At 36.8% G+C, this 144,179-nt stretch overlaps 3 protein-coding genes across 5 annotated transcripts; all 3 read left to right on the forward strand.

Moving 5' to 3' along the window:
- Positions 1–28,401: 28,401 nt before the first annotated feature.
- LOC149806065 (uncharacterized) lies at positions 28,402–38,669 on the forward strand. The gene is made up of 4 exons (XM_089937250.1): positions 28,402–28,556; positions 33,827–35,336; positions 36,266–36,355; positions 37,802–38,669. Exons 2-4 carry the CDS (start codon positions 34,043–34,045, stop codon positions 38,260–38,262), a joined length of 1,845 nt encoding a protein of 614 aa, XP_089793376.1. The 5' UTR covers positions 28,402–28,556; positions 33,827–34,042; the 3' UTR covers positions 38,263–38,669.
- Positions 38,670–59,580: 20,911 nt separating this feature from the next.
- Positions 59,581–70,246, forward strand: LOC149806066 (uncharacterized). The gene is made up of 4 exons (XM_089937261.1): positions 59,581–59,717; positions 65,271–66,783; positions 67,685–67,774; positions 69,235–70,246. Exons 2-4 carry the CDS (start codon positions 65,487–65,489, stop codon positions 69,693–69,695), a joined length of 1,848 nt encoding a protein of 615 aa, XP_089793387.1. The 5' UTR covers positions 59,581–59,717; positions 65,271–65,486; the 3' UTR covers positions 69,696–70,246.
- Positions 70,247–80,106: 9,860 nt separating this feature from the next.
- On the forward strand, positions 80,107–107,521 carry LOC149806067 (uncharacterized). Of its 3 annotated transcripts, none has more exons than XM_089950943.1 (4): positions 80,107–80,244; positions 95,760–97,487; positions 100,198–100,284; positions 103,484–107,521. In XM_089950943.1, the coding sequence occupies exons 2-4, from the start codon at positions 95,942–95,944 to the stop codon at positions 103,894–103,896; spliced, it is 2,046 nt and encodes a 681-aa protein (XP_089807069.1). In that variant the 5' UTR covers positions 80,107–80,244; positions 95,760–95,941; the 3' UTR covers positions 103,897–107,521. The 3 variants fall into 3 exon arrangements, with proteins under 3 accessions (XP_089807069.1, XP_089807071.1, XP_089807070.1); XM_089950945.1 differs by lacking the exon at positions 80,107–80,244 and adding an exon at positions 86,726–86,823; XM_089950944.1 differs by lacking the exon at positions 80,107–80,244 and adding an exon at positions 87,127–87,261.
- The last annotated feature ends 36,658 nt before the right edge of the window (positions 107,522–144,179 follow it).

Consider the following 144,179-nt stretch of genomic DNA (forward strand, 5'->3'; position numbering starts at 1 on the left):
TTGGGTAGCCCTGAAAAGGGCTGTTTTGTTTGGAACTTCATGGACACCTGGTTAATGGTGGCACCTTCCAGGCCTGGCGCCACATACACATCTTATCCCCCAGTTACTTCTTACCTTTTGTGGGGAGAGAGCAGAGGCAGGATATGTCGCTTCAGAATCCCAATTTTCACTCTCTGGGATTCTGAAATTTTTTCTTCTCTCCTTTTCCTCCTCCTCTTCTTTATATCTTCTTTCCTCCTCTTCTTTTTTTCTTCTTTCCTCCTCTCTTATCCTTCCCTCCTCGACAATGGCTTCAGCGGCCAGTTCATTTAATATGCGCCTGGCATATTCCAGATGCACATGAAGTTCCAACAGTTTCTCCAGTCTCGTGTTCATTTTTGGTGTTGATCAATCAACAAGGGTAGCTGGACTGCCGAACGAGTTTCAATTTATACTGAAAGCGCGGACGTGAAGGAAAACATCCCCTAAAAACATAAAATTCATCTTACCTAGATCATGACCAAGAAACAACAACAACGCGCGGACCTAAAAGAAACACTCGCTCACTTTTTTATGCTACCCATCACTTCAATAGACTATCCACATTATCACTTACAAACACAATCACACAAACACACAAACTCATACCCTCACATTTTTTAAGAAAGAGTTAGTGTTTATTTTCACACTACTCTACCTACACACATTGGCAAATCGATCGTTATTTCTTTTCTAGAGTATTGGGTAGCCCTGAAAAGGGCTGTTTTTTTTGTTGTTTTTTTTTTGCTATGGCATTCTTTTTTAGTTTCTAAGAATGCGATGTCCTCTGAGGATAGACTTTCTGGCGATAGGTCTGCTTCTTCGAAAAGAGAAGAAGAACTCTTTCGTGTCGATACGGCAATCGACAAAGCCTCTGTCAGCTTCAGGTTGCTGCTGCTGTTGCTGTTGTTGCTGCTGTTGCTGCTGTCTCTGAAGTCTGTACTTCTCTGTCCATTCTTCTTTCTCCCTGTTCATTTCTTCTCTGAAGAGCTCTTCTATCAGGTCTTCAGTGATTTTTAACATTCTCACATTCTCTATTTCTTCTGGTTTCGGTATCAGACTGTGTCTGACCCTATGCAGATTCACGTAGGCTTCGTTGAGCTTAGCTAGTTTGGAGCACATCTTCTTAGGAGGATGAGTCGACAATGGATGGCTAGACTGGGAACAAACCGGTTCATAAAGTTAAAGCGCGGACGTGAAGGAAAACATCCCCCACACGGTTTTTTCGAGCCGCAACGTTCATGAGAGGGATAGTAAGAAATGAAAGAGCATCAATCCAACATTCTTCTAGCTAAACAAAAGACAAAGACATTTTTTCAAAACACAACATTTTTTATTCAAAAATCACTTAACACTAAACAACAACATTTTTAACAATAATCCAACACTATAACATCAAACAATTTTTTCAAATTACAAACATTTTTTTCTCAATATACAATCTACTTTAATCAAGGCTGACAACGTTGTGAATGAAATCGTGATTTCCACTGTTGGAAATCATTAGGCCATTGATGGACACTACGTTTCCTAGCTTGAGACAAAAGATAAGCATAATGGTCACAAAACCATCGATCTACTTTCACATCGTTTCTAGCAGAAGAACGAGGATCGAAATGAGTCACTAAATGTTCTAAGGAATAGCCCAGGCTGCGATGATGCAGAAAATACACACAGTACTGTCCACACACCAAGGAATCTGTGCCTTGTAATTTCACATTATTGAATCGGGTGGTTTGAGCATTTCTTTTCATAAAGTCGATGATATCGTCTTCCAAAGGGGGCAATCCGTACGAATCGAAATATTCCACACATCCTTCTTGAGGAAAGTAGACGGCTACCCAGTGGGTTCCTGGGAGATGACTGTCGTCCGTGTTAATCACGTAAGCTTGATGGTCTTTAGGTTTGCGATGAGGGAGTTCATCTTTAGCACAGACGACAGGATTCCAAGAAGCCGTATACGAACTGTGGTTCAAAAGGTAATGAAGTTCCCAGGTATCCATGTTTTTTTCTTCTTCACAGGTAATAATAAGTCGTCAATTCGATCCTGACTTTTTGCTTGAAAATGTCTGACGAATAAACGGTTATTCGTTCTGTTTCCTCACTCTGATTCAGGAGAGCTTCGATACGATGGATCTCTTGAGTGGTTAATGGTGGACAAGAATGTTCACGCAAGTCTTTATACCACTGGTGCAACACGTCTTTGTTTGAGATGAGACTCCAAGCTTCGTCCAGATACTCGTCCAATTTTTCTTCTTGACTTAACATCAGGCATTTATCGTGTTGAATTTGACTGGGATGATCGTTTTGACATCCATAACAATTTTTCTTGATCAATTCCGTCATTTTTTCGACCAAGTGTTTGGCAAAACAGGAGACTAAATGGGCTTCTTGTTCTGGCCATCTCGATTTCATCATGACAATTTCTTCGTCTTTGTCTTGGGATTCTCCTTCCACGGTCTCCTCACATTCCATCTCCAAACTTTCTCCACTAGGTAAAGAGGGATAACAGTCTTCCATGGTTTCTAATAATCTAGAATGACTTCTCTCAAACTGTTGATTTCTATGGTATTATCGAATTCTGCATACAGGATGACGTTCACTGTCTGTTTCAGTGTTTCTGCAAACTGAAGTTCCACACGAATCTGGCCAGATTTTATAGGGTGGAAATGTCCTTCGTCGCTGCCTTGGTCTGGAGTGAAATCGAAAGCCCACAAAGCATAGCCTCCTGCATAATCTTCGTACTCAATGCCGTGACTGGTGTTGGTTCCTAACTGGCCGGTGGCTTCGTACAGGGACAAGTACGATCTCAAGTAATTCTTCGCATCACCAAAGTCAGGTTCGAAAGGTCGGGTACACAAGGTCTTGCCATCCCTACTGACTTCGATTTTCTTCACTAAAAAGTGTTGAAAGTTGAAAGGATTTTCTTTGATGGCTCCGTTGAAGGCTGAATTCGAGACCATACCAAGGATTAAACGCTTGGGTAGCTGTCCTTGAAACAGATGATCTTCGGTTATGGATTGCAGTCCAGCAGAAATGGTGAAGGTTTTCACTTCCACACGTCGGATCGGATACTTGGCGGTCGTTCTGCTCAACGTTTGACTGATGTCGTTACCTACTTTGGGTAACACTTCCACGCGTCGTACGTAGAGTTTGGCCTCCTGGATTATGCTTTTAGGAGCCTTAGCAGGATCAGCAGCCTGCAAATGGAAAGCGGCACTGCTGCGATTCAGTCTCAAGCGGACATTCACCCCGTTCAGCAAATATTTCTCTTGCAACCACATGTCCAAATGCAAACGATCCATCAGTTCTAAACTTTTCTTGTTTAAGATTTTTTCTTCTCTTGCCTCAAAGCCGGAATTGCTTCCATCTATTGTGTCGAACTTGCCCGCTACGTCAGGTACCCACAGCACACAGGCATTGAGATGACTATCCTTGGCATCTGTTCCGTACGTCAAGAGATTTTCCAAGTAGGCACGGTAAGGGTATGTATCCATGCTGCTGCTGACTAGTTTGTTATTCAAGTACAAATCCACTGAGCTGAACAAGGAATGCATGAAATTGTTGACGGGAGCTATTTCGTCAGCGTCATCTACTCCACCATTATCTTTTTCTAGAACTTGGACTTTCAAGTACAAGTAACTGCTATTCAGATCGATGTAATCTTCGGGCTGTCCCTTGATTTCGAACTCGATGGGAGCGGAATCGGTCAGTGAGGAGACGGGATGAAATTCCACCCATTGAGATTCTTGCATCGTCATCATGGTGGGGGGCATGGCAAACAGATCCAGTTCCGTCTTGGAACAAGCGCAAGACTCTCGGTGCATCATTTTTTCTCTGTGTCTCAATAATCGAAAACGTCTAAGTCTCGAACGGTTCTTCTTTTCTTGGCCTTTCTCGCTTGAAGTCTGGTGAAAGGGTGTTTTCTTATTCGTCGTCTCTTTCTGCCTTGTCCTTGCTGAATGCCAGACTCGGTAGCGTGCAGGGCATTTATAGGTGTCTCTCGTCGACCCAAAATGTCTTTTCCCGTTTGCAGCAAGACATTTTTGCCAGCCCTCATGAAGGCTTCTTTAGGGTTTTGTTTGTCGATGATGACATTTTGGAGAAATTCTTTGCCTTGCGTCAGTGCCGCATCTTTCAAGGCGTGCAATCCGCGTGTCACCATCGGTTTCAACACCGGGGCCACCGAACGAAAGGCCGATTTTAACATGTCTCCTAAACCGTGTCCTCGTTGTCGAGCCACCCCTTGGTACACTGGATACATGACTTACTTACGAATCGTGAGAGAACCGTTTTCGAAAATGGAGTTTCACCGTGACTTTTCCTTTGGTGAATGGAATATTTTGTCCCAAATCTCCTTTTATAGTAATGTTGACCGTGTCCAAATACGACTTGCTGACAGGTAAATAGTGAGGATGGACAAATTCGCGGTGGACGTGATAAGTGTTTCCACCTTCCTCGTCAGCGTTTGTGGCAGAATCCACTTTGAAAGGAATGACACGCAGTAACGGCACGGAGGTGTGTCCCACCACGTTGTATTCCACCACATCGGAGTACACGAAGATCAAATTCAGTCCTTGGTTCAGTTCTACCGGGAAACGAAAATACTTGGCAAAAGAGTCGTTGTCATAAATGACTGGTAATTCGGGGGATTTTTTTTGTTCTCCTATCTTCCTCATCTCCGTGTCACCGCCCAATATGTCAAACAATTCAGGACAAAATAAGAAAGACATGAATTTTTTGGACCCCTCAGAAAATTTCATCAGAAAGCGACGAGCTATTTTGTGGTATTCCAGGGTGACACTTTTTTGGACATTCCCCAAAGCTTTCAGAAACACGCCATTAAACTTGGAGGCTATGGCGCTGACCAAATGATGACCACTGAAATAATAGCCTGGGAGAATGGACAAGTTGTAGGTCCACGTTTTAGTTTTGTCATCATAGGTTTTATTGGTATATGTGCCAATCTTATCCAACTCCTCTTGCAATTTGTCATGAACTTCTACCTTAAAATAATTTTGATTGGGAATGACATTGTGGACTTGGGTTGGGTGAATCATTTCCACTAAAGCCACTTCCCAATGGGCTTCGTGATCTAAGGGGATGGCTTGAGGTAATTTGGCCGTGTAACAGCACAACGTGTTGTTGGGAAACACCTCCATGGAACTGTCACTGGGTAAGGTTAAGTAAAATTGATTTTGGTGACTCATAATTCCAGAGTTCTGTGGCTGTCCGAGGGAATATTAGTGGATGTCAGAGGTGTGTCTCCGCCCAAAATGGGGTTCTGGTTGTGGTTGTTGTTGGAGTGGTGACTGGCACTGGCACTGGACACAACGTTCCCGTTCGAGGAGAATTTCAGGGAGGGATTGGGAAGCAGGTAACCGATGCAACTGCTCAATAAAATGGTCCACAATTGTTTGTCTCCTTGTTGCAAACTCAAATTGGCAATGGCTGCCCCGATGACACAATACACCACGAAGATTTGGCAGAAAAAGACGATTTGCGTTTTAGGCACACGTTCTCCGCACCACACCCACAAAGGTTGTTTTTGTAAATCTTGCACAGAAGAACTAGGGGAAGAAGGACTGGTCGACGTAGCTGCGTCTGATGTGTGAAAGGGCATGATGGTCACTTCTTCTTTTTATAGTCGATGACTTGCGAAGCGTCGATCCAAGAATCGAAACTGGGTGGATATCCTTTCCAACGTACTTTGACTTCTTTGACACGTCGTTTGCCCACTTTACGGGTTCTGCGTTCGAGAATGCTTTCGATGTCGTACACGTCGTCTTCTTTTTTGGTGACACGTTGTAACTCGGGCAAATAAAACGTTCCTTTGAGTACTTCTCCGTTCATGTCTTCCAATTTATAGACGGCAGGATGACGGCCATGTACTCGTCCAGTGACGCGAAACAGTTCGGTCGTCCAGTTAGGTAAGTAACCTTTGTCGAAAGTGCATTTGGTTTTGCCAATGCGCACCCAATCTCCTACGGTCAACTCTCCACTTTTCTTAGGGACAGCCCTCGTCGGGGACGTACCGAACAGGCGCTCGAACACCAGCACTTCGTTGTCGGGAGTCACGTCTTGCGGGGCACGTCCGATGCTTCGATGGTAAGATTGGTTGTACGCTTGCACCAGGTGCGGTAAGATGTCGATGTACTTCAGAGTGTGGTGATGCGTAAAATATTTCCACATGCGTTCTTTCAAAGTGCGTTGAAAACGTTCCACGATGCTGGCTTTGGTTTCGGGATTCTCGGTGGTAAAAAAATGAATGTCACGTTTCTTTAATTCTTTTTGGAAAGCTTGGTTCAGAAATTCGGTGCCTTTGTCCGTTTGCCATCGAAGAGGGCGACGACCGCTTTGTTTCAACACCCGTTGCAGGGCTCGCACTAACTCGCTGCTCGATTTGGAAGTCAAAGGCACGACCCAGGCAAATTTGGAAAAGACGTCGATGACACAAAACAAATATTTGTAGCCGCGATTGTAGCTGGCCAAATGAGAGACATCGGCTAAATCGGCTTGCCATTGATGATCGATGCCTTACACTCGGGTGCGACTTCTGGCAAACTTGCGTCGAATGGGTTTGTGCAAAGTGTAGGTAGCTTGTTCTTGTAACCATCGTTGCACTTGAGGTAAACGGAGACTTTTCAGTCGCGTTTTGGCAGCACGATACAATTTTTGAACTCCTGCATAACCTGCAGGATGGGAGGGATCGTAGTAAATGCTGGCTAAGACTTTTTCCATTTTTTATTTTGTGTTGATGTGTTAATAAGTCACCCACTCTTCGGTGATGCTACTTTGGGTGGGTCGAAAGGGTGGTTTGGAAACGGATTTACGTGTCCGATGGGCTACGGGAGTAGAAGTCGAAGGTAGTGGTGGTGGTGGAGGTGGCAATGGAATGGCTTTGGTTTTCTTTTCTTTTTTCGCTTCTGGTTTCCCTTCTTTCTTTTTCACTTCTGTCGAAGGAGGTGTGGACATCATCTTTTTAACCCAAGCTTTCATTTCTTCTCGTTGGGGTGTGGGGGACGGGGTCAACAAGGATGCTGCAATCTTACTAGAAATGGGAGCTGCTGACGGTGTTTGAAACACTTCGCGCGTCTCTTCTTCCTCAGGTCTTTGTGGGGTAGCATCTCTGGTGACGGTTGGGGATGACAGTAGTGGTGGTGGTGGTGGTAATGATGGTGCTGGACTTTTCATCAAGGTCTTAAAATCTTTTAGAGTGGGTAAAGCTGTTTCGTCTAAAGCTTTCTAGTGAAAGAGTTGCAGTCTTTGCAAGAGTTGACCGTACTTTTGCGATTTTTCTGTTTCGGACAAATCTTGGCGATCCATCAAGGATTACAATTCGTGTTGTAACTGGGACATCTCGCTCAAATTGGGATTGGGAGGTAAATGCGGGGTGCGTTGTTCTTGCCACCGATGGTATTCCATCCATCGTTTGTAAGGCACTAAAGCTAGTTTTCGTCCTTCCATGGGGTTGTCAGGGGTCGATTCTGAGATCTTGGGACGTCCGAGGGCCTTTTTATCTTGCTCCCACCAGTCCTCCCAACATGGTTCCCAAGACTCCTTTCAGTATGGGGCCTAACAAGAGAGGTAAAATGCCTCCACGTTGGACCAACATCTTCTTTTTTTGACGAATGGGAATTTTCTTTTGAACCATTTTCCGAAGAACGTGACGATGTTTGCCTAAGCATTGTTTCTGGTGTTTGGACAAAGGGATCGTGCCTTTCAAGACGTTCAAACAACATTCGCACACGGTATCGATGACCTCTTTGGAGGCCGTTTGAATGAGTTTTTTTCGTAGGGGTGGAGAAGCTTTGGACAGGACAGATAACATGTCCCCATGTTTGGCTAAACGTGGTGGCAGTCCTTTCCTTTTCTTTCCTTGGGGTTTTCTGGAGGGTGACATCTTTGAGTCTTTAGGAGCACCGAAAAAACACTGATACCCTACTCGGTCACAGGTCTTTTTTATACTGGAACGCGTCGCCATTGATTGTCTTTACGTCGTATCAGTTTGAGGACAGGCATGACACGTCGTGCAGGGGTACGTAACGGACTAAATCGAGCCAGTTCTTGCTTGGACAAATCCAGTAAACTTTGTAACATGCCCGATCTTTCTTGGACTTTGATTTTGGGAGAAGGTACTTTGTGAGCAGCAGCCACTGCCGCTAAATGGGAAGGTCCTGCCACTGGGGAAGTTCTTTTGGGGGTCATCAACGGAGAAGTTCTTGGTGTAATCAACGTCTCCAAGTACTCTTCAGTTCCTGGTGACATCAACGGAGAAGTGGACAAACGTGAGGCTGTCGGAGACGCTGTGGCAGGTCGTGGTTTGCGAGTATAAGGCTGCGTCCTGGCCGCAGTGCCTCTCTTGCGACTAGTTTTCTTCTGTGGACTTTTCTTTTTCTGAGGACTTTTTCTCTGTTTCTTTTTCTGGGGGCTTCTTTTCTTTTTTCGGGGTGGTGTCTGGTAAGAGGAGGGTCCCGCCACTGGAGAAGTTCTTCTCTTTGGGGACCTGGTCTTTTTCTTCTTGGGGCTTCGTTGAACTTTTGTCTTAGGGATAACTTTGGGGGCATTAGGATCCCATCTTAAGAGTGAGCGAATGATGACCCCTCCTAGAGTACCGCTCCCTCCAGGTTTCAAAATGATTTGTTTTTTGGTTTGAGTGTCGATGAGGGGATCGGCCAGTTGGACCAAAGCGACTTTGTTTCGATCGAAAAAGCGTTGGGTTTGATGAGGAATCTGAATGATTCCTTGGAGTAATTGACGTGCCGTCACCGTGAACCATCGTAAGACTTCTTTGAGGCTAGCTTCTAAGACACGAGCTCGTGTTTGTGGATCTTTTTCTCGACTGATGCCATACAAGGCACGAATCAATTTGACGGGAAGATGCGACTGAAGGGACGTCATGTTCGCACTGAGTGTGAGACAGACGAAAAAGGGTCTGAGGTTTTTATAGATTTTTTTCATGGGGAGTGAAATGAAGTCGAGGACGGAGACGTGTACAGGACAGGCCCTCCGTCTTGGCACCAGTGGTGAAACAAGTGGGTACGAAATCGCAAATCCTCGGGAGTGGTAGGTTTCAAATCGACGAGTAAATAGGCGTGTGGCGTTTGAGTGGCATCGTCGTACGCCTGAGTCAACCAAGGCGTTCCTAACTGTTTGGCTAAGACTTGCACTTGCGATTTATCTCGAGGGCTTTTAAACAAGACCACGTAATGCGCATTGAGACTGATGGTGCGATGGGCTTTACTTTGTTGAAACAAATTTTGGGTGATGTAAACGACACTGGCATTACGGTGATGCCCTTTACGCGTGAACCACAGTTTAATTTCTTCTTCGTCTTCTCCTAACATGTCGTCGAAAATGACCAAATGGGTTAGACGGGAGTCAGAGACGATGCCGTCGTCTTCTTTAGGAATGCCTTCCACAAACACGATGGAATCGCCTTGACTTTCTCGCAAGAGGCTGTACGCCGATTGCCACTCTTTGTAACACCACACGATCCGTTGAGGGGGCCGATCGATCAAATGATGTTTATGTTCGATCAAACGTTTGACGAATTCGGTTTTGCCAGAACCGCTAGGTCCAGCAATGAGCATGTTAAAGGGATGGCGAAGATACAAAGCCTCCCAACTGGCACGATCTAAGTGTTCGTCGATGACTTTGACAGTAGAGGAAGAGGGAGCAGAGACAGTAGAGGTAGCCATGGTGTGAGAAATGTCACTTGTGACACGAAAAACAAACAAGACAAGAGTTTATATACTTTTTTCAGAACACGTTTATTGAATGTTTCAAATATGAACACGAAAGACAAAAATACATACAACCCAAATAGTGATGTACAGGAATATAAAACACAGCAAAGCGATCAAAGTGGAATATAAACAAGTGTCTGTACAACATGTTTTGGGTAACCAAGATGTCCTAGGGACGGTGTGTAATGTTCTTACAGTCTCTACATGAGGTATTGTCACACAAGTGTCCTCCCGGAATGACCTTTCAGGAATGTCCATGACAGTCCTGTCCTGAAGCGAGTGGTTGTTCTCGGTGACGGGTTCTTCTGGCACCGTCACTAACACAGGTTGAAAAGTAACTTTTTTCCTTGAACAACTCTTGTGCATACTGGGCCACTTCTTGGGTCCAAACCTCAAAACCCCCCTTTTTCCAGTCACGAACATCTGTCCAATGAGGGTGTAAGTCACAAGCTACACACACATCGTCATACACGTCTTGGGTAGCTAAAAGTTGACGAATCTTTTTTTCCTGTTGAGGTCGAGAAGTATCCAGATGAAACCGCAAGGCTTTGAGCAAAAGGAGTTTTTCGTGACCATTTAAGGCCATGGAGGTGGTAAGTACTGATCGTAAAGAGTCCACAAAGAATCGGCTGGTAAACGAAATCCCAGAAAACAAGTCACTAAGACACACACCACTTGTCGTCCCAAATTGAATGGATACAGTTCTTGTAATAATCGATGGTAATGATCCACGGTTTGAATATGGTCATTGAGTTCCTTCCACGGAATCTGTTGGATTACATACGACATAAGTCGTGGCATAGCTGCCTGTTTTTATAGTCTCTTTGTTTCGAAAAGAATACACGTACTTTCTAGCCAGTGATGTTCGTTTTCCAGTGGGGAATGTAAATCTTGCATACTGTAACCGAAACGTCAGAGTTCGATTAGAAGTTTCCTCTTCCGCTAAGTAGATTCCACGTAAAATATGTTGGTAATCCTTTACCTCGTCTTCCTCAATGGGTTGCTCTAGGTGAATCTCGAAGTAACCAAAATGATCAACACGTGAATCATCGGGGGCCTGGAAGTATTGAACAAGGTCTGACCACTGAAACAATTTCTGACGAATCAGTTCTCTTATACCCTTCAGGTACCAGTGGTTAAAGATCTGGTGACGTAACGGATGCAATTGTTCTTTACGTTTCACTTGTATTTTGACCAGCTCTCGGTAAATGCGTTCTCTCAACTCCACAGGCAAAGCACGAATGTTCTCTTGTAAAGTATCCATGAATAGGTCATACTAAATTCTCTTTGGTCTGACACAAGAAATGTACTCTTTGCACAAACATGGTTTTACTTCAGTGTCGAATTTAAATCGTTGAGTCACTAATCTACACATTACAATTCGTTCAGAAGTTTCCTCTTTCACCAAGTTGACATTGCGTTCAAGATGTTGGTAATTCGTTAACTCTTCCTCTGGAATTCGATGCAGTACGTTTACAATGATGTAGGTAGAATCGTCCATAACAAACCAATCCTTTTGAAAACTAGAGGATCGTTGATCAATGTCTGTCCGATGGAACACTTTCAATTGAATCAATCCTTGTATAGCTTTCAGGTACCAGTGGTTCAAACACCGGTGACGTAACGGATGCAATTGTTCTTTACGTTTCACTTGTATTTTGACCAGTTCTCGATAAATGCGTTCTCTCAACTCCACAGGCAAAGCACAAATGTTCTCTTGTAAAGTATCCATGAACAGATTATTATGGTAAGAAGTTACTTCAATGTCTCGGTCCCACTAAGGGTAAGTAATGACAATTCGGTGACCATCGAGCATGTTCTACGTAGGCCGAATCTTGCGGTTCCCAGTGGTGAAGTGACACACCGCAACTGAAGCACTTGACTTTATCTCCTTCGCCCAAGGAGAAAAATCCGGCTCTGGCTAATTCTTCGGGGGTCGGTCCTCCCAGATACTTAGGCCATTTTCCTTTGAACGATTGAAGACGATTTTCAAAGTCGCAGTATTCCGACAAACGCACAGGGAGCGAATATTTGTCTTTCACAGGTTCGTTTCGATGAGGGTTGAGTGACATGGGTAGGAGTTTGCTCAGGGCTGGATGACATCCGTAGGGGGGTAGACGTGAAGGTGAACATTCCCCTTTAAAACGAAACCCAGTAAAATGTCCAAGAGGACGAGCGGCATCACTTTCGCATCCTACAGGTTTGACACGCACAGCATCACTTTCCATGACAGGGGTAGGGGCACTAAAGTTCCCATGATGCTTTACGGCATCGCTCAGGTCACAAGGTACAGCATCGGTCCCATCGCAAGGCTCACAATCGCATTCCACTTCCGAAGCCTCACACTTGAATTGTGCCCTTCTAAACAACTTGTTCTGTGTTTCTCTAAAAGTATTCATCTTGTTCGCTCGGTCTTGGTAGTCCCAATGAACTATCGATCTTGACCATAGCCCCCTTTTTATACTAGTCGCAATGCAGTCTCCAGTTTGTACATCTTTCCTTTTTTACGTTTTTTATGTCTTGTTTCGGAAGGTACCGTCTCTAAGGTACCGTCAACATTGTACCGTAGTGTAATGGGTGGAAAGGCCATAGAAAGGTAAGGGCAGTGCGGAGACCATCGAGTATGTTCCAGAATAGCTGAATCTTTATAGATACATAGATCCATTCGTAACTTCAATCCACAAGCGAAACACTGTACCTCGTATCCCAATCCTGACTCAGGTCCCAAGTAGACAAATCCTGTTCTAGCTAAAACATGCGAAGAAGGTAATCATTCCCTATCCGTAGGCCATTTCTGAAACGTGTCCAATCGACGGGCACAATCACAATAGTCAGGTAAGAAGACTGGAAAATGGTAGGGTTTGAACTTGGAGTTCTCATCGGGTTTCTCACTCGATTCTTGCTGTGGCGAAGTCATCTTTCTGGTGGGTGGCTATCCTCTTACAACCAATGTTTTATACCAACGTGTCCATACGGTAAGGTGAAATGATTGGGAAGTCGAACTCGCTTCTGGTACACGATTTGATAAACTTTTTCCAAAGGTCGACTGACGATGTGGTGAGTGGGTAAACGTACAATCTTGTTCGGTTGGTGAGTGGTCACTTTAAAGTTTCCATCCTCTCCCGATTGCAAGGCTTCTTTCAATACCCCAAAGTTGACCACTCGACTGGTACGATAATTCAGAGTCAGTCCTTTCACTTTGCACGTCGTGTGCACTTCTCCTTGTTTGTCCCGGTATTCGTAGCCGTAATTTTTGGGACCGCCACTGACGAAACTTAGAATCTTGTCGTCGGGATGCTCGTCTGTCCAGGCTCCTAAACGGTCTCCTTCGATGTCAGGGTGATGTTGAATCGGGTGATGGATGTAAATGCAACTGTCCGTGTCAAAGTACAGGACGCGTTCTTCTAACAGTTCTAAAGCTTCGTACAATTTTAAGCGAGCATGGGCTGTCACGTAAGCCGCAATGATGACATTTCCAAAAGGGTCGTCTTGCACAAAGTCCAGATCTTCTTCGTAATTGACCAAGATCAAATTCTCTCGAACGACGTCCACGTGTTTCATGTATTTGGTTTTGTCGTGAATCATCTGGAAGTAGCGGGAAGGTTCTGTCAAATATTCCGTCTTGGGTAAACACGGTCGTTGTGCCATTTTACCCCACAAGCAATTTAACATCACTTTGGCAAACGATCGCCTGCCTTCGTTTTTCTCGATGTGGTCTAAAGTGATGCCTTCTTGTTCGTAGTATTTCTCTTTGAATTGTATTTGGTCTTCGGGAGTGTGACACCAGGAAGGATAGCCGCTGGCTTCTTGCTTCAGTTTCAAAAAGGCATCCACGTAGTCGGCGAAAATGCCTTTCTGACTGGGATCACCCTTGCGGTACTGTTGTGTCTTGGGAAAGTGGCAAATTTCGTACACTTCTAACAGTTGGTATCCCATGTCCAAAGCTTTGAACAATTCTACGCTGACCCAGGTTCCCGTCATGGCCCGTTCTTCCTGGCTGTGCTGACAAGGTTGATCTTGGTTGCACGTTTCGGCACAAGTACGGCACAAGGGAAACATCAATTTGCCTTGACAATGGTGAGGTAAGACGGGATGGTATAGGTTCGTGGGAGGCAAAACTTTACACTTGATCAAGCCTTCGTATTGTCGAATGTTTTTCAGGTCGATGTGTTCCGTTAACAATTGCGGGTGCCCTACAGGAAAGCGACAATATTTGCACACGTAGGGATACAGCGAACACACGTCCAAGTATTTGATTTCTTCTCCTATCTCTTCGTCGGCTTGGTACAGCAAACAGGTGGCATTGGTCCTTCCTCCGTACAAACTATCCCTCGGGTTCAGTGGGTCCATGAACTGGTAACTTTCCACGGCACGTTTAAACTCGGGATCGGTTTTCATACGGTGATCGTACTCGTGTTCCCACATTTCCACCACTTGGTATCCTTGCTGTTCTAACTTTAGGCGTCGCTGACAAGTGTCCTGGTACAAGTCTTCCATGGTTCGTTGCAAAAACTGATTTTTAGTGCCACGGTCAGGGTAACAGACGGGACATCCGTGAAATAAGCAACCGTTAAACTCGTACACGATCTTGGGGTTTTCTAAGTCCCAGCCATCGACCGAATACGTTCCGATGGTCTTTTCGCCCCCTCCGTTGCGGGCATGCTGAATCCACTTGTCTTCCTTGTCGCACAAGTAATGTAACCAACGTAGGGCTTTGACCGAGTATTGACGTTTGACAAAGTGGGTCGTTTGAGGACTGATGACAGCCACGGTCTTTTCAGGCATGAATCGTTGTCGATACACTAAGGAACACGCTTTGGCAATGGTGCAAGCTTCTTTCAAAGGATCGACCCCTCCGTGTTCCATGAACAGTTCTCGAAATTTTCCACAGCAACGCCGTAAAATGTCCACGTCGGAACGACAATACTTTAGCATTTCTTCCTGAAAGTCGAAAGGGTCCGAGGCGTGAATCTGGTACCAAGCGTAGAAAGCTTCTCGTTGTTCGGTACGCATGTTGTCGGGGTCGTAATAGTGAGCCTCAGGTAAATGGGGTAGAACGGCGTGTTGATTGGCTTCCGTATTGAAAAAGTGTGGAAAGTACCCTTTAGCCATTTCTGTCATTCCAAACGTTTTAGGCATTCGACTCAAAGGCATGGCCAAATAGCTCATCGAATCTTTAAACTGTACTTGTCCCACTTGCATGAAAATGATTTTGGCTCCGTTCAAAGTCACTTTAGGACGCTCGGTGCCTTGTTCCGTATAGTATCTGAGAAGAAACTGTCCATCGTATCCGGAGAAATTGTGAGCCATCACCGTGGCATGGCGATGACAATCTCCGTAACGTTCGATGTCCTCTTGGCTCCACGTCTTGTCGACGGGGTCTAAGACCCATTGGGCAAAATCGGCTAACGTGTTTGGTCCTCGAAAGATTTTTTCACGCCCTCCGGGAATCTTGCTACAGTGAGGGCAATGACTGAAGATAGGTTCTTGAATGCACTTCTCGCACGCTCGATGAGCCACGCAGAAATTAGGAATGTGAATGCCAGTCTCTTGCATGCATTCGAAATCGAAAAAGATGAAATTGCCTTTCTTCTTGTGACCGTCCTCTTTCTCTAGTGGGGGTTGGTATTTTTGCACGTAACATTCGTGTTCCAAGTCCACGATGTGGTGACAAATGTGACATTTTTTCTTTCCTGAACATACGTGTGCCTTGGTATTATTGGTACGTATGCCTTGTCCACACGTAGGGCACAATCTCAGGAGTTGACAAGCGCATTTCTTCTGTGAACCTTGCGTCTTCAAATGTTGTTGGTAACAGGTAGGGCTGACAAACGTGCGCAGACAAGTGGAACAAGGCACTGGTTCTTCGCTCAGACAGGGTGGAGAGGCCAAACATCCTGAGCATTTCCATCCACAATGTTTGTGTTGCTCTCGATTATTATAACCATAGTCACATTTCTCACAGTAATAACCGTATCCCAGGAATCCGGTGATACTGGTAATGGTATCGAAATGGTCATCGTGATGATAAACATGAATGTATTTTCCGTCCTTAAAATCTTGGCCTCGAAACAATAGAGGCCCGCGCATTTCTTGAGGGTGCACTTTCAAGGTGTATCGTGGAGCTAGGACATCTTGCAATTTTTGCATCTCAGGAATGCTGCAGGGTGTGTCTTTGGGCAGTCCGGCTTGTTGTAACAGGAGTTCTGCTTCGTTTCGTTGTTTGGCTCGGTCGGAACGTTGAATAGTGTCCCAGGTTCTTTTCCATTCTACCGTGTTGTTCTTGTTGGCATAGGTTCGTCCCACCACGATGGCACGGGCTAAACACATCTGGTCTTGAGGGTTGTTAATTCGGACGAGACTCTTTTTGGTGTTGCGAAGGTCGTCCACCAATAACATCTTTTTGCGTCCAGTCCCTTGAGGAGGAGAGACGTGGGTCATGTCCAATGTGGCTTTTCCATCGGTGATGTCAAACTGATCATTAGATTGTTGTACGTGTTGAATCTTGTCCATGACTTTGGAAGCAGTTAATTCTGCAGGGGTGCTAAAGTCGATCCAAACAGGGGATTTCAAACCGTCGTGTTGTATGGAAAGTCTCAAGCGATCGTCTTCTTTGGGTTGACATTGTCGCTTGAGTGCAGTGAGCAAAGAATCCCACACCTCGGTGATGAACACTTCTGCTTTCTCTAACGGCACTTCAGCCTTGAAATCTTTAAACTTCACCGTGTATTTGTAAGCCGTGGTTCTAAATTTTCTAGAGGAGCGCTTTTCCGTCTCTCGAATGGAATAGTACTTTTCAGGGTTGACTAAGGGTGGTGAACTTGGTTTAGAGGGTTGGGATTCTGGTTCACTCATGTCCTCTTCAAAATCACTAGCATGAATTTGTGCCAAGATTTCAGCCCTGGTACGAGGCGATAGATCACGTTTCTGCCTCTTACTTTCTTCTTCTTCTTTCTTCTCGAATGAATGGGATCGTTTCATCTTGAAAGCAAAAAGTCAAATGACTCAAGTTCAAACACCATAAACTACTTTATAGTCATAGCAGACCAGCGTATATAAAAGGGTGTGTGTCTTGTCCTTTCACTATTCATTTCACTCTCAAGCCGAGCACAACGATGGAAGAGACTAACCAGATGGAACGTTTCGTCAGAGCTTTGCGAGGGGTCATTAGAAAATTCTCTTCAGACCAGCCGACGGACTACTCTCCTTCCTTTAGAGATAAAAGTCAAGATACTTGCTATATCTGTCAGAAGAAAGGGCATTGGTCTTCAGAGTGTCCAGACCGTCAAAAAAGAACAAAAACAGGGACTAAAAAAGACAAAAGTCAAGATACCTGTTATTATTGTAAAGAAAAAGGACATTGGTCTCCAGATTGCCCAAAAAAGAAACAAGAGGAGTCAGAAGAAAAGAGGAATTCTTCAGAAGAAGAGAGGGATTCTTCAGAGGAAGAGAGGGATTCTTCTGAGGAAGAAAGAAGACAGGTGAAGAAAAAGAAACAGGAGAAAAAAAGAAGAAGGGATGAAAGCGAGGAGGAAGAAGAAGAGGAAAAGAGTGTGACAGTGAAGAAATTCAAAAAACAGAGAGACTAAACAAGGAGAAAAGAAGAAATCAATGAACTTTTTATTAAAGTGTTGTGATGTGAATTGTAAATTGGGTTGTAAAAAATGGAGAAAAGAATAAATGAATGATATAAGGTAAGAGTCTTTGAGTTTTGATTTTAAAATAAGAAGCTACACTCACGCACTCATACACAGACACGTACTATAAGGGTAACATGGGTGAGTTTTTTTTTGAGTTATTGGCAAATTGAAATTGTATTTCTTTTCGAGAAATGTGGGTGGCCCTGAAAAGGGCCTTTTTTTCTTTATGGTGAGTTTAAGCAATCAATTTTAACTGCCTTAAGCCTTTGCCACGGCCAAGGCCTACTTCTGGACTGCGTAATGATGATAATGATTGGGTTGAAATCACTAAGGGTGGTACGGTAGGCTTAGTCACAGGGTTGACATGTTTGGCTCGGGAAGGTCGTATTCTCTTCGGTCGTGATAAAGAAGTCTGATACATTTGTTTCAGACTTCTTAACTCCGCTAAAATGTCCAACAGTACCGTGACCGTTTGATTTTCACCCTCTTGTTTCTTTGCTGCTACTTCTTCTTGCTGTTGTTTTTTTTCTTACCTCTTCTTCTTGCTGTTGCTGTTGCTGTAGGAGAAAAGCCTGTTCCGCTTCCTTTTGTCGTTGTATAAATTTCTCCAATTCTTCTTTCTGTCTCTGTCTAAAATTCTCCACTTGCGGTAATGAAGAAGGTAACGAAGGTTCCGGAACAAATTCTTGCGAGGAGAGAAAATCCACAAAATCCCAATTCACCTCTTCTGAAAGTAAGTCCGGGTTCCCTTGGGCGGTCTCCCCTGCTGGTGCACCCCACTGGATCGTTTTCTGAGTTTCCGTCATGTTGAATCACTATCGCATAGATTGACTGCACACAAGCGCTAGCGAATCTATATTGACTACGTGACGTCACAGACTGCTCTCTTCGGATTGGATGCGGGCTGACTGAATTCTGTAACGCGTGTTCGGATTGGTGAATGAACTCAATCCGTTTCAATCCTTTCTGTCCCTATAAATAAGCGCCGTTCACTACATTGATTCACCTATTCTCGGAGCCTCAACATGTGGACCGACGTTGAATCTTCAACCCTTGTGTCAACAATGATGTTCAGGACGGACATGCTCATGTATGTCCGATCCAAGTGGACCGTTGTCTACAGGACCAACAGCAGTCTGTGGATAAGAAGAGTCTATATAGAGAGACAAGGTTGCCTCAAGAGGACTCTGATGTATGGCCCTGCTGTAAGACGAAGTTTGAGGAAAAGAAGATGTCGCAAATGCCCTTTATGTTAAGGGAATATTAACATAAACCCAAAGGCCCTTTTCAGGGCCAGCCATATTTCTCGAAAAGAGATAGTCTTTGAATTGCCTACCCCTTTTTTTTAAAAAAATTTTTTTCAAATTTAAAAAAACCCCATGTTAAATTCCCCTTGTCCGTAGATTGTCCCACGATTTATTCCCATGTTAATTCCCCTTGTCCGTAATCTGACCCACGATTTTTCGCCATGTTAAATTTCCATTGTCCGTAATCTGACCCAGGGGTCCCTGTAATGCTAATTCCCATTGTCCGTAAAGTATCCCCTTTCACTACTTATATATATATATATATATATATATAGAGAGAGAGAGAGAGAGAGAGAGAGAGAGAGAGAGAGAGAGAGAGAGAGAGAAAATTGAAGATACATGTTGAGATATACGTTTTTCTAAGATACGTTTCATCATTCTCTTAACTTCGATTTCACTGACGACTTAGAAGATTTTCAAATATTGCACCATAGATTTATACGTAAACAAGTTTACTAATTCAAGGAGGATCTCCTTTTGGAGACCTTTGTAGACAAAATTTGATCAGTACTGTCATACATATACACCTTTTTCCACATTGTTTTTTTCTCGTCACATGATGCCAGACAGATCAGATAAAAATCACAATGTTGCCAAGTAGAGCATACTGCCTCTGAGTAGGTTTCTGTAGGTACAACATGTACTTACATATCTTAGGTGAATGGGTAATCCCATGCGGGTGACTCAGACTGAAGTTTGCTGGAAAACGAAAGTTCAACCACATGACTAAAGTTCAATTACGGTGTCGAATACTACTTTCAGGACAAATCGCCGCCGCAAAATGTTGCATAGTCTTGATATTTGTGTGGGTGAGCTTGTGGGCACGGGCCCATCCTTTTTGTTTACTTAAGATAGTACAAGTCATTATGTGCAAACACGTATATCGATTTTTGAACACGTGTCTGTCTCAATCACAGGTAACAGCCAACTGATTTTTGGTGTCAGCAGTTTGATAATCAAAGTTGAGGTACGAAAAAAAAAATTTGTTCCGTGTATTTAATTCCACACTTATCTCGAGCAGATGTTTGTTAATTTGTGCTGAGTATATACATAATACTTTTATTGTAACAAAGATAGGAATATTTTGATGTTCATATTTCTTCCACAAGGAGATTTTCAGATGCATACATGACAAACAAGACAAAAGAACAGACAAATTACGCGTAATTAATATACAAATAGGCCAAGGTTACCTCGAATTAATGCACAGTAAAAGGGAATACACAATCTTATCTAATTGTACATTATAAGGGAATACACAATCTTACCTAATTGTACATTAGTAGGGAATACATAATCTTATCTAATTGTTTATTCCTTTATACTGTACAATCTTTTATAATTGTACAGTAAAACGGATTACACAATCTTACCTAATTGTACAGTAAAAAGAAATACTCAATCTTACCTAATTGTACAGTAAAAAGGAATACTCAATCTTACCTAATTGTACAGTAAAAAGGAATACACAATCTTACCTAATTGTACAGTAAAAGGAATACACAATCTTATCTAATTGTACAGTAAAAGGAAATACAGAATCTTATCTAAGTGCCAATTAGAGTAAATTTAAGTAAATTTGAAGATAATATCTGGAAATGCACAGATGAACCCCAAACATTCGACAACATATATATGAAAAAAGATTATATACATGCGCCTATTTTTTACGTAAACGCATTGTATGAATGTTTCCCTAGAAACAAAAGAACAGGGATTATACACATGCGCCTATTTACGTACACGCATTGTATGAATGTTTCCCTAGAATCAAAAGAACAGGGATTATACGCATGCGCGTATTTACATCCATGTATTATATAATTGTTTCCCTGGAATCAAAGATCCAAAGCAAATAACCATGCTGACTACAGAAAAATAGATGTAGTTTAACATATCGGCGGTTCACAATAAAAAGTTTGATATTAAAAATGAATAAATAAATGATTGGACCCTTACATCTAAAAATTTAAATTAAATAATCTATTAAGAAATAAAATTTAACTCTACTTTTTCCTTCTTAGATCAAGTTCAAATATCAATGAAATAAAATCCATCTTCATAAAATAGATTCTAAGATCAAAACATGGATAAATTAGAAATTTAAAAATGAAATATGTAGGCTATTATAAATTATTACTCAGTCCCCGATGTTGAGGATTATGTCTTTTTCATTGACACATCACTTGTATATGACGAGAACAAGTTTGTCTTTAATTGTTCCCTTTTACGATGAAGATTTAAACAAAAATATGTGAAAAGTCCATGTTGCTTAAACAGATTTATTCTGGCACTAAAATGGATGAATTAAAAGGCGGCACGTTTTTTTTTTAAAATTATCAAACTGGTAATGTAACTGCAAACCTGTACCTATTTTTTCAGATGAAATAGTTTGAAATCCTCATTACAAAAAAGGTCACTCACATTCAAAATCAATAAAATAAAGTATACGCTTTTACTGTCCATATACTCGCGTTTCAATGTTACTAGGTGAACTTCCCCACCTTCTTTCATTTTACATAATGGATTCCATATATCTAGGTCGAATAAATAACTTATTACCGAATTTTAAATTGGATCAATCAAGGAAAGTACATATTAAAAATACACTTATTTAACTTCGAAAGAAAAAAAAATCAACATTAGAAACACGAATTGACAACAAAAATTATCTAAAAATTAAACAAGCAACGTATTAAAGAAAGCCGATAGAAGCAATGATAGTGTTGATTATTCGTCGATGTTAAACCAATTTCTAGTCAAACTCACTGGCTGTGGTTAGAAAATATCATATAAGAGCGAAGTGCGACATGCTGAAAGTGTTTGTAATAATATCATGCCTTGAATTTATAAAAATGAATTGATTCTACATATTCTGTCTTGTCAGGCTGGATGAGAATGTACTCCGAACTTAATATAAATACATATCTAAGCAGTTGATCATACTCGCACGAAACTGTCACCTGTGACATTCACCACACACACACACACACACACACACACACACACACACACAATTTTTAATGGGTGGCTATGTACATTAGAGACAAGCGGAGAACATTTTGACATAAAAAGTATCTGTCTCTTACCGATGATATAATATACCTTGGGGAAATAAACTTTACTGTCATTGATACATAGAAATGCGTTCACCTGTAAAATTGTACATTGCTTTAATATGCAGAAGTCATCTGTTGGATGAGAAGATAAACAACATCTCTGTGTCCTTTTGTAGATGGCATGACGTCATCTTCTGGCCTTAGATACTCTCTCATATTTTAAGTTGCTACATATAGTAAGGACATAATTTTTTCACGGTAAGGTTGCTTTGAAATTTAAAATACACTATTCAAATGAAATGTCATGTCCGTTCAACGCCCAGAATTAAATGAACTTATTAGATTTCAACGGAAGAGTTGCTAACTTCTGAGAATCAGGCATCTGTTTACCTTCTTTTAACCATGACGTTGCACATATAAAAACACTCTTGCACTGGTACATACTCAGAGCAAATTAACTGGTCATGCATTTCCAATTCTTCAAGAAAATTTACAGTACGTTTCATGGTGTCGGGATGGACCACTGGAACTAAATTTATTTCGGCTGTGTTTGGCCAAACAAAGGTAAAACATTTCCGGCGGGGCACAACTTTGTAGACATCTTGAGCAATGTTAAATTTTTGTGATACAGTTCTGAAAGTCGTAAATCTTCTACATTTGTTGCTTTATTGGACTAAAACTTCGAGGCAATGTTAGTAATACTATTATTGGACTAAAACTTTGAGGCAATGTTAGTATTACTAGTATTCGACTAAAACTTTGAGGCAATGTTAGTATTACTATTATTGGACTAAAACTTTGAGGCAATGTTAGTATTACTAGTATTCGACTAAAACTTTGAGGCAATGTTACTATTACTATTATTGGACTAAAACTTCGGGGCAATGTTACTAATACTATTATTGGACTAAAACTTTGAGGCAATGTTAGTATTACTATTATTGGACTCAAACTTTGAGGCAATGTTACTATTACTAGACTAAAACTTTGAGGCAATTTTAGCATTACTAGTATTGGACTAAAACTTTGAGGCATTACTATCATTGGACTAAAACTTTGAGGCAATGTTAGTATTACTAGTATTCGACTAAAACTTTGAGGCAATGTTACTATTACTATTATTGGACTAAAACTTCGAGGGATCGTTAGTATTACTATTATTCGACTAAAACTTTGAGTCAATGTTACTAATACTATTATTCGACTAAAATTTTGAGGTAATGTTAGTATTATTATTATTGCGATCAGTTCACTGACTAGCTCAAGGGCAAGCACAATACCAGATGACTGGCCTAAGGGCAATCAAAATACGAGATAAACTCTTCCTGAGGTCAACAAAGCAATTTTATAGACTAGTTCGCGGTTATTATCTCCCCTTGAAAACTCCAGAGGGCGTCTTAGTGCAACTCACTTCCGGATAGTTCAATCAATAAAGATGGCAGATGTAAACAAAAAAAAAATAAAAAATGTGACAGACCGCTCACATTCCGCAAGCAAGATCGATATTTCACTATCTTAAAAAGAAATTATACCAATATCTGATTATTTGTTTTTACATCTTTTTTCTTTTCTTTTTCTCTCACTAACTTGCACCGTTCCCAGCTTTCAAATAAATGTTCTCTGCCTATTTCAGAACTTCATTATTTTTCCATTACTACCTCATCCTCTGGTTTATACTAATGGATTGTGCGAAAGTGTATCGCTGCGTAAAAAGATTGGTATTGCAATTTATCTCGCTTAAAGAATAATGAAAATATGTTTATTTTTACAACTTTAATCATTGCCGTTCCTGAAGGTTGAACGACAACGAAAAAAAATGCTGACTTCTTAAGGTTCTTTTATTATTGATTTGGACTGTTGCATTTCTATTAATGTTCAATATATTTTTCATGAAATAACTTGAGTTATATCTAGGAAGGATATATTTTCTTTCAAAATGCACAAATGTCATGCACACTCGAACAGACAGGCGTACGTACGAGTCTCCTTGATGATTATTTTAATTTTATTTCCTTGAACGGTTGGAATTTTTAGAGTATTCACTTTGGAGAAATATCGATGTTAGACACACTATGCATGTATAGGACATTTGTGGCTCTCACCTATCTGCCTCTCTCTCTGTATGTCTGTCTGTCTGTCTCATTTCATCTGGTGCATGGGTATGTATATGCTTGAATGAATGTGTGTTCGCGTATGTATATTACATAAACATTCTTCTGTTTAAAAAGGAGTATATAATGGTGCTAAGATAGAAAGAGTGACTTTCAATTTATTATTGACTTGAACAGCATATTCTTACAAACAGTCTCTTTTATAAATCATACTGTCTGCAATTTTGAAACCCGGTCACCTGGATCGTTATTGATTTAAAGAGGCGAACCCGAGTAATAGGACGGACTCTGTAATAAAATTGGATCCAGGGCAGGCGCTACCATATAGGCAAACTAGGCAGCCGCCTAGGACGCTGATTTCAGGGGGCGCATTTTTTTCTTTCTTTTGTTTTTTTGTTTATAAATTTTGAAATTGATATTAAAGACCCCAGCAAATTTTAGAGTTATTACAACGTGTCAGCATAAGCAAAGAAAAATCATGCTGAAGGTTATTGCATGATGTTTCAAGTTTTGAGAAAACCAGCGAGGAATGTAAATAATTAATATTAGGCTGAATGCATGGTTATATTTGACTGGATATAGCAAGAAAAATATGTAAATGAGGAAATACTTTTTTTGATTGATTAAAGATCGGAGAAGCCCTCCCCTCTCACCAAACAGAAACTGAATCAAAAAAAAAAAAAAGAAACGCCATTGGGCAAGTTAATTATTTTGAATATTCTACGATATTTACACCCAAATATGAATAAATATACCATCTGCATTAATTACACTCCTTTATCTTTATGATAGCTAGTATAATTATTGGTTTGTTAAGTTCCTCTGAATACATTAATATACTGTGTTCCATTTGTTTAAAAAAACAACACTTTTCTGGTTTAAAATATTCAGCATTACAGATCAGCTGACGTATCGAACACGTGTTATAATTTTCGTATCGAACTCATGTTATAACTTTCTTAACTCATGTCATAAACGAACTATTAGCCTTGAAAAAATAAATGCCTAAGAATGATCTGATAACGTTTAAAAACGCCAATTGCTTAGATGGTTTTCTTTATAGTTATGCAGCCAAAAATGTGCAATAAATGTTTAAAATGGAAGAGCAAAGTAAATTTGTATTTTATTTTTTTATTTTTTTTTTTTTTTTTTTACAAATGTATCTGAAATTATGGATAATTAATCTATATTATCTGGTATAATATAAATATGGACAGTGCATTTAATTTGATTATATGATATCATTTAAGTATGGACCCTAAGTATTATTTAATTATCTGATATAATGTAATTATGGACACCGAATCTAATTATCTGATATGTCTATAGTTATTCTCCAAGTCCAGCCTAGATTCCTTCCTTTGTTGACTTTATGACTAAATGACCAAACGTAAAACGGTGCGAAATTCTGAACCATCCGGAACTGGATTTTTTTTGGTGGGCATGCGCATTGGAACTAAGGGAGATAATTTTAAGCACTACGATCAGTAACTCATTTGCAAACACAAGACGGGCAAATTAACCTTTTCCGCTGGAAAGGATAGTAATATCCAGAGAACATGCGGAAAATTGATCGATGCATCAACACAAGATAACTTGCTCATCCAGCAATTACGACATGTCCTACGTCTAGACCCAAAAGATGGGCACAGAGGAACTCGGATGAATACATGATTTAGCTAACTGAATGTTCCAACTATGATGTGTTGATGACAGTATGATCAAGAGGTAGGTTAGAATGCTGACGAGGAGCTGATTCAAGTTTCTTTGTCTTTATTTCAAATTACTTTGAATTAAAGACTGATGCATGATGATGTGAGTCTGTGTAAAACTAAATTGTCCCTTTTATTTTCCTCCCTGTATTCAGGGCCGGCTTTGGGCCGATTGGACCGATTTGGCCCAATCGGGCCCCGCGCTCACATGGGCCCCGTGGGAAAGTAATTATTAAAAAGAAATCTAAAGACAGAAAGTAATTTTAAAGCGATGGAAGAAAATTGTAAGTTCATTATCATATAAAACTTGTTTAAAAGTCTATTTCTAAATGGCGTGCTCACAGGGGACCCCGCGCGTAAATCCAAGGGACCCAGCCACAATGATCCAGATCTTACTAAGGCTGTGCCTGCCCGTATACATATGTACTGTGACTTATATGTGAGTTATGCTCTATCAAGTTAACCAGAATGAAATTATCGATACCAAAATACCGCTGCTAGTAGTATCGAGTAGCCATCATAAACATGTTGTCATGCAGCAAATAAATTCCAACATAATGACCTTGACCTTTGACTATTAGTCCTCTGAAACCACAGGGCTTTTGTCGGGAATAATACTTCTTTTCTATAAGTAATCACAGAGTGGTTCATAGAGTGTCCACTCGATTTTATAAGTCGCTCGTTGCTATCGTTCAGGAATCTATGACACGTGTTTGGCTTGAACTTTAGGAAAGAAATTTACATGAAAGCTGCTACGAGTTAATTCACATACCATCACATATGAATAATTGCAAGATTGATGTCGCTTGCTGAGAACACAACATTTTATTCAAATAAAACGCCTCTTTTAAACTCCTAGAAGGTATATTATGTAACAAGGTAATCGCGTGCCATATGTAACAAGGTCATTGTGTGTAATATGTAACAATGTCATTGTGTGTCATATGTAACAAGGCAAATTTGGGTCTTATATAACAAGGTCATTTTCTTGACAGATCAACCACAGACGACTGTTAAGATTGGTATATATGACGTAATCTTGTTTGTTTTTGCTTTTAAACACACACACACACACACACACACACACACACACACATTTTCCCTGTCAGTACTCGATTTAGACTACACGGACAACGAGTTGCCAATTGTACGAGTAACAATGATTGGCCGAGTAAGGTACAAACAGATAATGTATCACACATGAGTATGTGCCTTTGTATTTGACGAGTCGTTTTTATTTTGCGTTTGAAATTATAATGTTATGGTAACTGTTTGAAGGAAAACACTGCAAGGTCCTATTTAAATGACTGTCACTCACACCAAATCATACATGTATCAAAGATGCACAAGCCTAGGTTGCAGTCCGGTAAATAATTTTTTACGTTTTAGATGGACGACCTGGTCACATACCACAAATTAAGCTCATCGCCCTCTGCATTATCCTTCGGATTATTTCACGTACGATAACTCTGATCAAGTTGTCCTTCTTAAACTACACACGCTATTGCCACCTGAAACATCATCCTTCAACGGGTCTTCAGAGAGACCTTGAACATCGAAATGTTTGTGACTTCTTTTCCTGAAACCTCCTCCACGTGTTTTGTTCACAACACAACGATTGCAGAAAACAAATATACGCCATCTCCCGAATAATGTTAGGTTGGCGAACACGTCAGTCAGTTCAAACACGATCATATTGCAAAAGTATGTTAGCGCTATTTTACCGTGCAATCCGATTAATCAAATGGCGCGTGCAGCAGCATCCTAATCTCGTTTTGACTGTGACGGTCATGTATTAATAGGCTATTAATATGATTAAAAATTATGGAAAACACACCGCATGTCCCCACACGTCGATATCACTACAATCTTTGTTGTGTGCCGTCAATCCTGATAATCTATTTTCGACGGATTATCAGCGGGAGAATAAAAGTAAAAGAAGACATTGACAAAAGAAACGTATATCGAGGACTGTATCATGGCTAAAGACGTATATACGTTAAGCGTTTGTTAACAATTGTCATATTAAGAAGATACATTAAAAATCAAAAAGAAAAATCATCAACCAGAGCAATATGAAGCCCCTTGGGTCTCTTGTTTTTTAAAAATACATTTAGACACGTTAGCTATACCTGGATGTTTCAAACTATGTGTCGATGTAATATAAGTCAATATCAATAAACATTTGAACTTGATTTTATCTACTTTTGGGGTTCTGTTACACAACTGGTCATCATCTGCATTATTAGAAATAAGCAGTAAGACACATTCATATGTAGTACATTGATAAAAAAAATAAAATTAACAAGAAACATTGATTTGCAATACCTATGTTTAATAACACAATCCAACTAGCAAGCTATATAGGTTATGTACAGTGTTTTGAGGTAGGTTTAATGGGAAGAAAACAGCGGTCAGAAATCTGCGCTTTTTTATAAGGTTGTAGGTTTGGAATAGACGATCCCTGTTTACGTTTTGCGCGTAAGTGTTAGGGATATTTACCCAATATATTATCCGTAGATCGACTGCTACTGGTGCGTATCAATAATATGAAACAACAACACAGTCTATCAGAAATATTGTTTAATATTGATTAAGGGTAAGATAAGGGTCGGTCGACAAGCTTTTGTACCAAACGTCAACGTTAGAATCCAGTATCTAGCACAATGCTTTATATTTGCCTCGCAAAAATCGCATTATTGAAAACTGGTGATGGTTTTTAGTTTCTATTCAGAGGTACAGACTATACCTGGAAAATGGGCGTAGTGGGAATTCCGCCAGGTAGGCGAATTACACGTGATAATTTGTCTTTATTGAGTGGGAATTACCCACTTTAGAACGCGGGTATATACGTTCTGGCTGGTGCGTTGTGAAAGGTATGTCAGTCAGTACTTACGGACAACGATAGCTATATTTACAGCAACCTAGATCTTAGCAAGCAAACGTGTGGAGAGCCTTGGGTAATTATATTTACTGTACATATTTTTATGAAATATACTAAAAATACGGTTCAGTAAAGCAATCTATAATTCATTCGATGTTTTGATGGAAAGAAATGGACACGCAACGTGGGTCTAACTACAAAACATAGAATGGTTAAGTACCATCCTTGTTGCAAAATGTAATTTAATTTAAATTATTATTGTATGCTTGGAGTTTACATGCTTTTTTTAAATTATATTAACTCCTATTATTATTATTATTATTATTATTGATAGAGGGCATGTGAAACATATTTCGTTAAATTTCATCTATTTCGAATATATGAAAATACATTATTGAGGGCATTATCCATATGGTAAATTATATGACACGTACAGGCCCGGCCCTAGGGCAAGGCGAACAAGGCAACCGCCTTGGGCCCCGCGCTTTCAGAAAATAACGGTTATCAATATCAGTTCTTCTAAATTAAAACCAAGACAATACTGCAAACGTCATGGTGTCAGTGAGTACATGCAAATAGCGTGTATAGCAACGGCATTACGCAAGAGTTTATTGACTTCTTGGTCGATTCATTTTAATCGAATTCAACTTTCTTCATTCCAAAAGGAATTTTATGAGAACACTAATAATGGACGATTTGCTCAAGATAAATAATTTGAGAGGCATAAATTGGTTATAAAGGTTGCATTTTACAATCTCTTCGTGAGAAAAAGTTGCATCACTTGAGTACGTGCCGCTTATTATAGCTAAAGAAAAACTTTAATTAGAAGATTTATCTGTATCACAGTGTGGTTTCATTTATCCGACACAAATTGTTGCCACCGAAAGGACGACATTCTAATAAAGGGGTTAAATTTATGATTGCTTTCAAGGAATCTTTGCCATTTGCGCATAATAGAAAAGTAATCACGGGATAAAGAGACGCGGAATAAACGAGACAGGACTGTAATAAGACTTTTTTTTTTATATAAAAAACAGTCATGAGTATATTCTAATTTGGATAAAACACACGGATCAATTATTTTATGCCTGTAAGAGGCCTATTTAAAATTTAGGCATTTATACCGAACACTGTTTGACCTTGTATAGAATTTAGGCATTTATACCGAACACTGTTTGACCTTGTATACAATTTAGGCATTTATACCGAACACTGTTTGACCTTGTATAAAATTTAGGCATTTATACCGAACATTGTTTGACCTTGTATAAAATTTACGCCTTTACACCGAACACTGTTTGACCTTGTAGAAAATTTAGGCATTTATACCGAACACTGTTTGACCTTGTATACAATTTAGGCATTTATACCGAACACTGTTTGACCTTTGTATAAAATTGATTCTTTATCCAATAAGTCTCGTTTATCCGGACTTCGTTATTTCGATTTGCTCGTTGTCTAAATGACTTTTCTCTATTAGTGTTAGAAGTCATTCGTTACACAGGATCCTTGCAAATCCTTGCTAACAGACTTATAGCAAAGTGGCCGCATTAACAACTTTTTGCATTATCCGAGAAATGAAATGCATTGTCTGGTCACGTGTATAATTTCTCGCCCACCAGAGTTTTCCCGAATTTTATTTATTTATTTATTATTATTTTGTTACTGACCTAGATAAATTTATATTTCCAACGGAATTACAACTTCACTCGCTACCACTGTGACTTCATTAAATTGATATCACAGATGACTATTAATAACGTGTAAATCGTAGACTGACCTTCTGTTCTCTGTAAAGTTTGTACAAAACAATAGCAACTAGTGGGTGAGAAAAGGAATCGTCCGAAATATGTGGAAATAACAGAGAAAACATAACTTCGAAAAGTAAGACTTGTTACAGGGCAAGAATCGTCCATGCCATACATCTTGTCACCTCAGGTTAGATTCCCCATCCTGCCCACATCCACGGAGAAGCTTATATTAATCCTACATCATTTTTGGAGGCAAGCGATAGCTAAATTTATTAATTTGTTTATTATTAGTGCGGGTCGACAACCGATTAAAACATGAGTGACAATTTTTGGACTAGTTAAATGAACGTGAATAATCACTTATATATATATATATATATATATATATATATATATATATATATATATATATATATATATATATATATATATATATATATATATTTGTTTCTAGATTAATGTTTTATCCACATTCATTCATTCATTCATTCATTCATTCATTCATTCATTCACTCATTCATTCATTCATTCATCAGTCGAAATATTTATCATGAGATGAGCGATGAGTGATCCACCTCAGAAGAAAATTCAAATTTCTGAAAAAGAAAATATACCAGTGCTTTTCATATATTAGTGATCGTTTTAATATCGAGGTTAATTGTTTATGTGATAAAGTACTTGAAGTACATTAAGAATTTGTTCTTATTTTAAAAACAATTCTTAAATGATTCCACGATAATTTTTTGATGAAGCTAAAAGTGCTCAAATACTCTTTCACCTCCATACTGACCATTACTTACAGGCTATTCCACCTCCATACTGACCATTACTTATAGGCTATTCCACCTCCATATTGACCATTGCTTACATGCTATTCCACCTCCATACTGACCATTGCTTACAGGCTATTCCACCTCCATACTGACCATTACTTATAGGCTATTCCACCTCCATACTGACCATTACTTACAGGCTATTCCACCTCCATACTGACCATTACCTACAGGCTATTCCACCTCCATATTGACCATTACTTATAGGCTATTCCACCTCCATACTGACCATTACTTACAGGCTATTCCACCTCCATATTGACCATTACTTACAGGCTAGTCCACCTCCATATTGACCATTACTTATCGGCTATTCCACCTCCATATTGACCATTACTTACAGGCTATTCCACCACCATACTGCCCCATACTTACAGGCTATTCCACCACCATACTGCCCAATGCTTACAGGCTATTCCACCACCATACTGCCCAATAGTTACAGGCTATTCCACCACCATACTGCCCAATGCTTACAGGCTATTCCACCACCATACTGCCCAATACTTACAGGCTATTCCACCACCATACTGCCCAATAGTTACAGGCTATTCCACCACCATACTGCCCAATGCTTACAGGCTATTCCACCACAATACTGTACCATACTTACAGGCTATTCCACCACCATACTGCCCAATACTTACAGGCTATTCCACCACCATACTGCCCAACGCTTACAGGCTATTCCACCACCATACTGCCCAATAGTTACAGGCTATTCCACCACCATAATGCTCAATACTTACAGGCTATTCCACCACCATAGTGTCCCATACTTACAGACTATTCCACCTCTATATTGACCAATGTTAAAGGACTTAAACCGTACTTAAATTTAAGATGAAACAAATTTATTTGTTGATGAATCATTTCATTTATTTACTTATGTATAATTTCAAGTACTACTTATCTATCATTTCATGTACTGCGTATCATTTCATGTATTATTTATGTATCATTTCATGCATCTACTCGTGTATCATTTCATGTATCTACTAATGTATCATTTCATGTATTTATGTATGTATAATTTCATGTACTACTTATGAATCATTTCATGTACTGCGTATCATTTCATGTATTATTTATGTATCATTTCATGCATCTACTCATGTATCATTTCATATACTACTAATGTATCATTTAATGTATTTATGTATGTATAATTTCATGTACTACTTATGTATATTTCATGTATACGCTTATGTATCATTTCATGTATCATTTATGTATCATTTCATGCATCTACTCATGTATCATTTCATGTACTACTAATGTATCATTTCATGTATTTACGTATGAATAATTTCATCTACTACTTATGTATAATTTCATGTACTACTTATGTATCATTTCATGTATTTACGTATGTATCATTTCATGTACTACTAATGTATCATTCCATGTACTACTTATGTATCATTTCATGTACTACTTATGTATCATTTCATGTATTTTTTTTGTTCCTTCATATTTAACCTATATATTATCAACACAACTGACAACATAAAAACCTAACTGTCCTTCAAAGGATTAGAAATGTCATTTTATAAATAAAGTAGACTAATAATTATCCTTAATTTAATCGGTCAACATTTACGTACAAGAATAATTATTTAATATTTGCTGCTTATTAGAAAATGGTACAACCTTTTTCTGCACACTAGTATCATTCGCCGTGTTCGTCTTTGAATTGAATGTTACATGTGACAGACCAGTACAGAGAAAGATGACGTAAAAATGAAACGGTGCATTTTTGTAATATATTCAACATGTGTTTTTAACTGAGCATAATTCTCGGATGTTAAGTCATATTAGCAAATTTAGTGAAACACCTACGAGAACTATATTGTAATATCTTTGTAAAAAGCCCTATATATGATATAAGTTATAATTATAACACTCCGACGATGACTGCAATATTTCACTCTCACATAGAATGCATTGTGATTGTTAATGATTAGACTGATTTAGACAAGAAAAAGTCATATCTTAAATTACAAACTTGTATTATTTCTCATTCATTGTGACAAAATAGCAACGGGACTCCTTATGTTTTATGTGCCTGTTTGATGTTTTATGTATTTGTGTAAATTTACTTGTGTCTGAATATCACAATAAAAAAAATTCAAGATGTGTTCCAAATTCGGTCTACATCTTCCCCAGATCGCGGTGAAACTAATGGATCATTTTTATTTTGTTTTTTTGTTGTTTTTGTTTAGTGTCTCTATTTTTGTAACACCTTCATCGCCTGAACTCTTGCTCCTCAGCCACAGTTAAGCTGGTAAGAGTGCAAAAAATATTGCGGGAAGAATTATTTTATTAGTTCAAAGAAAGCACTCAAATATATTGAAACGGTCTGCATGGAAAACTGTTAGGTTGATTTCTCTTTTTGAAGTAGTACATGTTACCAACACACACGTAGTACGTGTTATCAACACACAAGTAGTACGTGTTACCAACACACAAGTAGTACTTGTTACCTACACACATGTAGTACATGTTACCAACGCACAAGTAGTACATGTTACCAACACACAACTAAGATAAATATATAGTGGGTATATTTATCAAGAGATTTAAAGGTTTTAAAAGAAGGAAGTGTTCCACGTCATGCTATTTTGTTAACGTCCTAATATTATATCTTTCATTTCTCTGTCGATGATAAGATTACTAACGTAAGGCATGTTTATTGTTTGTATTTTTTGTAAACTCCATCCGTGCCTTTCGTTTCATTTAAATGCATTTTAATGTTTCAGAGCAGAAGACTTGCAGAGTAAAATAGCCACGAGAAATTAGCGTCGAAAATATACACGTCATACCAGGTCCAGATTGGCCAATAGCTATATCGAGTTAAACGTTTGCATTAGGCCAATCGTTGATCCAATTTTGTGACAAGACGATAGAAAGATTAAGGAATTTCCGAGCATAAGAAACTCAAAGTGGAAACAGGACAATTGAACTTAGGCGAGGGAATGGGTGATGAATATCAGTTGGAATCTGATGGAAATTTATCAGAGGAAAACCAGATACATGATAGCAAAGATAACACAGGCGATCAGAAAATCACTAATTGGACATTTATGGTAGCAAACGAAAATAATTATGATGTAAGTTCATGCATGCATGGCTATGATCAACCTATAGTTTTTGAAACTCATGAGATTGATCAAAGAATAGTTCCAGAAGGTAATGGAAATACTCATCACGCTGCCTCAGGAGACAGTTACAATAAAGACAACGTTTCAGTTGACCACGACGATGATGATGGCATAGTATCAGGAGACGATGACAATAACACGGCTGCAGAAGACAATGAACATGATGACAGCTTATTGTCAGGAGACGATGACAGTGGCATAATTGGAGAAGACGATCAACACGAGGATGGCGTAGTGTCAGGAAGCGATGACAACGGCACAGTTGCAGAATACCATAACAGTGTAAATAAATTTTTCGTAACTGATGAAGAAGACATCGCCTTTTCCATCAAGAACTTATTTTCTTGTATAGGAGGAAAACCAAAGAATAAAGATAAAAATCCTTATCAAACATTAACCAACGACAAAGAAAAGCAACCGCCGGTTGACCCGTTTCGACAAACACAATCAAAGCTTCTACAAACGACACATGAACATGTTATTCCAAGTCATCCACCCACTGAAACAAGGAAAGGTTTCGGCATTCATAATTTTGGTGTCATTGGTGCATCAACAGCAACTGTAATGCAGTCTGGAAAAACAAATCCTGAGAATATTCATACGGGAAATGTACATTCTGAAGACTCAGGCGGAAGAGGACACCACCTTGTGAACAATACGGATGTAGCACACAACTGTATTGATTCCAACCAGTACGACTTTTCACATCCCCATAGAGGTTACGCAGTTCTTATTGTTAATCAAAACTTTAGTAGGCTTGATGCCAGGATTGGCGCAGACGTAGATGTTCAAAAAACCACGATGCTTCTTCGAAAACTCGGATTCTTCATTAAAAATAAAGAGCTCTTTGATTTGGATAAGCAGTCAGCACTGACAGTCTTACGAGACGCACAATACGCTGACCATTCCACAATGGATAGCTTTGCATTTATTATCAGTTCCCATGGCAACGAGATAGAAAATCCAAGAAATGGAAAGAAAGAGCATGCTATTTACTGCTCCGATGATCAATATATCTTCACCAACGATATTCTGGAGATGTTCAGCGATGAAAATTGCCCAAGTCTGAAAGGAAAACCGAAGCTGTTCTTCATTCAGGCGTGCAGAGGTATAGTTTTTTTTTAATATCACTAGCGTATTGTTGTGAGGCAACATAATAAGCTAAAGGAGAACACAAACATAATAATTGAGTAGAACAGTTTGATTGACAGCAAACCTCGCGATATCAATTACCGAACGAAAATTATTATTTGGTTCATTGACATCCTTAATAAAGTTCTGTATATTCTTATATCAAATGTAAATAAATACTGTGACGACTCTGTGGTCCTAAAATATGTAACAGAAAGGAAGCGAAGCCAACAATTTGAACAATTTATTTCCCTAGTAGAAGTCAAAGTGAAAATTCAAGACACTAACTCCTGGTTGCATGTAATTCCAAACTAATGATCCATGATTATGTGAAAATATTTACTCCGAATCGTCTAAATTGATAGTCCATAGCAAATACCTTTCACATACTTTATGTCCCCTGCTTGATTTCTGTACTTCAACTTTGAGACTAGATACTCATGATCCTTGTGTGTGTCATAATTGATGTCTGCACGATCTGTTTAACATTTTATTGTCAGGAGTGTTCTATTACGACACCTCCTCCACTTTTCAAAGTATCTCATTTGAAATCCATGATATATTTTCATGCACACATTTTTTTAAAGCCTAGTAACACCATTAGGATGATAAATTGTAGGACATCAGCACTACAACATGACGAAGAATTGTAACCACATTTTTAGTTTCTTTCTCGTGTTGTACCTGTTGTTAAATATTGCAGGACTACAACATCCATTTATTTATTTTTTAAAACTTCTAATGTTGGACTCTGCGTCAAGCTGGCACATTAAATAGGTCCTGGTGAAGTTGGTGCCAAATTGAATAATTAAACCTGCAAGCGCTAGTTTATTTATGGTTTTCAGATCCTATTGTGTCTTGTAGAATTAATGTCAAATGCTTCTTCATATATTGTATTAATTTCAGGTACTAATACTGATTCTGGAGTAGAAATAATAACAGTAGATGGTATCAACCGCTACCAGAAACACAGTGATGTTCACAACAGTTCGCACCGTAAGTATTGCCCAGGCACAAAAAGATGGATACGTTAACGGTTCATTGATAAGTCTACCGATACTGTTCTGGTTTGGATAAACTTCTTATTACGGTTTGCAACATAAAAATATTTAAATATGAATCTAAGACATTTCAGAATATGAACATTCCAAAGCAGACAAAATCTGCAACACACTTTTAGATTTACGGTCAAAAGGCTTCTATATATACGGTCTAAAGGCATCAACATATACGTGTTCACAATATGATGACAGACTATGTACTCATATTTCAATGAACACATTTTGCAGTCGTAATACTATAAAATATCTCCGCTGTAGTCTGCAGCATGAAACTCTAAAATATTAAATAGGGGTTACACTATCAAAAGGCTCAGTTTGGCGTGGAGATGAAAGCTACAGGTTTAAATCAAGGAATCGCCCATTCTTGATTAACAGTTTCAGTTCTATTATGTCGCCATATATATATATATATATATATATATATATATATATATATATATATATATATATATATATATATATATGTGTGTGTGTGTGTATAAACGCGAGGAACGTTTGGAATCTTCGAGAACGCATATTTATTTTTACATTACAAATTACCAATTTTCACTTGATTATCACTGTACCCCTGTAGATGTTATCTGCTGCACTGTGCATCTTTGAAATAAACACTCGTTGTCTATCTCAAAAAATCGAAAATGGTATTTCTAGAAGAACCATTATTGCTTAAAGAAATGCTTATCCCAGAATGTTAGCTTTAGTTTTAGGTGTGCATGCGAGTTGGTGATTATTGTTTGTTTTTAAGATCTCATATTGGTTTATCATTGGTATTGAGTTAGTTTTTTTGTTTATATAAACATGGTTACAACTTGCACCAAAATTCCTAATTGCAGCTAGTATTTTAGACAGTATTTTAAACACCTCACCATACCCGCTCCCCCAAAGGCCCCCCCCCCCCATTCACACTGTTTGTAGAAAAAATAAAAGTGAAGCTTTTATAATTGGCTGAATGTGTTAAATCTTCGACTCCAGATTACCAAGATTTGACTCATGGACCATAGGATTTTGGCTTTAGAGTCGGCAAAATGCAGATGTTCATATTTGCAAATTATTCAGCTGACAAGTGTTTTGTGATAACATTGCTGGTTAAACAGTTATTTCTTAAGTTTCAAAGATATCTTTCTTAATCTGCAATTGTCAAGATGCAATATGCAGCACAGTTTTAAACAATAGTCGAAATAAGATGCTTTTCGTCAAAAATGTGAATCAGTTTTATAGTGGGTGGTCAAGTTCAGAAAAGTCTCTTCGGTATTACAATTCTACAATGAAGAACAACACTTTTAGCCGATTTGCAGTCTTAGAATATCGGTTTACTGGGTGGGGGGAGCCCTGATATATGAAGCTTCCCTACAGCTAACATATGCGTTTCTTTATCTGACAGATGATGGGAAGAACCTTGATAGAGTGCCCCTTGAGCCTGTAATGAACGCTGAATCCGATCCACTTCTTGGTCGTGTCCAAAGAGTAGATGACATGGATGCCAAAGGCTTTGAGGACATATCGGATGACAGACCTTTAGTACACTGTGATAGTGACCACCTTGTCATGTATGCTATTCCGTCAGGCTATTTTGCTTGGAGAAGTTATATGGACGGATCTTGGATGCTGCACTACCTGTGGGAAGAAATCATGAATTACAACCTTCGAAAACCTTGTTCCTTTCTGAAAGTATTGTCGGCGGTAAATCGAAAGATGGCCAACAGAGAGACAAACGTTCCAAGCAATAATGAAAAGTCTGGTAAGAAGGCAATACCTGTCATTATTCACCAGCTGGATAAAGATATCGTCTTTCAAGAAAAACAAAAGCATTATGGTGGATATACCATGGCACGGGTCATTTAACATAGGTAGTGTATTTAATTCGAATACTAAAGCTAAATCGTTTATTTATTGTTTTCGGTAAGATTAGGGAAAACACGATTACAATGCCAGGTCAGAAATTCCTAGCCTCTGTACAAGAGCTATCGCCTGTCAAGGTGTCAGTAAGTGTGCTAAGAAACGAATTCCTAGAGTCTGGCTATTGAACATCGTCTACATTTACGCCATGTAGCCCATCGCAGTTTATTTCTAATTGGTAATCAAAAGGCCGTCTGAAAGGAAGGATAATAAGGAAATTCGTAGTTGCATGCTGATAGATCTCAACTGTGACTAACCTGTTGAATTAAATATTTTTTCTTTCATAGCAATTATATTGTTGCATTGTTATTGTATACGTAGCTATATCTTCTGAATAAAAAAGTGAAAACTTACTAACGAATTTGTCATTATATGAAGTTTTACATGTACGGTTAGACTTAAGGAAAATGTTCAATGATTTTCCTGGAGAATGAATTTCCGGTCACAATGAGACCACTAAATTCTGTCTCCTAAAAGCGACTATGCTCCACCCCCTAGTAAAGTTCCAGCCCTTGAAGCATTAATACCCGCTATTGGAAATGAAATTAATTCGAAAAATAAAAACATACTAAGAAAATAATATAACATGCGCAAGAAGGAAAATATCGGCATCCAGTCATCAGACGAGGGGTACTGTATTGTTATTATGAATCTATCTAAACAAATCGCTGAACTGAACAGGCAAATTTCAGACGAGAGATTTACAAGAAACTTAACAATAACCGACCACCTGAACACTCAGTAATTTTGTGTGAGACATTAACAGGGATGCACAATGCAGGAAACATTGATAACAAAACACTGACTTACTTTCTACTAACTGACGCTAATCCATGGAGTTTTCGCCTGCTTTGTAACATACACATCGAAACGGACACAGGGACGCCGGATATTTTTAGAAACGACCATCTCACAGGGGAAAAAAAGGATGGCATTGTTGACTATCACATTCTCCATTTTATAGAAAAAAGGACCTTCATACATCCAAGATAGAACGGACTACTTTACTAAAGCATCGAAAACTAACCTTCAAGGCAAAACTCTTCTTGTCACTGTGTATGATTGCCTAGGCAAAACTCTTCTCGTTACGTTTCCACTCATAACTTGAATGGATGTAAATTTTTAGTAAATAATCTAGTGTCTCAGAATTTATGGCGTTATTTCTCACCATGCACGATTTTCCTACGTTGTCTTTAGCTTTCAATAAGGGCAAACTCAATTTGGTTCTCTGCATGGGCAATACACATTGGTTCTCTGCATGGGTAATACACATGCACAATGATTACCCTACATATGAATATTTTTAATAAATTGTTGTTATTCTAGTTCCAACATAAAATAGATGAGTAGGTTACACATTTCGATATGTGTTTCATATATTTTTCTTATCATTTAATTTTGTTGCAGATTTCTTCTGCCATTGATTCACCTAAATAGCTCAGGTTTTCTTTCGGCTTATGTGATGTGTGTTTATTTTTTTAATATTTTTTTATCTTCCAAAGACGAACAGCTTGAATAGCGAAAGGTTGGGAATTGATTTTATGTCGACACATATGCGTATTTTTGAAAGTCAAAACCATAATGCTGCCATGAATGTTAACATAACAAGACACATGTTGTATCGTGTAGTTTCAGGTACTCTCTTTAAAGTGTTCTTTATTAAATAGTAAAATAACCTGAATTGCAGATTTGAAAATGTACAGACCAAGTTTCCTCCGTCATGGAAATCATTTTATTATTGGCTATTACTGTCAATGTTCATGGTAGGCATGATGCATATAAAACATAAGCAGAGAAAAAGAAAATTGGGCAGTGTTATGATGCAGGATATTCCAAACGCTAATATCCATTTCGGAAGTAAAACGTTAAATACATGTTTAGCCTAAACATCCGTTTTTAATTCCCAACAATTATAGTTCTAATTCGAGTCGACTATTTTAGCCAATCGCCCATTTTAGCCGTCAGCGTTCAGTGCAGGGTTCCGGGTTCTCAGATATATTGTAACTTCGATCCTTCCTCTATCCCCGAGATCGTTTCTTAATTTGGAAACTTCACTGTCGTACAACCTGTACATGTCGAATCTGTAACCATTTGTTTCGTCCCAATGATCAGGTTTCGAGACTATATAATAACATAAAAGCGTACGGGTACTATGGGGTAAATAAATACTTCCGCTGATATTTGAATCAATGTTTCCCGTTGTATTGCAAAGTTGCAGCAGCATTGTAAGAGAGCGGGCGAATATACATTAGAGTATTACAGAGATATTTGTACTTCCTAATTACACTTCATGTGCGCGTGTGTGTAATTTATATACATTATTCGATATATGTATATATTCCCCAATGCAGATACAATTAAACCCACGATTCAATTGTAATGTAAACAGATACGGTATGTTTATTCAGGTGTACATAGCAGTTGTATATTGAACAACAATGATCCGTAAAAAAGAGTTGTGGCATTGTCGTTTTACAATAATATTTACTATGTTTTACTTTTAAGTATTCAAGAGAGTACGGAACTCTTGAATATATACAGCAATACATTCATTCTTGTCTTGTTCTGCGGATACGTTAGCGTTTGACTCCTGTTGATATCGGGTGGCAAACAAGAATATGACAATTAAACCTGCTTTTAACGACATTTTACGGGACGATCTGAAAGTGGTTTTTATGTAAAAGCGTCTGTAAATAAGGGCATGAGCCACACAAGTTGATTTAACTATGGAAAGCACGAGAGACAGAAAAATATACAGACTGCATATATCTGTCTCTCATTTTTGTTTCTTTTTAAATAGAAACGTATATTACACGAAATATACGAAGAGTTTTTTTTTTATATAAAAAAGGCGTGTCGTGTTCTGTGCAAAATATTTAAGTCAGATGAATTTGAGGATGCAGTGGGTATTCGGAGAACATGTTTAGCTAATCAAATTGTGCACGACCTACATCTCCATCAAACTTGAACAAGAAAATAGTGAATGTACTATGATCAAAACTACAAGAAGAAGAAAAATGAAAATGAAAATTCATGTCTTTTCAAAGTATTTGATATTTTGGCCAAATTAGAAATAATAAGAGACAAAAATTAAGATACAACTGTAAACTAGTACTAAGCGACTCAATGGCTGTTAGTAAGCTATTTACAAAGATGCACGAGATAACATGGCTGGAGATCTGGGATTTTCTCGAGTCTGAAATTTATGTCGTCTTCATACGCGAAGAAAAGCATGAGCTACCTCTTCATTGGCCAAAAGAGGAGATGCGCGAGGAAATCATAGACCATCCATCTGTCTTCTCGCGGTGGGTATGAAGGCTACAACTGCTCTGGAATAACAATGACCTTCAACCAAATAGCTGCATGCTTCGTGATTTTTTAAGCAGTTTCAAGATACTTCTTTAAAAAAGTCACCAAACAGCCAACATATCTTCCTTACGAAGGTATTTGTATTTGGACATACTTCAAAGAAGCCATGTTCTACACTGTATGCACATAAGCACCAGAAATTGGTCATCAAAACAATAATATAAATACCCCCACCCCCTCCGAAAAAAAAGATGCCTTATTTTGTTGTAACTTACGATGCCTAGGTTTTCATATTAACAGTTTAAATCTGCAGTCACAAGTTACCGAACATGTGAGAACTTCTTTTCACACGTTTTATTTCCCACCTGTTTTCCTTAAGTTGAAATCCTAAGGCACGTAACACTGTTTGTTAAAAAAAACATTTTCTTTGAATTAGTTCTTTGGAGGCACATATACTGCGTGGTATATTTTGTTTTATTCCTTTTTAATTTAATCATTGTAATTATAGTTGACGGTAGATGAATGCCAGGTGTTTACTGGCTGAATTTCTTTTGGCAGACATGGAGACGCGATTTTGTTTGCAGAGAAAATTAGACAGTATTCAGAGTGATCATTCATGTGATTGAAACTACTTGGTGACAATTTATTAAAAAAATTTGCTACTCTAGTACTGTTGAAGGGGCTTACAAATATTGAAATTTACGTGAATAATTTTATTTACTGAAGATTTTTTTTAGCGTAATATTAATTATTTCGTCACAACAGTATTCACAAGTGATAAAATAGAATATGGTATCTGTGGAGTGCATACGATATATCTATTTATGTATAGGATTTTCTTCTGAAAAATGAAAACTGACAGACATAATGTAATCATCTGCAGTTCTCTGCGAAAAATCGGGAGATATTATGAGATCGGGAGGTAGGTGTGGATATACCCCCAAAATCGGGAGGCTTCTATACAGGCTTGAGATATACAGATACATGCATTTTTCTCAAACACCTTCAAACTGAAAAACATGGTAAGCGAAACTCTATACAACAGTTAGGTTGCTAGAAGGCTGGACAGGGCTTAAGAAGCTTGTATAACCCATCAAAGTCTCACAAGAAGAAATGTTTGATTCAAGACGTCGGTCATGTGGCATATTAATCTGCATATACTTCATTTCAACACCTGACGATGTCCACTAGGCTGTTCGGCACTATCAATGCCTTGTTTACCCGTTGTGTGGTAATCGCTGCGGCCATGGAGTGGCGGAACTCTTTAATATTTTGCATGAACTCACGACATAGGAGTCTCCTAACATCGTCCTTTGCGGCTGTGCTCGAGATGTCTTTGGCCTTAACAATCTCATCTCTGTTTAAATACACCTTTGTGCGGAGTACGACGATTTCGGAAATGGGTTTCACCGATCACTCATTCTTGAATTCGCATACAACCCTGTTTATTAGTTGTGTTGCAGTGTGGGTGCTCTTTATAGTAGTTGCTGTCGTATATGTGAGCATCATCGGCTGTATTATGATTGACATCGGTTATTTCGATGGTCAGAAGTAGACTGTCAGTGACTGTGGATACAGGTGCGTCTTGTAACCATAGTAGGCTTCAACCTGACTGTACTTAAAATCGTGCACAAAGTGCTTGCTCAAATCAAAGAATGGCTTGCCACATGATCGCCTCCATGACAATGTTCCCTTCCTATTCCCGCATGTTATGAACACAACTGGCACCTGTTTTTCTCCTGGTAAATTTGCAGCAAGTTTCATGGCAGTGGTCTTTCGCCCTGCCAATACATTGAACCTTGGTACAGGTGTAATAGCCAGCAGTTTCTTGGAAAGTTTTGCGATCCTCTCCTTTGATAGTAATCTCAGCCTTATTTCCAATCACCTCTCAGTTTTCCAGGTCAATGCCGAAGGATATGGATGCAATTGGAGACAACTTCCTTGCTGCATCGTTTCTTGCCAAGGGTCGGGTGATGTGACAGCTCTATGTACACCTTGGCGTATCGAGTAGATATTTATGTGCTTCGGGTCTGAATTAAGTTGTTCAAATTTGAACACCGTTCCTAAATGATCGAGACAAAGGGGGCATTCAACTTGAATGGACTGATAAATAAGCCATTTTCAACTGCCGGTACGTTTATGTACAAATACCTTTCACTAAAATAGACCTGTAATGGCTTCCCTCTGGTACATAGTCATACTTTTGCTGTTAAATGTCCAAAGTACCCTTTGTAGGTCAATTGCTTCCACAATTTCTGGCCGATGTGCAATGCACCGCGCTATTGGTTAGTTGGTATTACATACTAAGGGAGGCACCTCGTGAAGTCCAATTGATGTTGCTGGGACAAAGCACCAATATATCTGGTCGATCAACCAAGGTGTAGATAGTGTTATCATATCGTAACCTTGGCTAGCGAAGATGTCTTTGCTGTAGTATAGAACTGTCTCTGATGAGATTCCATTGCAGAGAAATACAATGTGACAGAATCTACGTGGATCCAGGTCAGTGGTTTCTGTGGGTGTGGATTTTATACTGAGATGATGGCATATATGCTCTTTTTGCCTGTGGCCATTTTGCTCGTATACCAAGTGTCTCAAGTCTTGTGTCCAGACATTGTGGCTTATTTACCGTCAGTAAGAGGTCTATCGTATCGTAACAGTTTTATAATATTAGGACTGGACTTTTCCACTCATAATCATTATTCCTTCAGTGTGTCAAGATTTCATGTCAAATGTTGGGGTATGAAATAATGTTTGATATATGTGACTGTGTCATTGATCACCTCGTTATTTTCTTCGGATGTGTACTCTGTGTTTTATGCTAAGTTTGAGTATTAAAAAGCAATCTTTCCTTGTATTTCCATACTGCTGAGAGAGATTTGTCTAATGGCATCAACTCTATTAGGCCTGGAAGGTCAACAATTAATGGAAAGAAGTGTGGATGTTGGATGTTATTGTACTAGTTTCGTTCCAGGTTGGATCACGTGTATGCCATGCTCAAATTTCTCATGAATAGGCTAATAAGCAAATCATGTAACGTTTCTGAAATATGGTATATAAAAGCCGAATATATCAAGTTCGCACATAAATTAGTGACTTCATGCATCCGGAGGAGATCTGTTACAGAAGTATTGTAACGCAGGATTGTAAATAAATCAATGTACTCAGTCGAAAATTGAATTTTTGTCTGACGTTTGATTTAACAAAAAGTTAGAACTTATCTCACTTTTCATTATTGCAAGCTCTTCACTATGCAGAACTTGTTATTTTATTTGAATGTGCAAAAGGGAATAAATTTGAACAAACTAATTCGAACCGCATTACGACTCATTGCATTATCGGTAGTTTGCACATGAAAATTCGCTTGTCTGTTATGTTGAATTCTTCTGGTTCATTTTTACTGAATTTCAAATAAGATTAAAAGTACCTACGCACACCACGGACTTTGAGATCACAACTTAATTCTGTCTTAATTTTGTGTTAAAAGAAGGCGTTTGTATGTGCAGTTTATATAGCTGACTTGGTTAGTGCTATTAGGTAACCATGAGACTGACAATCATCGATTGGTTAGCTGGGGTCATGTGATGTGAACTTGATTCCATCAATATGGGTACAGACAGCGCATAAGCAGATAGCTACCTGAGTGACAAAGTATGACCATCTAAGTAGAAGAAAAATAAAATCGGCCATATATTCAAAAGCCAATCAAAATCATGCATTATTTATCACATAACCAATATTAAATTTTACATTAGAAAATTCTAAATAGTCAAATTAATATTCTCGCAATATTTTAAGCAGATTTATTACATGATTGCCATTGATTTTAACTGCCTTATAATTATTATGCAATTATTATTCTATATCAAGCCACTTTTATCTATAACCACACTGCTCAACTACACCTGGGGTGTTATAACTTGTAGCTTTCATTTGTGGCTAATGTGTAGCGGTATACGCAATTTTTTCAGCAAACAATAATAGCTGCGATCACTTGGATGCATGACTTCTACAGTCCAATATCATTAACCTTTGCATGAAAGTCTGTGCCAGTAATGTATAATTCGATCTTGCATGGTAGATCAACGTGATCATTAGCCGGTATACAGAACAGTCAGGCTAACCCAATCAAGTCAGTGGTCGGTCGTCATTGTTCTCCACATTGATAAAGACTGTGGTGGCATGCACTTTGAAGCTCCAGCCTCGAAACGAGAGGTACTACAGTAGTACTACACTATCGGTATGTTCGCCACTAGTTTACATTAAGACTGATGAACTTCAGCATATTTAAGAATATAGTTACATCAGCACAATCCAGTACCTGGAATTCATTCGGAACACTCTGTTCTTTTGGACTTATGAATGAACCTTTTAGGATTATTTTGGATTTAATTCACAATACTGTAAGTTCCTCTTAAATTTTTATTTTCTAACTTAGAGAATCAAATTATTTGTTAAGTTATCCAAAACTTACTTGGTTTCCTCCTTCTGTTATTTAGTTTAAGACCATACAGTCTTAATACAGTTGTTCTTATGAAATAATTTAATGCATTGGGGAGACAGTCCATGTGCAAGCATGCCTTAGGTATATCATTGTATTCCTTCTTACTGTTTCTCGATTACTAAACGGCTCAATAATTGTATTGTTAGCTCTTCACGAGGAGTCATGAAACTCTGGCATTTTTTTGTAACTCTGTTACTGCGGTCAATAGTGAAGATGGTTCAAAGGATGAGTCTGCTCTTCTTAGTGTGAGGCTCCAAACTTTCTGAGCCAGTGCATGTGCGGCTATCGGGGTCAACTAGGTGGTGCGAACCACACGAGGCCGTTCATTCACCATTTAATGGGAGCTATGGGAATGGAACCATCTTGTTTTCTTCGACTCGACACTATTAGATAAATAACATAATACATTCCATGTTTAAATCAATTTAATTTAATGACATCATATGTGAAAACGATATCTCTTTAGAGCTACTTTCTTTATGCAGTATATTTTCCCTTATGTGGGTTATTCATTTCTTCTCTCTCCCTCCCATAATATATATCTTTCTCCCTAAAGGGACGAATATTTTTTATAATTAGTTTTCTACTTGAATCTTGCAAATGTTCAGTGACTGAACTTAAATGACCTGTTGCTGTACAATATTCAGTGTCACCCATACAGTATTGCATATCTGTCACACGTGACTTCCAACGGTACACAATTTTAAGAAAATAATCTTGATTACATATTGTAATAAAAAGATTTTAAGTAGCGATTTTATCTGTCATCACACTCATATTCATATCTGAAACTATGGAGAGATCAAGCATTAATTAGTATCAATTTCAAACCGAACTTAAGTGACAATCGAAATTAGGATGCATCGTCTGTTACCAAAAACAGACAACAGACTTGCCTAACAGAAAATGTACCTCCAAATGCTGAAAGAAACAAAACTTGACACGACAATCCTTACAAGCAATCTCACAACCATTAAAATAATTACGTTGCGCTCTGACGTATATTGGACTGATCTGTCATGTTTCTACATCTCATTGATAAATAAAAAGTCCGGCAACAGTATTATTAATATGCAAATCTCTTCATATGATGGCCTTCTTGTGACTTTCTGATCAGTGTTCTTGTCATTTTCGAAACGGCGTCCTTGTGATTTTCAGATCGGTTGTGAATTCATAACCATTTATTAAATGCCAATTAGCCACTTTATACCGGAAGTTACAAATGCTTGTACTCTGTTTCAAACTTGTGCCATTAAGTGGCCAAATAGACAGCGTATACGACCTATATTTCTGGGCATTTCAAGGCTTTGGCTATCCATGCGTTATCTATGAAGAACGTAACCCAGCCGATTCTTCACCATTAAGAACTTTCTTCATAGTCACACAGTCACACTGTTTAGCTCTTACTCTTGCATTATCTAACTTACGTGGCGCAATCTCTTAAAGGCCAAGAAATAATATTGGATGACGTTACACACACAAGTATCAACAACAGGATCCAGCCTAACGACTGTCCGGATAGATAGACAAATATGGAAAGACAAGGTTTAAAAATTATTATGCATAGATCTTGCTCCAACTCAGCAAACATCTTGATACTGTATAACCCTTTAACATGTCCGACTAATCTCTAAGCAGAAATGAAGTTGCTTACAGGCTATCAAATGCAAGGTCATGTCATCAATATGTGTGAATTTTACACATAATAATTAGTAACAAAAGATGTTGACATTATATACTTATTTTGCAAGCTGAATCAAGACCACATTAGTCTACCAAACACAAGATTACCTCGTAAATATGCATATGTATCTTGACGATATTAGTCCTCTTTCGTAAGTATGTTTAAAATCTAGTCAGAAATACAGTCTCTCAGGTGGTTATAAACTCCATCAAATTATAAAGATCACCTCCTTAATCCGTGTAAACCTTGTTCTTAATAACAACAAAAATTATTATATTGCTCATGATGTATGTCTATTGACCAAGTGATGTATGTCTATTGACCAAGTGATGTATGTCTATTGACCGAGTGATGTATGTCTATTGATCAAGTGATGTATGTCTATTGACCAAGTGATGTATGTATATTGACCAAGTGATGTATGTCTATTGACCAAGTGATGTATGTCTATTGACCAAGTGATATATGTCTATTGACCAAGTGATGTATGTCTATTGACCAAGTGATATATGTCTATTGACCAAGTTCGATAACAATATGATCTGAAGCAGACTTGCTACATTGTTTCCCAAATACAGTCAATGGCAAGAGTAAAGATGGAGGTCAAAGGGTCAAAACTAATTTCTGTTGTTTTTCCCTTAAAGGTTTTCAAACTTACGAAGCTGAAGCAGTGATACAGTGGTATAAATTATAAACCTAGATTTTAGATGGTCTAAGGGAGATAACTGAACGTGAAAATGTATCCGTTGCTCGCGATTACTCACCCATAGCTGGTTGTTTGATTGAGTTGTATGGCGCACCAACATTGTAGGGCTATACAGCGCCAAAAATGATTATATGATAAAGATTTATGTGTCGAAAGAGGTTTATTACCAACAAGCGATAAGTACAAAAACCCAAACGATGAAATGGTGAGGATACTATACGAAGGTTACCGATCAACGGGGGATGTAAATGGTTTGTATAATGGGTAATTAAGCAATAGATGATAAGGCAAGTGTTGCACTATACTGTTTTTATTTAAAATACACTTATTCATCCTAGCTTCTAGATTTCACGGACAACTTAACAGATTTGTAAATATTACATCATAAATTTACGTATACTAGCATAGTGACTTTCCAGAAATATCTACTTTTAGAGGTAGATGTAGACAAATTCGATCATTAGTGTGCCATATGTGGCACATTGTTTTCCTCGTCACATGATGTCGCCTAGGTCAGATAAATATCACAATGTTGTCAAATAGAGTATATTCTGTCTGAGTAGGTTTCTATAGGTAAATCATGTACTTACATACCTTAGTTGATTGGGTACATGCAATCACATGCGGGTGACTCAGACTGAAGTTTGATGGAAAACGGAAGTTCTTGCACATGACTAAAGTTCAATTAGAGTGTCGAAGACTATTTTCAGGATAATCGAAATGATTTTAAATCTCATCGACATACTGTAGCATAATCATGATATGCCCCCATTCCTGTTGTTTACTTAAAATATTACAAGTTATTATGCACAAGCTTATAAAATATTGTTGTACATGTCCCCATATACTACTTGTGCCTCTGTCAACAATAGATAACAACCAACTGATTTTGGTGTCAGCAGTTTGATAATCGAAATTGTGCTGCGAAAATAAATATATTTTCCGTGTATTTAATTCCACACTTCAAGATCCAGCAAACAGATGAACTTAGTATATAAACCATATCATTCTTGTAACATTGAAGGAATTTGTTTATTTCACCTATTTCCTCCTAAGGGATATTTACAGACATGACAAGAAAGACAAAAGAACAGACACATTACAAATATGCAAATGTTTGCAGGAATGACTGTACGTAAAAGGGAGTACTCAATCTTACTTAATTGTAAAGAAAAGAAATATACAGTCTTAACTAATTCTACAGTAAAAGGGAGTACTCAATTTTACCTAATTATAGAGTAAAATAGAGTACTCAATTTTACCTAATTGTACAGTAAATGGAGTACTAAATTTTACCTAATTGTACAGTAAATGGAGTACTAAATTTTACCTATTTGTATAGTTAAAGGAGTACTCAGTCTTATATAATTGTACAGCAAAAGGGAATACATTAATCGTATCTAAGCGACCATTCATACTAAATGAAGTAAATTTGAAGGCGATACATGGAAATGCACGAATGAACCCAAAACATTCGACCAAAAACATATATATGAACAAAGATCACATACACGTTCCTATTTATGTACATGCATTATATGAATGTTTCCTTAGAATCAAAAATCGAAAGCAAATAACTATGCTGGATAAGCAAAAATAGATGTAATTTAACATATCAACGGTTCACAATAATCGATGTCAAAAATCAGGATTTTAAAAAGTCTGACATTTAAATAAATAAATCAACGAATGTGACCTTACATCTTTAAATGCATCAATTAAATAAACTAATAAAATATGAAATACAACTATACTGTTGGCTTTGATTCCCTTATTAGATCAAGATTGAATAACGATAATATAAAACCAATTTCGATAAAATATATTCTATTATTGAAACAGAAAGTTGAAAATGAAATGTGACTCTGTAGGCTAATTATTCAATCTTAATGTTAAAGTTTACGTGAGTTTTTCATTGACGCATGCACGTATATCACGAGAACAATTATTTTTCAAAAATAGTTCCCTTTTACGAAGAAGATTTTTGCAAATTCACGTGAAAAGTCCATGCCGATTAAACAAATTTATCATAAAACCTAGACTACACGTTCCTTGATAAAACTGGTAATGTAACTGTAGGACTTCACTTATATTTCAAATTGAAAAATTGGAGTCGTAAATCCTCGTCGTCTCCAAATATCACTCACATTAAAAAATCGATAAGATAAAGCACACTCATTATTACGCATCTTAAAGTTACTGTTCGAATTTCCTCACCGTCTTTCATATTACATAAAAATAAATGTGATATCTAGGTTGAATAAATAACGTATTACCGAATATTAAAAGTTAATCAATGACGGAGAGTACGTCATGAAGATACACTTATTTACCTTTGACAGAAAACAAAAAAAATAAATAAATATCAGAAATACAAATTGACTAATAATTATCGAACTATTAAACAACCGAGGCGCCAAAGAAAGCCCTTGCAGGATGAAAGCAATGCAGGTATGGACTATTCACTGATGTTGACCCCATTTCTAGTTAGACGTCACTGAGGGTAAGACGAATATAGCATACATACGCAAAGTGCGACATGTCGAAAGCATGTGTAACAACACCAAATCTTGAATTCATAACAATGATGATACTCGCACGAAACTATCAACTGTGGCCATTAACCACACCCACCGACACACCCACACCAACACACCACGCACACCTGTTTGTGTGTGTGTGTGTATTTGTATATTTAACTTTCTAAGAACCACTATGCACATTAGAGACACACGTCGAACATTTCTGAAAAAAAAATGTTTATATCGAACAGATGAAAGAATATACTTTGGGACAAAAACCTTTACTGTCATGCATAGAAACGCATTCAATTATAAAATTGGATATTCTTTTAGTATACAAGGTATTTGTTGGATGAAGAGCTAAACACAGTCACAGTGTCCTCTTGTAGATGCTATGTCATCGTCTGAACTAAGACACGCTCTCGTATTTTAACTTGCTATATATATCATAGCCTAATCATTTTCTCCACGGTAGGTTTGCTTTGAAATTTAAAATACACAAACAAAACATAACTTGTTCATTCAGCAATTAAGACATGTCCCACGACTTCACGCAAAGCAGGGATACCTGGGAACTCGGTTTAGTAAAACTCTCTTTTGTGTAGCTAATTGAATGCGTTGATTACACTGGACAACAAATTTTTACAAAAGTCATGTTACTGAAATAAAATTAGTCAATTCTTATCAATTTTTATGTGCTGAACACGAATATGACAGTCAAATTGCAAAATTGGCTCTAGTTTTTTTGTAATCTGCAAGAAATTAATGTTTACATAACGAAATGCATTCCAATAGTAAAAGGTCAACTGTAATAGCCTACCTATAAAAAATCAAGTCATTGACTACATCTTAGATTTCTTCGCCTGTCTCTTGTACAGCTGTTCGGGAGCATCTCTGAGGAGTGTCCAGCAGTAGTCAGCCAGCATTGTAGTGGACCATTTTCCCTGGTATCTTTGTTCCATTGTTGCGATATCTTGATGAAAACGTTCGCCGTGTTCATCACTAACAATACCACAGTTGCTAGGAAAGAAATCCAAATGGGAATGAAGGAAGTGAATCTTTAGAGACATATTGCAGCCAAGTTTCTTATACTTCATCAACATGTCTTCTACTAGTTCCTTATAGTTTTCTGCCCTAACATTTCCGAGGAAGTTTGTAGAAACTAGGCGAAAAGCATTCCATGCTTGTTTCGCGTCACCTTCCAGCAAGTTGTTGAACCGGTCATCTTTGAAAAGCTCTCGAATCTGAGGACCCACAAAAACTCCCTCTTTAATCTTTGCTTCGCTGAGTCGAGGGAATTTTTCATGCAGGTATCGGAATGCTGGCAAAGTCCGGTCAATGGCTTTCACGAAGTTCTTCATCAAACCTAGTTTGATGTGAAGGGGTGGTAGCAAGATTTTCTGAGCCTCAACCAGAGCTGGGTGTTGGAAATTCTTCTCTCCAATGGCTACATTCTGCCTGTGAGTCCATTCCTTCCTCATGTAGTGCATTTCCCTTGCTCGGCTATCCCACTCGCATAAGAAACACATGTATTTTGTATATCCTTGCTGCAGTCCCATTAAAAGGGCAACTACCTTCAAATCACCACAGAGGTGCCAGCTGTACTTGTTATACTCAATGGAATTCAGTAGCTGCCTTAAGTTATCGTATGTCTCTTTCATGTGGACAGCATACGCTACTGGAATAGATGGAAGAATGTTTCCATTGTGCAAAAGCACAGCCTTGAGACTCAGTTTCGAAGAGTCCACAAATAGTCTCCATTCTTGTGGGTCATGAGTGATTTTTAAAGCATTCATGAGGCCCTCAATATCGGAACAGAATATCAGATTACTTTCCTTTCTGAAGAAAGGCTCCAATTGCTGGTGGCGCTTTCGATATGCAGTAATTGTGACATCTTCTTCTAGAAGATTCCATTGTTGGAGTCTTGATCCTAGCAATTCTGCCTTGTTCTTTGATAAGTCCAAATCACGAATCAGGTCATTTAGTTCTTCCTGTGTTATTCTGTGTGGGGTTGATGATGCACCACAGTGAAAATCTGGATCACTGCATGCTGATGGACCAGGAGAAGAACAGGTCGACTCACCTTTGTCTTCTTCAGATGAATCAAGAGAATATTCTGCTGGAGGTTCTGGAATAGGAAGTCCCTCACCATGTGGAACTGGTCTCAATGCAGACGGAATGTTTGGGTAGACTATTCTCGACTTCTTTCGCTTCGTTATTCCGCCGGAAAGAGGAGGAACCAAGCAGAAGTAACAGTCATTTAGGTGGTTGCTTGGCTCTCTCCACACCATTGGGACTGCAAACGGCATTGATGACCTTTTGCAATTCAACCACTGTGAAAGCTGTGTTGTACATGTAGCACAGCATATATGCGGAGCCCAAGGCTTGTCTTGGTCACCAACCTTGCATCCGAAGTAAAGATGATATGCCTTCTTCACTTGAGAATTGATACTTTTCTTCTGGTTGGCAAATGTCACTTCCCCACAAATATAGGAAAAATTGTCCGCGGTATTAACACACTTTCGAGGCATTACTGTTCTTTATTGTACGTAAATGGATAAAATAATAAGTTTTATGTAACAGTAGCTTGAACTGTCTCGCACAACGTCTAAAATATTTTAAATGCTGAACCTATCTGATTGGGCTTTATATAGTACACTGCTTACGTCAGCTTCAGCAGCCGCCTGGCATTAGTATAATAGGCCTACACATGTATAGTACACTACTGACGTCAACTTACTTCAGCAGCCGCATGGCATTAGTATTGCATTGCATCAGAAAATGATGCAATCAACTGTGGATGATGTGAGCATGATGGTATTATGCAATGTTACATCATTATTCCGGATGTTGCTGCAGTCCTACTGGAGAAATTTACACAGTGAAACATAGAAAATGAGGTATATGAATATCTTCAAAACGAGAGCCAACACAAATTTTTCACGGTTATATTCGTGTTCGGCACACCAAAACACTACAGATTAGGGCCTTTTCAAGTCAGTAATGATTTCACTGTTGACCAGTGTTACAGAGGTAGGTTGGAATGTTGATGAGATAACGTCTCAACGAGCTGTCTTTAGTTCAAATTGTCCTGCATTATGAGATGGTGTGACTGTGTAAAAATAAACTCTTCCTTTCATTATCCTCCCTGTATCAATCTTTTAGTATAATTTCTGTGAAAATCATTTTAGAACAAGATAACCAGCCTGAAATAACCAATTCCAAAATGCCGCTGCTAGTAGTATCGAGTAACTACCACAATTACTTGTTGTTATGCAATAAATAGATTCCACCGAATGACCTCGACCTTTTAGACCATTATTCCCCTGAAATTATAAAACCTTCTTGGGGATAATACTCCTTGTGATACAGTATTCAGACAACAGCTCTTCGAAGGTCCATTCCTTTTTATAAACAACTCTTTGTTATCGTACAGGGATTTAAGACGTGTACTTAACTTGGACTTAAAGAAGTACTGTTTGGCATCCGTTAGTCTCGAGAGACGATGGAAGTGCACCCGTGAGAGATGTCCTGGGTGGTGGTTGTGCAGAGTCTGCAGTGGCTGTGGAGCCCAACACGAGAGTGGCAGTCCTTGCTGCACTTGCTGAACTTGAAAGTTGAGTCTGGTGTGGGTTGGAGCTGCTTCTTTTTCCTCTGAGATCTCTTCTCATCAGCTAGCAAGCGTAGCTTGTCCTCGCCGACTTTCAGACGAGTGATGACAGTGTGTCACCAGCTGCATCTGTCTAGAGCGAGCTCTTCCCAGGTCTAGACATCGATGTCAAGGGCGTTCATGTCACGCTCGCAGACATCCTTGAAGCGGAGAAGTGGTCGTCCGATCAACCATTTGTCAGAAGCAAGGTTCGAATAAAGGTCTTTGGGGATCAGTCCGTCATCCTACCGACGTACATGGCCCAGCCATCTGATGCGACGATGGCGGAGGAGTGTGGCCATGCTGATAATCTTGGCACATTCAAGCACCTCATTGTTTGTTACTTGATCGCTCTAGGTTATCCCGAGTATGCGTCGGAGGCATCGCATGTGAAATGCGCTCAGCCTTTTCTCTTGTGAGTCGTACAGAGTCCAGGTTTCATTGGCGTACAGGAGAGTGCTTAGCACGCAGGCATCCATGTATTATATAATTGTTTCCCTGGAATCAAAGATCCAAAGCAAATAACCATGCTGACTACAGAAAAATAGATGTAGTTTAACATATCAGCGGTTCACAATAAAAAGTCTGATATTAAAAATGAATAAATAAATGATTGGACCCTTACATTTAAAAAATACCAATTAAATAATCTATTAAGAAAGAGAATTTAACTCTACTTTCTCCTTCTTAGATCAAGTTCAAATATCGATGAAATAAAATCCATGTTCATAAAATAGATTATAAGATCAAAACATAGATAAATTAGAAAGTAAAAAATGAAATTTGACTATGTAGGCTATTATAAATTATTACTCAGTCCCCGATGTTGAAGATTGTGTTTTTCATTGACACATCCCTTGTATATGACGAGAACAATTTGTTTTTGTTTCCTTTTACGATGAAGATTTAAACAAAAATATGTGAAAAGTTCATGGTGGTTAAACAGATTTATTATGGCATTACAATGGATGAATTAAAAGTCGACACTTTAATTTTTTTATCAAACTGGTAATGTAACTGTAAGCTTTTACCTATTTTTTCAGATGAAATAGTTTGAAATCCTCGTTATATAAAAGGTCACTCACATTAAAAATCATTAAATAAAGTATATGCTTTTACTGTCACCTGTGGGTGGCTATGTACATTAGAGACAAGAGGAGAACATTTTGACATAAAAAATATTTATCTCTTACCGATGATATACTATACCTTGGGGAAATAAACTTTACTGTCATTGATGCATAGAAATGCGTTCACCTGTAAAATTGTACATTGCTTTAATATGCAGAAGTCATCTGTTGGATGAGAAGATAAACAACATCTCAGTGTCCTTTTGTAGATGGCATGACGTCATCTTCTGGCCTTAGATACACTCTCATATTTTAAGTTGCTACATATAGTAAGGACATGATTTTTTCACGGTAAGGTTGCTTTGAAATTTAAAATACACTATTCAGATGAAATGTCTTGTCCGTTCAACACCCAGGATTAAATGAACTTACTAGATTTCAACGGAAGAGTTGCTAACTTCTGAGAATCAGGGATCTGTTTACCTTCTTTTAACCATGACGTTGCACATATAAAAACACTCTTGCACTGGTACATACTCAGAGCAAATTAAGTGGCCATGCATTTCGAATTCTTCAAGCAAATTTACAGTACGTTTCATGGTGTCGGGATGGACCAATGGAACTAAATTTATTTCGGCTGTGTTTGGCCAAACAAAGGTAAAACATTTCCGGCGGCGCACAACTTTGTAGACATCTTGAGCAATGTTAAATTTCTGTGATACAGTTCTGAAAGTCGTAAATCTTCTACATTTGTTGCTTTATTGGACTAAAACTTCGAGGCAATGTTAGTAATACTATTATTGGACTAAAACTTTGAGGCAATGTTAGTATTACTAGTATTGGACTAAAACTTTGAGGCAATGTTACTATTACTATTATTGGACTAAAACTTTGAGGCAATGTTAGTATTACTAGTATTCGACTAAAACTTTGAGGCAATGTTAGTATTACTATTATTCGACTAAAACTTTGAGGCAATGTTAGTATTACTATTATTCGACTAAAACTTTGAGGCAATGTTACTAATATTCGACTAAAATTTTGAGGTAATGTTAGTATTACTATTATTGCGATCAGTTCACTGACTAGCTCAAGGGCAAGCACAATACCAGATGACTGGCCTAAGGGCAATCAAAACACGAGATCAACTCTTCCTGAGGTCAACAAAGCAATTTTATAGACTAGTTCGCGGTTATTATCTCCCCTTGAAAACTCCAGAGGGCGTCTCGGTGCAACTCACTTCCGGATAGTTAAATCAACAAAGATGTCAGATGTAAAAAAAAATGTGACAGACCGCTCACATTCCGCAAGCAAGATCGATATTTCACTATTTTAAAAAGAAATTATATCAATATTTGATTAATTGTTTTTACATCTTTTTTTTTTCTTTTTCTCTCGCTAACTTGCACTGTTCCCAGCTTTCAAATAAATGTTCTCTGCCTATTTCAGAACTTCATTATCTTTCCAGTACTACCTCATGCTCTGGTTTATACTATTTGATTGTGCGAAAGTGTATCGCTGCGTAAAAAGATTGGTATTGCAATTTATCTCGCTTAAAGAATAATGAAAATATATTTATTTTTTACAACTTTAATCATTGCCGTTACTAAAGGTTGAACGACAACGAGAAAAAATTCTGACTTCTTAAGGTTCTTTTATTATTGATTTGGACTGTTGCATTTCTATTAATGTTCAATATATTTTTCATGAAATAACTTGAGTTATATCTAGGAAGGATATATTTTCTTTCAAAATGCACAAATGTCATCCACACTCGAACAGACAGGCGTACGTACGAGTCTCCTTGATGATTAGTTTAATTTTATTTCCTTGAACGGTTGGAATTTTTAGAGTATTCAGTTTGGAGAAATATCGATGTTAGACACACTATGCATGTATAGGACATTCGTGGCTCTCACCTATCTGCCTGTCTGTCTTTATGTCTGTCTTTCTGTTTCATTTTCATCTGGTGCATGGGTATGTATTTGCTTGAATGAATGTGTGTTCGCATACATATATTGCATAAACATACTTCTGGTTAAAAAGGAGTATATAATGGTGCTAAGATAGAAAGAGTGACTTTCAATTTATTATTGACTTGAACAGCATGTTCTTACAAACAGTCTCTTTTTTAAATCATACTGTCTGCAATTTTGAAATCCGGTCACGTGGATCGATATTGATTTAAAGAGGCGAACCAGAGTAATAGGACGGACTCTGTAATATAATTGGATCTTTTAAACTTATGTATTTGATGCAATGAAAGTTAAACAGAATTAAACTAATTTTAAGAAGGCTGTTCCAGATGAATTTGCTGGTGGCAATCAGAAATGTTGTCTAAAGACCCCAGCAAATTTTAGAGTTATAACAACTTGTCAGCATAAACAAAGAAAAACCATACTGAAGGTTATTGCATGATGTTTCAAGTTTTGAGAAAACCAGCGAGGAATGTAAATAATTAAACATTAGGCCGAACGAATGCATAGTTATATTTGACTGGACACAGCATGAAAAAATATGTATATGAGAAACTACTTTTTTGATTGATTAAAGATGGGAGAAGCCCTCCCCTCTCACCAAAAAGAAACTGAATCAAAAAAAAAAAAAAAAAAAAAAAAAGAAACGCTATTGGGCAAGTTAAGTATTTTTAATATTGTACGATATTTAGATCCAAATATGAATAAATATGCCATCTGCATTAGTTACACTCCATTATCTTTATGATAGCTAATATAATTATTGGTTTGTTGAGTTCCTCTGAATACATTAATATACTGTGTTCCATTTTAAACAAACTTTTCTGGTTTAAAATATTCAGCATTACAGATCAGCTGACGTATCGAACTCGTGTTATAATTTTCTTATCGAACTCGTGTTATAACTTTCTTAACTCATTTTCGACGGATTATCAGCGGGAGAATAAAAGTAAAAGAAGACATTAACAAAAGAAACGTATATCGAGGACTGTACCATGGCTAAAGACGTATATCGTACCCATGCTAAAGACGTATATACGTTAAGCGTTTGTTAACAATTGTCATATTAAGAAGATAAATTAAAAATCAAAGTGAAAAATCATCAACAAGAGCAATATGAAGCCCTTTGGATCTCTTGTTTTTCATACATTTAGACATATTAGCTATCCCTGGATGTTTCAAACTATTTGTCAATGTCAATAAACATTTGAACTTGATTTTGTCTACTTTTTGGGTTCTGTTACACAAATGGTCATCATCTACATTGTTAGAAATAAGCAATAAGACATATTCATCTGTAGTACAAAGATACAAAATTAAAATTAGCAAGATACATTGATTTGCAATACCTATGTTTAATAAGACAATCCAGCTAGCAGGCTATATAGGTTATGTGCAGTGTTTTGAGGTAGGTTTAATGGAAAGAAAACAGCGGTCAGAAATCTGTGCTTTTTTATAAGGTTGTAGGTTTGGAATAGACGATCCCTGTTTACGTTTTGCGCTAAGTGTTAGGGATATTTACCCAATATATTATCCGTAGATCGACTGCTACTGGTGCGTATCAATAATATGAAACAACAACACAGTCTATCAGAAATATTGTTTAATATTGATTAAGGGTAAGATAAGGGTCGGTCGACAAGTTTTTGTACCAAACGTCAACGTTAGAATCCAACGTCTAGCACAACGCTTTATATTTGCCTCGCACAAATCGCATTATTGAAAAATTGGCGATGGGTTTTAGTTTCTGTTCAGAGATACAGACTATACCTGGAAAATGGGCGTAGTGGGAATTCCGTCAGGTAGGTGGATTACACGTGATTATTTGTCTTTATTGAGTGGGAATTACCCACTTTAGAACGCGGGTATATACGTTCTGGCTGGTGCTTTGTGAAAGGTATGTCAGTCAGTACTTACGGACAACGATAGCTATATTTACAGCAACCTAGATCTTAGCAAGCAAACGTGTGGAGAGCCTTGGGTAATTATATTTACAGTACATTTTTTAACGAAATATACTAAAAATACGGTTCAGTAAAGCAATCTATAACTCATTCGATTTTTTGAATAATGTTATGTACAGCTAGTCAATATTAGCACAAGATTTAATTTATTGTTCAAATATTAGAAATGTGTTGTAAAAACGATCAAAGGCAGGAAAGGTCAGATAAGGTAAGCGTGTTTCTTCGTGTCGCTAAGCATTGGACTTTTTTAAATGGAAAGAAATGGACACACAACGTGACTCTAACTACAAAACATAGAATGATTAAGTATCACCCTTGTCGCAAAATGTCATTTAATTTAAATTATTATTGTATGCTTGGAGTTTAAATGCTTTTTTAAAATTATATTGACTCCTATTATTATTATTATTATTATTGATAGAGGGCATGTGAAACATATTTCGTTAAATTTCATCTATTTCGAATATATAAAAATACATTTGTGAGGGCATTATCAATATGGTCAATTATATGACACGTACAGTCCCCGCCCTAGGGCAAGGCGAACGAGGCAACCGCCTTGGGGCCCCGGGGTTTCAGAAAATCACGGTTATCAATATGAGTTCTAAATTAAAACCAAGATTATACTGCAAACGCCATGGTGTCAGTGAGTACATGCAAATAGCGTGTATAGCAACGGCATTACGCAAGAGTTTATTGACTTCTTGTTCGATTCATTTTAATCGAATTAAACTTTCTTCATTCCAAAATGAATTTTATGAGAACACTAATAATGGACGATTTGCTCAAGATAAATAATTTGAGAAGCATAAATTAGTTATAAAGGTTACATTTTACAATATCTTCGTAAGAAAAAGTTGCATCACTTGAGTATGTGCCGCTTATTATAGCTAAAGAAAAACTTTAATTAGAAGATTTATCTGTATCACAGTATGGTTTCATTTATCCGACACAAATTGATTCCACCGAAAGGACGATATTCTAATAAACGGGTTAAATTTATGATTGCTTTAAAGGAATCTTTGCCATTTGCGCATAATAGAAAAGTAATCACGGGATAAAGAGACGCGGGATAAACGAGACAGGATTGTAATAAGACTTTAAAAAACAAAACAATCATGAGTATATTCTAATTTGAATAAAACACACGGATCAGTTATTTGACGCCTGTAAGAGGCCTATTTAAAATTTAGGCATTTATACCGAACACTGTTTGACCTTGTATAAAATTTAGGCATTTATACCGAACACTGTTTGACCATGTATAAAATTTAGGCCTTTATACCGAACACTGTTTGAACTTGTATAAAATTTAGGCTTTTATACCGAGCACTGTTTGACCTTGTATACAATTTAAGCATTCATACCGAACACTGTTTGACCTTGTATAAAATTTAGGCATTTATACCGAGCACTGTTTGACCTTGTATACAATTTAGGCATTTATACCGAACACTGTTTGACCTTTGTATAAAATTGATTCTTTATCCAGTGAAGTCTCGTTTATCCGGACTTCGTTATTTCGATTTGCCCGTTGTCTAAATGACTTTTCTCTGTTAGTGTTAGAAGTCATTCGTTACACAGGATCCTTGCAAATCCTTGCTAACAGACTTATAGCAAAGTGGCCGCATTAACAACTTTTTGCATTATATGAGAAATGAAATGCATTGTCTGGTCACGTGTATAATTTCTCGCCCACCAGAGTTTTCCCGAATTTTATTTATTTATTTATTATTATTTTGTTACTGACCTAGATAAATTTATATTTCCAACGGAATTACAACTTCACTCGCTACCACTGTGACTTCATTAAATTGATATCACAGATGACTATTAATAACGTGTAAATCGTAGACTGACCTTCTGTTCTCTGTAAAGTTTGTACAAAACAATAGCAACTAGTGGGTGAGAAAAGGAATCGTCCGAAATATGTGGAAATAACAGAGAAAACATAACTTCGAAAAGTAAGACTTGTTACAGGGCAAGAATCGTCCATGCCATAAATCTTGTCACCTCAGGTTAGATTCCCCATCCTGCCCCCATCCACGGAGAAGCTTATATTAATCCTACATCATTATTTGGAGGCGGGTGATAGGTAAATTTATTAATTTCTTTATCATTAGTGCGGGTCGACAATTGATTAAAACAAGAGTGACAATTTTTGGACTAGTTAAATCAACGTGAATAATCACTCATATATATATATATATATATATATATATATATATATATATATATATATATATATATATATATATATATATATATATTGTTTCTAGATTAATGTTTTATCCACATTCATTCATTCATTCATTCATTCATCAGTCGAAATATTTATCATGAGATGAGTGATGAGTCATTCACTTCAGAAGAAAATTCAAATTTCTGAAAAAGAAAATATACCAGTGCTTTTCATATATTAGTGATCGTTTTAATATCGATGTTAATTGTTTATATGACAGAGTACTTGAAGTACATTAAGAATTTGTTCTTTTTTAAAAAACAATTCTTAAATGATTCCACGATAATTTTTTGATGAAGCTAAAAGTGCTCAAATACTCTTTCACCACCATACTGACCATTACTTATAGGCTATTCCACCTCCATACTGATCATTACTTACAGGCTATTCCACCTCCATATTGACCATTACTTACAGGCTATTCCACCTCCATACTGGGCCCCGAGTGGCCGAGTGGTCTAAAGCGCTCTTCGTTACGGATCACTGCCATCTCACCTCTGTCTGCGGCGGTTCGAGTCTAGGATTCAGCCAATGTGGGTATGTGAGAAAGCTTGCCAGTAGCTTCTCGTGGGTCGGTGGTTCTTTCCGGTGTTTTCCCGGGTTCTTCCTCCACCATTAATACTGGCCGCCATGTATAGCCTATCGTGTGCTGAAAAATGGCGTTAAACCCAACAACAACAACAACAACCTCCATACTGACCATTACTTATAGGCTATTCCACCTCCATACTGACCATTACTTATAGGCTATTCCACCTCCATACTGATCATTACTTACAGGCTATTCCCCCTCCATACTGACTATTACTTACAGGCCATTCCACCTCCATACTGACCATTACTTATAGGCTATTCCAACTCCATACTGACCATTACTTACAGGCTATTCCACCACCATACTGCCCAATGCTTACAGGCTATTCCACCACCATACTGCCCAATAGTTACAGGCTGTTCCACCACCATAATGCTCAGTACTTACAGATTATTCCACCAACATGCTGCCCAATACGTACAGGCTATTCCACCACCATACTGCCCATTACTTACAGGCTATTCCACCACCATACTGCCCAATACGTAAAGGCTATTCCACCACCATACTGTCCAATACTTACAGACTATTCCACCACCATGCTGCCCAATACGTACAGGCTATTCCACCACCTTGCTGCCCAATACGTACAGGCTATTCCACCACCATACTGCCCATTACTTACAGGCTATTCCACCACCATACTGCCCAATACGTAAAGGCTATTCCACCACCATACTGCCCAATAGTTACAGGCTATTCCACCACCATAATGCTCAATACTTACAGACTATTCCACCACCATACTGCCCAATACATACAGGCTATTCCACCTCTATACTGACAAATGTTACAGGACTTATACCGTACTTAAATTCAAGATCAAAAAAATTTATCTGTTGATGAATCATTTCATTTATTTACTTATGTATCATTTCAAGCACTACTTATCTATCATGTCATGCATCTACTGATGTATCATTTCATGTATCTACTAATGTATCATTTATTGTATTTACGTATGTATAATTTCATGTACTACTTATGAATCATTTCATGTACAACGTATCATTTTATGTATTATTTATGTATCATTTCATGCATCTACTCATGTATCATTTCATGTACTACTAATGTATCATTTCATTTATTTACGTATGTATAATTTCATGTACTACTTATGTATAATTTGATGTATATGCTTATGTATCATTTCACGTATTTTTTTTTGTTCCTTCATATTTAACTTATGTATTATCAACACAACTGACAACATAAAAACCTAACTGTCCTTCAAAGGATTAGAAATGTCATTTTATAAATAAAGTAGACTAATAATTATCCTTAATTTAATCGGTCAACATTTACGTACAAAAATAACTATTCAATATTTGCTGCTTATTAGAAAATGGTACAACCTTTTTCTGCACACTAGTATCATTCGCCGTGTTCGTCTTTGAATTGAATGTTACATGTGACAGACCAGTACAGAGATAGATGACGTAAAAATGAAACGGTGTATTTTTGTAATATATTCAACATGTGTTTTTAACTGAGCATAATTCTCGGATTTTAAGTCATATTAGCAAAGTTAGTGAAACACCTACGAGAACTATATTGTAATATCTTTGTAAAAAGCCCTATATATGATATAAGTTATAATTATAACACTCCGACGATGACTGCAATATTTCACTCTCACATAGAATGCATTGTGATTGTTAATCATTAGACTGATTTAGATAATAAAAAGTCATATTTTAAATTACAAACTTGTATTATTTCTCATTCATTGGGACAAAATAGCAACGGGACTCCTTATGTTTTATGTGCCTGTTTAATGTTTTATGTATTTGTGTAAATTTACTTGTGTCTGAATATCACAATAAAAAAATCCAAGAGTTGTTCCAAATTCGGTCTACATCTTCCCTAGATCGCGGTCAAACTAATGGATCATTTTTATTTTGTTTTTGTTTTTTGTTTTTGTTTAGTGTCTCTATTTTTTTTAGCACCTTCGACGCCTGAACTCTTGCTCCTCAGCCACAGTTAAGCTGGTAAGAGTGCAAATATTATTGCGGGAAGAACTATTTTATTAGTTCAAAGAAAGCACTAAAATATATTGAAACGGTCTGCATGGAAAACTGTTAGGTTGATTTCTCTTTTTGAAGTAGTATATGTTACCAACACACACGTAGTACGTGTTACCAACACACAAGTAGTACATGTTACCAACACACATGTAGTACATGCTACCAACGCACACGTAGTACGTGTTACCAACACACAAGTAGTACGTGTTACCAACACACAAGTAGTACATATTACCAACACACATGTAGTACATGCTACCAACGCACACGTAGTACGTGTTACCAACACACAAGTAGTACATGTTACCAACACACATGTAGTACATGCTACCAACGCACACGTAGTACGTGTTACCAACACACAAGTAGTACGTGTTACCAACACACAAGTAGTACATATTACCAACACACATGTAGTACATGCTACCAACGCACACGTAGTACGTGTTACCAACACACAAGTAGTACATGTTACCAAAACACAACTAAGATAAATATATAGAGGGTATATTTATCAAGAGATTTAAAGGTCTTGAAAGAAGGAAGTGTTCCACGTCATGCTATTTTGTTAATGTCCTAATATTATATCTTTCTTTTCTCTGTCGATGATAAGAATAATAACGTAAGGCATGTTTATTGTTTGTATTTTTTGTAAACTCCATCCGTGCCTTTCGTTTCATTTAAATGCATTTTAATGTTTCAGAGCAGAAGACTTGCAGAGTAAAATAGCCACGATAAATTAGCGTCGAAAATATACACGTCATACCAGGTCCAGATTGGCCAATAGCTATATCGAGTTAAACGTTTGCATTAGGCCAACCGTTGATCCAATTTTGTGACAAGACGATAGAAAGATTAAGGAATTTCCGAGCATAAGAAACTCAAAGTTGAAACAGGACAATTGAACTTAGGCGAGGGAATGGGTGATGAATATCAGTTGGAATCTGATGGAAATTTATCAGAGGAAAACCCGATACATGATATGAAAGATAACACAGGCGATCAGAAAATCACAAATTGGACATTTATAGTAGCAAATGAAAATAAGTATGATATAAGTTCATGCATGCATGGCTATGACCAAACTACAGTTTTAGAAGCTCATGAGATTGATCAAAGCATAGTTCCAGAAGGTAATGGAAATACTCATCACGCTGCCTCAGGAGACTGTTACAATAAAGACAACGTTTCAGTTGACCACGACGATAATGATGGCGTAGTATCAGGAGACGATGACAATAACACGCCTGCAGAAGACAATGAACATGATGACGGCTTATTGTCAGGTGACGATGACAGTGGCATAATTGGAGAAGACGATCAACACGAGGATGGCGTAGTGTCAGGAAACGATGACAACGACACAGTTGCAGAATACCATAACAGTGTAAAAAACAATTCCGTAACTGATGAAGAAGACATCGCCTTTTCCATCAAGAATTTATTTTCTTGTATTGGAGGAAAACCGAAGAATAAAGATAAAAATCCTTATCAAACATTAAGCAACAACAAAGAAAAGCAACCGCAGGTTGACCCGTTTCGACAAACACAATCGAAGCTTCTTCAAATGACACATGAACATGTTGTTATTCCCAGTCATCCACCCATTGAAACAAGGAAGGGTTGTGACTTTCATAATGTTGGTGTTATTGGTGCATCAACAGCAACTGTAATGCAGTCTGGAAAAACAAATCCTGAGAATATTCATACGGGAAATGTACATTCTGAAGACTCAGGCGGAAGAGGACACCACCTTGTCAACAATAGGGATGTAGCACACAACTGTATTGATTCCGACCAATACGACTTTTCACATCCCCATAGAGGTTACGCAGTTCTTATAGTTAATCAACACTTTAGTAGGCTTGATGCCAGGATTGGCGCAGACGTAGATGTTCAAAAAACCACGATGGTTCTTCAAAAACTCGGATTTTTCATTAAAAATAAAGAGCTCTTTGATTTGGATAAGCAGTCAGCACTGGCAGTCTTGCGAGACGCAAAATATGCTGACCATTCCACAATGGATAGCTTTGCATTTATCATCAGTTCCCATGGCAACGAGATAGAAAATCCAAGAAATGGAAAGAAAGAGCATGCTATTTACTGCTCCGATGATCAATATATCTTCACCAACGATATTCTGGAGATGTTCAGCGATGAAAATTGCCCAAGTCTGAAAGGAAAACCGAAGATGTTCTTCATTCAGGCGTGCAGAGGTATAGTTTTTTCAATATCACTAGCGTATTGTTGTGATGCAACACAATAAGCTAAAGGAGAACACAAACATAATAATTGAGTATAACAGTTTGATTGACTGCAAACCTCGCGATATCAGTTACCGAACGAAAATTATTATTTGGTTCATTGACATCCTTAATAGAGTTCTGTATATTCTTATATCAAATGTAAATAAATACTGTGACGTCTCTGTGGTCCTAAAATATGTAAAACAGAAAGGAAGCGAAGAAAACAATTTGAACAATTTATTTTACTAGAAGGCAAAGTGAAAATTCAAGACACTAACTCCTGGTTGCATGTAATTTCAAACTAATGATCTATGATTATGTGAAAATATTTACTCCGAATCGTCTAAATTGATAATCCATCGCAAATACCTTTCGCATACTTTATGTCCCCTGCTTGATCTCTGTACTTCAACTTTGAGACTAGATATTCATGATCCTTATGTGTGTCATACATGATATCTGCACGATCTGTTTAACATTTTATTGTCAGAAGTTTTCTATTATGACACCTTCTCCACTTTTCAAAGTATCTCATTTGAAATCCATGATATATTTTCATGCACACATTTTTTTAAAGCCTAGTAACACCATTAGGATGATAAATTGTAGGACACCAGCACTACAACATGACGAAGAATTATAACCATATTTTTAGTTTGTTTCTAGTGTCGTACCTGTTTTTAAATATTGCAGGACTACAACATCCATTTAATTATTTTTTAAGACTTGGCACATTAAATAGGTCCTGGTAAAGTCGGTGCCAAATTGAATAATTCAACCTGCACGCGCTAGTTTATTTATGATTTTCAGATCCTATTGTGTCTTATAGAATTAGTGTCATATGCTTCTTCATATACTGTGTTAATTTCAGGTACTAATACTGATTCTGGAGTAGAAATAATAACGGTAGATGGTATCAAACGCTACCAGAAACAAAGTGATGTTCACAACAGTTCGCACCGTAAGTAATGCCCAGGTACAAAAAGATGGATACGTTAAGGGTTCATTGATAAGTCTGCCGATACTGTTCTGGTTTGGATAAACTTCTTATTATGGTTTGCAACATAAAAAGATTTAAATATGAATCTAAGACATTTCAGAATATGAAAATTCCGATGCAGACAAAAAAATCTGCAACACACTTTTACTCTCTAGATTTACGGTCAAAAGGCTTCTATATATATATACGGTCTAAAGGCATCAACATATACATGTGCACAATATGATGACAGACTATGTACTCATATTTCAATGAACACCTTTTGCAGTCGTAATACTATAAAATATCTCCGCTGTAGTCTGCACCATGAAACTCTAAACTACTAAATAGGCGTTACACTATCGAAAGGCTCAATTTGGCGTTGAGATGAAAGCTACAGGTTTAAATCAAGGAATCGCCCATTCTTGTAAGGATTAACAGTTTCAGTTCTATTATGTCGCCATATATATATATATATATATATATATATATATATATATATATATATATATATATATATATATATACATATATATACATAAACGCGAGGAACGTTTGGAGTCTTCGAGAACGCATATTTATTTTTACATTACAAATTACCAATTTTCACTTGATTACCACTGTACTCCTATAGATGTTATCTGCTGCACTGTGCATCTTTGAAATAAACACTCGTTGTCTATCTCAAAAAATCGAAAATGGTATTTCTAGTAGAACCATTATTGCTTAAAGAAATGCTTATCCCAGAATGTTAGCTTTGGTTTAAGATGTGCATGTGAGTTGGTGATTATTGTTTGTTTTTAAGATCTCATATTGGTTTATCATTGGTATTGAGTTAGTTTTTTTGTTTATATAAGCATGTTTACAACTTGCACCAAAATTTATAATTGCAGCTAGTATTTTAGACAGTATTGTAAACACCTCACCATACCCGCTCCCCCAAAGGCCCCCCCCCCCATTCACACTGTTTGTAGAAAAAATAAAAGTGAAGCTTTTATAATTGGCTGAATGTGTTAAATCTTCGACTCCAGATTACCAAGATTTGACTCATGGACCATAGGATTTTGGCTTTAGAGTCGGCAAAATGCAGATGTTCATATTTGCAAATTATTCAACTGACAAGTGTTTTGTGATAACATTGCTGGTTAAACAGTTATTTCTTAAGTTTCAAAGATATCTTTCTTAATCTGCAATTGTCAAGATGCAATATGCAGCACAGTTTTAAACAATAGTCGAAATAAGATGCTTTTCGTCAAAAATGTGAATCAGTTTTATAGTGGGTGGTCAAGTTCAGAAAAGTCTCTTCGGTATTACAATTCTACAATGAAGAACAACACTTTTAGCCGATTTGCAAAGTCTTAGAAGATCGGTTTACTGGGTGGGGGGAGCCCTGATGTATGAAGCTTCTCTACAGCTAACATATGCGTTTCTTTATCTGACAGATGATGGGAAGAACCTTGATAGAGTGCCCCTTGAGCCTGTAATGAACGCTGAATCCGATCCACTTCTTGGTCGTGTCCAAAGAGTAGATGACATGGATGCCAAAAGCTTTGAGGACATATCGGATGACAGACCTTTAGTACACTGTAATAGTGACCACCTTGTCATGTATGCTATTCCGTCAGGCTATTTTGCTTGGAGAAGTTATATGGACGGATCTTGGATGCTGCACTACCTGTGGGAAGAAATCATGAATTACAACTTTCGAAAACCTTGTTCCTTTCTGAAAGTATTGTCGGCGGTAAATCGAAAGATGGCCAACAGAGAGACAAACGTTCCAAGCAATAATGAAAAGTCTGGTAAGAAGGCAATACCTGTCATTATTCACCAGCTGGATAAAGATATCGTCTTTCAAGAAAAACAAAAGCATTATGGTGGATATACCATGGCACGGGTCATTTAACATAGGTAGTGTATTTAATTCGAATACTAAAGCTAAATCGTTTATTTATTGTTTTCGGTAAGATTAGGGAAAACACGATTACAATGCCAGGTCAGAAATTCCTAGCCTCTGTACAAGAGCTATCGCCTGTCAAGGTGTCAGTAAGTGTGCTAAGAAACGAATTCCTAGAGTCTGGCTATTGAACATCGTCTACATTTACGCCATGTAGCCCATCGCAGTTTATTTCTAATTGGTAATCAAAAGGCCGTCTGAAAGGAAGGATAATAAGGAAATTCGCAGTTGCATGCTGATAGATCTCAACTGTGACTAACCTGTTGAATTAAATATTTTTTCTTTCATAGCAATTATATTGTTGCATTGTTATTGTATACGTAGCTATATCTTCTGAATAAAAAAGTGAAAACTTACTAACGAATTTGTCATTATATGAAGTTTTACATGTACGGTTAGACTTAAGGAAAATGTTCAATGATTATCCTGGAGAATGAATTTCCGGTCACAATGAGACCACTAAATTCTGTCTCCTAAAAGCGACTATGCTCCACCCCCTAGTAAAGTTCCGGCCCTTGAAGCATTAATACCCGCTATTGGAAATGAAATTAATTCGAAAAATAAAAACATACTAAGAAAATAATATAACATGCGCAAGAAGGAAAATATCGGCATCCAGTCATCAGACGAGGGGTACTGTATTGTTATTATGAATCTATCTAAACAAATCGCTGAACTGAACAGGCAAATTTCAGACGAGAGATTTACAAGAAACTTAACAATAACCGACCACCTGAACACTCAGTAATTTTGTGTGAGACATTAACAGGGATGCACAATGCAGGAAACATTGATAACAAAACACTGACTTACTTTCTACTAACTGACGCTAATCCATGGAGTTTTCGCCTGCTTTGTAACATACACATCGAAACGGACACAGGGACGCCGGATATTTTTAGAAACGACCATCTCACAGGGGAAAAAAAGGATGGCATTGTTGACTATCACATTCTCCATTTTATAGAAAAAAGGACCTTCATACATCCAAGATAGAACGGACTACTTTACTAAAGCATCGAAAACTAACCTTCAAGGCAAAACTCTTCTTGTCACTGTGTATGATTGCCTAGGCAAAACTCTTCTCGTTACGTTTCCACTCATAACTTGAATGGATGTAAATTTTTAGTAAATAATCTAGTGTCTCAGAATTTATGGCGTTATTTCTCACCATGCACGATTTTCCTACGTTGTCTTTAGCTTTCAATAAGGGCAAACTCAATTTGGTTCTCTGCATGGGCAATACACATTGGTTCTCTGCATGGGTAATACACATGCACAATGATTACCCTACATATGAATATTTTTAATAAATTGTTGTTATTCTAGTTCCAACATAAAATAGATGAGTAGGTTACACATTTCGATATGTGTTTCATATATTTTTCTTATTATTTAATTTTGTTGCAGATTTCTTCTGCCATTGATTCACCTAAATAGCTCAGGTTTTCTTTCGGCTTATGTGATGTGTGTTTATTTTTTTAATATTTTTTTCTTCCATAGACGAACAGCTTGAATAGCGAAAGGTTGGGAATTGATTTTATGTCGACACATATGCGTATTTTTGAAAGTTAAAACCATAATGCTGCCATGTATGTTAACATAACAAGACACATGTTGTATCGTGCAGTTTCAGGTCCTCTCTTTAAAGTGTTCTTTATTAAATAGTAAAATAACCTGAATTGCAGATTTGAAAATGTACAGACCAAGTTTCCTCCGTCATGGAAATCATTTTATTATTGGCTATTACTGTCAATGTTCATGGTAGGCATGATGCATATAAAACATAAGCAGAGAAAAAGAAAATTGGGCAGTGTTATGATGCAGGATATTCCAAACGCTAATATCCATTTCGGAAGTAAAACGTTAAATACATGTTTAGCCTAAACATCCGTTTTTAATTCCCAACAATTATAGTTCTAATTCGAGTCGACTATTTTAGCCAATCGCCCATTTTAGCCGTCAGCGTTCAGTGCAGGGTTCCGGGTTCTCAGATATATTGTAACTTCGATCCTTCCTCTATCCCCGAGATCGTTTCGTAATTTGGAAACTTCACTGTCGTACAACCTGTACATGTCGAATCTGTAACCATTTGTTTCGTCCCAATGATCAGGTTTCGAGACTATATAATAACATAAAAGCGTACGGGTACTATGGGGTAAATAAATACTTCCGCTGATATTTGAATCAATGTTTCCCGTTGTATTGCAAAGTTGCAGCAGCATTGTAAGAGAGCGGGCGAATATACATAAGAGTATTACAGAGATATTTGTACTTCCTAATTACACTTCATGTGCGCGTGTGTATAATTTATATACATTATTCGATATATGTATATATTCCCCAATGCAGATACAATTAAACCCACGATTCAATTGTAATGTAAACAGATACGGTATGTTTATTCAGGTGTACATAGCAGTTGTATATTGAACAACAATGATCCGTAAAAAAGAGTTGTGGCATTGTCGTTTTACAATAATATTTACTATGTTTTACTTTTAAGTATTCAAGAGAGTACGGAACTCTTGAATATATACAGCAATACATTCATTCTGGTCTTGTTCTGCGGATACGTTAGCGTTTGACTCCTGTTGATATCGGGTGGCAAACAAGAATATGACAATTAAACCTGCTTTTAACGACATTTTACGGGACGATCTGAAAGTGGTTTTTATGTAAAAGCGTCTGTAAATAAGGGCATGAGCCACACAAGTTGATTTAACTATGGAAAGCACGAGAGACAGAAAAATATACAGACTGCATATATCTGTCTCTCGTTTTTGTTTCTTTTTAAATAGAAACGTATATTACACGAAATATACGAAGAGTTTTTTTTTATATAAAAAAGGCGTGTCGTGTTCTGTGCAAAATATTTAAGTCAGATGAATTTGAGGATGCAGTGGGTATTCGGAGAACATGTTTAGCTAATCAATTTGTGCACGACCTACATCTCCATCAAACTTGAACAAGAAAATAGTGAATGTACTATGATCAAAACTACAAGAAGAAGAAAAATGAAAATGAAAATTCATGTCTTTTCAAAGTATTTGATATTTTGGCCAAATTAGAAATAATAAGAGACAAAAATTAAGATACAACTGTAAACTAGTACTAAGCGACTCAATGGCTGTTAGTAAGCTATTTACAAAGATGCACGAGATAACATGGCTGGAGATCTGGGATTTTCTCGAGTCTGAAATTTATGTCGTCTTCATACGCGAAGAAAAGCATGAGCTACCTCTTCATTGGCCAAAAGAGGAGATGCGCGAGGAAATCATAGACCATCCATCTGTCTTCTCGCGGTGGGTATGAAGGCTACAACTGCTCTGGAATAACAATGACCTTCAACCAAATAGCTGCATGCTTCGTGATTTTTTAAGCAGTTTCAAGATACTTCTTTAAAAAAGTTACCAAACAGCCAACATATCTTCCTTACGAAGGTATTTGTATTTGGACATACTTCAAAGAAGCCATGTTCTACACTGTATGCACATAAGCACCAGAAATTGGTCATCAAAACAATAATATAAATACCCCCACCCCCTCCGAAAAAAAAGATGCCTTATTTTGTTGTAACTTACGATGCCTAGGTTTTCATATTAACAGTTTAAATCTGCAGTCACAAGTTACCGAACATGTGAGAACTTCTTTTCACACGTTTTATTTCCCACCTGTTTTCCTTAAGTTGAAATCCTAAGGCACGTAACACTGTTTGTTAAAAAAAACATTTTCTTTGAATTAGTTCTTTGGAGGCACATATACTGCGTGGTATATTTTGTTTTATTCCTTTTTAATTTAATCATTGTAATTATAGTTGACGGTAGATGAATGCCAGGTGTTTACTGGCTGAATTTCTTTTGGCAGACATGGAGACGCGATTTTGTTTGCAGAGAAAATTAGACAGTATTCAGAGTGATCATTCATGTGATTGAAACTACTTGGTGACAATTTATTAAAAAAATTTGCTACTCTAGTACTGTTGAAGGGGCTTACAAATATTGAAATTTACGTGAATAATTTTATTTACTGAAGATTTTTTTTAGCGTAATATTAATTATTTCGTCACAACAGTATTCACAAGTGATAAAATAGAATATGGTATCTGTGGAGTGCATACGATATATCTATTTATGTATAGGATTTTCTTCTGAAAAATGAAAACTGACAGACATAATGTAATCATCTGCAGTTCTCTGCGAAAAATCGGGAGATATTATGAGATCGGGAGGTAGGTGTGGATATACCCCCAAAATCGGGAGGCTTCTATACAGGCTTGAGATATACAGATACATGCATTTTTCTCAAACACCTTCAAACTGAAAAACATGGTAAGCGAAACTCTATACAACAGTTAGGTTGCTAGAAGGCTGGACAGGGCTTAAGAAGCTTGTATAACCCATCAAAGTCTCACAAGAAGAAATGTTTGATTCAAGACGTCGGTCATGTGGCATATTAATCTGCATACACTTCATTTCAACACCTGACGATGTCCACTAGGCTGTTCGGCACTATCAATGCCTTGTTTACCCGTTGTGTGGTAATCGCTGCGGCCATGGAGTGGCGGAACTCTTTAATATTTTGCATGAACTCACGACATAGGAGTCTCCTAACATCGTCCTTTGCGGCTGTGCTCGAGATGTCTTTGGCCTTAACAATCTCATCTCTGTTTAAATACACCTTTGTGCGGAGTACGACGATTTCGGAAATGGGTTTCACCGATCACTCATTCTTGAATTCGCATACAACCCTGTTTATTAGTTGTGTTGCAGTGTGGGTGCTCTTTATAGTAGTTGCTGTCGTATATGTGAGCATCATCGGCTGTATTATGATTGACATCGGTTATTTCGATGGTCAGAAGTAGACTGTCAGTGACTGTGGATACAGGTGCGTCTTGTAACCATAGTAGGCTTCAACCTGACTGTACTTAAAATCGTGCACAAAGTGCTTGCTCAGGTCAAAGAATGGCTTGCCACATGATCGCCTCCATGACAATGTTCCCTTCCTATTCCCGCATGTTATGAACACAACTGGCACCTGTTTTTCTCCTGGTAAATTTGCAGCAAGTTTCATGGCAGTGGTCTTTCGCCCTGCCAATACATTGAACCTTGGTACAGGTGTAATAGCCAGCAGTTTCTTGGAAAGTTTTGCGATCCTCTCCTTTGATAGTAATCTCAGCCTTATTTCCAATCACCTCTCAGTTTTCCAGGTCAATGCCGAAGGATATGGATGCAATTGGAGACAACTTCCTTGCTGCATCGTTTCTTGCCAAGGGTCGGGTGATGTGACAGCTCTATGTACACCTTGGCGTATCGAGTAGATATTTATGTGCTTCGGGTCTGAATTAAGTTGTTCAAATTTGAACACCGTTCCTAAATGATCGAGACAAAGGGGGCATTCAACTTGAATGGACTGATAAATAAGCCATTTTCAACTGCCGGTACGTTTATGTACAAATACCTTTCACTAAAATAGACCTGTAATGGCTTCCCTCTGGTACATAGTCATACTTTTGCTGTTAAATGTCCAAAGTACCCTTTGTAGGTCAATTGCTTCCACAATTTCTGGCCGATGTGCAATGCACCGCGCTATTGGTTAGTTGGTATTACATACTAAGGGAGGCACCTCGTGAAGTCCAATTGATGTTGCTGGGACAAAGCACCAATATATCTGGTCGATCAACCAAGGTGTAGATAGTGTTATCATATCGTAACCTTGGCTAGCGAAGATGTCTTTGCTGTAGTATAGAACTGTCTCTGATGAGATTCCATTGCAGAGAAATACAATGTGACAGAATCTACGTGGATCCAGGTCAGTGGTTTCTGTGGGTGTGGATTTTATACTGAGATGATGGCATATATGCTCTTTTTGCCTGTGGCCATTTTGCTCGTATACCAAGTGTCTCAAGTCTTGTGTCCAGACATTGTGGCTTATTTACCGTCAGTAAGAGGTCTATCGTATCGTAACAGTTTTATAATATTAGGACTGGACTTTTCCACTCATAATCATTATTCCTTCAGTGTGTCAAGATTTCATGTCAAATGTTGGGGTATGAAATAATGTTTGATATATGTGACTGTGTCATTGATCACCTCGTTATTTTCTTCGGATGTGTACTCTGTGTTTTATGCTAAGTTTGAGTATTAAAAAGCAATCTTTCCTTGTATTTCCATACTGCTGAGAGAGATTTGTCTAATGGCATCAACTCTATTAGGCCTGGAAGGTCAACAATTAATGGAAAGAAGTGTGGATGTTGGATGTTATTGTACTAGTTTCGTTCCAGGTTGGATCACGTGTATGCCATGCTCAAATTTCTCATGAATAGGCTAATAAGCAAATCATGTAACGTTTCTGAAATATGGTATATAAAAGCCGAATATATCAAGTTCGCACATAAATTAGTGGCTTCATGCATCCGGAGGAGATCTGTTACAGAAGTATTGTAACGCAGGATTGTAAATAAATCAATGTACTCAGTCGAAAATTGAATTTTTGTCTGACGTTTGATTTAACAAAAAGTTAGAACTTATCTCACTTTTCATTATTGCAAGCTCTTCACTATGCAGAACTTGTTATTTTATTTGAATGTGCAAAAGGGAATAAATTTGAACAAACTAATTCGAACCGCATTACGACTCATTGCATTATCGGTAGTTTGCACATGAAAATTCGCTTGTCTGTTATGTTGAATTCTTCTGGTTCATTTTTACTGAATTTCAAATAAGATTAAAAGTACCTACGCACACCACGGACTTTGAGATCACAACTTAATTCTGTCTTAATTTTGTGTTAAAAGAAGGCGTTTGTATGTGCAGTTTATATAGCTGACTTGGTTAGTGCTATTAGGTAGCCATGAGACTGACAATCATCGATTGGTTAGCTGGGGTCATGTGATGTGAACTTGATTCCATCAATATGGGTACAGACAGCGCATAAGCAGATAGCTACCTGAGTGACAAAGTATGACCATCTAAGTAGAAGAAAAATAAAATCGGCCATATATTCAAAAGCCAATCAAAATCATGCATTATTTATCACATAACCAATATTAAATTTTACATTAGAAAATTCTAAATAGTCAAATTAATATTCTTGGAATATTTTAAGCAGATTTATTACATGATTGCCATTGATTTTAACTGCCTTATAATTATTATGCAATTATTATTCTATATCAAGCCACTTTTATCTATAACCACACTGCTCAACTACACCTGGGGTGTTATAACTTGTAGCTTTCATTTGTGGCTAATGTGCAGCGGTATACGCAATTTTTTCAGCAAACAATAATAGCTGCGATCACTTGGATGCATGACTTCTACAGTCCAATATCATTAACCTTTGCATGAAAGTCTGTGCCAGTAATGTATAATTCGATCTTGCATGGTAGATCAACGTGATCATTAGCCGGTATACAGAACAGTCAGACTAACCCAATCAAGTCAGTGGTCGGTCGTCATTGTTCTCCACATTGATAAAGACTGTGGTGGCATGCACTTTGAAGCTCCAGCCTCGAAACGAGAGGTACTACAGTAGTACTACACTATCGGTATGTTCGCCACTAGTTTACATTAAGACTGATGAACTTCAGCATATTTAAGAATATAGTTACATCAGCACAATCCAGTACCTGGAATTCATTCGGAACACTCTGTTCTTTTGGACTTATGAATGAACCTTTTAGGATTATTTTGGATTTAATTCACAATACTGTAAGTTCCTCTTAAATTTTTATTTTCTAACTTAGAGAATCAAATTATTTGTTAAGTTATCAAAAACTTACTTGGTTTCCTCCTTCTGTTATTTAGTTTAAGACCATACAGTCTTAATACAGTTGTTCTTATGAAATAATTTAATGCATTGGGGAGACAGTCCATGTGCAAGCATGCCTTAGGTATATCATTGTATTCTTTCTTACTGTTTCTCGATTACTAAACGGCTCAATAATTGTATTGTTAGCTCTTCACGAGGAGTCATGAAACTCTGGCATTTTTTTGTAACTCTGTTACTGCGGTCAATAGTGAAGATGGTTCAAAGGATGAGTCTGCTCTTCTTAGTGTGAGGCTCCAAACTTTCTGAGCCAGTGCATGTGCGGCTATCGGGGTCAACTAGGTGGTGCGAACCACACGAGGCCGTTCATTCACCATTTAATGGGAGCTATGGGAATGGAACCATCTTGTTTTCTTCGACTCGACACTATTAGATAAATAACATAATACATTCCATGTTTAAATCAATTTAATTTAATGACATCATATGTGAAAACGATATCTCTTTAGAGCTACTTTCTTTATGCAGTATATTTTCCCTTATGTGGGTTATTCATTTCTTCTCTCTCCCTCCCATAATATATATCTTTCTCCCTAAAGGGACGAATATTTTTTATAATTAGTTTTCTACTTGAATCTTGCAAATGTTCAGTGACTGAACTTAAATGACCTGTTGCTGTACAATATTCAGTGTCACCCATACAGTATTGCATATCTGTCACACGTGACTTCCAACGGTACACAATTTTAAGAAAATAATCTTGATTACATATTGTAATAAAAAGATTTTAAGTAGCGATTTTATCTGTCATCACACTCATATTCATATCTGAAACTATGGAGAGATCAAGCATTAATTAGTATCAATTTCAAACCGAACTTAAGTGACAATCGAAATTAGGATGCATCGTCTGTTACCAAAAACAGACAACAGACTTGCCTAACAGAAAATGTACCTCCAAATGCTGAAAGAAACAAAACTTGACACGACAATCCTTACAAGCAATCTCACAACCATTAAAATAATTACGTTGCGCTCTGACGTATATTGGACTGATCTGTCATGTTTCTACATCTCATTGATAAATAAAAAGTCCGGCAACAGTATTATTAATATGCAAATCTCTTCATATGATGGCCTTCTTGTGACTTTCTGATCAGTGTTCTTGTCATTTTCGAAACGGCGTCCTTGTGATTTTCAGATCGGTTGTGAATTCATAACCATTTATTAAATGCCAATTAGCCACTTTATACCGGAAGTTACAAATGCTTGTACTCTGTTTCAAACTTGTGCCATTAAGTGGCCAAATAGACAGCGTATACGATCTATATTTCTGGGCATTTCAAGGCTTTGGCTATCCATGCGTTATCTATGAAGAACGTAACCCAGCCGATTCTTCACCATTAAGAACTTTCTTCATAGTCACACAGTCACACTGTTTAGCTCTTACTCTTGCATTATCTAACTTACGTGGCGCAATCTCTTAAAGGCCAAGAAATAATATTGGATGACGTTACACACATAAGTATCAACAACAGGATCCAGCCTAACGACTGTCCGGATAGATAGACAAATATGGAAAGACAAGGTTTAAAAATTATTATGCATAGATCTTGCTCCAACTCAGCCAACATCTTGATACTGTATAACCCTTTAACATGTCCGACTAATCTCTAAGCAGAAATGAAGTTGCTTACAGGCTATCAAATGCAAGGTCATGTCATCAATATGTGTGAATTTTACACATAATAATTAGTAACAAAAGATGTTGACATTATATACTTATTTTGCAAGCTGAATCAAGACCACATTAGTCTACCAAACACAAGATTACCTCGTAAATATGCATATGCATCTTGACGATATTAGTCCTCTTTCGTAAGTATGTTTAAAATCTAGTCAGAAATACAGTCTCTCAGGTGGTTATAAACTCCATCAAATTATAAAGATCACCTCCTTAATCCGTGTAAACCTTGTTCTTAATAACAACAAAAATTATTATATTGCTCATGATGTATGTCTATTGACCAAGTGATGTATGTCTATTGACCAAGTGATGTATGTCTATTGACCGAGTGATGCATGTCTATTGATCAAGTGATGTATGTCTATTGACCAAGTGATGTATGTCTATTGACCAAGTGATGTATGTCTATTGACCAAGTGATGTATGTCTATTGACCAAGTGATGTATGTCTATTGACCAAGTGATGTATGTCTATTGACCAAGTGATATATGTCTATTGACCAAGTGATGTATGTCTATTGACCAAGTGATATATGTCTATTGACCAAGTTCGATAACAATATGATCTGAAGCAGACTTGCTACATTGTTTCCCAAATACAGTCAATGGCAAGAGTAAAGATGGAGGTCAAAGGGTCAAAACTAATTTCTGTTGTTTTTCCCTTAAAGGTTTTCAAACTTACGAAGCTGAAGCAGTGATACAGTGGTATAAATTATAAACCTAGATTTTAGATGGTCTAAGGCAGATAACTGAACGTGAAAATGTATCCGTTGCTCGCGATTACTCACCCATAGCTGTTTGTTTGATTGAGTTGTATGGCGCACCAACATTGTAGGGCTATACAGCGCCAAAAATGATTATATGATAAAGATTTATGTGTCGAAAGAGGTTTATTACCAACAAGCGATAAGTACATAAACCCAAACGATGAGATGGTGAGGATACTATACGAAGGTTACCGATCAACGGGGGATGTAAATGGTTTGTATAATGGGTAATTAAGCAATAGATGATAAGGCAAGTGTTGCACTATACTGTTTTTATTTAAAATACACTTATTCATCCTAGCTTCTAGATTTCACGGACAACTTAACAAATTTGTAAATATTACATCATAAATTTACGTATACTAGCATAGTGACTTTCCAGAAATATCTACTTTTAGAGGTAGATGTAGACAAATTCGATCATTAGTGTGCCATATGTGGCACATTGTTTTCCTCGTCACATGATGTCGCCTAGGTCAGATAAATATCACAATGTTGTCAAATAGAGTATATTCTGTCTGAGTAGGTTTCTATAGGTAAATCATGTACTTACATACCTTAGTTCATTGGGTACATGCAATCACATGCGATTGACTCAGACTGAAGTTTTATGGAAAACGGAAGTTCTTGCACATGACTAAAGTTCAATTAGAGTGTCGAAGACTATTTTCAGGATAATCGAAATGATTTTAAATCTCATCGACATACTGTAGCATAATCATGATATGCCCCCATTCCTGTTGTTTACTTAAAATATTACAAATTATTATGCACAAGCTTATAAAATATTGTTGTACATGTCCCCATATACTACTTGTGCCTCTGTCAACAATAGATAACAACCAACTGATTTTGGTGTCAGCAGTTTGATAATCGAAATTGTGCTGCGAAAATAAATATATTTTCCGTGTATTTAATTCCACACTTCAAGATCCAGCAAACAGATGAACTTAGTATATAAACCATATCATTCTTGTAACATTGAAGGAATTTGTTTATTTCACCTATTTCCTCCTAAGGGATATTTACAGACATGACAAGAAAGACAAAAGAACATACACATTACAAATATGCAAATGTTTGCAGGAATGACTGTACGTAAAAGGGAGTACTCAATCTTACTTAATTGTAAAGAAAAGAAATATACAGTCTTAACTAATTCTACAGTAAAAGGGAGTACTCAATTTTACCTAATTATAGAGTAAAATAGAGTACTCAATTTTACCTAATTGTACAGTAAATGGAGTACTAAATTTTACCTAATTGTACAGTTAAAGGAGTACTCAGTCTTATATAATTGTACAGCAAAAGGGAATACATTAATCGTATCTAAGCGACCATTCGTACTAAATGAAGTAAATTTGAAGGCGATACATGGAAATGCACGAATGAACCCAAAACATTCGACCAAAAACATATATATGAACAAAGATCACATACACGTTCCTATTTATGTACATGCATTATATGAATGTTTCCTTAGAATCAAAAATCGAAAGCAAATAACTATGCTGGATAAGCAAAAATAGATGTAATTTAACATATCAACGGTTCACAATAATCGATGTCAAAAATCAGGATTTTAAAAAGTCTGACATTTAAATAAATAAATCAACGAATGTGACCTTACATCTTTAAATGCATCAATTAAATAAACTAATAAAATATGAAATACAACTATACTGTTGGCTTTGATTCCCTTATTAGATCAAGATTGAATAACGATAATATAAAACCAATTTCGATAAAATATATTCTATTATTGAAACAGAAAGTTGAAAATGAAATGTGACTCTGTAGGCTAATTATTCAATCTTAATGTTAAAGTTTACGTGAGTTTTTCATTGACGCATGCACGTATATCACGAGAACAATTATTTTTCAAAAATAGTTCCCTTTTACGAAGAAGATTTTTGCAAATTCACGTGAAAAGTCCATGCCGATTAAACAAATTTATCATAAAACCTAGACTACACGTTCCTTGATAAAACTGGTAATGTAACTGTAGGACTTCACTTATATTTCAAATTGAAAAATTGGAGTCGTAAATCCTCGTCGTCTCCAAATATCACTCACATTAAAAAATCGATAAGATGAAGCACACTCATTATTACGCATCTTAAAGTTACTGTTCGAATTTCCTCACCGTCTTTCATATTACATAAAAATAAATGTGATATCTAGGTTGAATAAATAACGTATTACCGAATATTAAAAGTTAATCAATGACGGAGAGTACGTCATGAAGATACACTTATTTACCTTTGACAGAAAACAAAAAAAATAAATAAATATCAGAAATACAAATTGACTAATAATTATCGAACTATTAAACAACCGAGGCGCCAAAGAAAGCCCTTGCAGGATGAAAGCAATGCAGGTATGGACTATTCACTGATGTTGACCCCATTTCTAGTTAGACGTCACTGAGGGTAAGACGAATATAGCATACATACGCAAAGTGCGACATGTCGAAAGCATGTGTAACAACACCAAATCTTGAATTCATAACAATGATGATACTCGCACGAAACTATCAACTGTGGCCATTAACCACACCCACCAACACACCAACACCAACACACCACGCACACGTGTTTGTGTGTGTGTGTGTATTTGTATATTTAACTTTCTAAGAACCACCATGCACATTAGAGACACACGTCGAACATTTCTGAAAAAAAAATGTTTATATCGAACAGATGAAAGAATATACTTTGGGACAAAAACCTTTACTGTCATGCATAGAAACGCATTCAATTATAAAATTGGATATTCTTTTAGTATACAAGGTATTTGTTGGATGAAGAGCTAAACACAGTCACAGTGTCCTCTTGTAGATGCTATGTCATCGTCTGAACTAAGACACGCTCTCGTATTTTAACTTGCTATATATATCATAGCCTAATCATTTTTTCCACGGTAGGTTTGCTTTGAAATTTAAAATACACAAACAAAACATAACTTGCTCATTCAGCAATTACGACATGTCCCACGACTTCACGCAAAGCAGGGACACCTGGGAACTCGGTTTAGTAAAACTCTCTTTTGTGTAGCTAATTGAATGCGTTGATTACAGAGGTAGGTTGGAATGTTGATGAGATAACGTCTCAACGAGCTGTCTTTAGTTCAAATTGTCCTGCATTATGAGATGGTGTGACTGTGTAAAAATAAACTCTTCCTTTCATTATCCTCCCTGTATCAATCTTTTAGTATAATTTCTGTGAAAATCATTTTAGAACAAGATAACCAGCCTGAAATAACCAATTCCAAAATGCCGCTGCTAGTAGTATCGAGTAACTACCACAATTACTTGTTGTTATGCAATAAATAGATTCCACCGAATGACCTCGACCTTTTAGACCATTATTCCCCTGAAATTATAAAACCTTCTTGGGGATAATACTCCTTGTGATACAGTATTCAGACAACAGCTCTTCGAAGGTCCATTCCTTTTTATAAACAACTCTTTGCTATCGTACAGGGATTTAAGACGTGTACTTAACTTGGACTTAAAGAAGTACTGTTTGGCATCCGTTAGTCTCGAGAGACGATGGAAGTGCACCCGTGAGAGATGTCCCGGGTGGTGGTTGTGCAGAGTCTGCAGTGGCTGTGGAGCCCAACACGAGAGTGGCAGTCCTTGCTGCACTTGCTGAACTTGAAAGTTGAGTCTGGTGTGGGTTGGAGCTGCTTCTTTTTCCTCTGAGATCTCTTCTCATCAGCTAGCAAGCGTAGCTTGTCCTCGCCGACTTTCAGACGAGTGATGACAGTGTGTCACCAGCTGCATCTGTCTAGAGCGAGCTCTTCCCAGGTCTAGACATCGATGTCAAGGGCGTTCATGTCACGCTCGCAGACATCCTTGAAGCGGAGAAGTGGTCGTCCGATCAACCATTTGTCAGAAGCAAGGTTCGAATAAAGGTCTTTGGGGATCAGTCCGTCATCCTACCGACGTACATGGCCCAGCCATCTGATGCGACGATGGCGGAGGAGTGTGGCCATGCTGATAATCTTGGCACATTCAAGCACCTCATTGTTTGTTACTTGATCACTCTAGGTTATCCCGAGTATGCGTCGGAGGCATCGCATGTGAAATGCGCTCAGCCTTTTCTCTTGTGAGTCGTACAGAGTCCAGGTTTCATTGGCGTACAGGAGAGTGCTTAGCACGCAGGCACGGTACACGGAGATCTTAGTGTTCACGGTCAGCATGCTGTTGTTCCACACTCTCTGCGACAACCTGGAGAGAGTTGTTGATGCTTTTTCAATCCGCTTGTCGAGTTCAGTATCGAGTGACAGGCTGTTCGTGATGGTAGAGCCAAGGTACGTGAGCTTACTGACTACCTCAAGTTCGTAATTGTTGATGATGATGCTTGGGGGGCGGGCTCCGCGTCCTCAGCCATCACCTTTGTTTTCTTTAGGCTGATAGTCAACCCAAACTCATCGCATGCTTTAGCAAAGCGGTCTATCAGGCGCTGTAGCTCAGCTTCGGTGTGAGTGGTTAGAGCAGCATCGTCTGCGAAGAGCATGTCCCCGATGGGTGCTTCACGCACTTTTCTCTTTGTCTTCAGTCGTTCCAGGTTGAACAGTCTGCCGTCTGATCGCGTGTCCAGGTAGATCCCTTCTGTGGACGTCCCAACGGCGTGCTTGAGCAGGACAGCAAATAAGATGTCGAAGAGCGTGCGGGCAAGGACGCAACCCTGTTTCACTCCGCTGGGGATGTCGAAGGGGTCGGACGTTGAGCCATCGTACTGCACTGTGCGGTTCATGCCACCGTGGAAGGACTGGATCATGTTTAGCAGCTTTGGAGGGCATCCGATCTTCGCCAGGATTGTGAAGAGTCAGGAGTAGGGAAGCAGACTGATATGAAAGCAGCGACTAGGTAATTCCCAAAAATGCCCCCAAATGAATCTATGCAAGATTAGAGTCTCTTACAGCCTTCTTTAAACCCCCAGGAATTGTCTTATTTAACAACGTAATTTCGGGTCTTTTAGTAACAAGGTAAATTTAGGTTTTATGTAAAGAGGTGAATCTGGGCTTTTTCTTCACACAGCAAGCACAGACGACCATTAACATTTGTAGGCGTGATCTGCTTTGATTTTTGTTTTAAAACAAGCGTTATATATAATCCGTGTTATGAACAAAACCGCGTCATCGGGAAAAACTATCTATATTTTTTTTAAAAATATTAAACAATAAGTATTCTTCATATGTAAGCAGCACAAATACATATTTCCACGTTTCCCTCGTGAGTGTTTGAATTAGATTAAACATATAACGAAATTGCCAATTGTAGGAGTAAAAATGATTTGTCAGAGTTGTAAGGTACAAACAGATAACGTATGTAGATATCGTGATGAGATCACAAGAATGCGATTCACATTCCTGATAGAAATAGCTTGGAAATGTGTACGTGCCTATGTATGAGACCTTTTTTAAATTTGTTAATTGAATCCAAGGTTACTATAACCGTTTGAAAGAAAACATTGTAAGGTCCTTTTTATTTGTTTGATATTTAAACCAGATCGTACTTGTATCCAAGACACATTAGCTTGGATTACGGTGCTGTCATTTTTTGAAGTTTTAGATTGATATCCCCTGGGCACATGCGAAAATTAGGCGCAGCGCCCCCTGCTTTACCAATAGGATTTAATGGGCTAATTTTACGTTCGATAGGGGCCCCTAGTGGCCGAGTGGTCCTAAGCGCTCTCCGTTACGGATCACTGCCATCTCACCTCTGTCTGCGTGGGTTCGAGTCTTGGATTCGGCCAATGTGGGTATGTGAGAAAGCTATCCAGTAGCTTCTCGTGGGTCGGTGGTTCTTTCCGGGATTTTCTTCCTCCACCATTAATACTGGCCGCTATGTATAGCATATCGTGTGCTGAAAAATGGCGTTAAACCCCACAACAACAAGAAAATAACGTTCGAGATCTCTGATCAAATTGTCATTCTTAAACTACACACTTTTCTTCCTGAAATATCAACATTCAACAGGTCTTCTAACAGCCCTTGAACATCAGAATGTTTGTCATTTTTGCCGAAAACATGTTTTCCTCGCAATAAAACGATTACACAAAGAACATATGCCGTCTATGGAATACTGCTTGATTTTGCATACATGTCATTCAATGAAAAACACGAAAAATTGCAAAATTATATCCGTGAAACCGAACCATACATTCCGGTTACATCAAATGGCACGTGCAGCAGCAGCCGTGCCTGGTTTTGGATATGGTAAAGATTAGGTGTAGTCAGATTAATCATCAGGGAAACACCTCGCATATCCCCAGGCGTCAGTAAAGAATACATTGACAAAGTAATCATGTATTGACGACTGTACCCATCTTAACAACGCATTTACATTCAACGCTTGTCAGCCATTGATTGATTACGTAGATATTCTTCTTTAATAAGTTTAAACAATGAACGATCAAAGGCGAAAATCACCCACACGAGCAGCGTGAAGCTCCTTGGTCTCTTTCTTATATTATCTAGACATGTCAACTATCCCTAGATGTTTAAAAAAATTTGATGAACGAATTCGGTCATGTCGCAGTAATGTTTCCAAGGTGATGCTGATATCTTGAATCAATATACATATGCATTGCGTTTTATCTACTTCCTGGTTTATGTTACATAACTGATTCAGCTGTATTATTTAGAAATACTCAGTAATATACATTCTTCTGTTGTACATGGATAGCAAATTAAAATTAACAAGGTACATTGATCTGTGATACTTACGTTTAATAAGACGATCCAACTAGCAAGCTATATATTTTTTGTACTGTGTTTTGAGGTAGGTTTAATGGAAAGACAACAGCGGTCAGAAATCTGCGCTTATTGTGTAAGTTTAGTTATGGAATAGAAGGGCCGCTTTTAGGTTCTACGGCCAAGTGTTAGGCATATTTTACTTAATACAGTATCCATAGAACGACCGCCAGTAGTGCGTTTCAATAACATGAAACAACAACACAGTCAGAAATGACATAATTGAAAAATGTGTTCCTTATTTAGTTTCATTTCAAAGGTGAGGACAATACTGTACCTGGAAAAAGTGCGTAATTGTAATATCTTCAGGTAAGTGACATTATTAAATGGGTAACTACCCGTTTTCGATTACGTTTATAAACGTCCCTGCTGGTGCATTGTGTAAAGTATGTCAATACTTAGAGACAACGAAAGCTATATTTACAACAAAATACAACTTAGCAAGCAAACGTGTGGAGAGCCTTGGGTAAGTATATCTACAATACATATTTTATGAAATATACTAAATATATTGTTTCAATATAGCAATCGATTGTTCATTCAATTTGTTGAATAAGGTAAATTTCAACCAGTCTATATTAGCACAATAATTTGTTAATTGTTCAAACACTGGTCATGCGTTGTCAAAATTATCTAAGGCAGGAAATTTCAAAGTTAGCATGTTCGTAAGTGTAGCTGGGAATTGAACTTTTTTAAATGTTAAGAAATGGATACGGAACGTCATAGCTCAACTTACAAAACACAAAATAATTAAGTACCACCCTTATCGCAAAATATCAAGACATTTAAATTATTTTATGCTTGGAATTGTAATGCTTTCATATTCTAGTATGATCATATTATTATTATTATTATTATTATTATTATTATTATTATTATTATTATTTACCGTTGTTGATGTTATTTTGCTATATATGATAGCTGACATGTGAAATAGATTTCGTTAAACGTCATCCATTTCGAATCTGTATATACACATTATTGAGAGCATTATCCATATGGTCAATTACATGACAGGTGCCACAGTTATCAATATCACTTCGATGTAATAATCAAGATTAGACTGTAACGTCATGGTGTCAGTGAGCACATGCAAATAATGTGCATGACAACAACATTACGCAAGAGTTTTATTAACTTCTTCCATTCATTTTAATTAAATTAAACTTTCTTCATTTCGAACAAAAATTTTAAAAGAAAAATGAGAATGGATAATTCGCTCGAGATAAATACTTTGAGAAACATAAATGAGTTATAAAGGTACCATTTTACAGTCTCTTCGTGAAGAAAACGTACATAACTTTGAGTACGTGCCGTTTATCACAGCTGACATTCAAATAAACGGGTTAAATTTATAATTGCTTTTAAGGAATCTTTGCCATTTGTGAGTCATATAAAAGTGATCATAGGATAAAGATACGCGGGATATACGAAACGGGTTTGTAATAAGACTTTAAAAAATGTTATGAGTATATTCTGATAATATACGACAAAAGAAATTATTTGATGCCTGTATAAAAACAATTTAGGCATTTAAACCGACCACTGTTTGACCATGTATGCAATTGATTATATATCCAATGAAGTATCGTTTACCCGCACTTCATTATTTCGATTTGCTCGGGTCTGAACGATATATTCTTGGGAGATATTTTTCTGCCAATTTTAGGAGTGATGCGTTACTCACGATCCATGCAAATATTTACTAATAGGCCGATAATAAAAGTACCCGCATTAACAAGGTTTTGCATTGTCTTAAAAAGAAATTCATTGTCGACTGGCTCATGGATCATAATTTCTTGTCCACCAGAGTTTTCCCGACTTTTTACTTTATTTATTATTATGTTATGATGAGTGGTACTTGTTATGATTAGAATTTCCTCATAACTTAAGAAAAGGTGTAACTCCTAACGGTGTAGATACGGCTACATCTTGGGGAAAATGGTAATGCGAGAGGAGTCGCTGTAAGGAAAGACAGAGTCTTCTGATTCTCGATGAATGATTATCATTTTTTGGTGATGTGTGCTTAGTCGTGAGGGAATATGGGCTAGAGTATGCAGGCAAGGCGACGGTTGCCATTTACCTGCGGACCTGGGTTTTAATCTCCGTATGATAGTATTATTTGTATTAAATATTAATTCTGCCTACTATTATCAAGCATTCTTCTATAGAATCCAGGGATAGCACTTTACGTACTGTCTGGTGCATATTGATAAAACTCTCTGTCTCTCTTTGTGTGTGTCTATATATATATATATATATATATATATATATATATATATATATATATATATATATATATATATATATATATATATATATATATACACACACACACATACATACATACATACATATATACTACATTCTAAAGATACATCTATACAAACTTTATATTAAAAATACAAGAAAAGCACATAAAATTACACTTTTTCTTCGAGCTTACCAACTTCATGCATTTGTATGATTTCTGGCTTTTAGAATATAATACAGATAATAAAATCTCGACTAAATTCATGATAGCCGAAGAGTATAACATTCAATAGTTGCGATCTATTGCAACAAGTGTTTTGAAGAAATGTATTTTACTAAATTTAAAATAGAATACTAATTTGGAATAGGTAACTAAAACATTGTTCTTCATTACTTAAAGAATATTTTATTTCCCCATTAAATCTAAACATGAAGTTGGCAGCGATTTCGTCTTTTCCAATAATAAATACCATTAATACGAATGAATATAAATTCTTTTAAACAATTAAACATTCCATTTACATTATAATATAAAATAGAAAGAACTCAGAAAAATGTTGCGAAAATATCAAGTCTAGATTGAGCTTTACCGTGAAAATCTCAAACATTAAAAGTCCATATTCTTTAAAGAATTCTACCAACACAGACGATGCTTACCTGTAAAGAAAGACAGAGTCTTCTGATTTTCGATGAATCGACTGATTTTGCGCAAGTTTGTTCTCAATTAATACGCAAGTTTGAACCTAAACTCACGGCCAAATATGAACATTCGTCTAGGTACTTGTGTCCATTCATTTCTAATCAGAACGAGGCTCCCGTCTTTCTTACTGAAACGGACTGTGTCTGGGTACATCATTAGACAGACAATTCTGCTTCATCGGCTTATTCGCTTTTAAAAAACGCGTGAATCTTCTAACTTGCTCATCCAAAAGGAATTCGCCTCTTCGGCAACTTACAACCGAGTCTAAAAATTGCTGACGTTTGGATACAAGAGAAATGTATTTAATAGTACAAAGGGGTTTTGCACTTGCTCGTAAAAGCGCAATCATGATTAAAAGAGTATACAGTTGTAGTACAGAAATAAATAAAATTAACCTCAATATATTTTAGTGGAAAATTACGTTCAATATAATTTAATGAAAAATTATTTTTAACACAATTTAGAGACAATTTCAATCTTAATACTTTTATTCATAAATTCTGTCCAAATTATTACAATGTTTTCCGATCTGGATAAATCTATCTTGCCAAAGGAATTATAACTTCACATGCCACGATTGAACATTGATAACGTAAAAATTATACACTACATTCTGTACTCTTTAAAGTATGTGCAAAGCTCGTACACCAACATTCTGTACTCTGTAAATATTACCAAAAGCTCGTACACTGATATTCTGTACTCTGTAAATATTACCAAAAGCTCGTACACCAACATTCTGTACTATGTAAATATTACCAAAAGCTGGTACACTGACATTCTGTACTTTGTAAATATTACCAAAAGCTCGTACACCAACATTCTGTACTATGTAAATATTACCAAAAGCTCGTACACTGATATTCTGTACTTTGTAAATATTACCAAAAGCTCGTACACCAACATTCTGTACTATGTAAATATTACCAAAAGCTCGTACACCAACATTCTGTACTATGTAAATATTACCAAAAGCTCGTACACCAACATTCTGTACTATGTAAATATTACCAAAAGCTCGTACACTGATATTCTGTACTCTGTAAATATTACCAAAAGCTCGTACACCAACATTATGTACTATGTAAATATTACCAAAAGCTGGTCCACTGACATTCTGTACTTTGTAAATATTACCAAAAGCTCGTACACTGATATTCTGTACTTTGTAAATATTACCAAAAGCTCGTACACCAACATCCTGTACTATGTAAATATTACCAAAAGCTCGTACACCAACATTCTGTACTATGTAAATATTACCAAAAGCTCGTACACCAACATTCTGTACTATGTAAATATTACCAAAAGCTCGTACACCAACATTCTGTACTATGTAAATATTGCTAAAAGCTGGTACACTGACAGTCTGTACTTTATAAATATTACCAAAAGCTCGTACACTGATATTCTGTACTTTGTAAATATTACCAAAAGCTCGTACACCAACATTCTGTAAAATGTAAATATTACCAAAAGCTCGTACACCAACATCCCGTACTATGTAAATATTACCAAAAGCTCGTACACCAACATTCTGTACTATGTAAATATTACCAAAAGCTCGTACACTGATATTCTGTACTTTGTAAATATTACCAAAAGCTCGTACACCAACATTCTGTACTATGTAAATATTACCAAAAAGCTCGTACGCCAACATTCTGTACTATATAAATATTACCAAAAGCTCGTACACCAACATTCTGTACTATGTAAATATTACCAAAAGCTGGTACACTGACATTCTGTACTTTGTAAATATTACCAAAAGCTCGTACACCAACATTCTGTACTATGTAAATATTACCAAAAGCTCGTACACTGATATTCTGTACTTTGTAAATATTACCAAAAGCTCGTACACCAACATTCTGTACTATGTAAATATTACCAAAAGCTGGTACACTGACATTCTGTACTTTGTAAATATTACTAAAAGCTCGTACACCAACATTCTGTACTATGTAAATATTACCAAAAGCTGGTACACTGATATTCTGTACTCTGTAAATATTACCAAAAGTTCGTACACCAACATTCTGTACTATGTAAATATTACCAAAAGCTCGTTCACTGATATTCTGTACTCTGTAAATATTACCAAAAGCTCGTACACCAACATTCTGTACTATGTAAATATTACCAAAAGCTCGTACACCAACATTCTGTACTATGTAAATATTGCCAAAAAACTCGTACACTGATATTGTGTACTCTGTAAAATGTGTCTGAAACTCGTGAAGGACATTATTTACTCTGTAAGGTTTGTCCAAAACTTGTACACTGACATTTTGTACTCTGTAAAGTTTGTCAAAAACTATAGCAAGTACTAGGTGAGAAAAGGAATCTTTTAAAATATGTGGAAATAACAGAGCAAACACAACTTCGAGGAGTAGGACTTGTTACAGGGCAAGAATCGTCCATGCCATACATCTTGTCACCTCAGGTTATATTCCCCATCCTGCCCACATCGAGGGAGATTATATTAATCCTACATCATTATTTGGAGAATGACGATAGGTAAATTTTTTTTAACTTAATTATCATTGGTACGGATGCCCAAACGATTAAAACAAGGACGACATTTGTTGAACTAGATATTTCAAAGTTGATAATCATTTATGAAAAATTGTTTTCTTAATTTTATGATTTGTCCACCCATTCGTCCACTTATCCATCCATCCATCATCCGTCAGTCGAACTATTTATCTCGAGATGAGTGATCCACTGCAGAAAATTTTCTTATTTCTGAGAGAGAAAATATACCAATGCTCTTCATATAATTGTGATAATTTTAATATCAAAAGAAAGGTTAGTTATTTACGTGATAAAGTAATTGAAATACGTTGTTGTCTCCTTTTGAAAGCATGTCAGTTCTTAAATAATTGAAGACAATTCCTTGATGAAACTTCAAGTTTTATTAACTCAGATACTTGAAGTCTTTTTCACGTCAATACTGGCCGATACTTTAAGTCTTTTATTCATCGATAGTGACCAATGCGTTATGGCACTTCCTCCTCCATACTAACCAATGCCTAAAATCTCTTCTTCCTCCATACTAACCAATGCCTAAAATCTCTTCTTCCTCCATACTAACCAAAGCCTAAAATCTCTTCATCCTCTACACCAACCAATGCCTAATGTCTCTTCTTCCTCCATACTAACCAATGCCTAAAGTCTCTTCTTCCTCCATACTAATCAATGCCTAAAGTCTCTTCTTCCTCCATACTAACCAATGCCTAATGTCTCTTCTTCCTCCATACTAACCAATGCCTAATGTCTCTTCTTCCTCCATACTAACCAATGCCTAATGTCTCTTCTTCCTCCATACTAACTAATGCCTAATGTCTTTTCTTCCTCCATACTAACCAATGCATAATGTCTCTTCTTCCTCCATACTAACCAATGTCTAAAGTCTCTTCTTCCTCCATACTAACCAATGCCTAAAGTCTCTTCTTCCTCCATACTAACCAATGTCTAAAGTCTCTTCTTCCTCCATACTAACCAATGTCTAAAGTCTCTTCTTCCTCCATACTAACCAATGCCTAATGTCTCTTCTTCCTCCATACTAACCAATGCCTAAAGTCTCTTCTTCCTCCATACTGACCAATGCTCAAAGAATTGTGCAACTCCGTACTGGCTAATGCCTATAGTCCCTTCCTCCTCCATAATGGCCAATACTTCTAGTTTCTTTTACCTCTATTCTGACCTATACGTTCAGGCTCTTCCTCCTTCATACCTTACATACTGACCCATTAGTCTAGGCTCTTACAAAAAGTAATAGAAAAGAGTGAAGACAACAAGCTTTGTAAAATTTAACAAATAATTTATTTTTCTAAAATATCAAGTAAACAAATGAATAAAAAGAACTTACGGTTTTACGAATCAAATCCAAAAGTAATCCAAGAATTAAGAAATAGAAGTGATAGTAATTAAAAGTCCTGAATGAAACTGAGTTCGAATCCCGATGAAATCCAAAATTAAAGACGATTACGTCTATTGTAACCTGCGAAATGCTGTTACGTCAACATTTTCTTGTTGAATCACAGAAAATATTGTTCCACTTTTGAATTCAGTATAACTTCCAAAAATATTTTTAATCCAAGACTTTTATAGGAGCACTTATGTTTTTCCTGGGAAAAGAATCACTTGAAATTCAATAAAATAAAATCTCAACTCAAACTGGCCACACCATATGGTTGGAGCCCGACTGAACAATCTCTATAAAGACAACAATTACCCACAAGTTTAAGACGCAAAACAGATTCCCGGATGAGAGTCAACCTTTTAGAAAATTTAGAAGTTTGTAACAATAAACACATGTTTCATATCACGTACTCCAGGTATGGCCTTGATTCCACTTAATGAACCTTAATTTGAGAAAGAATAATAAAAAACAGTTGTTTACCACGGCCAGAAACTAGATACAGTGTTTCTATTGTTAGGTGTTTATCAATAACAGAGTCAGGTCAAACAAAACCGAACTGACTTTCTGGCCAATGTCAAATCCAGTAAATAAAGCTACATTACAATAGCATGTAATGGAATAAAGAAATTAAAACTAACAAACAAATAATTAAATTAAAAACACATATTATCTGTACTTAGAGGCTTAACCTCCTCCACACTAACCAATACTTAAGGTTACTTCCTCCTCCATACTGAACAGTGCTAAAAGACGTAAACCGTACTTAATTTTCAAAACAAAAAATATTTACTTATGTATCATCATTTCATGTATTAAATTATATCATTTAATGTATTACGTGTGTATAATTTCATGTATTAAATTATGTATAATTTATTGCATTTAATTATATATCATTTAATGTATTAACGTATGTATCATTTCATGTATGTACTTACCTATCATTTCAAGGATTTATTTTTGTATCATTTCTTGTATTAACTTATGCATCATTTCAAGTATTTACTAACCTGTCATTTCAATGATTTACGTACGTACCATTTCTTATATGAACTTATGTGTCATTTTACCTATTTTCTTATGTATCATCATTTCATGTATTAAATTATATATAATTTATTGCATTTACTTAGATATCATTTAGTGTAATAACGTATGTATCATTTCATCTATGTACTTACCTATCATTTCAAGGATTTATTTTGTATATTTCTTGTATTAACTTATGCATCATTTCAAGGATTTACGTACGTATAATTTCTTATATAAATTTATGTGTCATTTCACGCATTTACTTACGTATCATTTCACGTATTTACTTATGTATCATTTCACGTATTTATTTATGTAAAATTTCACGTATTTCTTTTTGTTCCTTCATATTTAACCTAGAGATTATCTACACAACTGAAAATATAAAATCCTCATTCTCCTTCTAAGGACTTGAAATGTCATTTGATAAATAAATTATAATGAAAATTTTCAGTAATTAAATCAGCTAATGTTTACGTTCAGGGATTACTGATCAATATATGCTGCTTATTAGACTATGACACAAACATTTTATACATACATAGATCGAAGACGGTGCATTTTATAATATTTTAAACATGTGTTTTAACTGAGTATAATTCTCGGATGTTAAATCACATTAGCGAACCAAATGAAAATTCCTAGGAGAATTAATTGTAACATCTTTGTAAAAAGCCTTATTTATGATATAATTTGTAATTATAACACACGGGTGGTGACTGGGATATTTTACTCTGACATAGAATGCATCGTGATTGTTAATCACTAGACTGATTGAGACAAGAAAAGTCATATCACGTAGCACGTGTTACCAACACACAGGATGAACTATGATAAATAGATAGAGGTATATTTATCAAGTGGCTTAAAGGTTTTAAAAGTAGGATATTCTCCACGTCATGCTTTATATTTGTCGATGTCTTAGTGTGATATCTTACATTTTTCTCTCAATGACGGGAACAATACGATAAAGCTTTGTTGTTGTTTAGTAGTTTTTAAAAATACAACTATGATTTTAATTTAATTTAAATGCATTTTATTGTTTCAGATCATAATCCGCGCTGAGTAAGAAAACAACGAGAAATTAGCATTGGACATACGTATGTCATTACAGGTCCAAATCGGTGAATCTATATCGAGTTAAAGCGTTTACATAAGACCAAACGATGATTCAAGTCATGTTAGTCCTGGAGTGAAAGGGTAAAGAATCTCCAAGCACAAAAACCCGAAATGGAAAAAGGACAATCGAATCTAGACGAGGGAATTCATGATGAAAATCTTTCGAAGTCCGATGGAAATTTATCAGAGGAAAACCCAGTGCATGAGACAAAAGCAAATACGTGTGTTCAGAAAATCGCAAATATACCATTTATAGGAACGAACAGAAGGAATTATGATATAAGTTCAGACGTCGATGGCAATGATCGAACCAAAGTTTTAGAAGCTCGTGAGCTTCATAAAAGTAAATTTCCAGAAGAAAATGAAAATAGTTACGACAATGTCTCTGGAGACTGTTACAATAAAAACGTTACATATGAACATGAACATGCTGATGGCGTAGTGTCAGGAGACAATGACGACACCACAGCTGTTGAAGAGCATGTTGATGGTGTAGTGTCAGGAGACGATGGCAATGATAAGGTTGCAGATGACAACGAACATGCTGATGGCGTAGTGTCAGGAGACAATGACGACGCCACAGCTGTTGAAGACCATGTTGATGGTGTAGTATCAGGAGACGATGGCAATGATAAGGTTGCAGATGACAACGAACATGCTGATCGCGTATTGTCAGGAGACAATGACGATGCCACAGCTGTTGAAGACCATGTTGATTGTGTAGTGTCAGGAGACGAAGGCAATCATAAGGTTGCAGATGAGTATGAACATGATGATGGCGTATTGTCAGGAGACGATGACAATGACACTGTTGCTGAAGACCATGACAGTGTAAATACATACTTCGTAACTGATGAAGAAGACATCGCTTTTTCCATCAAGAAATTATTTTCTTGTATAGGAGGAAAAAGGAAGAAAAAAGAAAAAAATTCTTATAAGACGTTAACCGAAGAAAAAGAAAAAGCAACTCTGACTGACCCGTTTCGACAAACGCAACGGAAACTTTTAAACACTACACACGAACATGGTGTTATTCCCAGTCATCCACATATTCAAACTTTGACTTGTTACGAGGTTCATAATTCTGGTATAGCTGGTGTATCAACCGATACTTTAGTGCATTCTGGACAAACAAATCCTGGGCATATAAATTCGTTAAAGGTACATGTTGACGACTCATACAGAAGAGGACATTTTGCGAACATATGGGATGTGGCACACAACTGTATTGATCCCAACCTATACGACTTTACGCATCCCCACAGAGGTTACGCCGTTCTTATAGTTAATCAACACTTTAGTAGGCTTGATCCCAGAAATGGTGCAAACGTAGATGTTAAAAATACAACGATGGTTCTTCAAAAACTTGGATTCTTCATAAAGAATAAACGGTTCTTTGATTTGGATAAGCGTTCAGCACTGGAAGTCTTGCGAGACGCAAAAGATGCTGACCACTCCAGAATGGATAGCTTTGCGTGTATCATCAGTTCACATGGCGACGAGATAGAAACTCCAAGAAATGGAAAGAAAGAGCATGCTATGTACTGCTCCGATGATCAATATATCTTCACCAACGATATTTTGGATATGTTCAGCGATGAAAATTGCCCAAGTCTCAAAGGAAAACCGAAGCTGTTCTTCATTCAGGCGTGCAGAGGTGGTGTTGTTTTTAATATAACTTCCGTATTGATGTGAGCAAAAAAGTTAAGCCAAACGGGAAAACAAATATGATAGTCGAATATCACAATTTGATCGATAACAAAGGTAACCTCGCGATATCAGTTACCGAACGAAAATTATTATTTGGTTCATTTACATCTTTAATAGAGTTCTGAATATTCTTATATAAGAGAATATGTAACTAAACAAATATGAATAAATACTGTTACTACTCTGTAGTCCTAAGATATGTAACAGAAAGGAAGTTAAACCAACGCTTCGAATAAAATTCAGCAATTCGTTTCCTTCAAATACAAAGGGAAAATTCAAAAGACACTTCCAGTTTTGTAAATTAAATTCCAAAAACATCTTAAATGTCCTATCACAAGTCTAAAAGTGTAAAATGTTCCAAATAAATTAAAATAGTCTAAAGTGTGTTTATGTACCAATAATCTTGAATGTGTTGATGTACCACAATGATAAATCCAATATGTTTTTGACTGAGTCATTATTAATCCCAAAACAGTGTTATAGTCCAACAAACAACGGGCCTTTGTAATTTCAATTAATAAATTAAAGAAATTATTTCTCTCAAATTATATCTGAACATAACTGAAAATGATTCCACAGATCTATCTGGCAGCATGAATGAATAATTTCGTTTACCAAATTCCTTAAATATTAATTTCATTTCACTTACGAACAATAGACTATTCGAATTCCCTAGATATGTCGTTTCTAAAGGAAAACTCTATGAAATTGTCAACAAGTTTGCTTCGATAACATTCTAAGCTTTTAAACATGGAAGGTCTTGAACTCAAAATTTGGTAAACAGCTTTGAAAAATTACAACTGTCAGGTTGGCAAAAACTGTACCCTCCATCTCAGACAAAGATTAAACACTCAACCTCCTCTAAAAATGAAAGAAAGATTTATGGAATAAAGCTTTCTTTTACATAGTAGTAAAATATACATATGGTACAATAAGAATTAAATTTAAATGGCATGCTGTCTTATCAAGACACAGACTAAAGCAAGATATAATTCTATACACGAGATAGGGCATCTTCAGTCACATTAGCGTTTGTTCTGATATGCCTAATGTTAACACTTGTACTCCTGCAGCATCAAACCCCATCTAGACAATTCCTGCTTTTATTGTTTGTTTTGTGTTACAATTTATATAGCCAACTGAAATGATTCAAGATATTTTACTAAGTCGTTTTAAGACTATATTGACCAGCCAAGGGAATTTCATTGGCTTGAGTAAGATATTCTTGTCGATGTGTCTTCGGGACCAAATTTTCGTTGCTCACTGACCACTCATCACCAGGGGGTACCTGAGGTGGTCTCCATTTCCGCAGATGAATCCTAGTTTTCAGATAAGAAACTGGTATTTGTCTCGCTTCAGTTTTGGTAATAGCTCTCTGAAACAGATCTCATGATCTTGCTTATGTTTGACAACGAGTAATTGTTATTGTCAACCGGATTATATTAGAGAGAAATTTTAGCAAAAGGAGTATCAATGTGATTAATATCTATTGATTAATCAATACAAGTGGCAAAATTGGCCTAATCGAAGGTCTGTACAATAAATCTATCAAAACATTAATAATTTCCTAATCAACATCATTCAAAAGAAAGCTTCATTCCATAGCTATGATAACGGCACATGCAGGGTATAAATGAGGGATTTAGTTCTCAATCGGATCACCTTTTTGATTAAATCAAGCTTGTTACAAGTATGAACCTCAGCCTTATATCCAGCTAGGTCATTGCTTAGTAATAAATAATACCCTCAATAGGTAAATGATTCGCTGCTATGACACTGCTCAAAGTCAGATGTCAAGTTGACACAGTGGAGAGAAACATTAACAAAGCCGCATTCTACTCCATGAATATAAACATTTTCACTTGAAGAAGATTCCCAGATAAAGGTAAAATGCCTGATAATTAAAGATTTAGAGAAGCTCATGTGTCCCTTACTATTTTAATACGGATTGGCTTGGCAGAATACAAGACAGTGAACCTGACCTATTTGTGATAAGAGCGTTTGTAATAGCAGCTTTATCTGCATTCGCTTTATTATTTTTCAACCTGTAGCAATCAGAAATGATATGCAATCTCCTTTTATAATATGTGCACGTAGGAAGAGATAACGATTTCTAATCAGTCTTATCAGATGCCGGATTTCGAAATATTGAGATTTACAAGTACTAATATGAGATTGGGATTTTATTTTACCAAACAACTGCTGAGAGGATGACTTATTGACTTTGTTTGACATTTTCCATAACCCCTCCCCACTCCACTACTCGAATCTTATTTGAAACCCATTATATTTTCCATGCACACAATTTTTAAACCTTGTAACACCTAAATATGATGAAAATTATAGAAAATCAGCAAATAAGCACTACAATGTGACAAAGAATTAGAATCAATGTTTAGTTTTTTCTAAATTTTGCCTGTTGTTAAAGCTTTTCAGGACTACGACAGTAATTTGTTTATTTTTTAAGACTTTTGATGTTGGAGTCCGTGTCAAGTTGGCGGCACAAAATGTAGGTCCTAGTGAAAAAAGTATCTGCTTGAATAAGTCAGCCTCCAAGCACTAGTTTATTCATTATTTTGAGATCATTTTGTTTTACATGGGATTAATGTCAAATGCCTTTTCAGATATTGGATTAATTTACAGATATTGTATTTCAGGTACTAAAACTGATTCTGGAATAAAAATAATGGTAGATGGGCGCAAGCGCCACAAGGAGCACAGTGATGTCCACAGCAGTTTGCACCGTAAGTAATACCCAGACACATACAGGTGGATACGTTAAAAGTTCATTGATATTCGTGTGTCGTATATATATATATATATATATATATATATATATATATATATATATATATATATATATATATATATATATATATATATATATATATATAATAATAATGACGACTTTGTATAGCGCCTAATCTTTAGAAGCTCTAAGCGCTTTACAACATTAGACAACACCTAAAACATAAAAAACATATAATGATATGATTACAAAAACAAACACCATGAAATTAGAAAACAAAAAAACATGCTGAGAATATTTAAGGTAGGAAACATTATTAAGTCTTTGAGTTTGTTCTTGCAGTCGAAATAAGTGAGTTTTGAGAGCACTCTTGAATGGGATCACTGTGTCTTTGTGTCTAAGTTCATTGGTCAATTCATTCCACGTTGCTGGGCCCTGGTATGCAAAAGAACGCTGTCCATATGACTTTGTTTTCATAAGAGGAGCGTAAGTATCTTGCTGGTGTGTATACATGGGTGAGGTCGGATAGGTATGTTGGACTAGAGTCCGATAGTGAAACGTAGCACAGAGAACAAATTTTGTGTTTGATTCTGGATCGAATGGATAGTCAGTGTAGGGCACAGAACAGCGGGGAGGTGTGCTCTGGTCGTGGTACTCTGAGTGTGATCCGAGCAGCTGTGTTTTGAACTTTATGAAGTTTCTGGAGCAGATATTGAGATAAACCAGACATAATTGAGTTACAATAGTCCAGTCTTGAAAGTACTAATGAACAAACAAGTGTTTTAGTGGCATCAGCTGAAAGATATTTGCGAATGGAGCTGATGCGTCTTAGCTCAAGATATTCAGCCTTGCATATGTTCATGACATGTTGGTGCAATGTGAGAGTACTGTCCAGAGTAACACCTAGGATTGGTACTGACTGTGTAAATTTAATGTTGGTGTTGCTGATATTTATTGTTTGAGGTAAAGGATGTGAATGAGAAAGTCTTTGTGTTGCGATCAGAATGGCCTCAGTTTTATCATCATTCATCTGCAGTTTGTTACATGTCATCCATGATTTCACATCAGAAATGCACCTCTCTACACCTTGGATGGTAGCATCAACTTCAGTTGGGTGGCTAGATTTGTATATTTGGGTGTCATCAGCGTACAATTGGTGAGACACTGGATGATGATCTATGACACTTGAGAGCGACTGAGTGTATAGCATGAAGAGAACAGGTCCAAGAAGAGACCCCTGGGGAACACCACAACATATATCAACTGGGCTGGAGTGTATTCCATTTGCAGATACAATTTGTGTCCTGTTGACCAAGTAGGAATTTAACCACAGTAAGGCTGTATCATGAATGCCAAATACATGCTGGAGACGGTGAAGTAATATATCATGGTCTATTGTGTCAAATGCTGCAGACAAATCAAGGAGGGTGAGGACTGTAATCTTTCCGCTATCAAACGCAGAGAGAATGTCATTAACTACTTTTAGAAGAGTATTTTCAGTACTGTGGCAAGGGTGGTATGCAGATTGTATATTGCTAAAAAGACTGTTGAATTCAGTTGGGATACACAAACTGAGTTCCAACGTTTTCAGTGCTAATATGTTGGGGAAAACGGGTTTCTAATAAGACTACACCTTACCCGAACTCTTCTACAATTTCACCAAATTATAATTGGCAAATAGTACATATTTTCTGATATACATATAATTTGTAATGGCCATGTATTGGTCAATGAAAATGTATTCAAATGTCGTACTGTCAATGGGAGAGACAAAAATAAATGTACATGGTAAAAATAACACAAGTGATAAATCCAGCAAGTCACGATATTCAATTTCCAATGTCGACTTTGCAATTAATTTGTTCAACAGTCATAAACGAATGAGCTCGATATGGTGACTAAATAGGCCTTAAAGCGTTAATAATTACCGGAAGGGGCTGCCCCTTGATATAAACTTGTAGCCTTCGGTATAATTAATTATAAGTATTATAATACCCTTTAGAGTTTCAGATTTATTTTAGAATATTTAGTAATATTACGACTGCAAACGTTCCATTGAAATGCGAGGACACTTACGTTAATTGTAAGACATTATGTCTTCATATTGTTCACACTTGTATATGGACGCCATTCTACCGTAAATCGATGGCGAAAATAAAGGTCAGATGCCTATTTTCTCTGTTTTGGTATGTACATATTTCGAAAAGTTTTAGATTCATATTTAAATCTTACTTATTTATGTTGCAAACCCAGATTTTCCTAACGAAATCCGAATAAACTAAATAGGTTTGAATTGTACTATTTGGTGATGCATCTCCATCAGCCATTGAAGAACAGCAGGTAATTTAAAATGTTTACTGATGTTGCAATGGGAAAGGATTTGTATTAAATATTGTTTGCATCATGCAACAATTTATACCAATTTGCTTTTGATTATCACTTTACTTCTTTAGATTTTTACGTCTTATCTGTGGATCTCTGAAATAATAAATACGTTGTCTATCTTATAAAGTCGAAAATAATCTTTCTAATATAACCACTCCTACTTCAAGACATGTGATTCCTAGAAAAGGCTAACTTTGTTTTCTGTGTGTATGTATGTGGGAGTTTAGTTTTTTGTCTTTAGTATTCCAGAAATACTTAGCACCAGCACTGAGTTAGTGCTATCATTTTTAACAATCTGGATAAAGCTTACAACAAAAGTAATTAATTGCAGTATTATTTTAAACCAGAGCTATATTACAAGCTGAGTGGGCTTTCGTTCTAGAATCCAACCTCCGCACACCACGCATACCCCCAGTCCCACTCCATCCAAATTCCTTGCGACAAAAGGAAAATAAAACTACTTTTATAACTCCAGTGTATCAATAAGTGTTTCTTAGACCACGGGCTTTGGACATGTGCCTTAGAGTAGGAAGAACTCTTTGTTCGTATTTGCTAATTGTCTTTCTTAAGCTGCCATGACAATTTAAAATCTTAAAGATGCCACATGCAACACGATTTTAAACAATAGTCGATATAGGATATGCTTTTCCAACACAAATGTGAACCAGATTTATAGCGGGTAGCCAAGTTCATTACAATTGTACAAACTTTTTGGCCGATTCGCAAAGTCTTAGAATATCGGTTTACGGGAGGAGCCCTGCTTTATGAGGCTTCCTTATAGCTAACATCTGCATTTCTTTGTCTGACAGATCATGGAAAGAACATTGATAGAGTTCCACTTGTAAAGAACGCTGAATCCGATCCACTTCTCCTAAGTGTAGATGACATGGACGCCAAAGGCTTTGGGGACATATTAGATGACAGACCTTTAGTACACTGTAACAATGACTGCCTCGTCATGTATGCTGTTCCGTCAGGCTATTTTGCGTGGAGAAGTAATGTGGACGGATCGTGGATGTTGTACTACTTGTGGGAAGAGGTCAAGAAGTATAACTTGCAATCACCTTGTTCCTTTCTAAAAGTACTGACAGCGGTAAACCGAAAGATGGCCATCAGAGAGACAAATGTTCGAGGCAATAATGAAAAGTCTGGTAAAAAGGCAATACCTGTCATTATTCACCAGCTGGATAAAGATATTGTCTTTCAAGAAAAAAACAAATAATATATTAGATATACCATGGCAAAGGTTATATGAACTATTGATATCGCCCTTCAAAGAGTCAGGAATTGTGCTAACAAACGAATTCAAAGAGTCTGTCTAATCGTCATCATTTAAGCCCATGCAATTTAGCTATACCTTCTAAAAGCAAGGATCACTCGCAAATTCATTCTTGCATTATGATAGATGTCAACTTTGGCTAATTGTTGAATTAAATGATTTCCATTTATTGCAAAACTATTTTCACATGAATATTTTAAACGTTGCCAAATCTCGTTGAAATAATTTTGGCTTACTTGCTCACACATTTGTCACTGCATGAAGATTTATTTCGTTATGTTTCGCACGTAGGATTTGACTTAGGTAAAATGTTTAATGACATCAATGGAAAATACGTTTCCAGTCACAATAAGTCTCATAAAAACTCCGCTCCCAAAAGCAATTATGGTCCAACCCTAATAAAGTTTCAGCACTTGCAGCATTTGTGTCGCCGTTGGAAACGACATTAATTCGTGGATATCAAGAAGATAATGTAAGGGTCGTTGGAAATACTGCGCGAGAAGGAAGATATCGTTATCACGTTAGCAGACAATGTGTCCTGTTTTATTTTATAATTACACCTGAACAGGTGGCTGAATCGAATAGGCGTCGTTCCGACGAGAGGTTTAATAACAATCATAAAAAACAAACCAAAATCTGAACATTGTAGTTTTGTGTCAGACATTAACAGGTATGAGCATTGCAGGAGATGAGAAAATATTGATTTATTTCATACTATTCGATCCTTAGCCAGGAAAGGTTTGCTTGCTTTATAACACACACAAAGAAAGAAATCCAAGGAGGCCAAATATTTCCGGAGACAACCATCCTATTGAAAAGTAAGGATGATATTGCTGACTTTCACCTTCTTCATTTTCTAGAAGAAAAAAAATCGCCTTCATACATCCAAGATAGAACTTTAATACAACACCGAATACTAACCATCCGGGCAACACTCTCTTCGTCACTATTGATGACGTTCATGCAACGTCCATTGACACTTTATAAAAAATTATTATTATTATTATTATTATTATTATTATTATTATTATTATTATTATTATTATATCTTTTCGAATATCCCGTTACAACAGTCTTTAGACACATGTCTTTTACATTATTCAAGCTAATGCACGTAGCCTAACTTCCCTACTCATAACTTTGACGGGATGTAATTTTTAGTATTTATTTTAGTTCGACATCATATAATTAGGTCAAATCAATGTGATTCTCAGCATGGGTCACAGATTGCCCCAAACTAGACTATTTTGGACGAAGTGTTGTTGTTTTGAATCAAGCGCAAAACATATACGTAGTTTATACATTTCGATCATGTTTTTCATCTGATGTTGTTCTGTTTATACAAATTTTGTGTCTGTTTCTTCTCTTATTATATCACATAAATAGTGCGTGTTTTATCTCGGCTTATGCGCTATATTCCTGCTTTTTTCTCTAAGTTCTTCTTTCGATGACGAATATCTTGAATAGCTCGATATATCAGAAAACTGATTTTGTGTCGACATTATCACGTATATATGAGTCAAATCCATGATGGTGTCATGAATGTTGACATAAGAAGACATGTGTTTCTTGTGCAGTTTCAAGTGTTCTCTTTAAAGAGTTCTTTAGTAAATAATTCAAACAACCTGAATAGCAGATATGAACTTTTACAGACCAGGTTTCCTCCCTAATGGAAATCACTGAATTGTTTGGCAATTACTATCCATTTTCATGACAGAGTATGATAGTTGTGTATATCTATATTGCGTCTTTTAATTTTTGTTGTCCATGGTTGTCGATTGTAAGGGTTAGCTTGTAAGAAACAAACTACATATCTGATGTTTGTTCACGATTGTATATTATATTTTAAGAACATCAGACTTATTCATTTTGATCTTAGTTTTAGTTGTGTTCAGATTTAAGTTGAGAGAGATCTATTAAAATTATTCATTTAAATTACAAAGTGCTCATTGACATTAAGACTAAAGTGCTAGTTTGAAATTATTGTGAATTGGTTCAAGGACGTTTTGAATTATACATCAAGATGCTTTGCTCATCAGACCACTGAAGGTTACTGGCACATCAGCACGTTCAAGATTGAATTCATTCGTAACACTACTAGAATTCATTCGGAACACTCTGTTCTTTTGGACTTATGATAAAACCTTTAGGACTATTTGGAATTTAGTTCACAACACTGAGTTCCTTTTAAATGTTCACCTTGTATTATATGAAAATATGTTATTTGTTAGATTTAACAAAGCTTGATGGTTTTCGCGCACTTTTCTCTTCTTAGTTTAATGCCATAGAGTTGTAACAAAGATGCATTTACAACATAAACAAAGAAAACTAAAACTAGTAAGCGGATTTTTTCAAATGCTTTTGTATGTAAAACATTAAATAAATCTTTAGCCTGACCATCAATTCTCAATTGCAGACAACTATGGTTCCAATTTGCTGTTGCTATTTTCCCAAATCGCCTATTTTATCCTACTATTCATTCAGCCTCCCGTGTTTTAAGATTTGTTACACTTTCAAATTAGAATTCGTGTTTAGTTGTTGTTGTTATTGTTCTTGTTGCTGTTGCTGTTATTGTTGTTGTTGTCGTTGTCGTTGTTGTTGTTGTTGTTGTTGTTGTGTGTGTGTGTGTGTGTGTGAAGGCCCCTACGCATGTACAATTAAACCCACGATTCCATTTGAGATGTAAATAGTTAGACTATGTTTATTCAGGCGTAGACAACACTCATATATTTCGCAACAATGATCCATAAATAACGATTGCGGCATCGTTTTCTTCTGAACAACAGTATATACTGTGCTTAAAGTTTCATAATTCATTAGGGTCTAGTCTCCTCAAAAACACAGACAAACTGATGATTCCTGGGCGTGCGCTATGCCGACATTAGCAAACAACTGTTTATATCGGATGGCAAACTCGAATACCTACCCGAGCGAGGGTGTTAAAGTAGTATTCCTCTATTTCAGTGGTTCTCAAAGTGGGCGGTACCGCCGCCTGGGGGCTGTGGAAACACCAAGGGGTACGCTAATAGGCAAATGGGATGAAGGGGGTGGTGATAGGCCGCTCCAAGCACGTTGATTTATTTTGTTATTATCTTCTTTAGTGGGTCGTGTAAACCGCTGTTCTGAATAATGCTTTTTAAGGTGTAAGGTAGGGGACGCTGTGAATGAGTTTATGGAACCAAGGGGACGGTGGCCCGACAAAGTTTGGGAACCACTGATCTATTTGAACATCGGTGTCCCATACTTTAATTTCTATTGTTTTTAAAACGGGTATGTTTTTCATAGGTGTGAACACACGCGTGTGCAAATCAAATTCGTTGGATATCAATAGCCTGTAAAAAGTTTCACGGTTATAACATTTTAATGTAAATATGACACGTAACATGCATTTAGGGACCATTTAAGGACGAACTTCTAGTAGTCTTATATAAAATCACCTCTAAACGAGGGCAATAGTCAAGAAATTGATTTAAAGATGAAAAGCATGAAAGACTGAACAAAATATACAAGCTGCAATTTATCTGTTTATCTATCTAATATATCAATGAATTAGAATTTATATCTCGTATTTACTTATGTTGTTGTGTTTTTATCGTTTCTTTTAAATGTGAAATAATTGTAAGAAAGATAAGATGTTTTTAATTGTAAAAATGATATATTTTGTCCCGTCCTTTTGAACGTTGAAACTATCCTTCAGGATGATTAGGTGGAATTCACAGTAAGTTAAACTTCATGGGATTGAAAAGGTGTATAGACACTCGGCAGTTAGACGAACTTGCAAACGGATAAGACTTTTTTTATCAACAAATTTCAAGGCAAAGATAGTTATCTTCTATACTGTGTTTAAAATCGCATCAAAGCTGTCATAATGTAAATAACAAACTAGATTAGAACTGATTAATGGGGAGGAGGATTTTTACAGGACGAAGTGGCAGCATATGACCTTATTTTACAACTAGCGCGGTTCTCTTGGTGTTTCCATTTGTCAGCTGCAGTTCCGCTTTGATTATTTTCTTCGCGTCGGTAACATGGAGGGTCGATCATAGTTCCTCTATTAATAATGTAATTGTTTAGTACAATTGCTCGACATGCCGTACTTGATCAGATGCAATACCTACATGCACTTTGTACCAATTATCCTTTTTTACTAATACAACTAAGCCGCTCCCGTGGTCTAGTGGTTAGAGCGTCCGCCTCGGATGCGGGAGGTCGTTGGTTCAATCCCCGGCCAAGTCATATAAAAAACTTACAAAAATGGTACTAACAGCTGCCTCGCTTGGCGCTCAGCATTAAAAGGTTAGTGTTAGGACTGGTCAGCCTGGTGTCAGGATAATGTGACTGGGTGGGACATCATGCTACATGTCTGCGGCATGACGCCCAAGTGCTAGACATCACTATAAACTGCCACATTGCAGACATCGTAGCGATATGACTGAAAAATTGGTAAAGCTACGTTAAAAATCCAACACACACACACACACACACGCGCGCGCGCGCGCGCGCACTAATACAACTGTCATAAAGTCATAGAAAATATCTGCTTGGGGAATATTAAACTTCCAGCGATTGTGAACTCTTTTAATTTAGGACATTGCCGATTACAACAGTGTCTGAAACTATCATTCTCGCCATCCACCAAAGACTGTTACCCGAAAAAGAGCTGACGAACATTTGAGATGTTTTATGCAGTCAACGATTGAGCCTTTTCACATCCTAATGCTATAACACCAAGCTGACCTCGAGCTGGCATTTTTACAGCGAAGGAGGGTGGGTCCAAGAGTTGTTTTCTATTGAACCTTTAACAAGATTATATCTGAGTGTATCAGAGTGCCTGGTAACACCGTTTTAAATAATATATCAGTTGATAAGTGGAACAAAAGCATGATCAATGTTGGTATCCTCTGCTTGACTGATTTTACCGTTGCAAGTAAACTAAGATTGGCTAATGGACGCGAGACCTTCTTAATGCGTTGTAATTGACGCTGTGCAAATCCAAGGTTGTAATAAGCAATGATAATGATAAACATCATGGTGGCATCATGGGTACCAGGGATGTCATCCATACCAGCAGGTTGTAGGTCCACAAAAGACTCCTGTGAAGTTGATGATATGCATTGGTAGATGAGTCGCTAATAAACATCATTATTAAGTCAGCTGATTTCACGTAAATATTTGTATCTCTAACGAGTTCAAGAATCTTTGCGACAATTCCTTTCCGCCGATGGAATAAAACGTGCGCTGTTGAACAACGCAGTGATTACGTTAACAAATCCAACTGTGGTATTTCAGTAATTATTACCAGAGAAGTTGTTTTGCACAAGTTTCCCATCAATTTCTAAAAATGTATCACATGTAAGAAAAAATCTAAAAACGTCCCACACTTGTAATTCTACATTTTGTTGATCAGTGACCCTAGCCTGGTATTAGTAATACTGAAAATATATTCTGCTTCGATCCACCAACACAGGTGCATCCATATCAAATGGGGGCCCCGAGTGGCCGAGTGGTCTAAAGCGCTATCCGTTACGGATCACTGCCATCTCACCTCTGTCTGCGTAGGTTCGAGTCTTGGATTCGGCCAATGTGGGTATGTGAGAAGGCTTGCCAGTAGCTTCTCGAGGGTCGGTGGTTCTTTCCGGGGATTTCCCGGGTTCTTCCTCCACCATTAATACTGGCCGCCATGTATAGCCTATCGAGTGCTGAAAAATGGCGTTAAACCCTACAACAACAACAACAACAATAACAACCATATCAAATGCGGAATCTGGCATATCTTTGAAATGAGACATTGTTTATATATTATGGATTTTGTCTAATACCACTGCGAGACATTCGTAATTCACTGCAAATCACCAAATAACCAAACGAATTGAAGATTCTTGCAGTACGCGATGATAAGGCCGACAGCACCTTTCGTGCGCATATGAACAATCCAGGAACAACATCAACAAGATCAGTTTCATAATATGTCGCGTAAACGGGTTTTCTTGCGTTTGCGATGTCATGATGTTAAGTATCTGGTCTTCTTACCTCATCATTGACTGAGGCAATATCATACGCTCCTGTAGGAAGTTCTACCATACCCCAAATTGATCCACCAACCGTGTTAAAAACGTTTGTTATCGGATATTAGGCCAACTGTACAAAACTTCGCAATGATGCTAATGATTTTCGATTGTATGCTATTCATCAACGGTAACAGGTATAAAAAGGTCACATTAAAATCTCCTTTCGTTTATGAGATGTTTGTTATCACAGAGATAACGCTATGGATTGTATTTACAACAATATGTTTCATCGCAGCATAGACTTCGCGCAACACATCCGTCATCTCAGAATTCATTATTGGTGTTGCAATATTCGTCTTTAATGTCTTAATCAAGTTCGTGCATGAACGCGCGATATGGTTTTGTCCATGATGTCATTGGTGAGCAATCACTGATGAATCGATGTGGCCGCATTAATGACTTCTGGTGCGTTGTTGCACGCACGAATGGATCCAATAGATGTTTCCAGTCATCAGCAAGGTCATTAGGGTCACACAGTCAACCAAGGCTTTCTTCTTGTTTTGCTTGCTGTTTTCGCCACCATTTTTATTTTTGTTCTGTCATCCACTCGTATCGTTCTTTCTCTGTGCGAAACTGATATGCAGGTTGCTTTAATTCGTTTAGTCGTGTATTTTCCATGTTGTTTGGAATCTCTTACGCTGGTGCAACCTCTTGCCTTATTAAATTATCATCACCAAGCACAACATGAATTTATTTGTTTGGGTAAATTCGTAATTGTAAATTCCATGCGTAGTGTGCAGTTTTCTATACACACCAGTGATATGACAGTGATCACGAACTTTCGAACATCGAGTGGGAGGGCTTTGTCCTTTTCATTGAAAGGATCATCACAGATCCAGCAATGAGGGGTTTTTTGCTTCTCTGGAAAATCTCATCCCTGGGTTAATTGTTGTTGTTCTTGTTCTAGGGTTTAACGCACTTTTTCAGCACAAGATAGGCCATACATGGCGGCCAGCATAAATGGTGGAGGAAGAACCCTGGAAAACCCAGGGAAGAACCACCGACCCACGAGAAGCTACTGGCAGGCTTTCCCACGTACCCACGCTAGCCGAGCCTTGGACTCTAGCCCACGCAGACAGAGGTGAGATGGCAGTGATCCGGAACGGTGAGCGCTTTAGACCACTCGGCCACTCGCCCCCCCCCCCCGCCCCCCGTTCATGAACACACTTGATATTATCAGTTGCTGCCGTTTTATCGCGTTATTAGCCTACAGTGCTATTTTATACAAAAACGAATGGAGTCCGCAAATAGAAATTCAAACTTAAAATCAGCCATTTTCAAATAATTAATTTTGTTCATTTCAGTATTTTTAAAATTCAAATCCCTCTGCGGTATTAGATAGAATATCTTTCAGAAATTAGTCGACTCAGATAAGATGAAAAGGCCCATTACTGGGTATGACGCCAACACAAATGTTGCCAAGCTGTCTACTTGTGTACCGAATAATAACAGTTTGGAGTGTTTGTAAATTTCCTCAATACCTTTTGGGTTTTGGGTCTAATAATAGCTGTCGCAATTTTCCTAATGTTCTTGAGCTGCTATACATTATTGTATATCATTTTGTACAAATGTTCTTTTTGTAATATTTAATTACGACTTTCAGTGCAATTGATGAAAATAAAATACCAGCTGTAAGATGCACATTCCATGCCTTTCATGTCATTATTAATAATAATAGTAATATGTGACATTTGGAATGATGCGATGCGAAATATTCACAATACGATCTTCCATTTTTATGCCATGAAATTCGATAATGTTAGCATCACGATTATCAAATATTCATATTTAAATTAGGGGTATGTATACACACACACACACACACACACACACACGTCAGAATAGTTATCTACAACAGCATTACTATAAATATGTGTACGAATGCTGAGCAAGCTTCAATTGGAATTCGGTCTCCATAGTGGTATCAGTTTTATCCAATCGGATAAAGTTTACTTCGTCTTTTTGTGTTTAGATATTTCTCCAAATCAAACTCATCCAAGATCTTGATAATAAAGGACTCGTTAGCAAGTCTAATCACACTCTTACCGGATATATAGTAGTTCGAAGGTCACTCAGTCAGATGCAAGATTATAACATTAATACATGATAGTTGCTCCCAAAATCATGCTCAACAAAACGTGGTGTCACAGACCTATTTAGCAAGTTTGATCAAGATCCTATCGATTATCCTGTCAAGATCGCTTCGTAAATTTGCATAGTTGATAATAAAAATCATTCATATATTTTCTACTAAAACAAAACAAAATAAGTCGTACAGTTTAATCTCAGTGAATTAGATGATAGTATTTTAATCTATTTTAGTAATGTTCACCTTCAACTTTCCTTGTAATCTGTAAACAATGATGTGGCATTACAATAGTTGGTTGCTAGGAAAAGACATTATTTGTTGCTTATCGTCGCCACCTTTTATTACCACAGGGCCCGAAAGTGCTAGTATGGTCTTGAATTCTGACTAGGATGTCTTTGAGGTTTAACGTTCTGTGGATGACAGCTACTGGTTTGTTTGGATGGTTAACTCTCGTGTGTCACACGATTGCACGATGGGTCGTTGTTTCGGGATGATCTTTCCTGCTTTGGAGTGTTGTGTGGAGGGTAGCATGGGATACATGGTATCCGATAAACCTTTCATTTTCATCTATACTTTTACAAACTAAGGTTTTTCTTCTCTATCAGGTTTTAGTGTAAACCTCTGTTCGTGAAATTTTAGGAACATTCATAATGCCTGTTTGGACTATTTCATTGTCCGAGGAAATTATAAATAACCTCGGTGCTTGGCTATACGAAATATATTCATGATGTAATATTTTTGATGAGGCTGGATGGGAGAGGATACCATTATTTATCATTTAGTTTTCAGTATATGTCTGTGTGAAGTTTGTTTTCTACATTTATGTGTCCTGAGTTGCACATTTTTGCCGCTAACGAAAGTTGTTTGCTTTTTATATAAAATCATCTTGATTTTCTCTTCCATGTTAACATTTGATTTTTACTTATGGTGGTTCATTTGATTTAGAGGTAGGTTTTATGATTGGGCACAAAGCTGTTCTGTTCTGATAGCTTACGAAGCTAATACAGGAAATAAGTGAGCGAATCCTGTACAGTTCTGGATTCGCAAGCTTCGTTACACGCCCCTATCCCATCACTGTGCAGTATATTGGGCAACAGGGATGTAAAGTCTAAGGAAACTAACTTTGTATGAGATTAGCGATATTGCCCCGAGGCCCGAAGATAGAATGGGTATTTGTTGCCATGTTGTCATTTGAAATGATCCAGAGTTTATGTTATGCTTTGTGTCTGGTGACCATTACCATAAAATATAGGTTTACACAGGTTTTCTTGATTCGTGGATTTGAAATGGAAACTAAGGTGTTTTCTCTCGAGACTTTTCTAGGGTTAAGTAGTCTTTGGTTTGCTGGTTTATGAATCTAGTTTGGGGCACATAAAAATATTTGTAATAGTTATTTTTCTTCAAAGTCCAATGTTGGCTCTTGTATATTTCTTCCTTGAACTTGGTTAATTGTCCATTTGCTTCATTTATGTTTTCGTAAAATTTCACAAGACTACAGCTTAACCAATATTGTCAGCCTTGAGTGTAATGTCTGTTCTGTTTTTTAATAATTGTGCGGTCTCGCTTCTTTCATTGCTCAAAGTGAATATTTACTAGTATGGTCAAATTATTTTTAAGTTTCTCATTCATTCTAAATGAGAAATACCTCTTTTCTGGAGGGGTCCAGCTACTTCCCGTTCGAACCATGGTACTGTTGGAGCAAGCGTCATTGCATGACTTAGCGTATCGTTGTAGAGCGGATTGGGCATTGTGTCGTAGTCTGTGCCTAAAGCTTGTAATGTGCTTTTTGGAGCCTATCTCTGTCGCATGTCTTTGGGCGGGGATAGAGACACGATTTAATTTATATCTACCAGCATGAGTTGTGCTTTTAAGAGATTAAGAACCATGTGGATATCAAGTGAAGGAAGTTTGCAATGGGTTGTTTACGATTTGTTCTTATACGGCGAGTCACATCTGTTTTGATAAGTATTCTTCTATTGAATATTCTCCAGGACAGTGAGTTTGTTGCAGGATGTCTTTTGGTCTTTCCCTGTCTTTGTTTAGCTTTTCAGGGTCCTGTTTGGCATTATTTAATGTACAGCAAAAGTTTGTTATTGTTCCCATGTGATAGAATCGGACTCGTTTGGGGCTTAACAGCACAGCAAACCAGTTAGGTTATTTGATGCCGAGACAAGTGGGGTAACGTGTCTTGCCCAAGGACATACCACGGTAGCTTATCCAATCTGGTCCAATGGCAGGATCGAACCCGTACCCCTTGGTGGAGAGTCCGGCTCCATTCCTATGTGAAAACTAAGATGTTTCCCCTTTAGGATTCGCGGTGTTTGCTGATTAAACATCATGTTGACGGTTTCATTTATCTTAAGGTAGGGATGTGAGTTTCATGGACGCATCGTGGGCTAGTGAACTGCCTCTTTTCTTAAAGATATGTGTGAGGTCTTGACAATAATTAAGAACTGTATATTATATTTCAGTGCAAATGCTTGTTCCTTGAAAATAATCAAGGAGAGTGTGGTACTATTTAAGACGAAAATGTACGTTGGTTTCGTTGTATAGAGTGTTGAACATTTTCCCCTCTGTTTACAAAAATATAGCCATAATACAAGAGTCAGAGTAATATAAAGATGAAGAGAACAATAGCGTGTACACGGTAGAGAAATAAACAGCATCTGAAATGGTCTTAGATTTCACCAAAGGTAGAGTTATTCGAGGCTGATAATACAAAGAATACAAATCATATGGCCAATAACGGTAGTTTCGTATACGATGGATCCAGCACGGGATTACGCATATCACGGACTGATTAAGATATTTCTTTATAAATTGTCAAAACCAATAAAAGAAATGTACCATGTTTTAACTAGCCAATACGTTTTTGACTCTAATTGCGACGTTGTCGAAGGCAGTTTATGCATATATAAACATTGATGAATAAACGGTATTTTTCGTCTCATTCCATTCTCTGCATTTTCATAATACTTTTCGTCTCAACTGATTTCATTCCCTGCAAAGTTTTGTCTCATTTGATTTCATTCCCTGCATTTTATAGTAATCATAGTAATGTTTGTCTCAACTGATTTCGTTCCCTGCATTTTCATGATAATATTCGTCTCAACTGATTTCATTCCCTGCATTTTCACAATAATTTTCGAAATCAGTATGCAATGTTACATTCACAAGTAATCTAAGATTATAAGCGATAGAGTGAATCACTTCATTAAAGTCGCTATTATACAGTATACCATTCAAGTCTTATTATGTATAGAGTCGTCCTAGTATTTATATGTTATCGCTAGTATATCATTTAAGTTCTGTTATATATAAAGTCGCTATTATATCATTTAAATCATGTTATATATAAAGTCTCTATTATATCATTTAGTTGCTATTATATCATTTAAGTTCTGTTATATATAAAGTCGTTATCATATCATTTAAGTTCTGTTATATAAAAAGTCGTTATCATATCATTTAAGTCCTGTTATATATAAAGTCGCTATTATATCATTTAAGTCCTGTTACATATAAAGTTGCTATTATATCATTTAAGTTCTGTTATATATAAAGTCGTTATCATATCATTTAAGTTCTGTTATATATAAAGTCGTTATCATATCATTTAAGTCCTGTTATATATAAAGTCGCTATTATATCATTTAAGTCATGTTATATATAAAGTCGCTATTATGTCATTTAAGTTCTGTTATATATAAAGTCGTTATCATATCATTTAAGTTCTGTTATATATAAAGTCGTTATCACATCATTTAAGTTCTGTTATATATAAAGTCGTTATTATGTCATTCAAGTTCTGTTATATATAAAGTCTTTATTATGTCATTCAAGTTCTGTTATATATAAAGTCGTTATTATATCATTTAAGTCCTGTTATATATAAAGTGGCTATTATATCATTTAAGTCCTGTTATATATAAAGTCGTTATTATATCATTTAAGTTCTGTTATATATAAAGTCGCTATTATATCATTTAAGTTCTGTTATATATAAAGTCGTTATCATATCATTTAAGTTCTGTTATATATAAAGTCGTTATTATATCATTTAAGTTCTGTTATATATAAAGTCGTTATCATCTCATTTAAGTTCTGTTATATATAAAGTCGCTATTATGTCATTTAAGTTCTGTTATATATAAAGTCGCTATTATATCATTTAAGTTCTGTTATATATAAAGTCGTTATCATCTCATTTAAGTTCTGTTATATATAAAGTCTTTATTATGTCATTCAAGTTCTGTTATATATAAAGTCGTTATTATATCATTTAAGTTCTGTTATATATAAAGTGGCTATTATATCATTTAAGTCCTGTTATATATAAAGTCGTTATTATATCATTTAAGTTCTGTTATATATAAAGTCGTTATTATATCATTTAAGTTCTGTTATATATAAAGTCGTTATTATATCATTTAAGTTCTGTTATATATAAAGTCGTTATCATATCATTTAAGTTCTGTTATATATAAAGTCGTTATCATATCATTTAAGTTCTGTTATATATAAAGTCGTTATTATATCATTTAAGTTCTGTTATATATAAAGTCGTTATCATATCATTTAAGTTCTGTTATATATAAAGTGGCTATTATGTCATTCAAGTTCTGTTATATATAAAGTCGTTATTATGTCATTCAAGTTCTGTTATATATAAAGTCGTTATTATATCATTCAAGTCCTGTTATATATAAAGTCGTTATTATATCATTTAAGTCATCGTCTTCAATGGCCCATAATATGTAGATTATTTTATGTTTTCACGACGAAATCGGAACATGGCTGATGTTGGAGATGATAGGGTCATTTCTAATTTAAGTTTTCTTTTCTTCATTTACGGATTACAATGTTTTCAATAAAATCTTACAAACATATTTCAACACAAAATTGTATCTGTTACTTGCGAAGATTGTTTGACACACGGACTCTTTTGCATAGAGTTAAGCCTATTTGCTGATATGTAATTTTCTTTGTTAATACAATACCTTCCTATACTTTAGATCTACTGTTTCATAAATATTGTAATTTTATCGTTTTTTTCATCTTGTTCCAAAAACTTTAAAGCTGTTTTAACATTACATAATCGATTGGGTTTATTGATACAAGCGTTCGTTTATCAGAGACGGATATATATAGGATATAATCATTACTGTGGCACACCTTCTGTCTCAGGTCACACGATTTTACCTACATTAGATAAGAACCATGGCGTTATCAAGTAGACCTTGCTATTTCCGGGTAATTTTCAGAAAGCCAGTAGGTAATACATTCCAATGGTGAGAAGGTACATCAGATCTCATGTGGATGATTCGGGCTAAACTTACTGACTGGTACTTTTCCGGGAATTGTGTTTATGTTTTACTTTTGAACAAGAAAGTGTGTACTATTCGAAAATAGCAGCATTGTACCGATTAATATTTTCAGGACAAAGCAATAGATTTTGTAGGTCCTCGTCAAAACGTCGCATGTTTATTGTGTCGAGCGTACGTCTGTTCGTGTGCGTTTATGTGCAAACCTATTTAAGATCGTTGTGCATATACTACTCTGAACCACAGAAAGAAGCCATTTCCAAACAGTGATATAAGACAAGAGTTTACAGATTTTACAGATTTTAATGACAGTTAGCATATATTTATATATGTACTGCGTAACCGAGAAATTTATCATACAATGTCGACAGGGGCCCCGAGTGGCCGAGTGGTCTAAAGCGCTCTTCGTTACGGATCACTGCCATCTCACCTCTGTCTGCGGCGGTTCGAGTCTAAGATTCAGCCAATGTGGGCATGTGAGAAAGCTTGCCAGTAGCTTCTCGTGGGTCGGTGGTTCTTTCCGGGGTTTACCGGGTTCTTCCTCCACCATTAATACTGGCCGCCATGTATAGCCTATCGTGCTGAAAAATGGCGTTAAACCCCACAACAACTACAACATATAATGTCGACAAAGTTTTTAGCTTTGTATCATTGATTATATAAACACTGCAGATAAATGCCAAATAAATGCACACCGTTACCACGAACCATATTCATGTAGGTTACTTAGTGTAAGTTCAATTTCAAGGTTTTCACCCACCACAATTTCTTTTTCTCTCACTCCAGATTTCTGCGTATTTTTTCCGTTATATATATACTCATATGAAGCATATTGACTTTTGGTTAAGAAGCCAGAACTTCAATGTCCCTAATGCGAGGAAATATACACACCTTGCCTATTCAGAATAATTTCAATGCTAGCTTAACATCTGCAATTTCACTCCCGTCGACAAATAAAGAAGGTAATTTGCGTTGGTGTTAGTAGCTTGAAGGTAACCCCCGAAGCTATTAAAACAGATTATAACCTTTATGACTCATCTGAACACATTTTCACCTGTTCGGAGGTATATTTGGTGGACGAAGAACCCCGGTAGACCACATTGAGAACCACCTACCCACGAGAGACTACTAGTAAGCTTTCTCAGATACCCGTGTTTGTTGAGTTGAGACTCATATTCATGCAGGGAGAGAGAGAGAGAGAGAGAGATTAATTCATTTTTGACTGATTAATTGATTATTTGAAACTGCAAGTTTATTCCTTGAACTTTATTAGGCAGCTAATCTAATTAATTCATTTGTGGTCAGATACTTTGACAAAACCTTGCTCATGCTAGATAGGTATCATTTGTGTATTGATATAACTTTTTGTTAGTTATTTCAATGCATTTACGTACCAGACAATTTGGACTGACAGTCACGCATGACACTGCGCAAGCCAGCGACTCATACGTGCCTTAAATCTGAGTCATTCAACACTGATCCACATAGCAACGATTTTGATAAACCTTTTAACCATATATTGTTCTCAACTTAACCTACTTTTCCAATTACTAAATTTAATGTTACTTTCTCGGTACAAACTAAAATACTTATGCTCTCCATTACACTTGATAACTATAATTTCAAAATGCAGCTTATAGTCTCCTTTCACAAAATAGGGGTTTTCACTTCCCTCCACCACATGTTTATAAACCCTTTTTACTTAGTATGGGTTTTCAGTTAACATCCACTTGGACAGACAGCGAGATGGACATTGTCCGTTAGTTTGATTGGATCGGGCCAAAGCGACACCCAATCGGATTTGTGATAACAACTTTGATCCGAATTATAACTTCTAACTAGCAAGCGAAAATTTAGTCTCTCCTAGGAAGCTTACTGAGCAATATAGGGTTACTCCGAGGAAGCCACTCGTGATTTTGCGTTCAAACTTAGAGAGGACATTCTAAGGAAAGACAAAGCTTCGTAAAGGTCTTTTTGGGGGACAGAACTTCCGGTTCAGTTGAGTCCCGAGTCTCTAAGAGGGGAGACGGAAGTGAGACTAGCAGAGCAATCGGAGTCGACAAGTGTAGTCGGGGGAGAGAGTCGAGGAGGAGGAGGAAAAGGAGTCAAACAGGAGAAAGTGGAGAAGGAGGAGGGATATAGAGAAGATTTTACTTATCACACCACTTCCTGTATATCAACAGAATACTTATAGTTCAATTTTCCTTTCCGCAATCAAGCTGAATCATCGTAAAACATCTAGGTAGACTAAATAAATATATCCTAAAACTAACAAAGGACGAATTAGTAGACAATAGCTATTTAATAAAAATAATGGACATAACTGTAGACTTTTTCCAGTGTTTTTTTTTTCTTCTTCAAATAAAGTGTATTCATTAATCCCAGATGACTAAAACTGTTACTCACATGAAAAATATATCAATATTATAAAGTGTACCCATTTAAATGTTATTGTACATGTTGTATGTATTAGCATGTCAACATTTCCCCTTGTTTTATTTATACTTAAAAGCTGATGTCATAGATCTAGGTTGACACATCAATTATTCTCAGTCGTTTTAAACTGATGAAACAAAGCACGTACATTTTAATAGAAATCAAAGCGGTCATAATTGCAGACAATACGGTGGGTGGGTATGGGCAACCAGGGGGAGTGAAGTTTACGGAATTTTTTCAAGTGTGCACTGTTAGAAATAAAGACACTTTAAAAGAGATCAAAAATCAATTTCAGAAATAAAGTTTGACTAAATATTATCAAAATATTAAATAATCGATGTATCAAAGAAACATAAGCATTGGATGCATATATTTTCCGCAAGAGATATATTCATTGATTATCAGCCAATTCATTATTGACCGTGTTCTAACACCTTACGTATAAACCATACTATACCGAGAGGGTACTCAAAGCTTCATACAAAAGCAGCATGTCTAAACTGTTGCTGACGTCACATCAAGCCATCAACTGTGACTATTTTTCTCCAAAAACGTATCGAATCTGGTGTAAAATAATAAAACATGATTGACTGTTCACTGATACATCCAATCCTTCAACTGTTATAAAAAGTTCGTAAATTTTGTCTGATCCTCACATATTGAGCACCTGCTAAATTGTTTGACCCGAGCCAAGAACAGAAAATACATTGGGGCAATAACCTTTAGTTTAGTGACCCATTTAAACTTATTCACCTATGAAATTGCATATCCCATCAATATACACGTACTGTTTGTTGGAAGAAGAGCTAAACCCAATATTCGAGAGTTCTTTTTGTATGATATCATCTTGTGAGTTTAATGAGGCCCTCAAATTGTTGCTAGCTGTATACTGTACAGATTAATTTTTTGTTTTCGAAGGTAGCCTTGTTTTCAAAGTTAAAATGCACTATTCAAATGAAATATCTTTTCCATTTGACGCCCGGAAATAAATTTTTAAAAAGCATGACACTAACGGGTTCGCATAGTGTTATAGGATTATGTTTAACGTCCTTAACACTTTTGCTATTGATTTATTTCCTTTCTTAAAGTCAGTCGTACCAAATTATCATTCCATTTAGTCGCAGATTGCGAGAATATCTAGGACCTTTTCAGGTATTTACCGTATAACACTAGTTCAACTGCAAACTCAGATCTGCCGTCGCATAATGCGCTGACTGATATGGTTCTGTGCAGTTTGTTAGGTATAATCAATATAACAAACAACATTGACCCTGATTGCAGGCACATTATGCTACAGCGGATCAGGATCTATGTTGTTTGCAGTTGGGCTCTACTTGTGTATACGCAAGTACTGACGGTAAATATCTCAGAGTTTATATATGCTGTTTTTTTAATCGTAATTCCATTCTCACCTAAATTTGAATTATCATCGTTCATAAGGTATATATAAACCTCCTTATTTATTTCTTCATCTTGCGATGTTAGCTAAATAACTCAGTACCCTGGTGTGTTCAAACATAACGTTTATAAATGTATTTATATAGGTTAGTACCCCAGTCACTTAGAAACACATCGATTACGACTCTGCATTTTGCCTCAGACAATAGTTTTCGTCACAGAACTGTTACGAGCACAAATGCATCCTTGTTGAAGAACAGTCGAGATCCTTCTCTTCTTTGTTGAGTTAAAGTGTATTTATTATAATCAACGTGGAACGTAAACGGGATGGATTTGTCCATGAATTTCACTTTATCATTTTAGAAACAGGAATTTTCCTGATTTCGCAACTAATGGTGACGTGTTTATTTCATTTGGCGTTCTCGCGTCTAATGCTGTCTGTTGATACGCAATATTGGTGACAAATAAAGCAGCATCCACTTTTTATCCCACCAACCTTTACTTCCAGTTATAATAAACAAATAAGATCATCAAAGGTCTTCAAAACGTTTTGGTTTTTGTGTCTGATAATAGTTGTCGCGAGTTTCCTAATGCTGCTTTACATCTGCATCATTGTATATCATTTTGTACAAATTTTCTTCTTTTTATCATCTTTAAACACTTTCTCTGTCCATTGATGAAAATCAGATACCGGCTTTGAGACACACATTTCATGCCTTTCATGGTATTATTAATAATAATTGTAATATGTGTCATATGGAATGAAGCGATACCAATTATTCAAAGATAACCTATTTTTATGCCATGAAATTCAATAATTTTATCACCACTATTATCAAATATTCACATTCAATTTAGAGGCATATTTAATACTTCCAGAAGACCCTTATTCTTCATATTACTATGTCACATCTACAACAAATTTCAAAATATCCAATACGTTTATCACATACCAAGGTTTTATTAAATAATTGTATACCTGGTGAGCGAGCTGGCCCAAAGAATATGATAATGCAAGCTAAGAGATAAATTTGACATGAGATCCAAATGTGTGTGTCATTTGAATAATAACCCACTACAAGCGAAGACTGAAAAAGACCCACATTGGAATGTAGATTATTGTATTCATTTCAATAGCTATATCTCGGACCTATACGATTTCTGAATGGGATATTAAATCCGATAATTATTATGTTTTGTGCTGCATAGAAACAATGACCTAGTTAACTAAATATGACACTGCATTTCTTTTGTCCTATCATGTGTGTCAGTGTAACATTGCCTCTTGTAATATGATACATCTGGAATGAGAAAAATCACGTCAAATTGTACAGCACATAAATTTCAATAAATTTTCCTGCTGGGTGGAATATCAGATTTCTAATACTGCTTCATTTGTTTGACGTTAATTAGTATTTGAACAAGCAATCATACAACAAGCAATCGTACAACAAGCAATCATACAAGCAATTATACAAGCGACAGAATGACCAATGAGTAAACAAACCAGTCGAACAGTAAACAAACAAAATTACAAAAAAACGATGTAGCGTCTCGGTAAGAACGTTATTGTTATCACCTGAAAATTAAACTGATTTGAGAGTTATTACAATTATCTCGCTTGTGTCCTTATTCATTACGAGAAAGTCATACGTTACGTTAAGTTCATTATATTGATTTATAAAATACCGAATACATTTACGCTGAATGCAATTTTACTTTCGATATCTCTAAGTTGTCACATATTTAATGATCTGTTTAGATACGATTATTTTTATTCCGATGATATAATTTGATGGTTGTTTCACGAAGTTAATGTTGAAGAGGAGCAATAAAGACCCAGCCGGAAAAATGGTAACTGCCGGTAACAACAATTTGAATCAATGTAATAAATGTGTGCAGTGGTATTGTAAGAAATCTATCACTGTTATGTGTGTGTGTGTGTGTGTGTGTGTGTGTGTGTGTGTGTGTGTCACAATAGTTATTAACATGCTACATATTACGAAAACTTATATTTTATTTATATCACATACAAATACACATATTTCCCTTTAAAAGGAGTTAAGATGTTTCCACATTTCCGCGTAAGTTGCCCCTTATGCATGATAGGGGAGAGAGGTACGGATAAAAGAAAGGATTTTGCGATGAAATTGTGTACCATTTTAAATTCATTTAGAAAACATGGACTATTAATACATTTTATCGTTATTTTCATACGTCATTAAGGTTCTTTGAGTGGTGAAATAATGTTTAAATATTCGTATTATTGCGCCATGGGCAGATCACAATTTGATATACCAACAGTACTGGTATATCAATTTGCTTTATACCAACACTTTGAATGCCTTGTTATTTTTAATATATATATATATATATATATATATATATATATATATATATATATATATATATATATATATATATATATATATATATATATATATATATATATATATATATATATATATATATATATATAAGTGTTGGCATAAAGCAATTTGATATCCTAATACCATTGGAATAGCAGTAGTAATAGGGGATACCGTAGGGTCTATGGAAAAAAGTCAAAAAGGTCGTGGGAACGTAAAGGGTCACCACTTTTTCAGACACACTAGGAACCTTTAGGGTCAATGGGAATTTATCATAGGAAGTGTATAGACAATGGATTGGGACTGTTTAGGGTCAATTGGAATTGGAGAGGGGTGATGTCATGGTACTGGAGATTGGCAACAATGTTGCAAAGGGCTGACTTGAATCCAACCAAAGAGCGGGAAGAAACCCCTAGAACGGTTGGCGTGGGCGGGACTGTTGGGGCATATACATATATAACATATGCAACATACATAGATTGATGAACATCAATCTATCATACGTTAGCTATAAAACTGACTAAAAATTTGTTTAGGCCAGATCTTTTCGAGATATATGAATGGCCCTGACAAGGATCTTTGGTTTTTTGTTAACATCATTCCGTTAACGTTGAGGACATCTCATTGGTTTTCTTCTCTTCCTCAAACTTATTCTGACTTATGAACCGCAGATAAGGACTCTCTTCAGATAGCCTTGTCTCTCCACATAGATTCTTCTTTTCCAAACGCTCGTATCGGTGATCCGGATGATTGTCTATGAAGATTTCGCATACATGGGTAAGTCCGTACGGAACAGCATCGACGATACGAGAGTAGATGATTCAACATTAGTCCACACCTCTAACGAGAACAGGTGGAGGGAATGAAGTGAACTAGGTTAATTATAATGGAAGAGCGTATCGAAACGGATTGAGTTTTTTCACCAATCCCAATACGCGTTACAAAATTCAGTCACAATACAATTCAGTCTCTCTTCCAATCCGAAGAGAGCTGCCTGTGACGTCACATTCCCTATATAGATGCGCTAGCTTCTGTGCGGGGTGAATCAATGCGACAGAGTTATCAAACATGACGTAAACTGAGGAGACGATGTATTGAGGTGCAGCGGCTACAAAAGTGATCAGAGTCCTACTTCCAGAAGAGTCCGATTTTACATGGGGTTTAGTCAATTTTCTGTCTTATTCGCAAGAATTTGTTCCGGTACCAGTATCTTCGCCACCTTCTCCTTTACCACACATCTAGGATTTTAAAGAGAGAGAGAGAGAGAGAGAGAGAGTTGTTGTTGTTGTTGTATGGTTTAACGCCATTTTTCAGCACACGATAGGCTATACATGGCGGCCAGTATTAATGGTATAGGAAGAACCCGGGAAAACCCCGGAAAGAACCACCGACCCACGAGAAGCTACCGGCAAGCTTTCTCACATACCCACGTTAGCCGAATCCGAGACTCGAACCCACGCAGAAAGAGGTGAGAGAGAGAGAGAGAGAGAGAGAGAGAGAGAGAGAGAGAGAGAGAGAATAATTGGAGAAATTATAGCAACAGCAGAAAGAAGCAGAACAAGCTTTCCTCCTTCAACAACAACAACGAGAAGAATAAGAGGCGAGAAGGAAAGAACAGGAAGAAGAAGCAGCAGAGAAGAAATAAAGTCTAACAGAGAAGAGAGACAGTGAAAGTCAAACGGTGACGGTACTTTTAGATAGTTTTGCAGAGTTAAGGAGCCTGAATCAAAGGTATCAGACTTCTTTAATACGACCCAAGAGATAATGACCTCCCGGAGTCAAAAAGGCCAACCCTATTACTACACCTGCGATACCACCCCTAGTGATTTCTACCAAATCAATGACAGGAGCACGTCCAGAAGTAGGCCTTGGCCGTGGCAACGGCTTGGGGTAGTTAAAGCTGATTACGTCCCGTTCCTGAGTTTTTAAAAGAATAAACAAATAAACACCCAACGGTCCTTTTCAGGGCCACCACTTCTCTCGAAAAGAGACAGCATTCATTTTGCCAACATCAATTAAAACTCAAAATACCTTTTTGTTTCCCATGACGTGCGTGTGTGAGTGTGTCAGTGTAGATCCATATTCTAAAAATTCCAAACCAAAAGACACTTACGTTTACTCTCTGGTCTATTCTGGTACAAATTTTACAATTCAATCACAACACAACATTTTAAAAGTTCATAGACTTCTTCTGTGTCTTTCTTCGCTCTCTCTGTTTTTTAAAATCTTTTTCACTTCACAGGTTTTTTCTCCTCTTCTTCTCTCATTTTCACATCGTCTTCTTTTCTTTTTTTTCTTCTCTTTCTTGACGTGTCTGGGTCTTTCCGTTTGAGAGGGTACCTCTTCTTACTGCTCGGAACCCCTCTCTTTTTGTGTTGCTCCTGTTGTTTTGTAAAGCGTTCTGAAGACCAATGACCGTTCTCTTGACAATGATAACGCGTACTTTGACTTTTGTTTCTTCTGACACCTGTCTTGTTTTTTGACGGTCTGGATACTCTGTAGCCCAATGCTCTTTCTTCTTGCAGATATAGCAATTATCTAGACCTTTGTCTCGAAAAAAGGGGAGTAGTCCGTCGACTCGTCTGAAGTAAACTTTCGTATGACACCTCACAATGCTCTGGTCAGAGGTTCGATCTGTGTGGGCTCTTACATCGTTCTGGTCGGTTGAGAGTGAAATGATGGCTGGAAGGGAAGACACTGACCCTTTATATAGGGAATACACTAGTTTGACATTGATATAGGGGCCCATGTAGTTTAAAATGTAGTCATTTGACTTTTTGCAGTCTAGATGAATCGATCTCATCATTTCGTGGAGAAAGGAGAAAAATGAAAGAGACAGGAACTTGATTTATCGCCTCGCACAGTAGCTGAAGTCTTGACTCAAATTCATGCTAGTGATTTTGAAGATGACATGAGTGAGCCAGAATCCAGTCCCAGAAATAATACATCCAACCAAAGTCCACTAGTATACCCTGAAAAGTACTACCACATTGGAGAGACGAGAAAGTGCTTCTATAGAAAATTGAGAACTACGGCTTACATGTACACGGTGAAGTTTAAAGATTTCTAGTCCCTATCAGAGGGGTTCATCACTGAGGTGTGGGATTCTTTGTTGACCACGCTGAAACGACAATGTGAAGCCAAAGAAGACGATCACTTGAGACTTTCCAGTCATCACGACAGTTTGAAGTCACCCGTTCGGATGGAGTTTAGCAGCCCGGTAGAATTGACACCTTCCAAAGTTATCGACAAGATTCAACACGTGCAATAATCCAACGACATGTTTCACATCACCGATAGGAAAGTGATCTGTTCATGACTCACGTGTCTCATCCCAAAGAGACCGGACGCAAAAAGGTGTTATTGGTGGACTAACTTCGCAGTACTAAAAAGAGCCTCGTCCGAATTACCAATCTTCAAGACCAGATGTGTTTAACCCGTGCCATCGTGGTGGGACGAACTTATGCCTGCAAGAACGACACTACAGAAATGAAAAGAGACTGGGAGAACATTCGGCAATCAGACCGAGCCAAACAACGAAGAGAAGCAGAACTCCTGTTACAGCATGCAGGGTTATCCAAAGACACACCCTGCGGCATTCCTGAAATGCAAAAATTGCAAGATGTCCTGGGTTCATGCTACACTTTGAAAGTACACCCCCAAGAAGTGCGCGGACTTCTGTTGTTTCGAGGCAACACTTTTAAGGATGGAAAATACATTCTCGTTTATCATCACGATGAACATTTCGATGCCATTACCAGCATCGCGGCATTCCTGGGATACGGTGTTTATTGTGATAAATGTGACTATGGCTATAACAATCGAGAGCAACACAAGCATTGTGGATCGAAATGATCAAAATGTTTGGCCTCTCAACCCGGTCTGGATGAAAGACAAGAGTGTGTGCATTGTCAGCACACTTTTGTCAGTCCAACCTGTTACCAACAACATCTGAAGACGCAAGGTTCACAGCAGAAAAGTGCTTGTCAACTCCGGAGATTGTGCTGTACTTGTGGACAAAGCATACGTACAAATAGTGCCAAGTTACACGTTTGTCAAGGAAAGAAACGATGTTACATTTGTCGCCAAATCGTGGACTTGGAACACGATTACTACATTCAAAATTACCATTTCAAACAAGAGTAAGAAGATGACAACCAGAAGAAAGGATATTTCATATTTTTTCGATTTCGAATGCATGCTAAAGACCGGTATTCAAATTCCTAATTTCTGTGTGGTTGATCGAGTGTGCGAGAAGTGCATCCAAGAGCCTATCTTTGGTCATTATCCTCACTTCAGCAATATACATGGAGGACGTGAAAAGGTCTTTCCGGGACCGAACACTCTATCCGATTTCGCCCAATGGATCTTAGACCCGATCGACGAGATGTGGAGCCAGGAGGACATCGAACGTTACGGAGATGGCTCACAATTTCTCGGGATACGATGGTCATTTTCTTTTGAGATACCATACGAAACAAAATACCAAACTTTGAAGGGAGCCAAACTCATTTCCATGCAAGTGGGAAAAGTGCAGTTTAAAGTATCGATGAGTACTTGACCATGCCTTTGAGTCCAGTGCCTGAAACGTTTGGAATGCCAGAAATGGCAAAACGTTATTGTCTGCACTTTTTCAGTACCAAATCCAATCAAGACGCCTTTCTACCCCATTTTCCTGAGGCTCACTATTACGACCCCGACAACATGCGTACCGAACAACGAGAAGCTTTCTACGCTTGTTACCAGATTCACGCCTCGGACCCCTTTGACTTTCAGGAAGAAATGTTAAAGCATTGTCGTTCCGACGTGGACATTTTACGGAGATGCTGTGCAAAATCTCGAGAATTATTCATGGAACACGGAAGGGTCGATCATATGAAAGAAGCCTGCACATTACCAAGGAGTGTTCCTTAGTGTACCGCCAAGATTCATGCCCGAAAACACTCTGGCTGTCTTCGGCCCTCAAACGACCAACTTTGTCGAACGTCAATACTCGGTCAAAGCCCTACGCTGGCTACATTACTTGTGCGAAAAGACCATCGGAAGGTATTCGGCAGGTGGTTGAGAAAACCCCTATATAGTGTACTAGTTTAACGGCTGCTTATTTCACGGATGTCCCCTCTGCTACCCTCAACGTGACACAGAAAATCAGATTTTACAACGGACCATAGAAGACTTGTACGAGGCCACTTTTCAGCGAAGCTTGAAGTTAGAACAGTAACGATACCAAGTGGTGGAAATGTGGGAACACATCACCGTTTGAAAATCGATCCCGAGTTGAAACGCATCGTGGAAAGTTACAAGCTGGTGGACCAACTAAACCTGCGGAAATGTTTGCACGGATGACGCACAAATGCCACCTGTTTGATGTACCACGCCGACGAAGAGGAAGGAGACGAAATCAGATACTTGGACGTGTGTTCGCTGTATCCTTACGTGTGCAAATATCGTCACTTTCCCACAGGGCACCCGCCATTGATGATGGAACACAGCGACCTGGACAACATTCAACAATACAAAGGATTGATCAAGTGCAAAGTCTTGCCTCCCACGGACTTATACCATCCCGTTTTACCTCACCACTATCAAGAAAAACTGATATTTCCCTTGTGCCGTACTTGTGCCGAAACGTACAGCCAAGATTGACCTTGTCAGCACACTCAGGAAGAACGCGCCTTGACGAGAATGTGTTTCAGCGTGGAATAGTTAAAAGCTCTGGACTTGGGATACCAACTGTTAGAAGTGTACGAAATTTACCACTTTCCCAAGACAGAAAAATACAAGAAAAGTGACCAAACTCAGAAAGGCATTTTCGAAGACTACGTGAATGCCCTTTTGAAACTGAAAGAAGAAAACAGTGGCTATCCTTCGTGGTACCGCACTCCCAAAGACCAAAAGAAATTCAAATAGAAAAACTTAGAGCATGAAGGCGTCACTTTAGATTGCGTGGAGAAAAACGAATGAAGGCGATCGTTTGCCAAAGTGATGTTGAATTGCTTGTGGGGCAAATTGTTCATCAATATATGTATGTTGTATGTGTTATATATGTCTATGTCACACCAGTTACTCGCACGCCTTTGCAACATTGTTGCCAATCTCCAGTACCGTAACGTCACCCTTTTCCAATTCCTATTGACCCTTAACAGTCCCAATCCATTGTATATACATTCCTATGTTAAATTCCAAACGTTCTAGTGTGTTTGAAAAAGTGGTGACAGTAAATGTTCCCACGACCTTTTTGACCAGAATTTCCATAGACCCTACCGTATCCCCTATTACTGTTTATATCAAACTGTGATTCGCCCATGGCGCAATAATACGCATATATAAACATTCTTGTAACTGTGTGCTGATAATTATATATCAGTGATGAATTTCCACTTATTAATTATTAGTGACGTATGAAAATAACGATGATAAGTATTAATAATCCCCGTTTTCTAAATGAATTTAATATCGTACACAATTTCATTGTAATCATTTTCATTGTAATCATTTCCATGTAAAGACGAGAGTAAAGGATGTTAGCTTGAGTCTTAAAGTCAAACCGACCAAAGAGAGAGAGAGAGAGAGAAAGAGAGAGTTTTATCGTCGGTAGTAATGTTATTAAAGCAAAACAATGACTTAGACCTATTGTAAATGTATTAAAATATGTTATAATATCTTGATGGTTCGTCCTTTCGCTTAGTTTCTATTCAACACTATATTCCCTGTGTAGGAACGTGAAAGGCTGAGAGTTCATGTGAATGGCGTAGTCAACCGTGTGTTTTGCTCTACCTTCTTCATTAAAACCATCTTTTATGTTTAAATCATTATTGTGTCTTATTTTGATTTAATCAATGTAAATAAAAATAGAAACTAAATTAAAGACACAATCAACTTATAAATATGCAAAGGTGAATGTAAATAGCAACAAAAGGCATATAACTACATTTTGTAGCAGACACATTCGGAAAGGATGTGAGTTCATTCGCACAGTTGCATGTTGTCAATCTTAAACTCTGTCCAAAGGACAAATATATGTATTAATTTGTGATATATATAAAATATATGTACAGTATGTATGCTGTATAATACTATACAACGAGATGTAAACATTTTTCATTAAAATGAAGCTTGGCAAGCCTCGTTTCCTTTTAATGGAAAATGTATATATCTCGTTGTATATCATTGATACCGCGTACATTCTATACATATATATTCTATATTTATTGAAGACAACAAGCTTTGTAAAATTTAATAAATAATTTATTTCCCTAGAATATAAAAAAGACTTTACGTTATTGCGAAATCAATCGAAAAAAAATAATAAAAGAATTAAAGACACAAGTCCTAGTATTAAAAAGTCCTGAAAAACTCATTCCAATTCCCGAAGAGATTTGAAATTGAATGTGATTACGTGTCTTTTGTAATCTACGAAGTACTGATGTGTCAACAGCCTCTTGTTGGATCACATAAATATTATTCCAGATTTGAATTCAGTATAAGATCCAATGAATGTCTTTATCAAAGAATTTTGTCAGAGCACTTTGGTATTTCACTTAAATTCAATAATTTGAAGTAAATAAAATTCAGCCCAAGCTGGATGCAACATAATACAATTTAGACTGCCTGATGTTAAAGCAAAACACGTAAAATTCTTGCAGTCAAAAGGCTTGTGTGTGTTTATGTGTGTGATTAGGATTTTTAACGTAGCTGTAACAATTTTTCAGTCATATCGCTACGATGTCTACAGTGTGGCAGTTTATAGTGATTTCCAGGAACGGGGCATCATGCCGCAGACATGTAGCATGATGTCCCACCCGGTCTCATTATCCTGACACCAGACCGACCAGTCCTAACACTAACCTCTTAATGCTGAGCGCCAAGCGAGGCAGCTGTTAGTACCATTTTTGTAAGTCTTTGGTGTGACTCGGCCGGGAATCAAACCCACGACCTCCCGCTTCCAAGACGGACGCTTAAGCCACTAGGCTACCGCAGCGGTCAGTCAAAAGGTAATATGATTCTGTGCTTGACCCCAGGTCACAATTAGCATTTTGTAAAAACAACCATTACCCAATGGAAAATAACTTTCTAGCATGCTTTAATGAGTCTTTTTTACTTACAACATAATAGCCTATAACATTCACTTTGCAATCTCCAAAATCCTGAACCAGATCAACATGTTTACCTGAATAATAATTCGGTTAATTAGCTCATACACATACAGAATAATGAAACTATTGGTAGTTGTTTACATTAATGAAATTAAACAAAAGGTCAATCAAGTCAAACAAAACTGAACTCTGTTTTGGACAAGGTCAAGTGAAGCAAACAATGTTACATTGCAATAACATATAATGGAATGAAACAGATTTAAAACTAACATAAAACAATTAAATTAAATATACACATCAATATATATATATATATATATATATATATATATATATATATATATATATATATATATATATATATATATATATATATATATATATATATATATATATATATATATCTCACTAGTTAGCAACCAGATATATAGTAGGTCGAATATCACCCAATCAGATTCAAGATTACAACATTAATACATGGGAGTTGTTACCAAAATCATGCTCAACAAAACGTGGTGTCACAGACCTATTTAACAAGTTTGATCAAGATCCTATCAATTATTTTGTCAAGATCACGTCTTGAATTTGCCTAGTTGATAATAAAACTCATTCATATATTTTCTACATAAACAAAACAAAATAAGTCGTACATTTTAATCTCAGTGAATTAGATGATAGTATTTTAATCTATTTTAGTAATGTTCACCTTCAACTTTCCTTATAATCTGTAAACAATTATGTACCATTACAATAGTTGGTTGCTCGGACAAGTCTGAAAAGACATTATGTTGTTGCCTATCGTTGCCACCTTTTTTACCACAGGGCCCGAAAGTGCCAGTATGGTCTGGTTTTCTGCTTGGCGTTAACATTGCTCTGAGTAGGATATCTTTGAGGTTTATCGTTATTCGGAGGACACCTACTGGTTTGTTTGGATAGTTAACTTTCACGTGTCACACGATTGCACGATGAGTCGTTGTTTCTGGATGATCTGACCTGATTTGAAGTTGTTTGGACGGTAGCATGGGATACATGGTATCCGATAAACCTTTTATTTTGGTCTATACTTTTACAAAGTCATTAAGGCTTTACTTCTCTATCAGGCTTTAGTGTAAGCCTCGGTTTTTGAAGTTTTAGAACTATTTATAATGCTTTATTTGGACTATTTTATCATCAGAGGAAATATATTCAAAATGTAATGTTTTTGATGACGACTGGATGGGACAGGATACCGGTATTTATCAGTTAGCTTTCAGTATATGTCTGTTTGAGGTTTGTTTTCTACATCTATGTGTTTTGACTTGAACAAAAATTAAAGTTGTTTGCCATTTGATCTCTATATCATTGATGCAGCGTACGTACATGGTATGGTGTGACACTATGATGTTTAAATTTGAATCTCAAGTCTTCAAATAAAAAAATATTTAAAGATAGGAGGTCATCTTTGTACTTATGGTGGTTTAATTTCTTTAGAGGTAGTTTTTATCATTCGACAAAAAGATGTTCAGTTCTGATAGCTTCAGTGGCTAGTACAGGAAATGAGTGAGCGAATCGCGCACAGTTCTGGATTCGCAAGCTTCGTTACACGTCTGTATCCCATCACTGTGCAGTATATTGGGCAACAAGGATGTAACGTCTAAAGAAACAATCGTAGAATCAGCAAGTAATGGTTCAGCTTTGTATGAGAGTATCTGAATTACCCCGAAGATAGAATGGGTATTTGTTAACAGTTTGTCTCATGAAATGATCCAGAGATTCTGCTATGCTTTATGTCTGATGACCATTACTGTAAAATATAGGTCTACATAGGTTTTCTTTGTTTGTGGACCTTAGTTGGAAATTAAGGTCTTCTCTCTAATGGGTTTTCTGCGGTTCAGCTGTCTTTGGTTTGCTGTTTTATGAATCCGATTTGGGCCACATAAAGAATATTTGTAATAGTTGTTTTCACAATCCAATAATGATGTTGGTATAGTTCTTAGTAGAACTTAGTTCATTGTCTATTCACTTCATTTATACTGACGTAACATTCATAAGACTACAGCTTAACCGATATTGGCATTCTTGAGCATGATGTCTGTTTTGTTCTGCAATAATTGTGCTGCCCCTACTCTTAATTGATCAAATTTAAATATTTACTAATATGGTCGAATTATTTTGAAGTGTCGTAATCAACCAAAATGAGGAATATTTCTGTTCTAGAGGGGTCTAACTACTTGTATTTCGAGCCATGGTTATCTTGGTGCAAATTTCTTTGCACGACTTTGTGTCTAGTTGTAGAGCAGATTGAGCATTGTGTCGTAACCTGTGCCTACAGCTTGTAGTGTGATTTTTGGAGCCTATTTCTGTCCCATGTCTTTGTGAGTGGCTAGATCAACAAACCTTTCAATAACTATTTTATCTGTGCTGCCAGCATGAGTTGCGCTTTTGAGAGATTAATATCTGTGTCGATATCAGGTGAAGGAAATTTGTAATGGGTTGTTTACGATTTGTTCTTTTACAGCGATTTACTTCTGTTTTGATAAGGTTTCTTCTATTGAAGATTCTGCAGGACAGTGAGTTGGTCGCCGGTTGTCTTTTTGGTCTTTCCCTATCTTTGTTTAGCTTTGCAGAGTTCTGTTTGACATTATTTAAAGTACAATTTTTAAAGTATTTGGGGTTTACCAGCCCAGCAACCAGTTATGATATTTAGTGCCGAGGCAAGTGAGTGCGGTAACGTGTCTTGCCCAATAACACACCACGGTAGCTTATCCAATCTAGTCCAATGATCGAACTAATACCCTTTTGGCGGATAGTCAGGCACACTAACCATTGAGCCACAACGACTCAAATCATATGTGAAAACTACTATAATTCCTCTTTAAACATCATATTGCCGGTGTCAATTATCTTAATGTAGGGCTTTAAGTTTCATGGTTGTATCACAGGCTTGTGTACTCCCTTGTTTTTTTTAAACAATCTGTTTGAGGTCTTGACAATAATTTTGTTCTAAATGATACAGGAGAGAGCGGTGGTGCTTCACACGAAAAATACGCTGGTTTCGTTGTATTAAGTGTTAAATATTTTTCAAATGATTGAAAAAGATGTAGCCATAATACAGCAGTCAGAGGAATATACAGATGAAAGAAACAGTAACATGTACACGAGACATAAAATAATGTCAAAAAGGGTATTAGATTACACCAAAGGTATGAGGCATTCGAGTTTGATTATACAAACAATTCATATAGCCAAGAACGGTTGTTACATGTACGCTGGCTGGTTCCAGCAAGAGACAACGCTTATCAGGGACTGATTATGGTATTTTATTATAAAGTCGCTATTATATCATTGGAGTTCTGTTATAAATAAAGTCGCTATTATATCATTTAAGTTTTATTATATATAAAGTCGCTATTATATCATTTAAGTTCTGTTATATATAAAGTGGTTATTATATCATTTAAGTTCTGTTATATATAAAGTGGTTATTATATCATTTAAGTTCTGTTATATATAAAGTGGTTATTATATCATTTAAGTTCTGTTATATATAAAGTGGTTATTATATCATTTAAGTTCTGTTATATATAAAGTCGCTATTATATCATTCAAGTTCTGTTATATATAAAGTCGCTATTATATCATTCAAGTTCTGTTATATATAAAGTCGCTATTATATCATTTAAGTTCTGTTATATATAAAGTCGCTATTATATCATTTAAGTTCTGTTATATATAAAGTCGTTATCATATCATTTAAGTCCTGTTATATATAAAGTGGTTATTATATCATTTAAGTCATCGTCTTCAATGTCCCATAATATGTAGATTATTTTATGTTTTCACGACGAAATTGGAACATGGGTGATGTTGGAGATCATACGGTCATTTCAAATTTAAGTTTTCTTTTGTTTACGTACGGATTACTATGCTTTCAATAAAAACTTACAAACATATATTTCAACGCAAAATTGTATCAGCTACTTGCGATAATATTTTGACGGACTCTTTGGCATAGAGTTTAGTTCATTTGCTGATATGTAATTTTCTTTTTAATAAAAGACCTTCCTGTACTTTAGAACTACTGTTTCATAAATATTGTAATTTTATCGTTTTTTTTATCTTCTTCCAAAAACTTTAAAGATGTTTTCACGTTATATAATCAATTGGGTTTATGCCATTTTATTCTTTCAAGCGTTCGTTTATCAGAGACGGACATGGATAGGATATAATCATTACTGTGGCACACCTTCTGTCTCAGGTCACACGATTTTACCTACATTAGATAAGAACCATGACGTTATCAAGTAGACTGCTATTTCCGGGTAATTTTCAGAAAGTCAGTAGGTAACACATTCCTGTGGTGAGACATAGATCTCATGCGGTGATTCAGGTTAAACTTACTAATTTGTACTTTTCTGGGAATTGTGTTCATGTTTTACTTTTCAATGACAAAGTTTGTATTATTCGAAAATAGCATTATAGTATTGAATAATATTTTTAGGACAAATTAAATGGTTTTAAAATGTCTTCTACAAATAGTCGCATGTTTATGGTGTCCGGTGAGCGAGCATACGTCCGTTCGTGTGCGTTTGTGTGCAAACCTATTCAAGAGCGCTGTGTATGTACCACTGAACCATAGAAAGAAACCATTTTCAAACAACGATATAAGTTCGAGTTTACAGATTTAAATGAAAGTTAGTACACACACACACACACACACACACACACACACACACATATATATATATATATATATATATATATATATATATATATATATATATATATATATATATATATATATATATATATATATATATATATATATATATATATATATATATATATAACTCTATGCCAAAGAGCCCGTCTGTCAAAATAGTATCGTGTGTGTGTGTGTGTGCGTGTGTGTGTGTGTGTGTGTGTGTGTGTGTGTGTGTTTTAATGTTTTAATGTAATTGTTTGTTTGTTAGTTTTACTTTTTGTTCCATTACATGCTATTGTAATGTAACTTTGTGTACTGGGTTTGATATTGTCCAGAAATTCAGTTCAGTTCTGTTGGACCTGACTCTTTTACTTCATTGATAAACATCTAATAATAGAAACACTTTATCTAGTTTCTGACTTTGATTCAGAACCAGTGATAGTTTTGGTAAACAACTTTTAACTTCTTTTAATTCTTTTCCAAAGTTAGTATTATTAAGTTGTCAACGCCATACCTGGACGACGTGTTAACTATTATGTAATACAATTCTTTTGCGTTGTAAAGATGCATCCGGGCACTTGAAAAGTCACGTTGTTTTATACTGTGTCCAGTTTGGGCTAATTATATTATTTTGAATTCTGTTGATTCTAAGCCAGGAAATGCATATGTGCTCTACAAAATTTTCGGATAAAACATTTAGTGGAAGTTTTAGTGAGTTCAAAACTGGAATAATATTTTCTGTGATTCAACAAGAAACTGTTGACACAACAGCACTTCGCAGGCTATGACAAACGTCATCGTCCTCCATTTTGGATTTCATCGGGATTCGAACTCAACTTCATCCAGGAATTTTTGTTACTAGGAATTCTATTTTTTTTTTAATTCTTTGATTGTTTTTAGATTTGATTCGTAAAACCGTAAGTTCTTTTTTTCTTCTCATTTTTCACTTCTTGATATTGTAGGGAAATAAATTATTTGTTAAATCTGACAAAGCTTGTTGTCTTCACTCTTTTCTGTTACAATTGTAAGAGCCTGGACTCGTCACAATATATATATATATATATATATATATATATATATATATATATATATATATATATATATATATATATATATATATATATATATATATATATATATGCACTACATGAAGCGAATTTTTATTTTGGGTTAAGAAGCCGTAACGTCATTGTCCTTATTGCGAGGAAAACGCACACCTTACCTTTTCAGAATAATTTAATTGCTAGCTTAACAACTGGATTTTGTTGGTGTTAGTAGCTTGAAATTCACCCTTACAGGTACTAAAATAGACTTTATCCTTTATATTTAATCTCAGCACATTTACTTTTGTTATTTTATCCTTTATATTTAATCTCAACACATTTACTTCTGCTATTTTATCCTTTATGTTTCATTTCAACACATTTACACCTGTTTGGAGGTGTACTTTAGTCCAACAAAGAAGTCGATGTAGTTTAGTGTTTGTACTTTAAGCATCTTGATGATTAGACTAATGGTTTCGTTTGTTTTTGCGGGGTTTAAAGCCAATTTGCAGCACTTCATTGGCTATGCATGGCGGCAGGTATATTTGGTGGAGGAAGAACCTCGGTATACCCCATTAAGAACCACCTAGCTAAGGGAAACTACTAGTAAGCCGTCTCACATACCCGTGTGTGTTGAATTGAGACTCATGTTTACGCACAGAAAGAGAGAGATTAATTATTGACCGATTGACTCATCTTTTAAAACTGCAAGTTTTGCTCCTTGAGCTTTATTAGGCAGCTAATCTAATTAATTCATTTGTGGTCAGATACTTTGACAAAACCTTGCTCATGCAAGATAGGTATCATTTGTGTATTGATATACCTTCTTGTTAGTTATTTCAATGCATTTATTTACCAGTCAATTTGGACTGAAGGTTCGCAAGCCACCGATATATGCATGCTCTAAATTTGAGTCATTTAACATCGATCCACATATCAGCTATTTTGATAATATTTAAACCATATATTTTCCTCAACTTATCCTGCTATTCCACTTACTTCTTTTAATGCTACTTTCTCGGTACAAATTAAAATACTGATGCTTTCCGTTACACTTGATAACTACAGTTTCAAAATGCTGCTAATAGACTCCTTCCACAAAATAGGGGTTTCAATTCCTTGCACCACATGTTTATGACCCTTTTTTTACTAAGTGAGGGTTTTCAGTTACCATTCCTGGATGCCGCTAAACGAGAATCCCTAGTAAAAAGTATACATATAGAAACAATATTATAAGCTTTTCTGTAACAGCGGGATGGAATAGTTTTAATTCTTTAGTCTCGTTAGTGTTTTAGAAAGAAAAACGGTCTGTTATTGCTTTGAAAGTGGTAACTAACCCAACAGACATGGCCAAAAAGCACTGATAGACAAGTAGACAAAAAAGGTCAAAAATGCACATATTGTCTAAACGTGACAGAAGATCATCGCTGATATTGTCATTTCAATCGTATTTCGCATACCACATTATAAGCTCCTTTTAAAAATGTAATCCAAAATCACAAACCATACACATTTTTATAATCTAGGTTACAGTGGTTCTACCCTGCCATTAAACAGGTTACATTTTAATAACAGGCTTTCAAATAATTACTGTATTTTATGAGAAAAGTAATTTGCTATCTTTTCAAGGAAACTTTCCATTTTGAAAATTTCATGTATATCGGGAGGTACTCTTTTTTGTTGAGTTTAATTATAGTGGCGTGCGCACAATTGTGCATATGTCACTTATGTTTACATGTACTCTTGTTTATATTATTTTCTTTAATGGATCTAGCTTGAGATTATCAAATATCTTTATAGGAAAAATGGATTATATACATAAACTACATGTACTTTATAAAAGTGAGGATTATAAATGAACAAAATTGTATTTCTTGTTAAATCAAGATGGAAACCTGCCATAAATCAAAGTTGAAAGAAATATTTCAGAAATGAATAAATCGAAGCTTCAATACTAACATTTTAAATAGATTAATCAATTAATCTAATGAACAAATGAAACTAAATGCTTTATTTGGATTCCCTAATTAAACTAAGATCGAATATCGAAGACGTCAGATCCAACTTGATAAATATATTGTAACACTGAAAATGGATGAAAAAGTAAAGAATGAAATGTGACTATGTAGGCTTTCGTAATTTAGTACTTAATCCCCAATAGTCCCCAATTAGTACTTAATCCCCAATAGTCCCCAATTAGTACTTAATCCCCAATAATAAAAACTATATAAGTTTTTAGTTAGCACACCACTCCCTGCATATCAGAAGAATACTTCTACTGTAGTTTAATTTTCCTTTTTGCGATCTAGCTGAATCATCGTAAAATATCTAGGTAGTCTAGATAAATATATCCTATACTTAACGAAGGACGAATTAATAGACAATATCTATTTGATAAAAAATAGGGGATATAACTGTAGAAATTTTTCATTTTTTTCTCAAATAAAGTGTATTCATTATTCCTAGATGACTAAAGCTGTTACTCACATGAAAAATATGTAAATATTATAAAGTGTACCCATTTAAATGTTATTGTACATGTTGTATGTATTAGCATGTCAACATTTCCCCTTGTTTTATTTATACTTAAAAGCTGATGTCATAGATCTAGGTTGAAAAGTAAATTATTCTCAGTCGTTTTAAATCGATTAAAGAAAGCATGTATGCTTTAATAGAAATCAAAGTGGTCGTTTGAGGCGGCCATGGCGAGGGGGCAACGAGGGAGGGAATTTTGAGGGGTTTTTTTGTGGGGGGGATACTATTAGAAATAAAGACACTTTAAAAGAGATCAAAAATCAATTTCAGAAATAAAGTTAGACTTAAATTATCAAAATATTAGACTGTCGATGCATCAAAGAAACCTTTATCATAATATAAGTAATGCATGCATAGATTTTTCTCAAGAGATATAGTCATCGATTATCAGCGAATTTATTTTTGACCTCTCGGCCTCTGAAGGAAATCACTTAAGCAAAGTACGACTTATCGGAAGCACATATAACTGTATTTAAAGAAACCGTGATCTAACATCTTACGTATAAACCATACTAGACCGAGAGGGTACTAAAACATCATACAAACCGTGTTCTAACACCTTACATATAAACCATACTAGACCGAGAGGGTACTCAAAACATCATACAAACCGTGTTCTAACACCTTACATATAAACCATACTAGACCGAGAGGGTACTCAAAACATCACACAAACCGTGTTCTAACACCTTACGTATAAACCATACTAGACCGAGAGGGTACTCAAAACATCATACAAACCGTGTTCTAACACCTTACGTATAAACCATACTAGACCGAACCATCATGTCTAAACTGTTGATGACGTCACATCAAGCCATCAACTATGACTATTTTTCTCCAAAAACGTATCGAATCTGGAGTATAATAATAAAACATAATTGATTATTCGTTGATACATCCAATCCTTCAACAGAGTTATAGAACTTTAGTAAATTTTGTCTGATCCGCACATTTTGATCACTTGCAATATTGTTTAACCCGAACCGAGAACAGAATATTCTTTGGGGCAATAGTCATTTATTTAATGGTTAGTACAAACTTAATGACCTATGAAACTGTATATCCTGTCAACATGCCCATACTCTTTGTTGGAAGAAGGGTTAAACACAATCGTCAAATGTGTCCTTTTTTTATAAGTGCCATGATATCGTCGTGAGAGTTTACACAGGTCCTCAAATTATTGCCTACCATATACACTATAGATTAATTATTTTTTAGAAGGTAGCTTTGATTTCAAGCTTAAATCTATTGACGCACATAAGTAAATTAACAAAACGATATGCTACCAACAGGTTCACGTAGTGTTTGAGAACCCCCAGATTATTGTCAACGTACTTAACCATTGTACAAATTCTTTCTTTCCTTTCTTAAGTCAATCGTACCAAGTTATCATTCCATTTAGTTGCAAATGGCGAAAGCGTACAGGACTTTTAAGGTATTACCGTAAATACTCGCTTAAAACACTGGTCCAAATGCAAACTTCACAGACTCAGGTTTGTGCAGTTTGCTAGTAGTAATCGGTAGAAGAAACAACATAGAACCTGATCTACAGGCGTATTAGGCAAGGCGGATCAGAATCTATTTTGTTTGCACTTTGTCTCGATTTGCGAATAGGCAAGTAGATACGGTGTGGCTTGTCGGGGTTGTTATGTCGTCACTGTGGTAGGTGTGAGGTGGGGTACTTCCAATATTTATTTAAATTATTATAAAAGTCCCACCCAGGATCGATTTTGGTTAGAAGTTATTTAGTGAAAGATAGATGTAAAGCTCCGAGCCCCCAGTCAGCAATGCCGACGGTTAACTGATTGAATATAAAAAAAGTGAAATTCAACTAATAACAATCTAATGACAATTCAATAGTCAAATGATTACAATTTCCCAAGTACTCTCCTTCATCTCGACCCAGTGATAACCTATTGCATCATTTGAGTTATAGTGTGAGATAGCTGTCCACCTGTCCTTGTATTCCACACATCTGTGTGCTTTTCTCTCCTATTCCTCAAATTCCTCCTCCTTTTCCTCCCGACTTTTCTCCAAATTCCTTCTCTCCACCGACTCCTCGATACTCCTCCTCCTTACCCACTTTTTCCTCATTGTCTCCTTTTCCTCCTCCTCCTCGACTCTATTCACCGATTAGACTGCTCTGCTAGTTTCGCTTCCGTCTCCCCTCTTAGAGAATCTGGACTCAATCGAACCCGAAGTTATGTGCCCTAAAAGCTTCCTATACGAAGTTTTGTCTTTCCTTAGAATCTCCTCTCTAAATTTTCCCACCAAAGTACGAGTGGCTTTCTCGGAGTAATCATATTTGCTCAGCAATCTTCCCAGGATAAATAAATTTTCGTTTGCTAGTTAGACGTTATAATTCGGATAGAAAAAGTTACCACACCTTCCGTCTCAATTCCGATTGGATGTCTTTTTGATTCGATCCAATCAAACGTAGCAGACAATGTCCTTCTCACTGTCTGTTCGCGTGGGGACGGATTTAGAACACGCACCGGTCCTCGTGGGTTCCTCTGATCTTTGTAACACACAGGTGGGAAGTCGTTAGATATAAAGCCTGTGTCGATTCAAGATGCCGGGTCGTCTCTCTGGTCACGGCAACCTTGCGTAAGAGATTAACGCTAGCCTGCGGCAATGTTTAGACAGCAACCACAGCTTGTACTAATACCTCAGCGGGTGCCCTTAAGAGGTTACCTTGAGGTACCCCAATGAGACTAATAAACTCTTAAACACTTACTTGATTGTTACATCCGGTATATCAATACCTGGTTTTAGTTATTAACGCTCCGGTTCCTTTTCTGTGATCGGAGACAGCGGTGATTTTCCGATTCAACCAACATGATTTTGAATTCAGCCATGTTCATCGTTTTATCTTCGATGGCCACCGATCATAATTTACTGATTATATTGAGATTATTTAGCAACACCGCTTGAGACACCTGTTACTATCGATAAATCCGACTGGCGTACCAATAATGGTTACTGTGGTCACAATTCCAGCAACACAAAAGCCAAATATGGTCGAGGCGGTGATTCCTCAAATTGTATCTACAAACACGTGCACGCATTTGTATTTCGCGAGTAAAACAGTTTTCTAGCAGATGTTGTTCCGCTTGAGGTATTTTATCGCATCGGTAACTTGAAGGTGGATCACATATCTTCTGTTAATATTGTTATAGTGGAGACTAAGCGCTTGAAAGACTGTCCTTGTACATCTGCCTAGTCACACGCACTTCCAACCAATCATTTTTAATATTGCTGCTAGGACTGCCATGCAATAACGGAACTCTCTTTCAAGGGATAATTATGTCACCGACAATTGTGCGATCCAGAGGTTGGGTGAGATGATTCAACGTTAACTAAAAAACCACATCGATTACGGCTTTTCATTTCGCCTCAAACACTTGTTTTCTTCAAAGAACGTTACATGGACAAATGCATCCTTATTGAGGTCGAGAACTTTCTATTCTTTGTTGAGTCAATGATTATTTAATATAATCAAGGTGGAATGTAACCAGAATGGATTAGGCTATCATTTTCACTTCATCATTATAGAAACATGAAATTTCCTGATTTCACAACTGATGGCACCGTTGTATCTTTTATTGACGTTTCTCTTGCTAATGCTGTGTCTCCAAGATGACTTCGAGTTGGAACTAGCACATCAGGCAGGTGGTTCCATCGATAGATTTCTATCTTCCCCTCGCTTAAATTATATTTTTTGCGTATGAGTACATGGTAACAAAACTCTGAATCAGATATTCGTCGACAATTGGAACACACTTACTACCGATGTTAGCATTCACTGTTATCTGCTTGGTAAATTCCGTATCAGAGTCATCGCACTTATAATCCAGTACGTATATTCAATAGTACGTATATTCATTAGTACTTATATTCGATAGTATGTATATTCAATAGTATGTATATTCAATAGCAAATTTTAAACACAAGCGACAAAGACGGTTAAGTACCCTTTCGGACTGACAATGTGTCATTTAAACTGAAATTCATCTCCGACAACTACTGATGTTGATAATGCATATGTATAAAAGTTCTACAATAACATTTTTGGGTCTTGATACGCAATATTTTTGTCAATTAAAACAAGGTGCAGCTCTTCATTTAGCAGCATTGACTTCTACCTTCCCCCGCAATCTTTACTTCCGTTTATTTTAAAA

Source organism: Sinohyriopsis cumingii, chromosome 2 (genome assembly GCF_028554795.1).
Source record: "Sinohyriopsis cumingii isolate HCF-2022 chromosome 2, ASM2855479v2, whole genome shotgun sequence".
In the NCBI taxonomy this organism is placed as follows: Eukaryota; Metazoa; Mollusca; class Bivalvia; order Unionida; family Unionidae; genus Sinohyriopsis; species Sinohyriopsis cumingii.

Excerpts from the sequence above, each read along its gene's own strand:
- LOC149806065 (XM_089937250.1), top strand. The coding sequence starts at position 34,043 with ATGGGTGATGAATATCAGTTGGAATCTGATGGAAATTTATCAGAGGAA. Across the intron at positions 35,337-36,265 it reads CTTCATTCAGGCGTGCAGAG|GTACTAATACTGATTCTGGA; the intron begins GTATAGTTTTTT and ends TATTAATTTCAG. Across the intron at positions 36,356-37,801 it reads TGTTCACAACAGTTCGCACC|ATGATGGGAAGAACCTTGAT; the intron begins GTAAGTATTGCC and ends TTTATCTGACAG.
- LOC149806066 (XM_089937261.1), top strand. The coding sequence starts at position 65,487 with ATGGGTGATGAATATCAGTTGGAATCTGATGGAAATTTATCAGAGGAA. Across the intron at positions 66,784-67,684 it reads CTTCATTCAGGCGTGCAGAG|GTACTAATACTGATTCTGGA; the intron begins GTATAGTTTTTT and ends TGTTAATTTCAG. Across the intron at positions 67,775-69,234 it reads TGTTCACAACAGTTCGCACC|ATGATGGGAAGAACCTTGAT; the intron begins GTAAGTAATGCC and ends TTTATCTGACAG.
- LOC149806067 (XM_089950943.1), top strand. The coding sequence starts at position 95,942 with ATGGAAAAAGGACAATCGAATCTAGACGAGGGAATTCATGATGAAAAT. Across the intron at positions 97,488-100,197 it reads CTTCATTCAGGCGTGCAGAG|GTACTAAAACTGATTCTGGA; the intron begins GTGGTGTTGTTT and ends ATTGTATTTCAG. Across the intron at positions 100,285-103,483 it reads TGTCCACAGCAGTTTGCACC|ATCATGGAAAGAACATTGAT; the intron begins GTAAGTAATACC and ends TTTGTCTGACAG.